Here is a 144,179-nt window from a genome sequence, read left to right as displayed (position 1 = left end):
ACTTGTTGCCGGCGCATAAAGTTGGAACCATTGAGAAGTTAAATATCCCGGAAAGAACACAAGTTAGTATCTCAAGGGCTTCACGGGGACAAAAGACCAGCGCCTTAGCACCATATGCTTAATGGCTACAGCCGTCCAGCCATTATTTAAAGCAAAAAGTGGTCCTTTAAAAGTTGGAAAGGTTCCTTTATTTGAGTTAGATGGAGCACTTGCGCACAAAACCAGAAGCGCGCATCGCCATTGACTCGCCCCCTTTCTCTTTCTTTCAGGGGTCTGAAGCGGCCACCGTCATCGCCCGTTTCACTCCAGCATAAGCTTTTCATCACCCGGCTTTGTTCTCTGTGAAAGTAATGCTGCGAATCAAAGAGATGACAATATTTTCCATCAGCTTGGAGACCCTGGACAAGAGCCCTCGAGCTTTGGCAAAAATCAGGGCCGGTTATTCATCCTGTCACTCCGCACCTGTGGTCCCGCATTCAAAGTATACAAACCTGTCCCTATTAACATTAATTATTCACAAACAACACAAAGGCTGAAATAGAGCAGGTTGAAGTCTGTTTATGGCTCCTAAATGTTTTATTCCTCTGAAGATGTGCCCAAAGCTTTTTTCTCTCTCTCCCTCGCTCGCCGAGTGCCCGTCTCTCTTTCAGCCTTGAGTAGCCCTACAGTTTGGATTTCACAATCGCAGCATCTGCTTAATCTTGCGGATCAAAATATGACACAAAACATTGCTAATAGAGGATTTGTTAAATCCCAGTAATGAGTGATCAACGCGGGAGACAATGGTACAGGATGGGGAGAGCCGTATGGTTCCGGGAGCACCCGGGACAGTTTGCTCTCTTGTCGAGAAAGCGCCAGGTGATGGCAAGAAAAACGCCGTTCCGAGAAGGAGAACACACCAAATCCTCCTCCTTTCTTCTTGAAAAAATAGCACACATAAATTTAATTGGCTTATCAAGACGCGACGAAAAGACCTCGCTGTTAATTGGCTGGGGGCGCACAAAACAAACGCAGGGACATGTTCAGCCTGGCTGGCCCGCGCTGCGCTTTCAGCCCGGTGTCACATCATTGAAAATGTGTTTTATTATTGCAAAACGTCATGCTTTACAGTTGCCATATTGTGTCCTGGACAAAGACTGATGGAACATTAAAGACGTGGAGAACGGTGCCAACCCGTCTCGAAGACACTGCAAGGGCCTCTCTCTTTGCTTGCTTTTAGGCAGCTGCTGGCCAGGGACTCAGGCGCAAAGACATGAAAAGAGACGAAGTTTGAACTACCAGGTGCATCCCCGGAAAACACGGCGGAGACCGATCTGTTCCAGCGGGACAAGGAAGCCCTCATAAAGATGTAATTTAGATTGGAAGGTCACGTCTGAAAGTCCGCTACCTCCCCTCCCTGCCACACATCTCCCCCTGCTTCCTCCTCTGTCAGTGCGAGCCCAGCAGACACCTGTTGGTTACCAGCGGCTCAACGCGCCCTGAGATCAGCCACTCTGCAACACAGCATGTCCCCTGACTGAGTTGAGAGTCTGTGCTGATCGGCCTCACAGCTGGCACTCTGATGCCATTCTGGAGAGGAGTAAAGCCTAGGAGTCAGAACTATTAATAATGACTCCAGAGGATATATTTCCGCAGCGAGATAATCTGCACATCAAGCCGATTTGTGAATCTTGTTAGGCGTCTCTCCCAGCGCGCTAACATACCGGCTTAAAGAGGATTTAACAGCATTAGAGGCGAAAGCCTTTAACTTTCTTCTGATTAATGTATGAATGTTTCACTAAAGCTTCTCACATTCACTGATGCGCTGTTATTCACTGCGGTGAACAACTGATGGCCATTTTCCTTTATTACATATTAAATCATTTTTCAGCCATGGATGCAAACCGATTATTAAACCATTATTAACAGCCAGCGGTGCGTAAAAGTGTCAATCACTGCATCCTCCTGCTATTAAAACATCAAACGACCTTCAAAAAATAACTGCATCACCTCAGAGCTCTGCCATGAAAAGCTAAAAAAATAACAAATGTCTGCGCGAAACAAGCAAAATGACTTCCAGATATATTATATATATATATTCACCCCGAGTCCTTCAACAGTAAGCCGGGAGGACATTTTGGGATTTGAGGACGCTATAAACTAAATCCATAAAGAGCTGCCTTTCCTGCTCTGATAAAAAATGTTTGCTGGTTCAAAAGAGGCACATGTATTATTTATATAATTATTATAGTAACTGTATGTAACGCGTGTAATTGCAATGCTTGGAACCTCTTAAACATTTCATTTTACAATGAAGGGTATTTTGAGGGTTAAAGCAACAGAGTTAATTAATAAATTAGATCAAACCATTTCATGTTGTATATAAGAATAATCAAGTGGCTTAATTGACGTTATATCTAAGTAGCCAGTGAGCTCTTTAAGTAATAAAATGGTAGATAGAGTCATAATAAAAGTAACAATTCTATTTTTCAGAGAGTATATGTTGGAACACTGGTGAATTAATAGAAGTATCTCTGCTGATGTGGAAAGATACTTTTTAGGCATATTAAGAATCCTGAGTTGAGGATTTGCTTGGAGGCCTAAAATGTAAGTATTTGCAATAAAATGAGTTGATGTGTGATTAGAATGATATGGCTGTGGTTGCTCTGTATAGTATTAATGCATTTTTATCTTTAGAAATGCACCAAGAGCTTATAAATCACAGACTAACAACAGCCATCAGATAAATGTAGTGGAGAGATTTCTCTAATATAGAAAGTTGCACAGAATGGGAATACTGCAGTACCAATAAATGAATTCATTCCTCTGTAAACTGTCTTATTACAATATTAACAGTATTCAACCAATGTTTACAACAACGATGCACAACACAGTAGTTTATTACAATCTAATGAGGATTCTCTTTATAAACTGTGTAACATTAAGTTATCTCTCAAGTGACTATTGTTTCTTAGAGTCGGAATTTAATTGAAGAATCAGATTTGTTTTTTTCCGCGGAAATATATCTTTGATTTTATCATCTTGAAATCACAAATCCAATTTTAATCTCCGTGCACTTTTTTTGAGAATCCCGACTCTATTAACAAATGTCTTTTTTCTCTTCATCCTTGAAATAATATATTTTATGATTAAGAGTTAGTCTTACTACCCAGCGCTGCCCCGGCAGTGTGGTGTGTGTACAGCTCTCTGTCTCGCTCTCTGCCTCGTACAGCATCGCCTACTGTAGATATGAACGCGCACAGCGGCCTGTGAGCTGAGAGCCGAGCCTTTCTCAACCAAATGACTGCTTGGCAGGGCCCTCTAATGTCCAAGCCTGCTGAGAAATAAAGGAAATAAAACCTGTCAGGCAGTAAAATGGTCGTGTCCTTTAAAGCTGTGCCAAGCCCGCAGCCGGAGTGACAAGATAGCCTGAAGTATTTCAGCCTGGCCCTTCCGCTTGGCTGCGACCGCACCAAAGGATGTTAGAGGCGCTCTGAGCCGCGCACACTAAAAACCATCAAAAGGCACAAAGGCCTTAAGGTGCGAGAAACTACAATGCTACCACTGTTTTAACCCCAGCTCTGCTGCCTCACAATCAAAGTGGAGCCGGCCCTCCTGCCAAAGAGATGAAGTTGCCCAGCATTGAGTCGCTAACATTTGACTTTCTAATGGCTGTAATAGGATTACATGCTCCTGTCGCGCTGGTAATGAGAAGCGGACGGACTCGGAGAGGACCTGATAGTCTGCTGTGGAGAGCGTCCTGCAAATAACTGAGGTTAAAAAAGCAGAATTATGTGGCATCATAAGAAAATTAAATACTTAATTATGTCTAAAAAGTAGTGTCTAAAAGCGCTAACCCACCTGCTATGCTGGAGCTTTTTAAAATCCAAACTGTCAGCATCCTAACACCGACCCTCCAGCAGTGCTTTGAATGCAGCCTTCAGTCTTGTGTTCGCCGCTTTTGGGCCCACATGGTTCATATAGGCTATGCGGCCGTGTGTTGTAGTGGTGTGGGGGCGGCCGCAGAGGAGGCCGTGGGGACACATGTTGGAGGGATGCCGCTACCACGGGAAAATCTGTCCCGGGAGCACCTGGCAGCACAGAGCGTATTCAACAGCCTCCCACCATACTGCTGCACGCCCGCGTGCGCTTTAAACACCTTCAGCTGTTGTGGGTATACAGTGTCCTGTCATTAGCATCTCATTTGCATATTCATGTCGCAATATTGTGCTGTATTAGTTTGAGTTATTTCCCGTCTTACTCTCACTCAGTCAGACTTTTGATGAACAGTTAATCTCTTGAACAGAGCTCATTAGGCCCCTTCAGTACAGGTCACGCAAGTATTCACTCTCATATGTTAATATAACATTATGCCTCATTCATCTACCACCAGGAGGAAAGAATCTTATAACCACGAATTCATTTAATGGTCCACGTTTGCACTCACGTAAAATAAAATTAGGTTTAGGTCTGATGTTCCAATGATGAGATTAAAGGGCTAGTGACAAAAATCAGCTAATGATAAACTAAAGCCTAATAAGAATTATGTATTTCTTTATAGTCAAACAGTAGAATGTTTAATATTCTGAAGTAGTTTCAGTAGAAGACTTTGCTTTCAAAATGCTTTCTTCTATTTCAGTAAATAACACATTTGTTTGTTAGTTTGACTAAAAATTCTTAGTACAAGATGCATTTTTATTTCCGGAGCTTTCAGCCACATCTTTGTGGCTGAAAGCTTTGAGTAGTCAGAAGACTAGAAAGGCGCTATATAAGTGTAGTCCATTTACCATCTTGTGGCCTTCATCAGTGAATGCACCTTGTTCAGGACTATTGACATCTTTCACTTACTGGAAAATTTCCACCAAGTGGGGCTCGTGCTATGAGTTTTTTTGTCGAATTATTTCCAAGATCAATGATGAACCTTCAAGCTTAACGTCTGTTGTTAGAATTGTATAATCATATAGGGGAAGTTTACTCTACTGACATGTTGATGTTGAACATCTTATTTAATATTTGACTAAATAACAACAATAATAAAATAGAATAAAGAAGAAACAAACTTTTTATCATTAGGTGTCTTTATTTGCAGGTTGAATAGAAATATAAATCAGCAGTAGAAAAATATTTTTTCTCTCATTCTTTGCAATTAAATTAAAACATATATTATCACTTATGAAAAAAATTAAATACATGATTGCCAGTTGCCTGAATTACAAAAATAAAATTATCAACATGATAAAAAAAAATATGTACAACAACTAATACAATATCAGAAAATGTACAGTCAGTTCACATGGTGTTCACATTTTTACAATGCGCCTTCAACAGCACATTAAAAACATTAACATAATCTGGTTCCTCACATTTACAATGTGCGTTTTACAGGACAAGTCAGAAGGACTCAGGTATTTCTGTTTAGGCCACGAGGCCGAAAGGAGGCTCGTTCTCTATGTCTGTCAGGCCCGGTTTGTTGTGCAGTTTTCGGGGGTCCTCCGGCGTCCAGACCTTGGCCGTGCGGATGATGTTCTGCTCCCGGAGCTGCTTTTCATCCGACCACGATAAAGAGTGACCGGCCAGAGGAGGTAGGCCGTAGTCTGGGTCGCTGGGGGAGGGAGACCCTGGGAGGACAAAACGTAGAACAAGTACATTAATATTAGTTTTTTTCCTCAGTTTTTGTTTTTTGCAGACTAGGACTAAGCCTATATACGTCAATCCAAATAAGTGCATATGTAAACACAAATAACTGTAAATGAGTCTGCATCGCTTTCATCGAGCCTGACTGCCACTATTCTTAAAATGATGTACTTAGAGGTATGATTTTGAAATGCACCTACTTGTTCCTCTGTGACAGATAATGACTTTCTTGGGCTGCGCGTGCGTCTCGCTGCTGGAGTTCCTGATAGGCAGATCCGACTGCACGAGCTCGGCGAGGAAGTTGATGTAGCCGATGGCCAGCCGCAGAGTGTCCACCTTAGAGAGTCTTTTCTCGTAGGGCAGGGTGGGGATGTGGGAGCGCAGACCCTCGAACGCGTCATTGATTGACTGCATCCTTCGCCTCTCCCTGACGTTGGCCGCCTGCCTCAGCTGTTGCATCTCCATCTCAGACCTCATCCGCCGCCTCCGCTTCAGCAACGGCCCGCCGTGTAGGCTGCCCATCTGAGGGGACAGGTCCGGGGTGCTGTCGGCGCAGCCGTACGAGAAGGTGGAGGACGAGGAAGAGAAGGACAGGTTGCCAATGTCGTAGTCCCCATCGTGAGGCGCAGCTCTGCTGCCGCCGTCTTTGCTGTAATAGTCTTGGAAATGGCTGGTGAGGAAATCGACGTCGTCATCCAAAAAGTCATCCGTGTCCAAGTGTCCATCTCTCGAAGACTGGTCAGTGAAAAACTCGTCATCGTCGAAGTAAGGAGGGGAGGAGAAAGAGTCCAGTCCGGAGAAAGGGTCCAGTACACTGTCCATCTTTGTCTAGCTGCTTCTGTCTCCTGTTGTTGCGGTAACAATGACACGTTGTTCTTTCTTTTATTGACTCGTTGCTCTGTGGTCACTGATCACGGTCAACAGTTAGTTTTACTAGAAGATCAGGCACGCGAGGTGTCTTTATAGCGACATCCATAGTCGCGTGCCGTTTGCCAGGGGCGCCAACCAATCACAACTCGGTCCGCGAAGCGCACCTCGAGATAATTCCCCAGAACGCCACGCCTCCTGTCCTCCCCAGGCCCGGCCTGAACATCTCAACTATGCCCTGACACCGGCTGTCCTCCTCTAACACAGTCCGACTGATTTATATTTCCTTGTTTAACATGCTCTAACTTGATTTTAAATGAATTAATACTCTGCCCGAAGTGAAGAGAGACTGATCAGATATGATTCCTTACACCGTTATGACATCTTTGACTAAATATTGATACAATGTGCAGCCTAATCACATATAGGCCTATTTGTAGAAAACTGTCTTTTCCCAAAAAATGTTCTACTGTGAATTATCGTGGATTTTAGATTAAATGAGTCAACGTGACCTCACAGTTGTCTACAATAAAATAAAAGCCCGAATTAAGGTCGTGTTGTAGACTATGTCTTATTGTTAAAACATACTGTAGGCAAACTGGTAGGAAAACCTAATAAACACCACAATTTCTCCTCATAGTTGCGGGACATGTTCATTCAAGTCACTATGCAACAAGAAGTTTCATACGTCTGTTGTGTTTTGCATTGATATTCAAACATGCTATTAAATATTCAGCCTGGTCGCCAGAAGCCAGTAAGATTCTCGGTAGCAAGTTGGGAATCAGCAGAGAGCACGGCTCGAGACCACCTCGAAACCAAGGCCGGCTTCCCGTTTCAACCGACAAAAGCGGGTCTTTTTTTGTGAGACATCCGCCATTTTTAATTTATTTTTAATTTTATTTTAACCCAAACCATGATCTTTCCCTAACCCTAACCAAGTGGTCTTTGTGCCTAAACCTAACCAGACCTTAACAACAGCGTTGTCACATCATAAAACATCATTATTCAATGGGTAGAAATGTTAATATGCTACATTTGTAGAAATGTTGATATGATACATATTACACGTGTTGAAACGTAGATATTCAACGTTTCTGTGGTTTGCAGAAACGTTCAATGCCAATGTTTTCTTCTAGCGATCGGGTTGAAATATTATTATGAATGTATAAATATCATATAACGAATATTAAGATGCTATTAAAATAGGCTCAGGCTAATTTAATAGTATAATATAATCAATAATATTTTGATATCCTAGGCTATGTTGATATTACCCTACAACCTTCAATTTAACATTGGCTATGAGTAGAGGGAGGCCTTGACACAATGTGTTCAGAATAATAATGTTTCCTCTGATTAAAGAAACAGATGTTGCCAACAAAAGCAACACGTGAATAGAAACCCTCATGTCAATAAACTCCCCAGATTAAAAGATGCATCAACCCAGCTGTGAAGCATTATTGTAAAAACTAATATTATTATTAATTTGTTTGTAAGCGATCAGCTATAATTTCACTGAGATGTGTGTATATATTATTATTATTTTGTTTAACATCTATTTCTATGTATTTCTAATAGTAAAGTCAAATGTAACTAAATATTTTGTAACGACTCTATAAAGTCTTAAAGGGGCACAATAAAACACACAAAAGGAGGCAATGCACACAACCGCCAAACGGAAATAAGATCTTGTTTAAAAGCAAAATATAAACTCAATGAAAGGGCATAAAATACTTTACGACAAGTGTTTCAAATTTTACAAAGTTTTAATGACACTTTCTTGACCATCTATCACATTTAATTAAGAAAACTATTTCTATTAAGACCCTTCTCTTTCAAAAGAAAATCCAAGGCTGTGGTTAAAATGTTGTGTATCTTATTGTGAAGGTGGATAAACCTGTGAACATGTTGCTGTGAGTGGCTGGTCCTCTTCAGCCTGGTGATGTGTGGAAGAGCTCTCAGCTCGCCCATTTATTTAGCCGTAAGTGGGCAGCGCTGCTGCCATAAATACATGCACCAGTAGAGTGGTCGATGCGCCACTTGTGCCAGCCAGTGCTGTTTTGATGGGAGAACTGGTTGACAAATAAAAGCACAGTGGTGGCCCCGAGGCTCGCGCCTCTGACACCTCACGCGACAAATTAACGCTCGCCGGTATACCGAAAGGAGACTACCCACCGGTCTGGGGTCTGTAAGTACCCATCTATTCAGTCCATTCAGTGGAAGGGCTCACTTTGTTCTGCAGAGAAAATGGACCTTTGATGCAGGCTGTGTGTGCGCGCGCACCACGTGTGGACATTGGTGGTGCGACAGAGAGCTGCAACACGGGCCGCGGCCGTGGGAAGAAGGCCACTTGCGCTCCCCTCGCCAGTCAATGCAACATGTCGTGTTATAAATGAGGCTTGTGCTGCTGTCTACATAATGAAGCTGTAGCCGGAGTCCACATGCACAATGCACTCACATCCCGATACCAACCAGGTGCTTGAACACAACACCACGCACTGACAGATTGCTGCAGGACTGCACTTTAATCCCTCACATTCAACTTTCAAACAGAAAATCCATCTCCCATCGGCATGCGGTCACTGTAAATCATTACACCAAACAATGATTCCATATAAAGCGTCTCCTGAATGAGGTACAGACAGCTCTGATCAGACAGGGGAGGCTAGCAGAATGAAAATGAAAATTTAACATTTTTCCACTGATGTACAAGAAGCGGACCATAACTCAAATAAATTGTCCTGACCTTTACGCTGATTCTTTTTTTTTTTTTTTTTTTTTTTAAGTTGCAGCAGTTTTGTAGTAATTAAATTAAAACGTATCTTATGTAAAGGAGCCCCCATATTTCTGTGAAAATTTTCTGAGCAGGACTGCAAAAACATAAAGACACTTGAAAATATAAATTTGAACGTAAAAAAAATAATCCCCGAGCAGACTTGCCATGGCGATTTGTATCTGTCTACTTCCAGAAAATGTCTTCATAATGTGTGTATAAAATGTAAACTGTAGGTTCCATCATCCTAAATAAGCTCCTGGTTCATACCTGCATTGTATTGTCTGTACAAAAATGAGACGTTCTCTTAGAGAAACACATTTTCATCCTCTTGTTTGGAACACGGTTTCTGCTCATCAGTCATTTCATCTGCACTCTGCTGCTATTCAATACACAATAACTTTAGAAGGGCTTGGCAAGCTATTCTTTGTCGTCTTCAACTTAATCTACACGTCATAAATGCAAAATGATTAGTTATATTATTAGTAAAGATAATAACTAGCAATTTGAACTTGAAGTTGACAGTTTTTATAGGCATAAGTTTGTTCTTGTTATAACTTTCAGAAATACATTACCCCTGAGAGTTAACTGCCAAATACATTTCTCCTGTTGAGAAGCCTGACAATCTTGGCCTAAGCTTTCAATTGATACTTTTTCTTCATTTAAAATGTAATACTAACCATATTGTTGTCTTCTAAAAAACCTTATAGTGAATACAAGTGTAGCAGGTATATAAATCCTTTTCAGTCAAATCTTCTCTGAATGTAAATGTGATGACATATTGTTATGCAACAATCTCTTCTCCTATGTTACTGCATGAGGACAAAATCTGAACAGTCTTCTCTCATGTTTATGTTACAGCAGAATTTCCTTTTGTAATTACTTTGCTCATTTGTGATTCAAGCTCACAAGGCGGCTATAAATACATGAGCTGCCATTAATAAGAGGAGGTAATAACACTTATCATTTATTTGCAGTGGTCTATTTTTTTTCTCGTTGCGTGTGTGTGTGTGTGTGTGTATTTGTATAACACAGACATGGTCTATTTTTTGTCGTTGCTTGTGTGTGTGTGTATGTTTGTATAACACAGACATGTTAGTAAAGTGTGTGTTTCGCCCCCCCCCCCCCCCCACCCTTTTCTGAAAAGCAGATAATAATTCGAACCGTGCAGGTTTTTAACGCACCGTGACCGCGCGCTCCACGTCGTCTCATTGATGAACGTGCTGCCATTCTGAACGGGCCGACCTACACGAGCGGAGCAAGTGTTTCGGTTCCCATGCAGCCCCTCGGTCTGCAGCGTGCAGCAGGCTGGAGATCGGCCACACCGGTCACAGTGCACGCTAGGGGTGGGGCAGGTGGGGACTACACACACACACACACACACACACACAGGCTATATATTTAGGGCACACTGAACACACTGTTGCGTGAACTTCAAAATATATGAAAAAAAAAAAAAACAATAAAAGAAATGACTTACCCGAACCCTGACCCAACAACTGTATGGATCGCCATCATAAATAAATCAAAACTGATCATAAGTATTTCTTGTCATATTTGACTATGTAATGGGAGAGATATTAATATCATTGTAAACGTATAAGGCATCATTTTGATGAATCTTTATTGTGAGATAGTCTACTGTCCATCCCCATTCAACGGAAACATAAAAAGGTAAAAATCACTCGCTAATAGTTCCCATTTACTACTACTAACAACCATTACGCATTCAATATAAAAAAAAATAGGCTATAAATATATAAAAACTCTACAAAAAAATTAAAATGCTGAAAAACACACAAGAAAACAAATATTACTGATTAATACTTCACAAATAATTCTTTATAGTTATCATTCCTGACTTTTCATTATTTATTGATTATTTAGATGGAAAGAGGCTTTGTCAACCCCTCTAGGTAATGTTTTAATTTACAAGTCTATTATACCTCATTATTCTCTGTGTTTTCTAAAAAAAAAAAAAAAAAAAAAGCATGTTATTTGGTACTATTAGGGAAAACAGTAATTTCACTGAAGCAAAATCTCAGTTTAAACCCAAGTTAATGTCCATTCATTATTTATTATTGCATATTTGTTGGATGCAACAGTAATATTTTGAACCAAAAATAATTCATTTAAAGTGTACCAACTGAATAATTATAACAAAATAGCATATTTGTTTTCAGGAAGCTTCCTGAGAAATTATCAGGAAATTATGGACCTGAAAAATAAAGCGTTGCAGAATCTCAGCTATAAAGAATCATAGATCTCCACTATTTCCCTCATTAGCTTAGAATCAGTTGAAAAACAAACATTACTAAACACACATTCTCCACATATGAGTCTTATTTCAAATGTAAGGTGTAACATATATGACTGTATTGCTTTGAAATGAGATGGCTTTTAGTTTCCTCAGTGGTGCTGCTGCAGTGCCTATGAGCATGTTGCCCTGCAACTGGAAAAAGAAATCCAGAAAGCGAACTATAGGAGACAAACGTGTAGAATTAGAGCTGGAGCTAATCCTCCCACACAGTGATTCAGTATTAATCCCTGTAATCTCTGGCTACAGGGGATTATCCATCTGGATGACTAAAACAAATTAAAGGGATTTACTCAACAGTAATTTAACAACTAGATTAGATGCATCTTCAGCCTGCTCTGTAACCTTTGCTTGTTGGCCACTTGAAGGTAGCTGCTCAGCTAATGCTTTGCGTAGAAGTTCTGGGAAACTTTTTTCAAATTCATGAAATTGCTGAGGTTGCACATTTGTTGTAGGGGGTTCCTGATGCCAAGGTTGTAGACATGTTTAACTGGCTTCTACCCCCATGTGAATATATATACACACACACACACATATCTATATATCTATATATATATATATATATATATATATATATATATATATATATAATTAAAGGAAAAACTGGTCCAAGGGTGAATGCTTGACCCCTACAGTGAGGGGATCTGGTGGCTCTGCTAAGCTGTGGGAGGTATTTTGCTGGCATGGTTTGGGTCCACTTGTCCCCTTAGAGGGAAGAATCACTGCAAATCAATACAAAGTAGTTCTGAGTGATCACCTTTATCCTATGATGAAACATTTCTATCCTGATGGGAGTGGTCTCTTCCAGGATGACAATGTCCCAATTCATAGGACAGGACGGGTCACTGAATGGTTTGATGAGTATGAAAATGATGTGAATCATATGCTATGGCCTTCACAGTCACCAGATCTCAACCCAATTGAACACCTACGTGAGATTTTGGACGTGTTTGACAGCGCTCTCCACCACCATCATCAAAACACCAAATGAGGGAATATCTTTTGGAGTAATGGTGTTCATTCCTCCAGAAGATTTCCAGAGATTTGTAGAATGCCGAGGCGCATTGAAGCTGTTCGGGCAGCATGTGGTGGCCCAACACCTTACTGAGACACTTAAGTTGGTTTTATTTATTTTTTTTTTTGTTTGTTTTTGTTTTCTGGTAATGTTAGCAGGCTGCAGCTGCCATTTTGGTGTTTACATTCTACCATTCTATATTCCACACGTTGGAGTTTTGTTTTATTTTTAGACTAAATATAGTAAAATGTGACATGTGTCTGTATGTGTTTCCAGGTAAAACACAACAGAAATTAAACAAGAGGAGTTTTCTCCATCAGAATTGGATACCTGGCAGCACAGACCATAATATGTGGAGGTACAATTTACAGAAAATTTAATTGAACCGTTAAATGACTAAATAATCTCTGTAATTTTGTGACTTTTCAAAATTCTTTATAGCATTTGGTTGATGGCAAGTTCTTAGGGCAGGTTGTGCTCAGCATTTCTGGAAAAGTAAGGGGTATTGGTTTGGTTTCAGGTTCTAGTGGTCCTTAGTTTAGTTCTTGTGATCTGTGACTGCATCCTAGGTGTCAGTTATGAGGAGTCCTGGTTAGGAATCTTTGGTTTTAAAGTACAACTGAAATCACATTTAGTCATCTTTTTTAGTAGTCAGAAAATAATGTCAGCATGTTTTTTTTTGTAGATGTATTGTTAAGTCATGTGCAGACAGAACACACACTGGACCAAAGTGAGAGAATGAAACCAAAGAATTTAAAATATAAATTTCTCTCTTTTGGTGTCTGATTTTTTCTCAAAGGACAAGTCATTTATAGCGCAGGTATGTATGCTGTAGCAGACAAAAACATTCCATTTCAGTTGACTGGTTTCAACAATCTTTGAATACTCCTCATGATACAATTTGAATCAGTTAGGATCCTGATCAGAAAATATGAAGTATGAAAATCGGTACTAGTAAATAACATGAATGCATTTAAGTCCTCATACCTTAATGACAAGAAAAGTCATCTGTCAGAACCTTCCAAAACAACCCCTGTAAGCATCATCTGCTCTGCTGTCCCTACTACAGCCAGCCTAATATCTCAGAATGATGTTCATATTGGACAAATCTGCAATGCAAGATTTACATCCAGTGTGAATGTTCTGTACTAATGGAGAAAGTAGTGTGGCTTTGAAGCGAACTGGATAGTAAGGGTGTCACACATCCAGGGACAGAGAGATTGTGTCCTGTCACAATTCAGGATTTAATAAGGTTTATACTGTAGCCACCATCTTTCTCTACACTTAAAGGTATACTATGCAGGACTTGTCGGCTGGTGTCTGCACAGCATTCAAAGTTGGCCCCTCCTCACTGGCTCAACCAGAGTGAGCTGAAAGCAGAGGGAGAGTGAGAGAGAGCGGTGGTCGAGCAAGCTAGAGAGTGAATGAAAAGAGCGATGAGAGCAAAGCTGTGAATCACAGAAATAAAACATTTTCTGATTGTTTCATAGCGGTTACATTCTAAAGCACAAATAAACACGCCCACACCTCCGCACAACCCTGTGGGAAGGTGCAGCATTGCCGGATTTTGTGTGAATGCAGAGCTTCATCCTGTCCACTGTGGCCTCTCTGCTCTGTGTGTGTGTAGCTAAGCCCTGCTCTCGGTCAAGCAGACACACAGACTTGCTGCTCTTTATACATCCATGACACAGAGACAGAGAGCAGAACGAAGCAGAGGAGAGAGACGGAGACAGCGATGTAACCTGGTCGCTATGCTACAAGTCCTGACCTCACACCTGCCTGCTGTTATTACACACCCACTGCCCAAAGGATGACGCACAGAAGCATCCCGAACACAGAAAAATAATAATAAAATAATAAGATACAGGCAGAGGGCAGAGTCAGATACATACACCGCTGGATCCGAGCTGAGCCTTTGTGGTCCTGTTGGTGTCCTTCTCTCGCTATTGCTGTTGTTTGTTGTTGCTAGTCATATTTCTATTATTATTATTATTGTTATTGTTATTATTGTTATTATTCTGCTATTCTGTGAGGTTTCTTCCCATTAAAGGGGAGTTTTTCCTTGCCGCTGTTGCCAAGTGCTTGTTGATGGGGGAATTGCTGGGTCTCTGTAGATTAAAGAGTACAGTCTAGACCTGCTCTATGTGAAAAGTGCCCTGAGATGACTTTTGTTGTGATTTGGTGCTATATAAATAAAATTGAATTGGATTGAATTGAATACACTACCCAGACTTCCACACCCTTGGCATTCACTGCACCATAGAAGTGTCAAACTACTTCCTGCTTTGGAACTCAACATAAACACCAAATGACCAAATGAACAAATCACAAAATCATTTGGTCTTTTCCTCTAGAGAGGACAGTCCCCTGTATGTTGCTGTGTCCTCAGCAGCCTTGTGACAGAGATAAAAAGGACTCCCTCCACTCTAAATGATAACTGCTGGACTTTGACTGGAAAAGCAAACTGCACTTCAACCAGAAACAATGTCCGAAGGAGCCACTATTATCATTTTCACCACCTGTTAACTGACTATATGTGCACTCTCATAAACCTCCACTCTATCTCTGTTTCTCTGTCTCACACACTCAAACACACACATATCCAAACACTGATGAAAGCAGGTCACAGGGTGTTAGAGCATGAGCTGCTCTGCTAGCACCGGGGAGGCCTGGGAATCCCGCCACATGCAAACAGGATGCAGACAGACAGACATCGGGAGGGTGCTTGTGCTGCAGAATGACAGACAAATTAAAGCGCGCTCTGTGGAAGATAATGAGAGACCATTCTCACCAAGGGCACAATGTTAGTGTTCTGGATACTGCATTAAGCCTGTTGCACAGCACACATCATGGTGTATGCACACATTTATATTTCATCTATGTGCATATTTTCTAACAAAACATATACAGTCAAATCAAATTTATTTATATTCTACAAAATCATAAGTTTATCCCAGATTACATGTGTAAAAGATCACACACACACACACACACACACACACACACACACACACAATCACACATCTTAATGTTACTCAGTTGCAGACAGTTCAGATGCCAATATACAGCTGTCATATATAGCAAATAGAGTGGCAGCTAAATTTAAGGACTAGGAGACATGCAGAAGGTATACTGTGTTTAGAACTTTTCTGTTAACCTTTGACTTTGACTTGAGGAAAGTGTTGTCTAAAAGACAATCTCATTTATGGATCAGTGACAGCTTTACAGGCTTTGAGATGACATTCTTGAGTTGGTCATTATAAAGTACACGTGGCTCATTTTCAGGCATATCTATCTGATTTGAAAAAGATAAGACAAATATGTGCCTTTAGACTGTCATACTTTATAACATGTAGTAGTATAAACAAAGTGTTTCTAGTAGTAACTAGTTGTCTTGTCTGCCTAACCAGAAATCTGCATTTATTTGTAGTTATTTTCCATAGTGTACAGTAGGTATGAAAAGATGTCGACCAGTATTTTTTTTAAAATTTCTTTGCATAACAGTAACATATAGCCTGATCTTAAAACAAGGTCCCATTACTAGGTTTTGTTCACTGGTCAAGCCAGAGAGAGGCACTCTGTCAAACTGCTATTTCCAAAGTCAAGATTGAACCTTCACACTCAGTCAGTCTAAATAATACAACCATTATCTTAACTTCATGAAACTGAACTAAAACAGTAAAACAGCTGGAAACATTTTTGTTTGGTCTATTGTTTGGTTTTTATGTCGAATGTTTTGTGTTCCTTTTTGTGTCTTTGTCTTTTAACGTCTTGGCACCATGTTGGAAATAAGTGTTTTCACTTCAACAAGTTATCCCTTAGATTTTTGTTCTTGTGTCTGTAATCCATAAATAAATCATATCATATCATATAAAATCAACCATTTTAACAAAAACAGATTTTTGGGCCAGTTAGTGGTTCAGTGCCTTGCTCAAGGACATCTTGATAGTGGCTGCTGAAAGAAGGGAGCCATCTTTCCCCACCCAGACAGTCCCAGGCAGCCTCACTATCCTGCCTGTTTGACCTCTAAACAAAAACCACCCTTATAAGGAAACCAAAACACCCCACCCATTTCCTTTCCCCTACAATATGACAAGCATAAACACTACACTACTGAACTCTACATGATAATCCTCCAAAGTCCTTGAGGGTGCTAGCCGGGTTGGGGGGGTGGATGGGCTGGGTCAGTGGGGACGGGAGGGGAGGGGGGTTAATTGACTCATCTGCTGCTGGCTCTAATTGATTTGGGCGTTAATCTGGTGGCTCCAGACTAAGAGCCAGGCTAATATGTGAGGAGACCGGAGAGAGTCCTGCCTGGGGGCTGTTGACGGCTGCAAGGAGGATTGGAAAAGATTAACAGAGATTTCTGAGCGTCCTGCAGGAACAACCGAGCTGAACTGTCTGTCTGCTTGACTGTTGAAGCAACAAGACAAGGTCAGGGTCTGAGGAAAGTCCTGCATGCAAATGTCAATACAATTCAATTAAAGACAGAGTGTTGTTGAGAGTATTTTAGGGAAACTGTGGGCCTGTGGAGCTACCAACATCCTTGAAGGGGTCACAGGTGTCAATGTGTAGGTCCTTCACTGGATTCTACAGGGTTCTAAATGTCTCTGGCTTCTGGGTTCTAGAGGTCCATGATTGGGTTCTAGGTGGCTTGATGTGCTTTCATGTGACTGCAGCGTCTTTCAAGTGATATGTTATGGCATGAGTTTCTGTTTGTAGAAAAATGAGTCAATCCCAGTGAAAACTGGTATAGTCTGTGTGTTGCTTTAGTCCATTCATCTCAGAGATACACGGTGTTCATCTCAGAGATACACTCACTCCTTTCTGCTGACGAAGGAGGAAATGTCCCATGGTCGCGTCACAGATTATTTTTTAAAATGGTGTTAAGAGCCCTTTTTGAAATTAAATCTGACAAAGACCAAGGATATGTCTATTGATTTTAGACATCATCACCCCAATCCTGTCAACACTAAAATTAATGATCAGGAGGTGTGTATATATATATATATTCCTTTCTTTTTCCACCTTTGTGCCTGTACATAATAGCTATATGTTTATATGTTTATGTCTGCTTATTTCTGTTAGCTTGCTGTTCTTGTTTAGCTGTATGTCTTCTGTATGTGTATCTTTCGGTACACTGTGTGTGAGTCAAGTCAATAAGTGTTCAGACATAGTGGGCCAATAAAGCTGATCCCGATTCTGATAATAAAGTAATAAACATAACAAGTAATACAGATTTACCTTTCAAATGGAGGAAAAATGTTAAAGCCTTTACGTTTGGTTCCAAAGATGTCTTAAAAATGACTAAAGAAGAATAGAGAAGTCATGACAAGCTATATGTGACTGTCTCTTTTACACACACACACACACACACAAACAAACTCCCAATCCCAATGTCCACACTCAGGGACTCACAAACTTTGAGGGGCGTTCCCCTTAAGTCTGCGAAGGTTTAGGGCAGTCCCACTGTCAAATCATCAAGTGCATGAGGGCTCTCCGGCACACATTTTGAGTCCTTTATGTACACTTTCTTTAAGTCCGCATCTCTGCAGACTTTGCCTGAATTACCCATAGTTCATGTGGCGTTAAATCAGCGTTAAATACGGGGTTACCATAGGAAACCCAGAAGTGTTAACAAAAAACAAACATACAAACAAAAAACGTTAAACAAACTGGCACGTGGGTGTTCAGCCTGGCGTAGTGGGTGCGCTGGTATGCCTGAATGTACAAAGAAACACTGTATAACAAAGATTGAAAATACATAAACACACATGAAATCTGAGGAATGCAAGCAGAAGTTATATTACACACCTAGTTTATTCATCAACCATTTATTTAAATTTTTGCTTAATGATGTTGTTTTGACAAAAACGAGTAAATAACAAATACCCCTGGTCCACTCTGTAAGGCAAGAGCCTGGAAGACGTTCAAATCAGGCAGTCGGTCCCTTATTTGACTGTCATGCACGTTATTATTTTATGTGTTGGATATTATCTATCTGTTTAACACTTTGTTTATGTGCTCTATGAATGAGTGGTTTTCTATTTTTTTTTTTTTTTTGACGTGAGCTCACTAAGACAAATTACAATCAGTCATGTTGATATGGCGATAAAGTACTGAATAAAAACTCCCAAACCCACAATCATGCGTTGGTGTCATCAAGGTAACGTGATATGTCGCAAAGTGTTGTCCCATTCCTATTTAAACCATTTCGAGCCCTCGCAGCCTCTCACACTCAAGCACTTACCAGGTGATGTCAATTAAGTCCGTGAGGGTTCAGTGTTTAGTGTCTAGGGGGGGACACTGGGATCAGGTTTCAGTGTAATGCAGCACTAAACGTGGCTTCTTCAATAGTCAGAGTACTACCGCCATCACGTGGTCAAACAGATGAATGCGTTCAGTTACAGGATGTATGCTGGTGGCGTCATCTCTTTGTAACTATGCCTTTGCCTAATGTAGAGGACTCTCTGAATCTAGCTATTTGTTTACAATCTAAGCAGTGCAGGGGGAAAGTCAAATATTTGCCTGATAGACTGATTGGTACCAAACATTGTTTTTTGGAATAATTCCAATAATTCTCACAGTAACATGAATGGGTGTAGAATTCTTAAGAGACTTAAGTCAGTCTGTCACTCCAGATTGATAAATATAAATTGTCTTTAGTGACCAAGTGTTTTTCTTCTTTACAGTTAATAAATAAGACTGAGAGTCTAAAGCCCCACCAGCAGTCCTTAGAGGCTTTAATCTTCATTACACCACAAAATATAATTTACAAGCATTCCTGTAGAACCTAACCTGGTAGCATGATAGCATGACACATTCATGATAACATGAATCTATAAGATTGGGATATATTATGTGTGCTAAGTTGACCTTTTGGGGTGGCACCACAGTATATGGAAGTTCAGGGTTGCCGATATTAAAATAAAATCATTCATTCCAAATGACATTTTATTCACCATTTGTTGGCATATGATATACGATAAAAACATCATTTTCACTGTGCTGCTGTCATGCTGTTTTCACTATATGACCCATGTAGACAAAGTGTTATTATTAAAGGATCATGAACATCATTTCAGGCTCAGAATGTCCAAACCAAAAGTCCAGAGAAGTTGTTGAGATGCTTTGCTCTAGACCAAAGACCAACAGACACAAACATTTTTATTGTTCTATATATTAGGTCAGGAAAAAGTATCTGTCCATCTAATACTTCTTACACAGATTTACTTGATTAAATTTTGGGCAACTTGGTTCTGCCCTGTAATTTTATTCTTTGTCTAATTTAATTTTATTACACTTAATGTAATTTTATGATACTCTTCGTTGTATTTTTAAATGTTGAGCTGATGCACCCTGCCTTATATAAAGCACATTGAATTAGCTCTGTGTTTGAAAGGTGCTATACAAATAGACCTTCATTGTCTTATTTTTAATCCACTTGATGTCTATAGTAAATATCTACTTCACCCTGGAAACTAAACTTATCCATGCAAACCATTAGATATGATTCATGTGATCTGAAACAGATCTAGAGATAAAGAGATCAGCCATGAAGAAGAGTTGATAGCTAATTTTATTATGGGTTTGTCAATAGTTATGGACAGATAATCATCTCTTTACAATACAACATAAGATCAGAAGAGCATGACAGACCACTTCAACAAAATCTCATAGTTTTAAAAAATCAATAAATAAGAGCATAAATAAATCAAACACATGTTTTCAACTTAGATATAGATTCATAAGTACTAATATTGTGTCATAAAACGTATCATGCATCATAAAACACCCTCAACCATTTCCTGTACAAACAAAAGAGATCGGTTGCAAGTATGCATGGAGGATTAATGTACAGAATGAGTCTATGTGGCTACTAGATTGTACTGAATAAAGGCCCGACATAGAAAACAAGGAACTCAGGAAGCACTTTATAGAGACCTCACACACACACTCTCACACACAGACACAGTGCATTTTCCGTTATGGTTTTATATACATATGAAATGCACACTGGCTCTCACAAGCACGCATGCACTCAACCAAACAGACACACACACACTCACACACGCACACACACACACACACACACACACACACACACACACACACACACACACACACACACACACACACACACAGACCACCATGTCTGGGAGACCCTGATTTTATAGACTACATTTCCCATCTCTTCCTGAGTAAAAAAAAAAGCACTCAGGGCAGCTTGGGTTTCAGCAGCAACCATCCAAGGTCATCCTCTGTGGAAGTCCAATTTTTAAAAAATGAAATAATCATATCAACCAAATTGAAGTTTCATTTTACATTTGTGTGTTTGTCATATATGTGTACATTTAAATATATATATATATATATATATATATATATATATATATATATATATATATATTTTTTTTTTAAACTATTGAAAAATGATTTTCAGAGTGATATAATAATAATGAAATTGTGGAATGGACTTATCATTTTTGTTTTCAAATTTAAAAAATTAAATGAATTAAATGAAATTGCAGCCTGGAATTTTTCAAATTTGAAATATGTCCTAAATTTGCTGATGACCATAAAAATAAAATTTAATTTAATTTTCATTAGAAATTATAAATCAAGTCTAATATCAAAAATCAAATTCAGTTTTAGCTTGTTAGCTGATGATACTTCTGATACTCCTATAAAAATACTGGTAGAAGTTGCAAGATAGTTTTAGCCTATGTTAAAAAGTCACAATTCATTATATTTGCAATTCATTATAATTTTTGTTCATAAAATCACTATAATATATAATATTTTTTTCCCGCTGCATTGCTCTGCTTTTTTTGCATGTATTTTCCTTTATTCATCCTTTTATATTATTTGAAAATTTAGTCCATTTCACATTTTATTTCATTATAGCCAAGTTAACCTTTGGAATACATATATTGTTCAGTTTTCATTTAAATATTGGCAGTAATTAGGCATTTTCAATTGATTTGATTAAGATTTCGTTTCAGCATTAGCAGCCCTGATCTTCCACAGTTTAGGCCCTACTATCTTTTTGATTTATGTTTCACGTTTGACATCACAGCTTCCACTACTGAAGTTCGGCTATTCGTTTTGCATTTCCGACTAAGAAGCCAGTGGCTCTGTTGTAATGTGCTTAAAAGTCATTAAGGTTTTCATTTGAGAAGCTTCCAGCGCTTACAATAGAACAATGTGCGTCTTCCTGTTTCCTCCGCTTCACACTCCTGTCATGTTGCTCCTGCTCTACCGCTCCTCCCAAACACACACACAGTAAGCTTGCTACTGGAACACTAAAGAAAAGATTCAGTAAATGGTTAAAAAAAGCAGCAACATACTCATTCAGCATCTGTATGGCCCTGTCCTCTTGATAAGAAGGGGATTTCACATTAAATATGGCTCACCATCATCATCATTTTAACACAGAGGTAATCAGATCCTGTACAAAGTTACAACCTCTTGACACACACACACGCACACATGCACTCACACACACACACACAAACACACACACACACACAACTAAACTTAACAAAAGGAAAAATAAGTACATAATACTTCAATCAATAACACATTATCATCATCATCATCATAGTCATAGAAGAGTCTGTAGTATCCTTTGAATTCTACTTTTGATTTCCAGATTTCTGCTCTGGAAAAATGAATGGCAGTTACTGTTTATAGGAAGTCATCATGATAAATGTTGGCATAAGTAGTAGTATAAATGGCATTATCACAGATAAACAACATGGAATGCCTCTCAGAAAATCATCTTAGCCCCAAAGATGTTTCCTTTGTCACTGTTGAAACCAGGCCCTGGTCCAGCTGTGGTGCCTGAAAGCCAGATAGATTTAGAATGTCATCTTATGACATTCTATAAAAAGTCCCTAAAAGTGTTGCAATAAAAGACAGCAGCTTCTCATCTAATTAACTAACTGGGTGTTGATTCACCCCTGAGACCAAATTCAATCCTGCTTATGGTGTGTTCAATGTAGAAGATGGTCTCTGCAAAGAAAGTCATGTATCCAAACTTCATAAATAAGCTTGGTGTGATTTTTAATTACTTGTTTTTTGTTTTTTGCACTGAAGGAGTTCTCCAGGGTTTTTAGATTTCATTTTAAAATTGAAGTAGCAGATATCCTGACTTTATCAGTCACATTTCCCATAATGAACCTCAATTTGACTGATTTGTCTCATTCGACTCTCTGTGCCTGCTAAATGCCAACATACAGTATTTCAAACTCCACGCCTCCAATCAAGCTTTCTGTTATCACTTAAATAACTCTGATGACATTTAAATGACATCATCAGGGTCATTTTCTTTGACTTGACAAAGGTCCTCCAGAGCTGCATTATACAAGCATTTTCACAGGCTGAGTAGTACTTATGACTATAAACTGATGTCCATCTATAAAATCAGTGGGATGCCCCTTTAAAGTGACAGTATGAAATGAGAATAAGGCAGGATTTTTTTTACACAAGATGCAGAATCAAGAAAATGGTTAAAACTCTTTTTAAAACGTTTTGTTTTTTTCCGTACGTTCTGATATTTGATTTCCAGTGAGGAGAGGCTAAGGTGGCCAAAGCAATATGGAAATGAGATGTCTGCTGTAAAAGCAGCATAGTTTAAATGTTACAAATACATTTAAGCTGATTTATTTCTATTGCATTGTCACATCCAATAAAGAGCTGAGATAACTCAGTGTAATAATATCAATAAATGTAGCATAAGACATCCACCCACAGAACTCTTCAATGTTTTCAAGAATGTAAGGTAATATACAGAACACTTTACCTGTGTGTGTTGCCAACCAAGTGCCCGTGACATTCCTCAACTTAAGCAGATCCATTTAAAACAATAAAGTTCCCCCAGTAATTTTACTTTGGTAAGCTTAGCACATTTATCCTCTTGAAAAATCAAACAATTTATTTATTTTTCGATTTTGTGACCATAAACCTTTGTATCATAAACCTTTGTACCATAAACCTATGGTCACAAAATCGAAAAAGAAATGAATTGTTTGATTGACACATTGAGATTTTACATTGTGTTCTTGTTTCAGAATCTTGATGAGGAAAAACACATTCAGCCATATTTTCATTTCAGCTATAGGCATTCTAATGTACAAGACAATTAGACAGTGCATAGACTTTTGGACTAATGTAGCTATTTTCCTACATACCCAGAGCCATACAAACACATGGATGCATATAAACTACAATCTTTAAGTACTATGAGTTTGTTAATACATAAGCAGTTTACATTATATAATGTGAATTATAGTGTGCAGTTTTGTTAGATCAACCACAGCTTTCAACTTAAAAGTTTAATTCTATTCAACTGAAGGAAAAAAAAGTTGCTGACTAGAATTTAATAACCACAACTTTTCTTTAAAATAAATCGTTAAATAAAAGTGCTGACAAGTTCCAAACATTAACATGTTGCATTTTGAGAAGGTCAGTCTACCTTCATTTCATTTCAGCTAACAGCTCACATTCATTCAAACGGGATGCAGAGGCAAAGAAGGGCTCTGTGTAAGCTGGAAAATCTAAAAGAATACAAAGAAACTAGCAATGGTTAACCATCACCATACACTAAGAAGTCATATAGGTCTTCTGTCAACTCAGGAATCTATCTAACCAAGAGTCTAGTCACAAAAGCATTTATGGCAGCAAGATTTCCTACTAAATTCAAAATGGCATTTTGCTCATCCAGGTCTATGGCCTTTTTTTCGTTGGTGACATTGATAGTATACCTGTGCTACTGCCTGTAATCACAATGACATATGAAGGAACGTCACCCGCCAACATTTGATGTGACCAGGCTCCCGGTCAATGGAGTTTAGTTACCTCTCAATAACATCTGGAGCTGCATATTGGATTCAAAACGGCCTCCTGAAGCTTTACTTATCACAGCCATGTAGAAAAGATGATATATAGTGGATATTAACATCAGCGTATCTCATACATGACAACTTTGAGATTTCAAAACTGGTCAAAGATGCAGTGTAGATTGAAATGATCTCATTGGCTGTTAAAAGCTATGAATGAAGGCTTACGTGATGTCTAATTGAGACAATCTGTCGTACTGATACATACTTCAAAAAATGAACTTTTGTTATATTGTTCAGGGACCTTTGACAGTCCAGGACCACTGGAAGCCCGTAGACCAATGTTTGGCAGCCACTGAATTAGTAATAATGACAGATTTATAGCCCTTTGTGTCCTAAAATGTCTAATGGCTGTCTAGAAAAAGAGAATTGCAGCTGTGATTTAAACATCCCGAAGATCATATATATGTTACTGCTAGTTTCAAATTTGATTTTTAAAACTGTTTAAATCTTGGCATGGCTTGTTTTAACATCTGTCTATCCAATGGAAACATTAGAGAGAAATAAAAAATATTTAAACATCTTTCATTGATCATTGATCAGAAAGATCAATTCAATTTCTCAATTGCAAAATTAGAGTAGCTATTTAAGAGACACCATGAGATTAATCATCAGTTTCACCATTATAGGCTTTTGTGTTACATAGTAAATCTCTGAACACTATCTCCACTGAATATTGCTTAAGTGTAAATGTACCCTGTAAATGCCAAATCACCTTGAAGTTCAAGGAAAAGGGGATGTAAAGATTAAACCAAAGACGGAGAAAACATATGACCTATGCACAGGTGAAGATTACACAAACACCCAAATCAATTCACTCCCTCACATTATTAGGCATTGTTTGCAGTTTCCCCCTATAACACTATCCCCTGACATTATCAGCTCTTTATTACTCAGTTGATGGCTTTCTATGTTACAACTTGATTTCTATTTTTGTAGTTTTGGTCATCAAAAGCTGAATTGCTAAAATACAGACAGGGCAACCACATGAGACATTATTTTGAAACAAATCCCCATTTTGAATCTGAATAAGTGGTTTAGAAAACTTAGTTAAAACCAGTCTGATGACTCTTGTTTGTGCCCTGCAGAGTCCCTGTGACATATTAATACAGTTTAGTTTAAATGGTCAAAAATAAAAGAGATGACAATGAAAACACAACTAAGTTTGTAAGAAAAAAAAAATTCCTTTAAAAATATTTCCCCGTTTTTAAGAGGGATCACCATAGAGGAAGAAAATACCAGTCAATCAATACATGAAGTTCCTAAGTTCCATAAAGAACTAATGTAGTGTGGACACAGGGAGGAAGATGAGAGAGAAACAGTGATCATGGCATTCTCTTCACCAATAAGAAGAGAGAGACACTGTTTTTATATTACAACAACCTGCAGTGTTCATACAGCCACAAGACCTGAAAGAAATATGTGGATACTGATGTGCATGTGTGAGTGTGATCCTGCATGTGACATAGCAGGGTTATGAATGCATGTGGGTGTAAAGTCCCACAGACCCACAGACCAAAAGACAACACATCCAGCGCCTTCAACATCTACCAAAGGCTAGACTAAGTCTTTTTTGATCTGTCCAAACTTTTAAGGCTGAGACTGCAGTTGACATCTGCTGATGGGCATGTCATTAGTTTTGCAGGTGATGGCTCCAAGTTATTACAATTCATCCTCCAAGGAACATCAATGTGTGTGGTTATTTCACAATAGCCAAAGAATCACCAAAGTCTGTACTGCATTTTGTGCAAATCCATCAAGTAGATGTTGGCATTCAGTATATCCCAGTGTAAGTTAAAACTTTGACCTATTGGTGGTACTAAAGGAAAGGTCAGAGGATCACAAAAGTGCTTAGAACATATCCTCAAGGGACCTTGAATATATCTTGTAAGTTTCATGGTAATACATCTGATAATTGTCGAGATAATACAGTCTGGACAAAAGTGGTACACTGACCGACATTACAATCCATAGAGCCATGCCGCTAGCATGGCAAAAAACTTTTGGATGCAGAACCCCTCCCTACATTTATTCATGATAAAGAGGGTTTCAGATTCTGTTAGATGACTCAACAAGCCTCTTGTTTCAGGCATATGCAGGTCTTAACCCTGACCAATCAGTGCTCTTGGGAAAATGGAAATTTAGGGTGCTTCAAACAAGATCATTTGTTTTACTTCAGCTCAATTTAGAAGGTGATTTTTTTTCTCTTTTTGACACCTGATGGTGGGGTACACCTGCTACATGTGTAACAGTAGCAGATGTACCCCATCCCGGTATGTTACACCCCAGTGTAACATAGCTGCTGTGGCTTCATAAAAATGACAGTTGAGGTCTCGGAGTTGGCCTTAAGTAATGTAAAGGCATCGTACCAACATTACAGGTATGCTGCATGAGTCATGGGTCTACACTGTAAAGTCTTGATGCATTCTTAGAGGTTTGGACAGATCTTACAGCTCATGGTCTGCTGCCTGCACACTTACATAGGCTCTTGTGGGTCTTGGAATTCAATGCTAGGTGTGGACAATCACGCGTTTTTGTGTATGGTGTGTCTATGTGTACTGCATGGCAACCCTGTGTATGTCCCTGGTAATATCCTCATAGCCTTGTCTGAGCCTCAGGGATGTAGATTTCGATGCTGTCAGCACTCTCCGTGGCTGAGTTTTGTCGTACAGATGCAGCTCTCTTGGCGGCCATCAGGCGCTTCCTGGCCTCCTGCCGCTGCTTCTCTGAACTCTCCAGTGAGCGATCTCTGGCCAGAGGGGGGTGGTGGTGGGGGCCCTTGGGTGGCTTTTTTGGCACTGGAGGTGGGAGCCGCCTCTCCTGGTGGGAGAGGATGTTTGGGTAGGGGCGGAGGGAGGGGAGTTGGGGGGGACATTTCAGGAAGAAGACAAACATGTATTTGTGTGTGTGTGTGTGTGTGTGTGTGTGTGTGTGTGTGTGTGTGTCTGTCTGTCTGTTTGAATGTGTGTATGTACCCCACTGTAACTGCCATCATTAACACAGTAGAGATTTGTTTTATGTGTAATAAATAAAGAAGTAAGATGAATTAGACATTCTGTATAATTCTGTTTTTGATTATCTACATTTTTCAAGACACCACATCACACAAAATAATACTGCAGCTATTTTACATGCTGTTATTATGGAATCATGGATTTTTTTTCCCTACATAGTGTTTGTTGATTTACACATTTGTCAAATAACAGAATTGTCGCCATTTTTTCTATTATAAACTGTTTCTGCTGTACAACAATCTTTTTGCGTTGGAACAGCTAAAAACATAGGTACTGTAGCTACATAACTTTCAAATGTGGATATGTGTGTGACACGACCTTGTACAGTGATGTTTTCATATACATGCATGGCAAGTATTTTAGTATTCTAATTCATAGGTCATTTCACCCATTACATGTCTACATAAATAGACATGGCATCAGTTTTCACTGTTGCGTAGGTGACAGAATACTCTATCATTCTAATGACACCACATGTGTCCTAAAAGTATAATTTTGGTTTATTACTTCTTCAGTCTTATTTTCATAGTTTTGTCCATCATTTCTCTCATTGAAATGATACCATTGTACTCAGAGGTAATAGCTAAGATCTGGGAACATGGTGACATTGCTACAACAAAGTCAAGCGACAAAGTGAGCACAACTTAAATGTTGCTAATATTCATTCACTGCAAAAGAAAACTGTGTGCGTTCAACTACAGTAAGTACAGTAGGTCAAAGCTGAAGCAACAAGTGGGTCTGTAAACTGTGACGTTTATTTACACTGGATAGTTTGGGTGATAATTTTACAGATCGCCCATGTTGTCTCTTCTAAAAAAATTTGACTAACCTGTTGGTTTTTTATAACCTAACCTCATCTGACTGTTTCTTGCCCCATCTGACTTCCTTTTAGTGATCAATGCCATGTTCTCAGATCTCAGCTATTCAATTGTGAGTACAGTGTTGATGATACAATGATAAGTAATTATACAGAAGACCCTGAACCACCTGTGACCAAACTTGGCATGTTACATCTGTTGTTTAGTCATATATGTTTCCTCCCGCAACTACTGTAGTCATCTGTGTACCTGTTTAAACCAACAGAGCATCTGTAGATTGCAGCTACTTAGGAATGCTTCCCTACACTAGCTCCATGTAAAACAATATAATTTATTTCATTATATACTTATTTATTGCTGACTTTGAAATGACTGAAATCACATTCTGTAGTGGTCATGCCATTGAAATTCCCAAACTTTTGACCACACATGACTCTAAACTCACTTTGAGACGGTCTGGGAAGATCCTTGTGGCAATCCACTGACCAGACTAAAGACTAATAGTGCATTTCCATAGTTCAGTTGGGCACACTTAACTGTGCTGTACTGCATCCTCTCTGCAGGCAGAAACCATTCTGACCTTTGCAGCATCCCAAACATATGATAGTCCAGCATGAGGGTGAATAAGTTAGGCTTGCATTTTCCCTATCTTGTAATAAATCTCTTGTAATATTACATTATTGCATGTTTCTCATTATACTTGTCTTTTTACTAGTGTTATTTGGTGTTATTTGCCTCCTAATTCCTTCTTCTTTTGGTGTTTCATAGTTGGAGTTTATGCATGTCATTCTAATTTATCCCTTGTGAAACTGCTGTGTAAACAGTGTGCTCCATACTGTAAAATGTATTTGTGGAGAAGGAATATTAACCACTCTTTCTCCTGTCCATCCATCTTGACACTACAACACACAAAACAAAAAGCCACACATGGTTAGGCGACTGCAGGTGGCAGAAGGAAGGAAGGGCAGAAGGAAGCATGGACAGATGGATGGAAAGACAGACATGATGGATCTACGGAGGCCCAGAGTGGTCAAGGCCTTTTGGTGTTGTTGGCATTGCAGTTATGCTGATTGATGCATGGCTGTTTGCAAGCGCCTTCACTGTCAACACAAAGAAGCACAAGAAAGAAAAAAAGACAATAATGAGAGCAAATGAGGAAGCCATCAGAGTCAACAGTCAAAATGATGCAAAGCCACAACAGATACTGCGGAGGGGGAGCAACAGATCAGGCTCAAGAGATCTGATAAAGATTTACACATACAGAGAGGTCCAGATCCATATCAAGATATACTGTACAGAGGGAGACCAAATCAGAAAACCCAGCAGCACACTAACTACCATCACCAGTGACAAACAGCTAAGATTAAAAATAATGCTCTTTTCACAAGCTGCGGTTACATGCACACTTTTTTTCATTCTGATTGAAATCATTCGATTGAAGGTTTTGGGTCAACTCTTTATATGGGATGTGATCTAATACTTTCTGGTGTTTACATGCGCCCATGCTTTTAATCAAAACAGCTGTGTGACATGAGCAAAAGTGATGAATACATGAGAGCGATATGTCAAAATGTTCATACCAGCCACTGTCAGCCCAATAACAGGATTGGGGTGGGTGCTGAGCAAGGCGGTGAAGTAAACCAGTGAGGGGAAAAACATTAGTGAGCTGCTGCCTGATCTTTATAAGTGATATTGATATGACTGATATTATACATTTATAGTTACAGGCACAGCCAGTACCTAGGTCGTCCCATGATGTTTACTAGACTGCTGAGTGTTTTTGGTGCACAACACCAAGTTGTCACCGTCAGTCCATGGCTGCATGTCAGGATAATAACCATTTCCCTTCATCCCCGTTGTGGAGAAGGCGCGCTCTGTTTTTCCAGCCCACCCCGAACAACTCTCCACTCTCCTCTAATTCCTCTCATCTATCTGCCTTCCTGCTCCAGCATGTCATTTCGCCTGCGCAGGGGTGCGTTATGCCCATGGATGTATAAAGAGAACTGGATACAGTGTCAGAGACGGGGCCCTATTCATTCTTATGAAAGTTGCTCAGTGGCGCATGAAGCCAAAAAACCCACTTCCCGCTTTAAAGAAATACCCAGATGAAAACATACTGTGCACACTCAATGGGCACAGTGGAGCATGCTCAGTAGAGACTTCCGCTGGCCAAGACTGTTAACTTCCAGTTTAGCCGGCTAACTTAAATGGGGATAAAATGATTCAATCATGCGTCTCTTCTAGACTTCTCAAAATCAGATCGAATGGATCAAATTCTGATAGTGAAACAAGTCATTTCACAGGGGGTTGTGACACTCAAAAAAATGTATCCACTGACTTACAGACTTTTCTTTCAAAATATAAGTCTATGTGAAAAAGTCTTTTTGGGCCCAGTAGCATCACGTGATGTAATTACACGGTTTGGTCGCTATGTTGAATTGGCTGCAAAGACTGGTGCCATTCCTTGGGGCTTGGTTATGCCTGGATCCCACCAGGTCTGTACGCGTCATGTTCTGGCTCCGATGTGGTTTTCTTCTGTCCTCCAAACAGCGTCCTACCCCACCGAGAGCGTTTCAGAAGCGGAGCGTTTTGACTGCAGTAAAGCTAATCGCCTTTTACTATGGGTAGGTAGGCTACGTAGTTAAATGGTTTCTTTATTTGTCTGTTTTAATTGTGTTATTGTTGATATACGATCGAGAGTCTGCACGAAATGTTTTATTTTGAAAATTGCTGTTTCTGCTTTGTGCAGCTTGACACAGCTTCCATCAAAAATAGACTGGGCGTGTATGTTCAGCGGAGCGGAGGGAAGAGCCGCTTCTGGGATGCTTCTGAAATGCACTGCGGTGAATCTGGTGGGATCACATGCATTTACTAGAGTGACAGCTATCAGCTCAGGCGGCCGCGTCAGAGCCAGAACATGACGCAGACGCGCCCAGTGGGATCAAGCTGTTACATAACCAGCCTCTCATACATCTCTTTCTCAGCCTTGCAAACTGTTGGCTAGTTGGTGTGTTTACAATGCACAGAGCTGACCGTAAACAGGCAAGAGTACGTATGTCACAACCTGCAGTAAAAACCCCAATTGAGACGGATATTCTGAATGCGCTGTATACATGTCAAAAGAATGCTCTTAAAACCCAAATAATATTGGCATATCCCATGTCTTAATCAAAAATGCTAATTTGGAATATCCAAACAGAATATGCTGTTTACATGACCCATATCAAATTTAGAATATTGTCATATTTGGAATAATAGTGGAATATTAGTGTGCGTGTAAACGTAGTCACTGATTCACTCCCAAACCACCCTAAGGTTAGCATTATTCTATATTTTTCTTATTGTCAACAAATTCCATGAAAAGACCACACCCAAAAATGTGTTAGTCTGTCTCTCAATACTTTCTGATTTCCATACCTTTATGTGGGATTGAGTCAAAATGACATGTATTGTGTGTTCTTCTCTGTTTGAGTAAACATGAAACATGTCACCCAGTGCAACAGTGTGACTCATTGATGTGTTTTTAATAGTTCAACAATGGACGGAGGAATAAGATATATCAGGCTTTGGATCAGACACAATACTTGTTGTCAATTAATTGTTTGAGTCTGCACATGAGATTTGACAATAAGAAATACATTAAATAAAATATAGAATATCACCAGAATTATCCTTTAAAGGTGGCATTGTGAATGTATCGTTCTGAATGATCACTGTCATCACTGTGAGACTTAGCATCATCACCTGCACTCCAAACAACCAAGGAGAAGACTTATCATCTTAGAATCTCCAGTGTGACAGCACTAAAATTATGAAAGAGCTTCAAGGTGCCAGGGATGAGACTTGAAGTTGACACAATATGACCTTGTGGTGTGCTCTCTTAGGTCCTTGCTCCACGCAAGTACACAAAAGCAAATGTCAACGTCTGGCCCAGACGGCACAAACATACAACCCTGGTGAATCATAACATGCACTCAAGCACTGGTGGAGGTGATCAATTTAGGGCCTCATGGACTACTTAAAGCTACTGTAATCAGAGTGCTTCCATGACCACAGTAGTGACTAAACATGGCACCTGTGGAGGAATGTGTATTGCTGTACTTGCTGCATGAAAGAAATTTTAAAAAAGAAAACACGGAGGATGCAATGCGCAACCTTTGAAAAGTGCAGACAATTTCTGTCTGAATGAAGAGGTGACAAAGTTCAGCTATAGTTTCATCAAACTGCTCAGCATGACTCTTTTGAGCAGAAGTGAACCCAACGAAAGGGGCTTTTCTTGTTCATGTTTTGAAGCAATCCTAGTTGCAACAGTTGGACTGTAGTTCAAGCTTGCATTGTGTTAAGAATTTTCAGGTGACACACTCTAGAATGCAGCAGCATATGACCGATCTTGCGTAGCTTGAAGAGTGTGCCTTTGCATACTTGCGTGGAGCATGTTTGGGACCTGACCATCTTTCAAATATTCAAATGACTTTAGTGGACCCAGGTTAACATCACCAGGTAGTGTGACATCCTTGCAACTAGAGCCATCGATAGTACTGAGTCTGTATGAAAAATCTAGTCCTACACATATGATGCAGTGCCCCCTTTATGTCTGTCAGTGTGTTGCTTCAAATATATGAATTCAGCAGTGATCATGCCATCAGCAATGATATGACACTAAACAACAGTCTTTTGTTGCCAAATGAGACATTCATATAATGAGTCACAAAGCTAAGGAGTGAAAGAAATTAAACATCACAACAGCTAGCCTGGTGGCATACCAGAGGCTTATGTATGTGTACCTTTCTCTCCGGGGGGTCCAGGGGTCTCCAATTGTTGGCTCTGATCTGGTGAAGCTCATCAAACTTGAGGCTTATGTTCTCAATTGACAGCTGAAGCATATCCCAAAAACCAGCCAGGTCTGAGGCCACAGGACGAGGGTGGGCGTTGGGGTTCTATGACAGGTGGAGATGGTGGATGATAGATTTTATTTAAGATGAAAGAGAAGGAAGTGGGGAAATAACAGTAGTTTTACACATTAGGTCATGGTCAAATTTATTTTCTGAGCAGCTCAAAATGTTTTACAAGCATGATAAAAATATCTAAAAGATATATGAGACTTTTGATATATCACAATCAGATGTATTTCAGCAATTTTGTCTTGTCTTTGAAGGGTGTGGTTAATAGTCTTGGGAAATAGTTTTTATCCTCAGTGATAGGAGATCACATACAGTCCTACCTGAATTGTCACAATATATAATAAATCACAGAGTTAAATCAGCTATTTCTTGAGGTATAAGACAAGAATTCACCAGAGGACATCTACTGTATATGTAGTTTGAGCTCTGCTCAGGCATTATCAACCATTATTCATCTAAACCAGTCATTCTCAACCAGTGGTGGGCTTCAGAGCACCATCTAGTGAGCTGTGGTGGCAGTGATAATGCAAAATGGTTAAAATTATTTTTTCTGGTAATTTACAAGGTTTACAAAGCTAGTTTTTTATATTTAAATGTGCTCAAGAATTTGCATAAATAAAACATATCAAATTGAAATGCATAATTTCAATGACTAGTCACGTTTTAATATCACTAAGCCACGACACATCATTAGGTAGAGACAAGCGTGTTTTGCTACTATTAGCTAGCTAGCTTTCTCTGTGGATCTTGCTTCAGAAGACATGGGTCTGTCCACTGTGTTAGAAAATGAACTGATGGAGCTATCAGCAGACAGCAGCCTGAAGCTTCAGCTCACACAAGGTGATCTTGCTTCATTCTGGATACTGGCTGCCAGTCAATATCCCTCTCTGTCAAAATGGGCAATCAAATTTCCATTGCCTTTCACCACCACCTATTTATGTGAGTCAGGGGTTTCCATTGTGACTGTCACAAAATCAAAGGCAAGGAACAAAGTGAAAGCAACTTGGAATGCTACTCTGTACATCAGCCTCTCAGCCATCCCACCATGACTTGATCTCATTATTTCTCAGAAGGAAGCCCAAGTGTCTCACTGAGGGTAAGAAGAATATTTATTTTTATCATTACAGCTGACAGTGGCATAACACATATTTACAGCCTGTTTTTTTTTGTCATGTTTTTTTTTTTTTTTTTTTTAAATTTATTTGGGAAGGTGGTCCTCTGAATTTTTTTTAACAATCAGAAGTGGGCCTTAAGTTACAAAAGGTTGAGAACCCCTGATCTAAACCATGCTTTAGCACAATTTATCATGTTATACTGATAATTTTATTACATTCAATTGATCAAAATATGTGTTATGAGTACAGTAATACATTTAGAACTAGAGAAATATAGAGGATGACAATGCTATTATTGTATTTATTCTATTTAATATATTGTTCTAAATATTATCCCTTACAAGCACCATGGAAAACCTCTCTCCCTTGCTGGTTGGGTGGAAATATTTACAACCTGGCAGCTAGATGAATCTATGACATCTAGGTTAGTGGGAATAGGACAATAGCAGCTACACTTTCTAATTTAAGTTAATAAAATGACTCAAATTCAGTGTGGCATTAATTATACTGGTGATACAAAGGTGCATTTAGTATGGCATTTGTAGAAGCTAAACACTGCCTTATTAGAAACATATGTAGCTATGAGGCCATTAAAAAAGGAAAGACGACACATAAAGTTGAGGAGAAAAGAGCTAGTGAAACATTGAGAAGTGCATAGAGGGCATCTGGAGTAATTCAAAGACAGGACTATGTCTGGAAATCAATTCCTAAAGCATGCAGAAAATGAAATGTGTAACATGTTTTTAAAGTGATTTCAACTTTGACACAAAGAAGTTAGGGCCATGTTCTAAATGTTCTCAGTGTGAAGTGTGATTAAAGTTTTTTCATACTCACCAGGTTCTCCTCACACAGCTCCCTGAATTGTTGAAACTTCTGGGACATCAGAAGCTGAGCACTTCCTATAGCGCTCCTCATCTTCCCAAGAACTACAAACATAGACACACAAATTAGAGAGAGACTAAACTACATCCATCTGTTCTTGAGAAAATATATAGCATACTGTTCTACACGCATTAGGGATGTGCAGAGAGCCCAGTATTTGTATCTATATTTGTTGAGGCAACAAAATTATTTATATTTGTATTTGTATTCGAAAAAGATGAAATACGTTTAATTACGCTTTTAATTTTGGGATACTAAAGTGTTAAAATAAGTGTTTATGAATAAACTATCTTACGAAGGAGGTCCCCACACCAGGTCTCGAACTCAAGTCTCCCAGATCATAGACGACTGCGCTGACTACTGAGCTAAAACTAAGTGTGTCACCATTATGCAGGCAGACCTCTACTTATTTATACACCCATAACACAGAAACAGCACAACATGTAATGTGTAGAGAAGAACTTCAATAGCGATGTGACCGACCTGCGTGCTGGTATTTGACATGTTTTTTTCTTCCCAAAAACAAATGATTTTAAAAATATTTGTACGAAATAAATGTTCATAAAAAACCCACTATTTGTGCTTTGCCGAATAATGTATTTGTATTCAGGCACACCCCTAATACACATGTGCTCATCAAGGATGTGGTATTTTCATGTGCTGATGTACAGTGCAGTGTTTAAAAGAGGCTCTTTGGTGCAATTATATGTTTTAAATCATGACCACATCATGCTAGGCAACTGACATTCCGACATAGTCACATATGTACTTGAAAATTAGACAACAACCATACTTAAAGACATACTGTCCTCAGGCAGGTCATTCTCCTGCTGGTCCAGCTCCATCTGTCGACACCAGCCCTCCATGCGGTCTGTCTCGGCCTGCAGCAGTTTCAGAAACCAGCGTCCATCTCTCTGACACACTGACCTCTGCACCACCTGCCATTCAAACAAGGTAATTCACAAAGTAGTCTGTATATTAACTTCCTCTAATGTAACAAAGCCAACAATGTGGAAATAAGACCAAGAGTCCATAGCCGTGCTAGCGGCTCTGTGAAGCTACATGGGCACAGCGGTGCTTCAAGTGCTAACATGCTCACTGTGACAACGGTAACATGTTGATGTTTAGCAGGTGTAAGGTCACCATCTTAGTTAAGCATGTTAGCATACTAACATGTGCTAATTAGCAGTAAACACAAAGTAGAGCTGAGGCTGATGGCAATGTCCACAATTTCACACACCTTTCTCATTCAAGGGAACCGGAAGGTGTGTCCAAACTTTTGACTGTTACTGTACATTAGTGATGCAATGAATTGAAGTTGATCCGTGATCCCTACAGATCACGCATGCATGTGAACTGCGGATTAATTGCAAAATTTAATGTCTCATTTAAGACAAAGTAAACAAACAGCTGTAAGTACAAATCATGGACAGACAGCGTGTCCCTAACAGGGATTCTGAAGAGCAACGACCAAACCAGCATCTAACAGGTCCGAAGTGACATCTGCAGGGATTTTTACATGCTGTTTAATGTGCTGTAGCTGAGCAGCTAATTAGCTACGTAGCTGCTAACTAACGTTAGTTAGTGTGTTTGTTTGGTGGCTCGTTCAACACACTAAGCTGCAGGACAAAAGACGTGTGTTCATGTTTGTAATTTATCATCAATTTTTGATGACGTGGACACAGGCTGTTGTTTCATTCACTACCATGTTTACAGGAAGAAGAGCAAACGTTCCTTGCTGTAAGTGTTTTACAGAATATATAGAAAACAAATTTTTTTTTTGTTTTTTTGTTTTTTTTTTGCTGATCCGATAAATGATCCGATCCGTGACTCAAGTCTGTGATACGTTCCGAACCGTGAGTTTTGTGACCCGTTGCACCCTTACTGTACATGATATGTAACAGTCCTCAAACTCTCATAGAATCCTGTGCATTGAGTGGTTGGATGCTCAAGGGAATGCAGAGCTCATGCAACATTTCTGTTTGGGCTTAAGCTCCTTGGTGCTGAACTGAGCAGTTTTTGACCACTTGGGAGTAGAAAGAGTGCATAATAAATACAGCTGTAGATGTAATAGAATATATGGAGATAATTAACTTGAGTAAATGTAGCCCTTATTGACCTCTATTGAAGAGAGAACCAGACCTTTATCTGAGACAGGTGATTGTTAGAGACAGACCTCTATCTCTGATTCCACTGAACTGAGGAAACCACTTTGTTTTCCAATCCTCCTCTTTCCTGTTCACTGCTTGTTGTACTTTAACTGTAACTTTTCTCATATATTTTACAATAAAAGCCTTGCAGTTGTTCATTTCCCTTCTTCAAAGGCTTTTATTGTGAAATATCTATAGAAAGTGTTTACATTAAATAACAAAGATTTAACATCAGGAAAATGAATTGCTGAATGAGATCATTCTGGCATGACTACAGTTTGTTATCTTGTCTTATCTCTTTACACCACTGACTCAGCTCCCACATACCTCCAGAATAGCTGAGCTATTGAAGTTGACATCAAGTGAGTCATCAGTGACGCTGTCTATCCAAGGGTCTGGAGGGGGGAGGATCGACGGGTCAAAGCCCACATCTTCATATTCATCAGAGGCACAGGCGTGGTAGTGGTTCCCTGAGCCCTGGATGCTGACGGTGGAGGTGGCGGCATCACGGGAGTATTGTCGAGAAAGGGCACCAGATGACAGGACTTCCATGTCAGTGTCCGGAGAGTTTAGGGGAGTGTCCAGCAGGTCTGGCATGTCCAGATCTGCCTGGATGTGACAATTAAAACATTTTAATGACTGACTGAATGAATGGATGGTTTTCGAATGGTGAGGGTCTGTTAAGTTCATATCTGACCATTAACGGTCTTCACAGGTCCACTCCCTTCCAAATGATCCTAATTCTACTCGGTATAATTGGATCAAAGATGGTCAGATTGTATTGTTTTGGGTCTCTCTTCTGTGTATCAGTATGATTAATACCCAGGTATTCCAAGTGGTCTCTGATCATGTTGCTTGGAGAAAAATGTTTTTTGAGGCAGACAGATAGAGTGAACTGTAAAGTATCATCTGGCCAAGAAGAGAAATATAAAAAAATAGAAGACCTGAGGTGCACCTCACAGACCAAAACAAAATGTGTGTCATTTACTCAATAAAGTTGGAAAAAAAGAGAACACAACTCACGAAACTCAGATCAAACTGTCAAACTAGGCAGTGCTGATCAAATATGGATCAAGATTCTGTTAATGCATTGCTTATTTGTGCATTGCCACAAATGTTTTCAGAAACATATTTTGGTGTACTGTTTAGCTGTAATTTGAGAAAGTTTGTGACGCAGCCGCCATCTTGGAAATGGACATAGAGGACACGGAGGGACTCACATGCACTAACATGCACATGCACATGCACTAACACGCACGCACACATATACTGGCATGTACGTGCACATGCACTAATGTGCAGCTACCAAAACAAAACAGAAGCTTGGGTAACAACCATGGATGTATAATAAGAGCTGGATAGAGTGCCGCCGCTCAGCATTGCAGCCAATTTTTCCCAGTGGCCACTCGCGGTATTGCAGCGAAAAATCCCTCTGCGGCCCAAAAAGCATTTTCCCCATAGACCACCATTATAAAAGAGACGTCTGTAAAACTGTTGACAGGACGCCTCAAACTGCAAATGTCAATTATGACTCATTCTATTATGAACTTTTGATCCATGGAGGTTTTATAATTGTAAAGCTTTCCTCGAGCCAAGAAAAGCGAATTAAAAATCTGTGATGTCATCACAATGTAAAGTCTATGGGCCGAGCAGTAACTCGCGGGCAGGGCCAGCGGGGGAAACACTACTGCGCATATTCAGTGGGCTGCACAACGTGGAAGCAAGGAAGCTAGAAACTTTTTTTGGTGTATGCACCAGGCGAGCAATTCCTATAGGACTGAATGGGCGCCATTTTTAGTCCGGTATCCAGCTCTTATAATACATCCACGATAACAACACACACAGAGGGAGTGTGACTTCATTCGCTGGTCAGGTCACCATTATTCCACTGTATCTTTACATAGCAAATAGTTGTTTGCTGACATCCAGTGAAGCTCAATGTCATTTATTGGACCTTTAACCCCTTAACATCCACCCTATTTATAGAATTTTTGCCTATTTGGCATACCCAAATGGAAAAGCTTATAACAGAAGAACTGTAAGGCCACGATGCATGTATTAGGCTTCATTTGACAAGTGACATCTTCTAGTTTCTGGAAATGTGCTTTTTTAGCATGTGGCTAAAACACAAACAAAACTACATCAGTTCAAATAAGGCTCAAAAAAGTGTTTTTGGTCCTTGTCTAGCATGAGTCATATTTGAATAACAATAATTAAGACATGCTTTATGCAAGAACTAGGCAGTACACTATATACCTTCTACATTTTGTCAACCTGTATAAAATTCCAGACCTCTAGGCCTAACCTTATGGGAGCTAGGGAATTTTTAGTTTGTGGTGTCACTGATGTCCCCAAACCTCTCCAATCATCTCCAATTGGCCTAATTGTGCCAATTGCTTTTACTCATTACTGCATGATGCTACTGCTTACAACTGGCTTAAGCGGGTTGCCAGCGACCCAGTGGATTTTAAGAGGTAAACTAATAAACAGTGGACAGACAGGGGCAAAACATAAGTGCCATGGTGGAGGTAATGATTTTAGCTGAGTAGCTCCATAAAAAATTAGCAGTAGTGAAAGTTTACCTGTACAGCTGCTGTCACACTGTTGGAGCGCTGGAACCGACGATACCTGACCACCAGAGGGAAACAAACCATAAATATGACACACACCCCAAGATTTCTCCATTTCTGCTCCCAGGCATCACTTCTCATTAGTGGTTATGTTGATAACAGCTGAGTATCATGACCACTGATATCACCACTTGCACAAGATTGTTTCATATGAATTCCACTATGAAAAAGATTATACTCATACCACTGGTTGAAAAAAATTACTGTTTCCAGGACAACTGAGCAAACTCCGTCCGTCGATGAGGATGGTGAAATATGGTTGATACCTCCAGGAAAAAAGCTAGTAGGTGGACCTTAAATTTAGATGATTTTGTCAAATTACTACACGGTGCATTTCAAACAATCAAGCCAATAGGGTAGACTCAACCCATGACAGAGTACATCCCTTCAATACCTTACGCCTTTTCATACAGGCACAAATATCTGTTTGGCTTTTTAACACATAGAGCAAGCATTTGAAGCTTGAATATGAGCACATTAAAAAACTTCAGAACCACATTATTGGCAGTTGATTCACATATGCATAAAGAGGGTTTTGACCAATAAAATCATGTCAGATACATGTCATATTCACCATCTGAGAATCAAACTCAGTTTACATGTTCAAGCATGAGATTAGGGACAGTTGCGGCCAATGTATACCGCATCAGTCTGTGTTGCAAAAAGGTTCCAACACAGCTGCGGAGACAATCTACTCCCATTGTAGTCGATGTGTGTGTGAGTGTGTGTGTATTCACCAGTTCTGTGCCCTGAGCATCTCACCAGCAGCTCCCACACATCTCTTCTCCCTGCTCTGCTATCTTTACACGCCAGGTTTATTTTTACCAGAGCAGTGACTCCTAAGCATGAAATTCACTAGTGAAAGCATATAAATGCTTATATTTATTAGCAAATAACTTAAAATAATTTTAATGATACATTTAATTTGTTTCTTTCTGTCTCTACACACATACACTGCAAAGATAAAGAGAAAGAACAGCCCATTAAACTCCATTCTGTCTCCTCCTACTCTCTGTGATCTAATGTGCATTTTAATGAAGCCAAAGTCACAATAAAGTTTTACTACTTTACATATTTCTTGGTTGTCAGAAAATGGAATGAGTATGAAATTTGACATGACTCATAAATACTATATAGCAATAACAATTTCACTAACTTAGACCACACCGAGAACATTAGATTTCAATAGTTTAATTGAGATAATGAAAGAGAGCTGATATGTTGATGGATGGGTTGGAGAACCTGATGAAGGATTAGGGATGGAGGGATGAAGTGATGGGGGGAGGAAAGGGGTGAGGTGTGAGAGTTGAGGAACATAGAATGGAGGGTTGAGGGACGATGATGGATGTATGGCACGTCAACTGGACGACGACTGCCAACAGTAGGGAGGTAGGAGGGAACAGGGGGGAGAGGTTGAGACTCTGAGTGGGGGAACTGTCTCTCCAGTCCATCGCCTGGATATATATACAGTTTAATAACAGTAGCTCAGCTGTAAAATGAGTGATGGCAAAGTTAGAAGCAATAAAATGTTGTGTTACTAAGCCAAGCATCTGTTCTCACATCTAAACAAAAGCTACAAATATGTATTCACACTTCTAGAACACAAAAATGGTCTAAACTATATCATAAATGAATGTACTAAAGGACAAACACTGCTTTTCCAGAAACATTTTCAGTGGACACTGAAACTGCGACAGAGCCGTCACTGGGCCGGAGCCCAGCCACAGATGGATCCTGTGTACATTTGGCAATGTCAGCACTTTTCACATCAGCTGTCAGTCTGACAGATAGCACTCTGTTTCTCTATCCATATAAAAATAAGGGCAATGACCTTGACTGTGACCTTTACTTTAACCTCATTGTCCTTAAAGCATTGTGTGACAGTCTTAGGGTTATGAGATTGTATCAATAATCCTGTCTACAGTGCATTATTGCTCATGCAGCAATAGGTCTCATAGTCCCAATTATTAATCTACAACTTAAATTGAAGTGACATACTAAATACATTGCTGTTTCTGTGTGATTTTATGTGCTTTTGTGCTTAAATTAATATGGACATGGGTTTAAAACAAGATTGAACCAGTTGATTTTGTTCCAATCATTCCCTTTGGTCATAAGTAATGACCACATGAATAAGGATCTGCCCTCATGTCCACTATGTCATGTTCCTGCAGCTCCATCACATTTCCTCCCTGATTCAAATGTTCACTGAAGGTGTTTCACAAATATCTATTCTTCAGCAGACACATTTCTAATATGGTTGATTATTTACTACAGTACAACATTTTTGTTTTGTTTTGTTTTAAAGTTGATTCCAAACATATTTGCAACATGTTCCTTTTATGATTGATGTGGTAACAGATACTTTGTGGCTATGCTTAGCAGGTTTTAGTGACTGCACACAGTCTTATCTTTATTTTGCAGTCTTATCCTTATTTTGAAGTGGTATTTCCTGAACAGTGTATATTAGCAGAAGGAAAACTGTTCCATTCCTTTTCCAGCCTCACAGACTATAGTGACAAAAACTAACAAGAAAATCTACTTATGTAAACCAAAGTCAACAGCAAATGATGTATTAATATTATTTTTGTCATTTGACAATAAATATAGGCATTTATATTTATTCACAAATGAATTTCTAATTCAGAGACATGAGCCGCTCTGGCAAAAATAGACCGGGAGTGTAAAGACAGTGGAACAGAGAAAAGAGCCATGCATCACACTTGATGGAGAGGCTCCACTCCAGCCCATCCTCATGAGGAAAACAACAGTATAGGTCTAAAATTCAGGCTGACAAAACAACCTATAGCTATGTTTACGCCATCTAGTGGCCGTAGTAATTATGACCTGGGGAAGTGACGCAGTTCAGATGACGTGAATATGAGGTGACTTGATAAGGTGATTTTGCCTAACTAGGAGGATGTGGGTTGAGTGGATGGCTAGATATTTGGCAGAAAGTGGACTTTGGTGGAGGAGACCACTGTTCTCTTCCAACCATGAGTGTCATGTTTCCAATGGACATTTTTTTAAACCCATAACATCGTAGTAGTTACTGTTGACATGACAATGAAGGTTATGTAACTTTAAGGAAGTATAAACCACCCAAATCATGATCTTTCCCTAACCCTTACAAAGTTGTCTTTGTGCCTAAACTTAACCAGACCTAAACTACAGCTTTGTCACACCATAACACATCAATATTTTTTAACAGTGATTTGTTACGGTTTTGGAAAATGGCATATTATGGTCCTATGGGTCGTTCTGAAGGTCCTCTGGTCGTTCTTACTGCAGCCGCTAGATGGCGTAAACGTAACTATAGGTTGTTTTTTACTGGTTGAATTTTAGAACTATACTGTTATTTAATTATGAGGATATGTTGTCCACTCTGAAATCTGGCAGATATTGTCTTTGGTAGCCATAATGGGGGCAAAATATGATCCAGCCATGTCTGGTGGATATTAGAGGTCAGAAATCTGGAAAGAACTCAGAGTAGAACAGCTGCTTATTCATACTGAGATGAGCAAAGTTCAAGCATGTCTTCCAGATGTCTCCTGGACCTGGGCATGACTGACCAAGATAACACTCCTTGCAGGCCCTCAACACACATATGGGAGATTACATATCCCATCTGGCCTGGGAACACCTCCATATTCTCCAGGAGGAGCTGGAAGATATGGTTGAATGACATCTGAACTAACTTTTGCCTTCCACTGTGACCAAGAGTCACAAAGGCAGCAGACAATGGATGGATGAATGAATGATTTTACAAATCACGAATCATGGTGTAAGAAATCCTGGCAGAGTTAAATTCTAATATCTATTCTCTTTCAATTTTAGGTAAATATTACTGGATGTGCAGTCTGAGATCTTATAGATTTCTTTTTTATAAGAATCTGATTTCATTACATTCCTAAACTAACTTGTAGAGAGGCTTGAACTGACAAGAGTCTGAAGACTAGAAGTCAGTGAAACTGGTTCTTAGTCACAGTTATGAGACTTTATAGCAGTGGATAACCTTTGCAGATGACTGTGTGGGTGTTTGTTTGTGATCAGAGAAAGAAATAATTACATGACAGCAGGAAGTGACTCAGCTAGACTCCAGCTCAGCTCAAATCAAAGTCTGAAGGAGAACACACCAAATGTAACATGACTTCAATGACAACTGACTATATCACATGTAATAAGTATACATTACAAAAAAAATGTTTAAAAAAAAGCTTATAAATGTGATATGCGATAGTAATTCATAGCACTGGAAAGAGAACAAAATACATTTAGAAGTGCAGAAATGTGAATTTTAGCTAATCTTTCTATTCCCCTGTTATTTTTCACTTAACTAATAGCACTGATTTGACTAATCATGAGGCTTACAGTTTCAAAGTTGTAGTTGGAGTGAATCATTAAGATTGCTTGAAACCGTGTTTTGTTACTGATCAGCCCTTCAGGCAGCACTTAATCTGAGGCTGTGTACAAATCCTGCTTCTTCCCCTTGAACTGAAAGACTCAAATTCAACCATTCTTATCCTAAACAAAGATGTATGACTGGTGGAGCTTGTGTTGCCTGTACACTCCCTTGCAGCATGATCTGAAGCTAAACTTACACCTTGCTCTCCACTGACTTTATGTTCGTTAAATGTTAAACAACATGTAATGTTAAAGCAATCAGTTGACTCTAATGGTGGCTGTAGCTGAGGTGGTAGAGCAGGTCAGCCAATCATCACAGGGGCTGGTGGTTTGTTCCCCAGCTCCTCCTGTCCACATGTTTTGAACAAAATTGTCTCCTGAATGAATATAATGTAGGGCCTTGAAGATTTCAGTGAATTATTATTAATTATTATAAAATGTATATATTTTTGATGCGAGAATTGATAGCCAGTGAGTGCTACAAGTATATATTTCATCGTCTTTGCAAAGTACACATTATCTTTCATATCATTAAATCTGTACAATATACTGTATGTCTATTAGGGGTGTGCCCGAATTCAAATACATTATTTAGCAAAGCACACATGATGTTTTTTTATTTGTGGTTATTTATTTTCGTACAAAAATTTTAAAAATTATTAAATCAAATTAAAAATTATTCGTTTTTGGGAAGAAAAAAAACCATGTCAAATACCAGTGCACAGGTCGGTTACATCGCTATCTCAGTCTCTCTCCTCTGCTCGCTGTTATGTTTATCAGCAGGTCTCAATGAGGGGAATCACATCCACCTGTTACATGACGCACATTTCCTTATTTGGACATCTCTCCTGGAGTTGGGGGTGTTCCCCAGAGATAAAGCTGAGCTACTGACACAAGCAAAGTGCTTTCAAGGGACTCTCCATAACTTGTTGTTCCCCTTCTCTTTTCCACAAAGTTAAGTTGTAAAAAAATAGGCAGTATTTAGGCATAAATAGGCAGGACTTAGGGTATGGCTCCAAGAGGCCTTTTTATGTATCTGGACACGATACATATACCTACCAAATTCCATCCATCTATGTAAAAAAGGTGAGGGCTTTGACTTTGAAATATACTAGGGGGCGCCCTTGAGTCATTTTGCCACACCCAAGTCCAAAAACCATATCAGACAACTAAATACATAGCTTCTTACGCACGTGCCAAGTCTCGTGAGTTTTCCAGCACCCCTAGTCCCTCAAACACAGCTTCCTGTTTCATGGCGAGTAATGCGTTGCCATGGCAACTGCTTTTGGTGAAAACTCAAAAGCTTCACCATTGAGCATCATCAATGTCTTACAACTTAGCTGACCAAATTTTAGGTGGATCTGTTTAACCTGCTAGGAGTAGTTAATAGAACTATGAGGCCTATAACTTCCTGTTGCCAGTACGTGGCACTATTGCTATGATTCAATATAGGCCTGTACATGTCTTCAGACTGGGACTCTTATCAAACATGTGCAATTTGGGAAAGATCCTACGATGTGGAGTAGAGTTACAACAGCTTGTTTTGCAATGGCGAAACATCGAAATTTGCTGTGTCGCTATGGCAACGGTGTTCAATGAAAACTCACAATCTTCACAATATGGCATCATCAAGGTCTTAATGCTTTTCTGACCAAATTTGAGGTGGATCTGTTCATCCTGCTAGGCACAGGTCATAAAAATACAGCCTGTAATTTCCTGTTGCCAGTAGATGGCACTGTAACTGTCACTCAATATTGACACATAGATGTGTTCAGGTGAGGACCCTCATCAAGCATGAGAAATTTGGTGCAGATTGGACGATATACACACGATATAAAGTTATCACAACTTCATGTTTCATGGCATAACACTGAAATTCGCTGCATTGCCATGGCAATGGCGTTCAGTGAAAACTCAAGATTTTGATAACTTTCCATCACAAAGGTCTTTATAAGACACTGACCAAATTGGAAGTTGGTGGGGTTAAATCTCTAGGAGGAGTTCATTAAAATACAATGCCTGGAAATGGGAAAATCTGTGCAAAAATTGAAATTAAATTCAAAATGGCTGACTTCCTGTTGAATTTAGAGTATGTCTCCAAGAGGCTTTTTTGTGCGCCTGGACATGTTACATGTATCTACCAAATTTCGTTCATCTACATGAAATTGAAAGGAGGGGCTTCAAATTTGAAATTTTGTACGGTGTATTCTTGAGCCATTTTGCCATTGCCACACCCAAGACCCATAAAATATGACATTTTTCACCACTTCTGGTTTTCAAGTTTTCAAGCATGTTTAGCTAAACAAAAATGCTTAGCACCAGCCAGTGCTTGGGCCCTAATAATTCCTTAAATTCCAACAGGGCCTTCGCACTGTTAGTGCTCTGGCTCTATAATTTTGCTGCCTCAACAAATTTTGATACAAATACTGGGCCCTCTGCACATCCCGAATGTCTATATTCATAAACAAATGTGCTTCCTTTGCTTCTGAAGCAAAATGTGCACCCTTATTCTAGATGGTCAATAATATACTGATTTTATGGTGAAAAAAGAAAAAAAAAGAATAGAAAATGTGAGTGCCTCACCCTCTGTCATCCTCCACTTGTACTCCTACAGAAGTGAACTTAGATGGGTCCTCTGGGTCTGGAACTTCTTCTGGTCCATCAACCTACAGGACAACCCCCAAATGCAACACACACAGGATTATCAAGACAGGTAAAACAGATCAAAAAATGCCATTTCATTTTTAATGCTTTTATCTGAACTCATGGTCCACTTGAAATTAATTTGTAAAGCTAGTATTATAATCACAAGAATAAGCCTTCTAGCCTTCTAGCTCAATCTTTTTGTATACAGCGGTGTTAGAGGATAAATCAACTAACTCTCATTATTCAAATATTTCAGTTACATATAGAAAGAAGAACATACTGATTATTATGTGAACATTGAATCTTTTCAAGAAATTCAGCAGAAATCAAAGCATTGTGAAATGATTCTTGATTCTGGGAGGTACTAGTGATCTGGCAGTAGAAATGATACAAATACACAGTCTCTATGTAATGTTTGAGTAACTGAAGCACATCATTTCCTCCAGTCTCCTCCTTTGTGTTTGATAAATACCTGGATGCCTATGGAGAGACATTTGCTCTTCCTGAGTACTTCTTTCCTGTATTCGTCCCGATGGTCTTCAACAACCAGCCCCCTGCTCAAGACTGAGGGGGCGGGTACTCCGACTGTCATGGTGCTGTTACTGACATGCTGACTGGCTGGTCCATGGACCTGCAGAGGAAATATGGTAGCAAACATGAAGTACATAGTGAAGTGGAATGTGCAGTCTGTGTGAATGTGTTCCCCCCCTAGTGAATACAGTATTTGGAAAAGCACATAAAGTGTTCTATACAAATGTTTCTGTTCAAGCTTTGAATAATGATTAATAAATTACATATAAAACATTAATATTTTTGGGTGAAATCACAAAGTTACAAAACACTGTATGCTGTATACTGCACAAAATAATATGTTAAGTAGAAATGTACATTACTTTGGTCCCTCTTAAAACGTCAATAAAAATGCACTAACCTGTGCATTAGCAGCCTCTATGGCTGCTGTCAAGGCTTTCATGCTATCGATGCTTTCTGTTGAGTTACTGAGCCCCGATTGAATGGTCATGTCACCTCTTGGTCCCTCCTCTTCCATGTATGCATCCTGGTTGATTTTAGAAAACATTGTTTTTAAGACCTGGTGTTAATATGAGCATTAATATCTCACAATGTCATTAATAAATGATCATTTTAGATAAAGACAATTGAAAACATTGTGGCCATATGCCTGTTGAGATGCATCTTAGCTGGGATATAAAACACAGTTGAGATGATATAAGAAGTAAAGGGAAGGTAATTTTGTGTGAAAATTTTATTTATTTGTTCATCCATGTATGCATGCAGGCATGAATTTGTTGCCCCAGACCTCTTGTTTTTGTCTGTTACTATCTGCTTTGCTGTCATCTTTGTAGCATTTGTCTCCCCACCTATGACAATAATGTGTATGATCACAGAGTAAATAAAACAGCTGTGAAGTGCTCTAAAGTTGTATATACAATAAGTGCTGTTGTATAGAGACAGCAGAAAATTGTTTACAGTCTAAATATATGAACAGATAAATATTACCATATTTTGTGATATGTGATGATGAATAACGTCATAAGAGGGGGAAATTAGCCTCCTTTAAATATGCAGCGTCCCAAAGAGTATCACCCAGAGGGCTGAAGGCAGTCCAGCCGCACAACGACCACAAATTATTTTGCACTGGGCTGGATTTCTAACCAATCATAGTCAACATTTTCCAGTTTGTCACCAAAAAGTTGTGTTAAAACTGAACAAAGTTGAATGCCCATGGTAAACTCAAGTGATATATACACAAGAGGAAAATAGACTTGAGCATTTAAATATGCTTCAGGTCGCGGTTACACATGTATAGCACAAGGCCAGTGGAACAGTTACATGGCCTGTGTAGACTGCTGTATTGAGTAAAGTAAAGTTCTAATCAAATGTGCATGAGACAGATGACTGAAAAAGCATATTTGTCTAAACAATGTGAAATAAGAAGGGTAACTCTCCAACCACCAAACTGTATGTGCTATATTACTCTCCAGACTGATGGTCTCATGTTCTGTAACTACATGTGGAGCAAATTAACACATTGGACTGAGTCTCTGTGCAGTACCTGTGCAGATTCTGTACTGCTCTGTGCTGTGATAGAGATGTAGGGCTTGGAGGCCGTTGAGCAGGTGGAGGTTCGGGGCGGCACTGGTGGAGGAGTTTTCTTATACGTGGTGATGCAAGATGAAACTACACAAAGGACAAAGAGGGAGGGACAATAAGAAGGACAAAAAAAAGATATATTCAAATTCTATACTGCATAAATAGATATTGCAGACACTGCACCCAGCTGTTCAAGACACAGCTCCAATGTTAACTGCTCCTATAACCACAAGATTTTGTTTTCTAATACTACATGTGTTGATACACAAGATATTTTTAAAGAGTTTAATTTTACTCACAGGTGATAAACTGCATGAACTGCAGTGACATTCAGCTGTTGGACCCTTTTATAATGAACATTTGGATCTGACTCCAGCCACAGTGGGATCTTTATTTCTTAGTTTATTCTGAAGGATTCCAGGTTCAGAGTTACACTCCATGTCAGTCAGACATTGTTTGAATTAGAAAGAGAAATTTCCTCTGACCTGTGTTTGTTTTCTTTTCACTCGTCTCTATATTATATAATAACTGTTACAGAAGGAGATGTGCTATCATCTCAAAGGACACATAGCTGTCTAGCAACACAATAGTGAGCTTGATTAAAACTCCATCAGTATTGTCCTCTTCTGATATGTTGTACACAGTAGTGTACAACATATCATTGACTATATCTTAATAAAGTGTATAAAGAAATGGGAAACAGATTTATCAAACATAGAATACTGTATATAGATTGCATGAGATACTACAAGTTACATAAGTCAAATAAAATGCCAGAGGACTCTTGCTGGTGATAATACACAAACACAATATTGTGGAGTCAGTCATCACCAGAAAAATGAAGAAAACAAAATTTGTCCAAACCACAAATTTTTGGTGTTTTTGTTTTTTTGTTTATGTGAATGACTTGGCGGACACTGGAGACAGCAGCTCACATCACACCTCATACAGACAATAAACACTGGTGTCTTAACCATGACCAGTGGTGGATTCAGGATGTCTCAGGGGCGAGGACGAAAAAATATAAATGGCACCTGATACATTCAATGGGCCCCCACTTCACAATGTTTTTCTCCCATACAGTGCACCCTACAGGGCACCTTTTTCATTGAAAGGGCACCTAATTCTGCACTTCAGTATGTTAGACTTAGGGAAATGCTTAATTGCACTTTTTACTTTTTTTTTTGTCTACTAGAAGGGCATCCCTACAGAACCTCCAGTTCATCCCATCACATTGCATCATAGTGCACTGACTGCATTATATTCTCTTCATTTAAAGGGCACATCATTTCTCATTTTTGGGGGTTCTTTAAAGGGCATTATCACATTTTCTTCCACTGAAAGGGCACCATGAGGATATTTCATTCCAGATCGTCACATATAGAGGCCCTCTAGAGGGCATTACAGAACTTTGGCATGCTTTCTCCTTTGTGTAGGCACCGTAGAGGGCATTTTATCATACTGTGTGGGCACCTTAGAGGGCACTCTAAGGGTCACTCTGTCACTCTCAGTCACTCTGTCGTTGGGGGCCTGAGTGGGACTGCAAAGCTATGCGTTTTGGGATCATTTTTAGCTAAATGTATTCCCTCTCTTCCTCTCTCAAAGAATTTTGCTGTAAATACTAGCAGGACAACACGCTGACATCCTTCCGTCTTATTTTCTTTTCTTCTGCCAGGCAGAGGGTCCAAATTTGATTTCAATAAACTGGCATGGAATTCATTTTACTTTAATTGATTTTCAATTTCCATAACATAGTGGAAGAGATTATGGAGGAGGGAAAAGTTACATTCATGATAATTATCCTCACTCAATTGAACTGTAATCCGTTTTGTGAAGTGGATAAGTGAAAGCCTTGTTGGATTACCACTGCTTTGAAATTGAAGCAAACCACCAGTGTCTTCTGAAGGCCCACTGGTGGAGCTGCTTCTGTCACTACACTGAGCATGTATACCACATACAGTACAATACATCATCTTTCACATTCAGACCATGTTGGCCTGGAAAAGAGCAATTTTTTCTGATCCATATCATTGTTTAACAATGTGGAGCCATGCTTCTTATTTAGCCAGTGGCTCCAGAAAATCCAAATATAGACATGAAATGACATTTATTCATGCTTATGTGTTTATAAATAAATTGCAGCCTGAGGCGGAAATAAACCAGCTTGTTCACTGCGCAGCTAGCTGCTGATATATCTAAATATCAATGCCCTGCTGGGAGGAAAACAGTTAGCAAAACAATAAATGGCCACATATAGCAACACAACATTGTCTCTAGCTCTCTCTCTCTCTCAAGCATACACACACAGACACAGGCAGTAACCCAACACACAGTCACTACTGAAAAGAACCAAGACACCATCACTCCAGCTAATTCACTGAACTCACTATACATTATAAACATCAGTTGCAAAAAATACCCATTCAATATTCCAAATACTGTTAATCAAATACATTGTGTGTTGAGCTACCCCCCTCTAAGTTATATAAGTTGATGATTTAATTGAATTACATGCTGGGACTATTCTTTCTTTTTTTGAAACCTTTATTTAACCAGGGTAACCCATTGAGATTGAAAGTCTGTGAAAACAACAGCCAGGCAGAGTGCTGTGCACAGCTTCTTGGCGATTACAGAGTGTGCTTTAACTGCCTCTCTGGGGCTTTTTTTAAAAAAAAAAAAACAACAACATGCACCTTTTTCACTCTACTGCAATTCAATGAAGATATAACATCACCAAGCAGACAAATGGATACATGGATGGCCATAGTAGCCTATTTAAAAGAGCATGTTTAAATGTGGAATTGTTGACATAAACCCAAAGACCCAAAGTAGACTAAATTGTTATTTGACCCTAAACAGAGAATATAAACTGGCCAAGTATCTCCTCTCTGTCAGAGACACGAAGCAGAGATGGATCCTGACCAAATACAGACTCAGTGACCATCAACTAGCAGTAGAAACAGGAAGATATAGACAGACATGGCTATGTGCTCACTGCTCCACAGGGGATGTAGAGACAGAGATGCACTTCCTTGTCCACTGTGAGAAGTTCTCTTCAGTAAGAGACTTCCACTACCAGGAAATAGCCAAGAAAATACCTAACCTCCAAATGTTAACTCCAGAGAAGAAATTGGCAGTTCTCCTGGGTGAAGGGACAGCAGCACCTCTAGCAGTTAAATATGTATCTGCCTGCCACAGCCTGAGGGACTCACAAACACTGTAAAATCTATATTTGTAAGATATTAAGTAATTGTATCAGATTCTATAAAACTGTGTTGTACTGTATTGTATTGCAATGAAAGAATGGACTGCATAAGTATAATATAGAACCTGCATGTGACACCTGCGTATTTAATATGTACATGTAATATGTAATATGTGAATCTTCTGTAAACTTCTTTGGCAACAACATGTTTTTTTGTTCATGCCAATAAAGCTACTTGAATTGAATTGAATTATTTTTGCTTTCAAAAGATGCCCAACAACAGACAGAGGCTTGTGGTAACCTCAGAAGACAAGGAGTCGAGGAAGAAATAAAAAGTTCATGGCCATAACTGTCTGTGTACTGAAATCCTCTGCTGTTACAGATAAATCAAGGTCATCATTGCCCACATCTGTCTTCAGTCTCCTCCTGATCCTCCTGAAGCAAAGTGTGTTGGCTGTAAAGGTGCCTCAAGGATAAACACGGAATATGAAGATGATCCTCATAGAAGGAGGTTTTTACCCTGTAAATGTAAATTTACAGGGAGAACAGACATCCTCCTCCTTCCCCCTGTCTCTGTTGAATCAGTCTTTCACAGTCCTGAACCAGTTTACTCTCCTTGTGCTCCTCTCCAGACAGAGCTGGATTGTCACAATTCAAGTGTCAGCATAATATTCAGGTGCTTTCAGACAGGGTCAGGGCAGCTCATCATTCAGTTTCTCATGTATCAGCAGAATGCCAAGGGTTCATTGGAGCTTATTTTGAAAGATGGGTCTTTAGCCTCTGCCTCTGGAAGTCAGTCTTTGACTGACTTGTGATGTGCTGTGAAGCTGTTTGGCTGAGGCAATAACCAGGGATATATATTAACCTTTTTAGACAGTGGTACTATTTCTAGAGATGTTCAAGGTTGTGCAGCATGAGCAAATATACTGTAACCCAAAGGTTCTGTAGCCTCTCTACACACCCTGGGACTCTGCATTGTGTTTCTTGGTGTGTGATGGGGTGATGTGTGGCAAGAAGGAGGCATTTGACACAGGAGTTCTGGATTGTGGTTGACACCTGGTGACACTTTATTGGCTCACAATGACAGCTTTCATCTCTGTTGCTGGTCCAGTACACTGGTTGCTGGCTGCATATCTTTACGAAGCAGTGAAAGTAAACTGTTTTTAGAAAATATGTCCTAGTGCCAAAATAAAAATTACAAAATAATAATCTAACTCTGAAAATAACAAATTACTGCATTTTTCAAATTAAATAAGGCACTCTTAACATATTGTTTAGTGTGAAAATAAATTAAATGACATAACAAGACCGATAGCAGACAATAACTGAAAAGGTAATTCACCCTGCACTATTTCCACTGAATGAGTGCTCTACTCATACACAGCAAGCTAGCCAACATTACGGCCAGTATTTACACATAAAAACACAAGTGCTCACTTCTCAAACTCACACTAAGTGTAAGTTAACACAATAGTTGAACAGATTGACTGGATGGGTGAAGTGAATTGAAGTGAAGTGAATTTATAAAAAGGATAGCCCCCTGAGGGGTCCTAAAAAACACAAAATACAGAATATAACACATACTTACAATGACAACGTTACATAACAAACATAGACTACAAATACACAGATACAGACAGCTCTCTCACCATCTCCCACCCACATCCCCCACCCTCAGCAGTTGTACAAGAAACTGGATACAAGAAATGAGAATTGACCTGTAAAAAGATCAGTTTCATCAGTACCGAGAGCACTTGAAACAATTCATCTTCTAATTGCAAATACATACAAATTAAAGGCATGAACAGGTTGTTTTAAGATGACAGAATAAAGAAGTCCTGAAGCAGCAAAAAGAGTTAATAAATCTAAGAGAAAGAGGAAGATCATTCCAGTCGGCTGAAGCTTTGTACTGAAAAGACCTGCGTTGACTTCTTTAAAAATTCTGGGGACAGAAAAGAAGGGATATTGCATATGTCTGAGCGAATAAGAAGATCTGTATGGAACCAAAAACTGTTTCAAATAGGAAGGACAATTAAAGTAAACACATTTAAAGATGACCTGAACCCAGTGAAACTGCCTTCTAGCTTTCGGCTTGTAGCCAATTAAGTGATTCATATATAAAGCAATGATGAGTTCTATATGGGCACCTCAAAATAAATCTACACAGAGAGTTATATAAGACATTTAGGGGTCTAAGATAAGTATCAGAGGTGTTCAGATAGACAATGTCAGCATTGTTTTTCTAAAGAAAAAAGAACCGTTAGAAGTAGTACAGTTTAAAGAGCCAGCCATATCATAAGAATTAAAGTGTTGGGAACCACAGATAGATGGGAAATGACGGTTGAAAGCTTGGGAAATAAGTAGAGGATCAGTAATAGTTTCATTACTTATATGTGTCTGGTTTAAGAGGTTTTTGTTAGTTTTACTGAGAATATTGTTCAATTGTTTCCAGAACTGTCTAGGATTACGGAAGTTCTGTGAAAAGCTTGCTTTATAGTAGTTAGATTTTGCATTCCTTGTTTTGGTTTTACATAGATTTCTCAAGTATCTGTGGGTTTCCCAACCAGCAGCATCCTTAGACAAGCGATATTTGGCCCACGCTTTATCCCTTTCTTTGAAAAGGCTGATAAACTGTGAGCTAATCCAGGGTAGGTGTTTTTAGTTCAGATATTACAGTACAGATGACATAGGCCGCCATTAACACTGCTTACCTTATGAAGTAGTGAAAGTAAACTTTAAAAAATATGGTGTCCCGCACAGAATGAATTTTAGAATTACAGTGTCCTGTAAGGGACAAACAGCGATAATTGCTAAATTCTCAGGGGAATAGACAGCGCAATAGTGACAGCAGGTGGTTTATTTAAGCTACTCCCTTACAACACTATAACACTAAGATTAAGAAAAAACATTAATTTGAAAGCATAATTTCAATTTATTGCAACTTGGATCTTATTTTCATAGTTTTGTCCATCACTTCTATTGGTTATTTTAACATCTATTCACCAAAGTAATTGCTGAGATATAGCATTTACATGTTCAGACAGGTTGGAAACAAACCAACAGTTTATCCAGATGATCTAAAACACTTGGAGTGAGTGCACCTGAAATGTTGCTAATAATTCATCATTTATGCATGATAGGAGACTGTGTGAACATAACTACAGTGTGAAGTTAATATTTTTCTGGCATGAACACACGCTAAGCTATTCACAGCCTCACATGTGTAGACAGACCAACATGCAAGTTGCCACAGATATACAGTAAATTACTGTGCAATTAGCCATGATGGCTGCTACAGGTTTCTGTGTTTACTTTCTTTCAGACTCAGAGACAATGATTTATGTAGAAATCATGTTTACTTGGAAAGCTGTAGGAGGCTCTGCAGCTTACCCTGATATACGTTGTTTTGTGTGAGTCCTTGTTTCCATGAACCTGTATAACAGACCTGATAAAGCAGAATTCCCCTTTCCGCCATCAGCTCAACAGTCCTGCATGCACCAACATCAATGTCAGGTCAAATTATTCACACATTTGTGTATAAATAATGGGCTGCATTTTATATAGCACCTTTCTAGTCTTCCAACCACTCAAAGTGCTTTACACTACATGTCAACATTCACCCATTCATACACACATTCTTACACTGATGGCAGAGGCAGAGGATCAAACTACCAATCTTCCGATTAGTGGACCACCTGCTTTAGCTCCTGAGCCACAGCCACCCCTAAGTAGCCATCATCCACCAGCAGTTAAGTTGAATGCACACTATAAACAATTTATTACAACATGCCCAGTACATCCTTACTGTCATTCATAACCAGTTGGGTTAAAGGACCATTCCAGTGGTTTCGCACAGTCCAGTAAATCCTGTGTGCTTACAACTTACATTACCGACTACCCCCTACTTTCCAGGGATCCACTGGTTTCGGTTCATTTTAGTACACTATTAAAACTTGCTAAACATAGCTAATGCATTATAATGAGATAATCACACGTCAGCCCCTGTTTTCATTAAAGTTACTTAATTTTAGAGTTTTAATGACGGTGCTGGCAGCAAATATGACAAGGAGCTCCAACAAGAAGACAAAAACACTATCTACAAAACGACTGTTCCGTATAAGTTTGAGTCAGAGTATAGCAAGGATGAAACTGTGCTGAGGCGAGCAGAGCAATACAGGAAAACGTCAAGAAGAGGGGAAACTTCTATATCCTCGGATTAAGCAGAACCCCGGACTCTGGAATGAACAGAGTCTGTATCGGAGTTGCGTTAAATTACTGCTGATGAAAACCTAACTTTTCCTGCTATTGCTACTTGATATTAAAAGCTTTCCACTGACAAACTAACGGGATGCTTTTATTATGAAGAAGATACAGGAAATTAAATATGTTTCTCACTGAAGTAGCAAAGCTTTGCTCTATTCTTCAATAAAAACAGATCTCCACAACAATTAGTCAGTGAATCAGTTCTAAAAGGTAAACAACTTCTTTTACCTTGCCATGCTGTGCAGTGGAAAAACAGTGGAAAAACACTCACAGCGTGCCAGCATGGTTCAACTGCACACAACATGGCTCAGCAAAACTACCCCAAAAGCCATGAAAAAATGTTATATCTTTGCAGCTCTGGCACCAAATTTGCAAAATGAGATAATTTCCTCTCACATTAATTTTGTAACCTGTCCACACAAGAAAAAGTATAGGTCAGTAAAATTAAAAAAAATATCAATAATATAAATGAATAAAAATAATTAATAATTAAAAAAATAAACAGTATAGGTCTAAAATTCAGGCCTGCAAAAACAACCTATAGTAATGGTTAAGCCATCCAGCAGCCATAGTAATTATGACCCAGGGAGGTGACACAGTTCAGATGATGTCAATATAAGGTGACTTGATAAGATGATTTTGCCTTATTAGGAGGAGGCAGGTTAGGTGGATGGCTAGATAGTTAGATGGCAAAATGTGGACTTTGCTGAAGGAGACCGCTCGCTTCCCATTTCTAATCACAAGTGTCATGTGTCATGTTCATCATGTCATGGTGAAGGTTGCATAACTTTAAGGAAGTATTAAACACATTTCTAGTGATCGTTTTAACCCAAACCATGATCTTTCCCTAACCCTAACCAAGTGGTTTTTGGGCCTTAACCTAACCAGATCTTAAACACAGCATTGTCACACCATAAAACATCATTATTTTTTGACAAGGTTTTTTAAGGCAGCATATTACGGCCCTATGGGTCGTTCTGGAGTGCATTACTATGGCTGCTATATGGCGTGAATCTAACTATTGGTCTTTTTTTGCCAGGTGAATTTTAGACATATACTGCTGTTTAATTATGAGGATGTGATATAATTTTGATTTGTTACGACCCACGCATGGTCTGAAGCGCATGGTGCAAGTGCATTTAGGGTGTGTCCAATTCCACTTTTGCTATTTTAATGAAGGAAAAAATTGTCGATGCGCCAAGCACATGGTTCAAAGGGGTTGTCCTTAGTCTTTTAATCAATCATGGGTGTGTTTTCAGCGTAACATGCAATAAACCAATCAGAGTGTCATCTCCCATTCCCTTTAAAAGCCAGGTGTGCTTGCACCTTGGCAGCTTGCTAATATGATGGCGCATTTGCCAAGTAGTAAGAAGGGACACTTCTCTGCAGAGGAAACAGATCTGCTCATGCGCAAAGTGAAAGCGCACGATCCATAACAAGCACACTGGCCCCTGCTGCTCCTGGACCCTCCCGTGCCCAGTCTCAGACCACCAGTTTAAGATCCTGTTCATTAATATGTTGTAATGTATTTTCGTTTGGTTTTTGAAAAGGTTTATTTTTTTAATTACAGCTTTAAAATCGTTTTGTTCAGTCATGGAGTAACAGGTCAAATCAGCAGGATTTTAATTGCTGAAAGTATGGAAACCTGATCACTGTACTCTCAAAAATGTTGAAGAATATTTGTTAAATATCGTTCAAAAATTAAATCATTAATTTTGAACATGCAAATAATCATCAACACAGTTATCAGGACTTGATGAGCTCTCCAAGGTGCTGATCCTGCTGCTGGCAGCAGCTAGAAGCTGTCCAGATTTATTTCCTTCTTTATTTTAATCATTGTTTCCACCTCATTTATTTCCCTTTGTGTTCCTCATGTCATCATGTATTGACGCAGCAGGAAAGCTCCTGATAAATAATATGACTAAGCATTATGACATGCATTTTTTAAATTATGTTGATGTACACAGTAATAATTGTTAACATTGTAATCCTTTTATTTGTAATCTTTTGCATGTATGTGCACTGCTGCGTGTCCTGTGTGTCTAACAAGCAGAGTGTATGCGCATTGTGCACCCGCCTATATAGGCGCATAATACTATCTTGATAATGTTCCCTTAAAATAACAGTGAAACATTACACCATTGACTTCAGACCAGGTTGGTCACTAGCGCAATTGCTCTCTGCTGCCTCAAGATAGCAATGTGCCAACAATGCACCTGACCACACCTCATTTTAAGACCATCACACCCATGGGCATTCTGATGGGCACAAGTGCATTTGCTATTTACACAACATAGGCGCTGGACGGGAAAATGACAACTGCGTCAGTCTTAAACTAACAAAAACACTTGTGTTGCGCTTGGTGCTGCTTTGTGCTGGGTGTAAGATAGGGCCCTATGACTCACAAATGTATCTGCAATTTACAAGTGACAATCATTTGTGAATGACTACAAAGGCTAGATAAGGGCGACAAAAAGGAGATAAGCATTCATGCTACATCCCCTGCCTCATTGGATGACCTGCGGCTGGCTAACAGGTACCGGGCATTTGTGGAACTGGAGAACGATCCTCACATTTGCTGAAAAAGCCTGTTGACATTATCCCAGATGAGGTGCTCTCACAGCCAAAGGGAGCTGTGGCATCTGGCCCTAGTCTGCCCCCGTGTCCGGTGACGCTCTCCGCGCTGTGATCACAGGCCCATCTGCCCGCTTCTTCTCCACCTTGGCTGGCATCACCCTCTGCTCTGGCAGCTATGGGAGCTGCTAAACCGGGCATGAGATGGACAACAGCTGCGCCACATCAGTCTGGCACACAGCGTCTCACACTTTAATATCCTAAAATTAAAAGTGTAATAAAAACAAAAACTGGATTTTTACGCCTATTTCCACTTTTATTCAAATACATTACAAATATAAATAATTTGCTGCCTCAACAAATATAGATACAAATATAAATACTGGACTCTCTGCACATCTCTAGTCCCTGGAGCAATACTTATTGACCTGCGCAAAGCATTTGACACTGTAAACCATCAAATATTACTCAGTAAACTAAACCTTTCAATTTTCTCCTTCTGTTTTGAAAATGTTCTCTTCCTATTTATCAGACAGAGCCCAGGTAGTTAAAATTGGTCGAGTAACTTCTCCCCCCTCTATCTGTGATATTGGGGTACCTCAGGGTAGTATTCTTGATCCATTACTCTTTGTCCTGTACATTAATAACTTGCCTACTGTCTGTGAATATTCCACTGCCTTTTATATGCAGATGATACTGTAATTTTCTTTTCCGACCGCAACGCTGATATGGTAAACACTTAACTCTCTTCTGATTTTAATTCCTTGTACAACTGGTTTCAGGAACACCATTTGACTATTAATGTACAAAAATCCGAATGTATGTATTTCCATTCCCCTAGGAAATCTTTGCCTATGTCCCATCTCATAGTTCTGGCCAACCAGAGCATTACTATAGTGCAGAATTTTAAATATCTTGGTGTCTATCTCAACGCTCACCTTACATTTGAAGAGCATATCCAGAGACTAATAAAAGAACTGAAAAAGAAAATATATGTTTAGAGCCAGATCAGGCTATATCTTTCACTTTCAGTTTCTAATATATATCTTCATACCGTCATACTTTCAAAAATGTCTTACTGTCTCCCAATTTGGTCTCTTGCTACCTCAGAACCTATTGAACCCATAGCCAGACTCTACAATAGAGCTTTTAAAATTCATCTTCAATTTTCTCCTTGAACACATCACCGTGTAGTATTTTCACAATCTGACGTGTTAAATTTTTATATCTATATAGTACTTAGGGGTATTAATTTATATTATCAACTATACTATCACCTTCTCCCTTCTTTACTTTGTTCTATTTTGCCAAGACATAACTTCATAAGACTTGGAAGAATAATCAGAGCTATTACAAATGAACTGAATCCTATACCTACTTTTAATAACAATTATGGTTTATGATCAGTTTTCTGTACATACGCTAAAATTTGGAACAAAATCCCTCCCCACATACAAAATTCTACCTCCTTCTTCTAATATTCTAATATTTTTATTTCTTTCGTCCTCATTGTGGGACAGCAGGAAACAGTGGAAAGCAATTTCTAAAGGCCCATAGCTGGTAATGGTTTTACATACCAGACACCCAGATCCTCGAGGGCCCCAAAAACCCCATGTTTACTAAATTGAATTGATTAATATTAATTGAAATTCTCATGTGGGCCTTATCTTAATACCTCATCTTGTTGAGAGGCTCTGTATTAAAATCAGCTTTCTAAATTCCAGTTGATATAATGCTTACATGGTGCATATTCATATTTTAAATTAGCATTTAACCAACCAAAATAAGGTTAGGGCTCAATAGGGGCCCACTGATCACTTTTTGCATCAGGGCCCATTGGTGGCTTCATTCGGACCTGCCACTCAGTTGCCTGGCACACCAAGCCAAAACTAATGAATATTTAGTTGACTGTCATTTATATAAATGAGGTGAAGAGCATATTAGAAACACCTCTTAGTACAATACAAGCAGTAAACTACACAATCCAAAACACAAATCCTACAAAAACCGGAACATTAGGACCTTTGTGAAGGTAAGATTTATTACAAAGCTGTTGTATTAGATTGCATTTGTTTTAATCGGGTGTACCTAAAAAAACTATCAATTGAAACTATACAGTATGCACTTGTAGCCTTATTTGCCTTTATCTGACAATGCACAGTTATAAGAGAGTGGAGGACCTGTGTGGACATCATACTTAGACAGCCCTCCCAAAAAGCTTTTTTAGAATGTATTACATGAAGGCTAATCTCTAACAGACTTTTCTTCATGTGAATATGAAGAAAGTTATATAGCTGATGTCGAGTCCCAGCTGAATGAAAATCACAGAGACGGCTGGTGGGAAAGTTGGATCTGAGAGGGAGCACAAAGAGAGGGGCTGATTAACTGGGCTTACACAGCCCAGTTACCTGGGCTTACACAGCTCATCAGCCTGCTGCTTTTTAACTCAGCCTGACCTCATTTAAGTTACATTTTACTGTCACAGCCTCTGACTCTGCCTTACTCACTTGCTAACTTATGTTCTTCTGTTTTGCTTTCTTATTTCTCTGTGGTGAACTCACCTTTGTTCTTTCTCTCTCATTAACCACAGGTCATTATGCTTCAGCTGTCACACTGCTTTTTTCCATCAAATACATTAGCTGAGAACTACAGCAGAAAACTGTCGTTAAAATGCATGATGGGACAGGCTCCACTGATTCAACTCTAATAGACTGCTCTGTGATCACCTAAGTCAAATCATTTAAAATGACAATTTAAAAAAACCTTTGTGGGACAATTTGTGTGTATAGGAACTGTCCATACAAATGAGAAATTTGGTGCAACATGCATAACTTAACACGCAGTGAACAATAATAAATCTCACCTTTTACATCCATCTGCTTGTGCACCTACAGGCTCATTTACATACAGTACAGAGATGCCCCCAGAAGGCCGAATATGGTCAATACTTCCCTTTGAAAGTCCTAGTAACCTTAATGCAGAGGTAACTCTTGTGGACAACAGTAGCAAACAACTATGACAAAGTCGAAAGAAAAGGTTAATGTATTGTTATATTCTGTGAACAAGCATGAAGAAGTTTCTAAGCATGCACGCACTTATGGACATAAGACTCATTTTATGTGTTCCTACATTGTTACTGGTGTTATTTATATATGTTATTATGTTCTATGTCATTTCCACTGTTTACACAATTAATTTTTCATAAAATTAGTCATTATGAACAAATGCATTTGGACAACTAGTGATGTGTTGTACACAATTTGGAAATATCTTCCTTCCATGAGTTGGTGTGAGATTGATTGAAATTATGTTGAGCTCATTACTCTGTAAATATGCAGTTAATGTTCCTTACTGCTTCAGTTAGACATGACAGGACATATGCAGATGATCTGGAAGTTTTTAGTCCTTAGTGACTATCGTGAGCGCCAGTGACACTTGCCCCTGCTTCTCTCAGTGAATCAACCGTCAGTTTCATCATCAAACGTTACTAGAGAGTGTATTCTGCTGCATGTTTTATAAAGTCCCACACAAGCACAAGCACTGAATGACAGACTGTTAAGTTGCTATTCTCTAATTCCTATTATGCTGTATATAAAGCTGGATATCCAGATAGCAAAATTGTTGTGGCCCAGATCCAGCCATCACCCAACACTTTCGGCACTTTCATCTGGCCCACATACCACGTGGAATGATGGAACTTGGGTGGTCCAGTCTTGTTTCCCAGATCTGGACCACAAGCAAGCCGTATGTCAACCAAGAAAAAAACAGATAAACCAGAACTGGCCCATATCCAGAATACATATACCTGAAAACACCCCATCTTTACCAAAAAAGCTTTTACATAGTGACCATGCGCAAACCTCAGCGTTGTATGCGTTTGTCAGGAGCTCTGTCATAAATTGTCATTTTTATCCAGTTTTTAAGCCTCATTTTATGCTACACTTTCAGTCCCTGGCTGTTTTACCTATAAGTTTTTAATCAAGATGAAAGTTTTTAGTAATCATGCACTTGGATTTTTAGTTTTACGCTTCCCGGCCTGGACATTCTGTTGAGGCTAGCACAACCAGTTTGTTTTTAGCCTCAGGCCCTACCTCTCACAACGGGGACTGCAGATACCGGGTCAAGACCAGCTACAATCTGCAAACTGAAGCCCAATCACCACAGCGAGTCCACTTGTAGGAACCGTGCTGGTAAGTTTTGTTGCTTGCTGTACTATCTGTGGATCACCTCTGCTAATACCATATCAATGTTCTGGGCTCCGGTAGTCTCATAAAAGAATTCACCTAGAATGCCGATATCGGAGGGATATCAGCATTCACAGGTGAACAAGGAAGGTTTGAATTTGAGCTCTGACTCTCTCAATCAGCCACTTTTCACAATATGTATGCACAAAAATGACAAAAGACTTCTCTTTAAAGATATAACAGTGTTTATTAAACAATAGCAAAGTTAAGAAAGTTAGCAGATGCTTTGATCAATAAACCACTGTCCTAAAATCTAATTCTACTTAAGCAATAACACACATAAAACAGCTATGTACAATGAAAACACATGTAAGTGAGGCGTGTGTGTGTGGGTGTGTGTGTGTGTGTGTATATGGACGGCAGGATGGCAACGTGATCTGGTGTGATGACGTCATGCGAGAGTTTAGATGTGGACATGACTATTGGAGGTACTCAGGTCAATGACAACCAAATGGCGGAAGTGACCGTGGTGTCTTGGTTAGAACAATAGCAAGAGGGTGCCGGCTAGAGGTCTGTAGACACCTTTAAGGCTAAACTTAAGACCCACATGTTCTCTCAGGCCTTTGAGTGTCCTTAAAGCTTTATGTTTTATTATTATTATTATTACTTACTTACTTATTTGTGTATGCATATGGGATAGTATTGTTATGTAATCGCTACTCCTTTTTCTTTTGCTGTTACCTTGTTTTGTTGTTTTAATTTACTTTTGTTAATTTATTGTACAGCACTTTGGTCAATTCTGGTTGTTTTTAAATGTGCATTATAAACTTGACTTGACTTGACTTGACTTGACTTGACTTGACTTGACTTGACTTGACTTGATTTGATTTGATTTGATTTGATTTGATTTGATTTGATTTGATATGATATGATATGATATGATGTATTTGGGCCATATTTGCTGTTTTACATGTGGGCCATTTCATGGCTCACATCCATTTTGTCTGGGCCAGAAGAAGGCCAGCAGTGCTGCGTCATTGCCCACTTCCGTATGCTAGCTGGGTATTCATTTATTCAATAGTTGGCACAAATGAAAACTGAAAATATAGAGAGGGCATGATGGTCTGATTATTGTGGTTGGAAGAGGGCTTTTGAACCTCCTCGCCTCCAGGTGTTCCGCAAGGGGAAAATAGTTTATATAGACTGACCTGACATAAGAAGACTGATCTCTTCAATGTCTTAAAATGTACTCTTTCACAGTATGTCCTAGTTTATTAAACTAATATAGATGGCATTCAATTTGAACTTGTGCCGTGTTGAAAGAGATACAGGAATGTAACTAGTACTGAGTAAGATTGCAGTTGTGACTTTTACATCAAAGTAACCAGGGTGATTATTCAGACATGAGATCAGCATGTTAAATTGCCATGAGATTAACATATTGACATTTTTGGTTTTCCAGCTTGATCAATTTTCACTGGGTCATAGGGATGTGCAAGGAGCCCAGTATTTGTATTTGTATTAGTATTTGTTTAGGCAGCCCAAAGGGGCCCAGTGGTCTCTGGCACTGAAAGTGCGAGGAACCTATTGTTTTTGTAAAGATTATTAGGGACCAGGGATGAAAGTGCCAGGGGCCCAACAGTCCCTGGCACTGAAAGTGTAAGGAACCCATTGCTTTTGTAAAGATTATTATTATTATTATTATTATTATTATTATTATTATTATTATTCCTCCATGCCATTGCATTTTTTAGGGGCTTACAATGCTCGAAAACTCAGGCATGGCCAGTGGGCTCCATAGTGCCGCCAAACACAAGGTCATGTTGGAACAAAGTCTCTTTGATGTGCATGAAATTTCTCCCATCATTCTTGACATATTTTCAAATCTTTTTGCGCAACATAAAATAAATGCTTCAATTAGTATCATAATTGGGCTTGGGCATGGCATTTCGGCTCTTTATTCTTCTGGCATTTTTGCTCAAAAAAGTGGCATAACTTGATATCGGATATTGGTCTTGGGCATGGGTGTGGCAAAATGGCTTGAGGGCGCCCCCTAGAAAATTTCAAAGTGAAAGCCCCCACATTTAATTTTGACGTAGATTTATGAAATTTGTTCTCTAGCGCTAAAGAGTGGTCACAGGAAGTGACAGTTATCTCCTACATGCAATGTCCAATATTCATGAAAATGTATATCCATATCAGGTGCCCTCTGGTAAATGTATTGATGTGTCATGTTCCTCTGCAATAACAGCTGTTCGACTGTGGCATAGTTCGACTGTGGTACACCCTGACATACCCCAAGGGGGCGAAGGCTCAATCATTGCTGCTTGAAGCTTTAATCAGGGCCAGAGCACAAAAGTGCCAGGGGCCCAACGGTCCCTGATATTGAAAGTGCGAGGAACTTATTGTTTTTGTAAAGATTATTATTTTTATTATTATTATTATTATAGTACGCCATTGCATTTTTGAGGGGCTTAGGATGCTCAAAAACTCACAAAACATTGCACGTGCATCAAAATGTGTTTTGGCCATGGGTGTGTCAAAATGGCTTGAGAGCGCCCACTAAAAAATTTCGAAATCAAAGCCCCCACCTTTGAATTTGACGCATATATACGAAATTTGGTAGGCAAATGTAACATCTCCAGACTTAAAAAAAGCCTCTTGGAGCCATACCCTAAGTCTAACAGGAAATCAGCCATTTTGAATCTACAAGTGAAGCCATTGACAGGTGTTTGTAACAAACTTCTCCTAGAGATTTAACCTGAGCGGCTTAAAATTTGGTAGGTTACATCTTAACAACTTTGTGATGCTAAATTGTGAGGCTTTTTAGTTTTCATGGAAGACATGCCAGACAATTTTGCCCAAGACATGTTTGGGGCATTAAACAGGAAGTTGTTGTAACTCGGCTTTACATTGTCCAATCTGCCCCAAATTTCTCAAGCTTGATAAGAATCCAGGCCTGAACACATCTACATGTCAATTATGAGCCATAGTCATAGCAGCACCTACTGACAACAGGAAATCAGCCATATGTGACATACATCATCTGATTTACATGAATTTTACATGATGTGGTCTATACATGATATACAGCAAAATGACATATCACATAGTGAACACAGGAAGTGATAGTTATCTCCTACATACAACGTCCAATATTCATGAAAATGTATATCCATGTCAGTAGCCCTCTGGTAAATGTTTGCAGTGATGAATGGGCCCTCGGTATTTGAATAAAACCACCTAAGTGGGTCTGGAACGCCAGTCTCCCAGATCATAGACAACTGCATTGACTACTGAACTAAAGCTCAGCCTCACACCACCATATACACAGACCTATAGCTATTTATAAACCTATATCACAGAGACAGCACAGCATGTAAGATGTAGGGAAGAACTTTTAAGGCGATTATTGCTTTGCACTTTTCATTTATTGCTTATATTTTACAACCTAACTTTAGGGAAAGGGTAAGGAGAACAACAGGTTATGGAGAGTCCCATTTTTCAAATTTTTTGAAATATTTGTAAAAACCTACAATTTGTACTCTTTTGAATACTGGATTCAGATTTGGCCCCATCCCTACTGGGTAGCATCAGCAACATGTTGAATCAACTACACAAGTATCACACTAATAAAATAAATTGTCTGTACAGGGAGACAGCATGTTTCCTCTTGTCTTTTCTTGCCTTTTGGGTTAGAGCTCATGTTTGATCTTGTATATCATGCTGCAGATGAGTCAACAATTAAAAATGTCAAATGAAGCCGTTAAAGTCCTGTAGTGATAATTGAGTTGTACAATAGGCCTGAGCGAATAGTTCAGTTCAGTAGACATTGGAGCACCATTTATCAACACAATCTCCAGTCATCTGGAAACAGAGCTGAGCGTCTACTGTACTGTATGACTGCAGAAGAATGTGCAAGTGTCCATGAGTGAATAATGCATACACATGTGTGCTTATGTGTGTGTGTGTGTGTGTCCATGTATACTCTTGGTTAATATAAGAATCCCCAGAGGAGCAGCAAATGTAGGTCATCTCTAGTTGAGCACTTTGAAAATAAAGACAATCCTAATACTAAACAGCCGACACTAAGTCCCTTGTGGCATCCACTCTGGCATGTTCTATCTGAATACCACAGATGAAGACAGTCTTTTTTTAGTATTTACGAGATTATCTTTCTGGTTCATTGTTACTGTGCACAGCAGAGTGCAGTTATGCGCGAAATTGCAACCCAGAGCATTTTCTAATTCTTTATGTGCGTAACTGCATGATGTTGTATTGGACTGCAAGCTCTGTCAAACCTTTCAGAGACAAAATCAGCAAGATGTTTACACTCTCATGTTATGGCATGACACAATTTAGTGATTTGAAGAGGTAAGCAGTAAGCTGTGCCATATAAAATCTAAAACCATTTTCATATGGAATATCTGCCTGACTCAGGCAAGCTAAAGAGGAATAGTCTGACTTGCTCATCAGCCAAAGGGATCTCTCCAGTAAGCAGTTATCTACTTGTGTAATCTACAAAAACTGCAGTCCAGATTAAAATGAAAACAGAATAATGAGATTTGAACTGATCCCTGTTAAACCAGTGGCCTACATTGTTGCAAGAGGAACCCTGGTTGTCTATTTCAAGCAACATGGTGAAAAAGTATCATTTGCACTTACACACACATCGCACGCACATACACAGACATGTTATGTATGAAATAATTGTTGTTAAAGAAACATTTTCTGCTTTTTTAACTCCACTACTGACTGCAGGGTCAGGGTCACAACCACATATGTTCTTGAAAGCTGTCAGTGTCAATTTGTCCAATGTTCTTGTAGTCTTGCATGTAAATGCCTGTGAAACAGCATTCAGAATACTGTTGTTACGGTCGTGGCCGTGTCCCCAGAAGATTCCCTAGTGTTTCCTTGTGTTTCCCTTTCCCTATGTTCCCAGTGCCCCCCTGTCCATCTCTCTCTCTCTGTTTGTGTGTGGGTTGGCCAGCCCGTTCTCACTCCCAACTCGTCACATACTGAAGCTTGGTCAGGACCACATGGCGTCACTTTTTAATGCACTGGGTACCCCTTTGGCATAATTTTTCAACGTGCAGGGTAGTCCTATATAAGGTGACAAATTTTAGCCTGGTCGCCAGAATAAAATGTTGGCATTGTACATTTCTGCACAGATATGTTGAATATCTACATTTCAACACCTGCAACATGTAGCATATTAACATTTCAACAATACTTATCATATCAACGTTTCTTAAGTGACGTACTTCACATGACATCTATATAAGCTGACTTACTTTCTTAATAGGAGGTGGAGGGGTTGGTGGGTGGCTTGCAATGTTGTTGGCAGAAAGTTGGAAATCAGCAGAGAGTAGAAAGTTGGAAATCAGCAGAGAGCCGTTTTTATTTATTTATTTTTTTTAACCCAAACCATGATCTTTCCCTAACCCTAACCAAGTGGTTTTTGTGCCTAAACCTAACCAGACTTTAACCACGTCACACCATAAAATATAATTATTTTTTAACAGTGACTGCCATGATACTGCGCGTCAAAAAATGACGCTAAAGGGGTACCCTGTGCGTTAAAAAGTGACTCCAGGGGGTCCTGACCAAGCTTCGATATGTGACAAGTTGGGAGTGAGAGCGTGTTGGGTTGGCGTAGGCTCCCTTCCTTGTTCTCCTCGCTCCAGGCTCTGCTCATCCTGCACACCTGTCTGCAATCAGCTCAGCTCATCATCTCTCTCAGTCTGCTCACCTGCCTTTCATCAGCTCATCATGGTAAATGGTAAATGGACTGTACTTATAGCGCCTTTCTAGTCTTCCAACCACTCAAAACACTTTTTACATTACATATCACATTCACACACATTCATACGCTGAATGGTACAGGGGCTACCATGCAAGGTCCCAACCTGCCCATCAGAGGAAATCTAATCATTCATACACATTCACACACTGATGGCATGGCCATCGGGAGAAATTCGGGGTTAAGTATCTTGCCCAAGGACACATCGACATGTGGACTGGAGGAGCCGGGAATCGAACTGCCAATCTTCTGATTAGCGGACGAGCCACTCTACCTCCTGAGCCATAGCCGCCCTACATCAGCTTGCAGTATATCTACTCCGGCTCATCAGCTAGACCTCAACAGATCGTTGTCTCACAGTAGTAGTTACATTTCATGGCCAACTAAGCTTGTATTGATCCAATGATCCAGTTTCTGCATGTTTTGTGTACTAACCCACCTTTCTGTGTCCCAGGATCATCACCGACCTGCGTGTCTTCCTGCTTGTCTGTCTGCCTGCTAGGAACCTCCAAGCCTCCAAAATACCCCTGAATGCCAGGCTGCCCCTCACTCTCTCCCGCTCATGCCAGCTACACTCCTCCAGTACCATCACTCACCCCTGCTATCACCAGATCCCCATTCCTTGCCATCATTCCTTTATCCTCCCCTACAATAAAAACTCTTCTTATCGCACCAACCTGTCCATGTCCTGCGTTTGGGTCCCTTCTGTGTTCGTAACAACAACACAGGATGCCAGCATTCTCCTCTAAAACGCTGACAGATTAAGTAATTCTAGGTATTTTTGCAGCTAATTGTTGCAGAGTGATTTCCACCAACTGATGGTTCTACCAGTCTGTAGTATTTACATTAGATGTAAAGAAATGAAAAACCACTAGAACTACCTTATCCCATGAGACTCCACAGAGATAAGTTATGAAATGGAAAATGGAGGCAAGGTAAATGTCAGCTCTCCTGAGAGAACTGGGAAGCTGATTCATTTGGCTCATTGTCACAGATCTGGGGTCTCATTCATAAAACAGTGCGTGGGATCCATACCAAAAGTGTACGTGCACAAAAGCCGAAAATGGCGTGCGCCAAAAAATAATTTATAAATCCATACGTACGCACAAATGCACATATTTTTCCCTTCATAAATCACAGCCCACCTGGAAATGGCACACATGGCTCAGCCTCATATCCTTCAGGCGTCTTGAGATGCCAAGAGTCAGCGCACGTGCCCTCCCTCGTAACCCTTTACTGTTTTATTGCCCCATTTTCGGACTTCTTGAAGTTATGTGCATATCCCAAAACAACCATATACAACTTCAATAAACATTCCTGTTGATCGTAAGTTCAGACATCTCTGGTTAAGTTCTTACCAGACACCCTGCAGCAGGCTAATTCCCAGTTAACCAGTTTCAAGTAGTTTTTACACCACACACTCAGTATCTACAATACAATAAACATTGTATTCATTTATATTTACTCCAAAATCTAGCATATGGGTGTTTCTCTAACCCAGTCCATATATGAGTGCAGGTGGTGAAGATGTGCTGGTGAGGTGACTGGAGAAAGTGTGTGTGGCAGTCACCGCGGTTTCTCCAGTGCACTCTGTGCAACTGACAGCACAGTCTTGTTCACTGCAGCGATTTCATACACACAAACTATATGGAAACTAAAATCATACCTAAAGATATTATTTGAAGATTAGAAGATTACATTAGAGGATATTATTAAAAATCTAATAGCGCTCTGTTCTGCTATTATTTTCAAGTTACATTTGTTTAAGTTATTTGATGTCATCTTGGATTTCTTGAACCGATGATGATGATAATTTCATCAATTAGTTAACATGGATGAGGTGAAAAGGAATCAGTATATTCGTGTTTAATATCAGGGAAAAGCAAACCAGACTTTCCTGAGTCCTGCCACCTGCCACATCCTAACATCATTCATTTCAGCAGCTACTGTGTGCATCTCAACTGATCCGCTCTGTGCCATAATAGTTATGGCTCACTACAAGTGCAAGTACAGATAACACTGCTGGTTTGAATGTTTATGATAACATGGATCTATAGTACTGTTACAAAAAAAAAAAAAAATTCCCTCTCTCACCCCCGTCCCATGGGGGCTGGTGCTGTGTCTTCCTCAAGCTCCTCTACCAGAGGCCTGGAGTTTGAGGGTTCTGCGCAGTATCTTAGCTGTTCCTAGGACTGTGCTCTTCTGGAAAGAGACCTCAGATGTTGTACCTCGAAGCTGCTGGAGCCACTCTCCCAGTTTGTGGGTTACAGCACCCAGTGCTCCGATTATCATTGGCACCACTGTTACCTTTACTCCCCACATCTTTTCTAGCTTCTCTTTCAGCCCTTGGTATTTTTCGAGCTTCTCGTGTTCCTTCTTCCTGATATGTCGCTTGGCATTGCTACGTCTATCACCACTGCCTTCTTCTGTTGTTTGTCGATCAACACGATGTCCAGTTGGTTAGCCATCACCAGCTTGTCAGTCTGGATCTGGAAGTCCCACAGGATCTTAGCTTGGTCATTCTCAACCACCTTAGGAGGTGTCTTCCATTGTGACCTGCAGATGTTCCTGTACACTATGCCAGCCACTTGGTTATGGCGTTCCATGTACGCTGCTCCTGCCTGCATCTTACACCCTGCTATTATGTGCTGAACTGTCTCAGGAGCACCTTTGCACAGCCTGCACATAGGGTCCTGTCTGGTGTGGTAGATCCCCGCTTCTATTAATCTTGTACTAAGTGCCTGTTCTTGTTTTGCCATGATTACTGCTTCTGTGCAGACCTTCAGTCCAGCCTTTTCCAGCCACTGGTAGGACTTCTTGACTTCTTGACCTCCTCCTCCTCCTCTGCATCATTGGGTTTCTGCTGCCTGAGGTATTCACTTAGCAGTTCATCTTTGGGGGCCATCTTTCTGATGTATTCCTGGATGTTGGTTGTTTCCTCCTGGACAGTGGGTCTGACACTCACCAGTCCTTGGCCTTCCTCGTTTCGCTTAGTGTACAGTCTCAGGATGAAACCCTCCATAAATTGTGAGGAGCTTCCTTGTCTTGATATCAGCAGCCTCTATCTCCTTCTTTGGCCAGCTTATTATACCAGCGGGCTATCTGATGACTGGCAGGGCATACGTGTTGATGGCCCGTATCTTGTTCTTCCCATTCAGCCGACTTTTGAGGACCTGCCTTACTCTGTAGGTATTTGGCTGTGGCGGCCTCCTTATGGTTCCCATTTGCCTGCGAGATCCCAAGGTATTTGTAGCTGTCCTGAACATCTGCAGTGCTGCCTTCTGGCAGTTCAGCCCCCTCGGTTCTGATCATCTTCCCTCTCTTCGATACCATCCGACCACACTTATCTAGTCCGAATGACATCCTGATGTCGTTGCTGTATCTGTAGCCACTCTTTGTGATGATCTGGCTGAGGGGGTTCAGGCCTATGCAGAACAGCAGTGGTGATAGTGCATCACCTTCGTATATGCCGCACTTGATGGTAACTTGTGCAATTGGTTTTGAGTTGGCCTCCAGAGTTGTTTTCCACAGCCCCATTGAGTTCTTGATGAAGGCTCTTAGTGTCCAGTTGATGTTGTACATTTCCAAGCATTCCAGTATCCATGTGTGTGGCATTGAGTCGAAGGCTTTCTTGTAGTCAAGCCAGGTGGTGCACAGGTTGGTCTGCCTGGTCTTGCAAGCTTGGGTGACTGCTCTGTACCAGTAGCTGGTAATACCCCTGGTATTACTACCAATTCCTTTCATCTTAGCTGCTGACAGGAGCTTCTATGTTGTACAGAGGCAGGTTACTAGTAGTTGGATGAGATCACGCCCTTCTGGGGGTCCTTCATGCAAGCTGTCCGTCAACCATTCTGGGTGGGTCCCATCCATCAGCAGTTGGTTCATTTGTGCTGCCAGGCATTCATGGAGTGCATTTAGTTTCTTTAGCCAGTAGGTGTGGATCATGTCCGGGCCCGGTGCTGTCAGGCTCTTTCTTGGATTGTAGTGGTTACTGAAACTTGTTCTGGGAGATTGCTGTGGTCTGTGCTTAGATCCACTAGTCACTGAGCATTGGTGTTATGTGATGCCTCCTTCTCCCATATGTTCTTCCAGTATTATTCAATCTCAGCCCTGGGTGGATCTGTTCTCGTGTTATTACCTTGCCCCTGAGAGTACATTTTGGATGGTTTGATGGAGAACATCCTATTTATTCTGCCAGAGCTGTGAGCCTTTGCTTAGCCGGTATCACTCATACTGAGGTAGGCTAGCCGCATCAAGGACCTTGCCTAAGGGTCCACACTGGATATGTGTTACCCCACCCTGGCCGGGATTTGAAAGCCAGCAGTGTTAACCACTGAGCTATCCAGCTGCGATATATAATGATAAACGCGCATAGATACATAAATATACATACATACAAGCATATTAAGTGAAATTAAATGGATGAGAGGATCATTATACAATCTGGCTTCAATTCACCACCTCACCATCTGTGTCACCAATTTCCCATGTCTCAAAAATGTTTGTATGCATGGGTCAGAGTTTACGTACAGGTGTGCACATTCTCCTGTCAAGTTTGTTTTAATAGATCACAACTTCTGAAATTGTGAAGTGGCATACGCCTCTTTCAGACCCCGTTTTGTACGTACGCAACGGTTATAAATGAGAAACCTGAACACTATTCCCAAACTCAAAGCCAATAATGCACCAGCCCAGCAATTATCATACAAGCAAAATGGAAGATGAGAGGAAAATCTGAAAAACAATGATCAATGATTAAACGTGAGTTAAGACAGAGAAAAAAGTAAGTCCAAAATAAAAAGGTTAAAAAGTAAAAGAAAGAACACTGATGAACACATGAACTGACGATGCCCCTGATGCAGGACTGTCATACACATCACAGGTCTGTGAGATTAAGTACCCATTACTGGTATCCAGTTCTGCATTGCCTGAATCATCTAAGTATGGAAGCCTATCACGGCTCATGGGCTGCTTCTGTTTTGTGCGCCTATACATAAAATTGTGCATGGATTTGGTGTCAGATCAATGATTCTCAATGACCAGTACATTCAGTTTTAGCTACTGGAGCTCACCTCATGACAGCCAAATCAGTTCAGGAGCCTCTCTAATCATATGTGCCATGCATTTAAGTATCCCCTCTCTCTATCAGCTTGCAGTGAAGACTTTACTGTCCTTTCTGATCACACACCTTTGAGAAGCAGATTTCTCCTTTGTGTCAGGCACAAAATCAAGTGAGTAGAAAACACCTTCCTCTAATGATTTTTCCATGCCAAAGATTGTGTTGATAAGTGTTTACTTCAGTTATTCAGTTATTAGAGGTGGGGATGGTATGGAAGCTGAGAACGGTTGTGCTTGCAATTTTTTTTTAACATTGTTATCTCGAGAAAACAAGCTTTGTTATCTCGAGATAATGAGATAATCAACTCGTTACCATGAGAAAACAAAAGGTAAATTCTTCTTATTACTTATAATGATTATCAGAGATCAGAGGGGTATTCCATCAAGCTAGATAAAGGAAAAGCCTGGCTTATTTTGATAAGCCTTGCTAATTTAAGTGAGAGTCCCTTTCCATTACTGTGGCTTATATGAATTCTGCTCAGTAACCAAGGCAACTTATACCAGAGAACCAGTCTGCTCTGTGGCAGACTAACTGTCAAGCTTAATTTAGCAATGTGTCAAAAAATGTCTGACAAGCGAAGTCCGAAATAGACTACCAAAAGACGGTTCCGTCGAGTGTCTTTTTGCGCTTGCATCACTGTTATCATGTCCATGTTCGGAAACATAGGATGAAAGAACTGTGAGAGACCTTTACAAAAATACCATTTTCAGTTAATCCTCATTTTATTCATGGTCAAAAGCTTAGTGTTTATTATTTAAGAAATAAAGGTGTGCCAACGTTTTTTTGAAGTTATTTATTTATTTATTTATTTATTCATTCACTCATTTTGTTCAAGCGTGAAGACAAAAAGAAAATTAAATTAAGTCTAAACCATGACCTTCTGCTCTGTTTAAATGTATACAGTGGTAACCACTTACAGTGGTCACAGTTTCATTGATCAGCTGCTTATATAGATCGAAAAGCTTGGGATAGAATCATTCTCATACAATATTTATGCTGTTTAAATAATTTGGCTATAGTAATCAAGTAGTCTGCTTACAGTGTTCATTTTGGGTCTTTTCATACATGACAACATAAGGAAAAAAAATTAAAACTATGGTAATTCTATTTTTCGTACTTTACTCCCATGATAACTGGCTGTGGCACCATTATTGCCTCATGGTAACCCATCTGCTTCCAGCTGCTGCTGTGTGCAGATTGAAATCATGACGAGAAAAAGAAAGTAATTTTCTCTCAATGAAAAATATAGTCTCCCCAAAGCTTATGACAATTAAAGGAGAGAAAGAAATCTAAGGAAAGGATCACCACTCTTTGCCTGCTCTGCCGCCTGGGAAAATAAGGAACTTGTCATTGGCAAAAGTCAGAACCCCCACTACTTCAAAAATGTGTGCACACTGTGTTTGAAACAGCTGTATTGTATTTTGAAACAGTGAATAAAATGCAGTAAATAGCGAAGCTGTCCATTTCATTACTTTATATTCATATCGGCTAATAAATGTCAATTAGGTAGTAATCTGCATGAGAAATAAAGAAAAAAATCAGTTATAATAACCATCTGCTTCTAGTGATATTTGACCCAGACAGACCTGATCACTATAAGCGTTTTCCACTGTACTTACATCCTCCTCCAGTTTCTTTATCTCTAACTGGAGCTTCTTAATTTTAAACTTTCAATGATGCATGTAAATCAAATGGACATCCTGCAAAAGATAAAATGTGTCAAAGAGTAGATAATTATGTAGTTGGTAAAGGTAAATTGGTTCTACTTAGTTGCCTACACCATAATTTGAAACATACATCTGATATTATGTAGCCTACTGATAATATAGCCACAGTCAGTGATCTTAATGTTTATCTATTAACAAATAAAGAAGGAGGGGCCACCACTGTCCACATATTTAGGCTTGTATAATTTACGCATTTAATCTGTCAGCAATGTTTTGCCAAGCCATCTCCTTCACCTTGTTAATTGCAGTAGTATTGCCCTTTTTGGTGATAACTCCTTGATATTCTTCACAAAGTTTCATCATCAGGGTTTGCTCCACTGCTGAGAAGAACACCTCTCTGGTTTTCCCTTCTATGCAACATAGTATCATCTTTTCAACAATCGACTGTTCTGGGTTGCTTATGTACTCTGTGCACGTGCACAATGCAAACTTATTCAAGCCTGGTTAGAGTTAATGTTGACTAGACATGGCTAAATTGTATTAGTGGAACAGTTTGAGCCTTAAGTGAAAGTTGACGTTAATTCTAGCCAGGCTTTTTCAAGTAAGCGCAGCTTTCTTTAGCTGCCTTGACGGAACACCCCTCAGGAGTTCCATGCCAGCATGCATACATGGTGTCTTGACAACAGTAGCAACTGATTTAAGCTGAAAATGTCAGATCAAGGAGTACCCATTTTTGATTAATACATCAGACTATACTTAATCAAGGTCTAACACAGACAGAAATTGCATTTTGTCTTTCTGTTCTGATCATTTATTTATTTATTTATTCCATTTCATGCATGCGTACATTTTTACCATATTCAAGTAAGTGCCTTCAGGTGGCTCTTAAGGACATGGGTTGAAATCTGTCATCTGTTGATTCTTATTCCCTCTCTCCACCCCACTTTCCTTTCTCTCATTACTGATTACAGTGTAATAAAATGAAAATGCTTGAAAGGTGTTGTTTAGTTTGTCTTCTATATGAAACATCCCATCATTTTATGACCAGGTGTTAATCAACCTACCATTTGGCTGTGACACAGATGTCATTAATAAAGGTTCTGTTAATTTGTGATTGATTAATTATAGCTGTGTTAGTTAAGTTAGTTAACAAATATGAAATGAGTATTTTTCCTTCCAAAGGTTCCCTCAGGAATTCTTTCTTTCAAAAAGGGTTCTTTGAATAGAAAGGGTTCTTGATATAACCATTTGCCTCCATAGGAAACAATAAGAGGAAATAAATAAATAAGCCGAAAAGCCTTTTGTTTTCTCATGATAACATGTTGATTATCTCGTTATCTCAAGATAACAAAGCTTGCTTTCTTGAGATAATGAAATAATTAACTTGTGATCTCGGGATAATGGCATAAAAAAGAACAATTGTAAGCACAGCTGTTCTCAGCTTCCATAGGATAGAGTGATAAAGTCTCTCTCTCCCCCTCTTTATACATACCGGCCCTGTTGTTGGCTGGACTGCAAGGGCTAGCCCTATAAACACGAAAGTCCATGGGTGACTGAGCGATGAAGTTACACCATTTGGCCGGCCAAGTCACCTTGGCTAGACATCACCACTTCCTGTATCCGTCGTTTCAAATTAAAAGCCCTTATACACGGTTTCATACACGGTCAAGCCATATTCTAGGTTTTGACCTAGTCTTGTTTTAAAATTGTCACAATTTTGTCTGATCATAAATGGCAGCACTGAGTGCAATGCAACTCAATGTTGTGAAGATACAGACTGGTGACCAATCAAAATCCCATCATAAAGTGTGCCAGTAAGGTGTTGCTCTACCACGAGCTGCCAGAGCAGCTTCAGTGCTCTTTGCCAGAGATTCTCCAGTTGTGTGAAGTCTACTGGAGGGATGAACAGTATTCTTCCAATACATATTCTCTGATTTGGTGTTTGGGTGGTGGTGATGGAGAGTGCTGCCTAACACATTGCTCCAAAATCTGCCATAGGTGTTCAGTTGGTTTGAGATCTGATGACTGTGAAGGCCAGAGTATATGATTCATGCCCTTCTGCCCTGTGGATGGAACAGAGCCACTGGACCACCTCACTAAAAGAGTCAAACATTCAAGTCTGTACTGTTGCTGTATGCCACACATGCACTCACCCACTTGTCAACAATAAGGTGAAGGATGACTCATCTAACCATGTAATTTTTTTCTCATATTTCTGTAGAGCAGTGCCTATATATTTTGCACCACTTAACTCTCATAGGAGTCACATGTAAGGTTTTTCCATGGTTTTTGGGGTAGTCACACCGAGTCATGCTACGAGCAGTCGAGCCATGCTAGCATGGTGTTTTGCACCAGCTAGACTAAAGGAGTTATTTACTTTGATGATATGTCGGAGATGTGCTGTTTGTAGAAAATGCATTAAGAGTCTGTTGTCTACAGCTCTTCATCTTACATCTCACTGTGGCTGTTTATGCTTGTACTTAAATTTGATTTGGTGACCAAATTTCCTTAATTATCTCCATTGTTGTGTAGACCTGTTTTCATTGAAGAACAGCACTGCTAACTTAGCATGACTCCAATATGGTTGAGAGCGATCACGAAACAGTAAAATAATGCTGATATCTGAAAGTACAAACAGGGTGAGAAACTAAACTTCAAACCACAGAGATTCAATTAGAAGTTACAACTACTGAGAGCTGAAGACAGAGAGACTTTTAAATACAACTTTCTCTCAGGTTTCCAGTACAGACATGAGTTGAGTCTTGGGCTGGCCGATGTCAGCCCTGTCAGGAACCAGGACCGCAGCAGTGCAGCTCACCTTGGCTTTGAGGCTGTAGTGGAGACACGTTTTATCCCAGGTTGGTGGCCAAAGCAGACCGACATGGGCTAATGTAAAAGAATCTTTTCTTCTTACTATGTTGATCTAAAATCAAGGTCAGCTGCCCCAGCTCAGCATGTTTTTACATGTCACAGAGCATGAGTTAATGGCTGAATTGTATTATGCAGTACACCTAAATTGAAGTATCTGCATTCTTTGAGCTTTCATCAGGAGTACAGATTTGGTTTAATCTTTGGTAGGGACACTTTTTTGTCAGACGGCCAAAATTTACAATTGTGCCTTAACCTAACCAGTCACATCATAAAACATTTTTTTTTACCAGTGATTTGTAACGGTTTTGGAAAGCACAGACAAATAATATTGTCCTGCCAGTTATTGCTGATAGGGGCGCCCAATTAGAAAAGTGCTCCTATATGTCATTCTGGAGTCACATGGTCAAACTTTATTTCAAATTAATTTAAATCAGAGAATAAAATAAATATTTAAAATTGACATATGGTAGATTTTCACAATAACTGTTACAAGAAAATGAATGTAAAAACCTGTAGGTAATGTGCTGCTCTGTTTAAATCAACTCTGTTTTAACCACTTTCAAACCTCACCTGAGATTCTGCAGCTCTGTGCTTCTTACAGTTTGTTGATTTGGGTGACACAACTCAAGACTATTATGACAGGGTCACAGCAACCCTCAAACATGTTTAAATCATCTCAAACATTCATTTCATACACAGTCCAGCCATACATACTATACTCGGTTTTGACTTAGTCTTGGTCATTCAGCACCTGAACTTATGGCTAGATCTTTCACTATGACATCAGAGCACACCTGAGAGGCTGCAGCTTACCTTTCTGTGTGTCTGTGCTGCTCAGGTTTCTGCTGACAGGATTTTTTATAATAAAACATTCACAAACAAATCAGTTGGACAAGCTTCAGCTAATTTACCTTTTCAACAACGTCCATGTCATAAATGTCAAAGAAGATAAATGTTTGAATTGATAAAAAAAAAAAACATTCATATTAGCTAAGCTCTTCTGTTACTGACACTTTGGTTCTTCTTTGAAAAGGACCAGATGTCTTAATTAGCTCTGAGGGACATTGTTGCCTTGAGTGATAAAGTTGTTTTAGGTGACATGTCTGAGCAACAATCACAAATGAGCTAATAAACCTAACACCTGAAATTTAAATATACAGTAATATCAATTGATGTTAAGATGATTGATTGTCCAGTTAAGATGTTTTTGATTCTGTTATGTTTAAAACATTTGAAATATAAATGCTAATCCTTTCAGATTAATTACCATTCATAAAAGATTCCACTACTACTACTGCTGCAGCTAGTCGACATTGTGTACAGCTTGAAGTTGAGGGTTGCCAGATCATCAAGTCAAGTATCCCCCATATCCCACTCTTTCACCTCTTATCATAAATAACCCACTTTTCACAGAAAACACAAACTTGGCAACTGTATAGATCTCACGGTTAATATTATGGAGTTAAAATGGCAGGATTGTTTGAGATTAGTAAAAAATATTGGTAGGGACAATTCAGCAACACTTTGATTTACCGTTCATACCCAAATCTACACCCATGGCTTTTAGCCCCAGGGAACCACCAAAAATATGCACAGCAAGTCTGTCTTGCCAAATGCAATTAGGATGCTTACTCTGAATTCCACAAAACCCCACCAAGTCCTTCTGTCATTTAGTTTTATTGTACTGTATTTCTGCATTTCGAATGATGTTTGTTGATGCTGTGTCCCTGTCACTTGTCCTCATCATTGTCTGTATTGTCAGTTATTGTGTATTGTATTGTACATGTGTATTGTTTCTTAATGCTATGTGGGGAGGCCAAAGATCATTTTCCACAATTTTCAGTTTTCCACTAACTAACTAACTAACTAACTAACTAACTAACTAACTAACTAACTGTCTACACATATTTATTCTAGTTTTATCTTTAATTTTTCACTTGTCTGTATGTACATGCCTTCTAGTGGATTCATATTTTCAAAATTCTTCCCATACAGAACATTCTAACATCTTGGTCTGCATCCAGGCTACACTGTGGTAAAGGGAAAAAAAAACACATCCACCTCCATCCACATCCATCCCTAACCTTATACCCTACCTGTGCTGCTCTGGATGGTCCTGACGGTGGTGGCAGATGTGCGTGGTGGGGACGATGGCAGCAGGAGCAGCGGTCTCCCTCCTTCTCCTTCCTCCTCCCCAGCACAGCCTTGGTCGATCGCCCTCACATAGCTGTGACTCCGCATTCTGAAGCATCCTGGCATGGGCAGAGTGTCAATGGTGTCCATGGTGTCCATGCTGTCCATGGCGGCCTCCATGGCCTGGGACTGCATCTCACTGTAGACCTGCTCACATACCTGCTCAATCTGCCCGTTCACCTCCACCTCACTCAGCTAGAGGAGTAGAGGACAGGACACAGGACAGAGGAGGAGCAAGCAGAGGGAGAAGAGGTGAACAATGAGGAGGGTGGAAATTGGGGAAAACTCCAAATTATTATTCAAAACATTACACTTTAAAAAAAGAATGTTATTTTTCTCAACCTTAGCTCTGCTAGAGGTACTTTGGGAAAGCAGGTCAATTGAAAAAAAACAGCACTTGAAAGGGTTTGCTTGCTGGCAACTGCTTGACTCCTTGGTGGGACAAATACCAGCAGTTATGATGGCACTTTTTGACCACAGGAACATTTTCTGTAGCCCATGAGGTACTCAGGAACTGTCCCTGCACTTTGTAATCAGGTTTTGCTCCCTGACAATTGCTGGGGAGGGGCTTGTTGCTGTCACAGGGGTGGGGCTAGGCTGCTGCTACAGGGGCGGGGCTAAGCCTGTCAGCACAGTGGGCTTCTTGCTGCTACAGGGGCAAAGAAAGGGGTGCTTTTCATCACGCTAATTCTATGCTTCCTCGCGTCCTTTCTCCTCTGTGACCCAGAGACCAATCTCCCTCCACCATAATGGAGGATCTTCCGATCCCTTAAATGCACCTGGAGGAGACGAAGAGCGAGGACAGAGGAGGCTCCTGGAGGAGCTCAGAGCGAGGAAACACAAGTGTTACTCGTGGAAGTTTTTTCCCAGACAGCAACACTCCTTTGATCCAATGTGTTTATTGATTGGTCAGCTGATCTGACGGGACAGTACACGGTTGGGCTATTATTGTAATACAGCAGATCAGCAAAACTACCTGTGGAACAGGAATGAAAGCACCAACAGATGCTGATCATATTTATTCATAAAATGAAAATTATTGAATCATGAATCAATCACAAAAAACACTCTCAAAACTTTTATTTTCTTCATAAGCCAAAAAGCATAATTTCGACATTCTACAGGCTACAGCTGTTTTTATTGCTCCTTTCCTGTCGGTTCTGTTCTTTCAGCAATTAACAGGTTTAAATTGTCTATTTGTCTCTTAATGTGTGACAGCCAGACGCTGCTATAGATCTATAATCAAATGATAAAAATTGGAGCAGTCATCAGGTGTTTTCCTTCCAGCTATCACTATGTAGAAATTATTATGTTGATTAAATGTATGAATGAATTTTAGAGTTTAAATTGTTACTTAATAAGTTCTTCATATTGAGAGCTGACCTCTACATAGGCCCTATTTGACATTTAAAGTGATGTGTGTCATTAGTAGTTGTCGTCTCCTCAAAATGACGCTGGAGTGAGTGAGGACGTCTCATTTGGTGAATTAAATTCCTCTGTCATCGCGTCTCTTCCTTGCATCTCTCTCTCACATCCTCGCTGGGAAGAGATAAGACGCGAGGAAGAGGTGCGAGTGAGGGAAGCAAGGAGACATGTTAGCGTAATGAAAAGGATTCCCATCAAACGGGGCAGGGTTTGGTGTTTTCACAGGGGTGGGGCTTGAAACTATCAGAACAGGGCACAGCCCCCCCAGAGCTGTTGGCTTGTGGCTCAATGGACACCAAACAATAATAATAACAATATTTCACTGCCCTTTACCAATGCTCCAATGTGCAAAGGCTCCAATGAGGCAATACCTTTCAGCACTACAAACATGAGTTGTACTTATTGTTCTATAACTGTCAACCAACCAGAATTTTCAACTCAAGTCTCTATTGAGTTTCTACCTCAGTGCTTCAGCTACAGTGTATTTGTCAAATCTATTTTCTTTCAATTTCATGTAAATTAGGTACATTCTCCTTGTCTCTTTTACATACAAAAACACATAACACAGCATGCCAACTGCAACATCCCATCTGCATTTAGCCTTTTATCTTTCCATCCTTTTATTTTCCAAATCACTGAGCTTAATTTTCACATTGACTTAAACCAAAACAAATTGTATTTGAATGAATCTCAAATGCAAGACAATTGCCTATTGTGGCAATTTGTTAAATGTAGATTTTATGGTTTAATGAATGAAGAGGAGGCATAGAGGCAATCCAATATGGTAATGGTTATTAGGGAAAGGTTCAGGATGAGTAATACAAGTGGAGACTGAAGATAAAGTTAAGGTAGTACAAATGAAGGCTTATGGAGTACAGCTTTATTTTACATACAGTAGCTTTGAATAGAAGCTGAAATAACTTGATTGTTGTTTTAAGTGTTGTCTATTCTGGTGCTTTTAGACCTGACTGCTGCCTCTGACACTGTGGATCATAGGATCCTTTTATCACATCTTGAACATTGCATAGGCATCAAAGGTACTGCCCTAAAATAGTTTCAGTCACACCTGAAAGATAGGAGTTCTCTGTTCACCTCGGTGAATATTCTTCAACTGTGGCCCCACTTAATTGTGGGGTCCATCAAGGCTCCACTTCGGGTCACATCCTCTTTTCAATGTATATGCTGCCTTTGGGATCTATTTTTAAGAAACATAATATTCCTTTTCATTGTTTTGCTGATGATATACAAATCTATCTGAAAAATCTATCTGGGGCAGCTGTGGCTCAGGAGGTAGAGCATGTCGTCTGCATGTCAAAGTGTCCTGGGGCAAGATACTGAACCCCAAATTGCTCCTGATGGCCATGCCATCAATGTGTGAATGTGTGTGAATGGTTAATTCCCCCTGATGGGCAGGTTGGGATCTTGCATGGTAGCCCCTGTACCCATTCAGTGTATGAATGTGTGTGAAGGGGTGAATGTGACATGCAGTGTAAAAGCACTTTGAGTGGTTGGAAGAAAAGAAAGTAGAATTTCAATGCAGCCTTTGCTGAACAATTTAAAAGATATCAAAGCTTGGATGGATTTAAACTTTCTCAGTCTTAATGAAAATAAGACTGAGATCGTTATGTTTGGACAATTTGACCTATTGGATGACTATGATGGCCCTTTAGCTTCTGACATGTAAATCTTTTGTTAAGAATCTTGGTTTAATTTTTGACAGCTCCTTCAAATTTGATGAACAGATTAGTTCAGTTGTCAAAACTAGCTTTTTTCAGTCAAGATTTTTGGCCATGGTAAAGGCCTATCCCTCTCCCAAAGATTTCAAGAGAGTTATTCATGCTTTTATTACCTCTTAGTTAGACTACTGTTATTTTTTGTATGTGGTTGTAGAACAGTCTTCTCTTCACTGCTGCAGTTAGTACCAATGCAGCCGCTCGTCTTCTAAGTGGAAAAAGAAAGCATAAGAAAGCCAGTATTGGCCTCCCTCCACTGGTTTCCTGTTTGTTTCAGGATTGATTTTAAGATTTTACTGCCTGTTTTTAAGGTTTTAAATGGGCTGGTGCCATCTTATCTAGCAAAACTCTTGCATCATCATACTCCAGTTAGAGCACTGAGGTCGACCAACCAGGTGGTCTTGGATGTTCAGAGATCCAGGCACAAAAATAGTGGCAACCGAGCCTTTGCAGTGACTACCCAAAATCTCTGGAACAGCTTACCTATTCACATAAGAACTGCTCAGACCCTAGAAACTTCACTTCAGCTTTTATTGTACCACAATTCTTTTATTATTATTATTATGTTTGTTTTCTTTTATTCCTATTTGTTATTTACTTTTATATTAATTTTGGTATTTTAAGCCTGTTCAGCATTTTAGTCAACTGTGGTTGTTTTAAATGTGCTATAAAAATAAAGTTTGACAAGGTAGGTGCATTGTCACCTTTTCTGTTAAATTAAAGGATAAGCCTATCGACAATTGACATGGCTCTCAATACTTTCTGACTTCCCTTCCCTGTCTGTGGCACTCATTGGTTCCTTCTGAAAACTTTAATTTTAAAAGCAGCTCCCAAATAAATAGTCATTTAATTTATTAAAAGGCTCAGTAATTTCCTGGTTTGGGTATTATGGGATTTGTCAACAATAAGAAAATATAGAATATCACCAGCCTTGTACTTTTAAGGAACATATTTGTAATGTGATGGATGGAATTGTGTAGTCGGACACATGATTTTTTTTCCTCAGAAAATTTTTTACAGTGCTGGTGGTGCATTGTGCACAGATCTGGGTTCAGACAGTATTTGAAAGTATTTTCAAACTAGGATTGGTGTACTGTTTTTCAACCTGGGTTGTTTTGTCTTCTATTATTTAATTCTTTAGTATAATAATAGGCATAACTAGTGGTGTAGTGATGTCTTGGTGGGTGGGTATACTGTAGTTTCCTCTGGCTACTACAGTTTTAAGTACTGTATACTCATCCATTGGAACAACAGCAAGGGAAAGGGAATTTTGTTCCTCAAATGTATTCATGGCAGAGCTTCTCCTTAGGCTTGCTGCCATTTCATCAGTACTGCATGAAAAAAATATAGTCTTTTTATTCATTTGAATGAGGCCACTGTGCTGATGCAGTGGGGTTGCAACCACAGTGTTTAATGACATATTTCTACCATTTAACTGGCAATCATCGTGATGAAAGATGAAATAATTGAGACTGTGATAACCTTCCAGGATTGTAAAATCCTGTCACATAGTATTATAAACCTTATATAGTGTTTTTGGTATCTGGTAAGTCTTCAAACTCATGGATCTTTTACTCAAACTGGACTTCTTGGATGCTATTGTGTCTTGTCACTGGTGCCTGAAACAACACACCCACACAAACGCAGCTCACTGAACGTTTTAACGCAGGGCTGTTTTCTGTCTTGGACATCTTCTTAGGAGCCAATTTCAGTTGCCAAAAAAGTTTCTCTAAAGGCTAAAAGTCAGGGAACGAAATGTCTGCCAGATTACATGAATTATTGCAACATGATTGGCTGCACCCGGCTTTGCAAGATGGACACTGTTTAGTACCTCTGGCTATTTTAAGTAGGTGTACAGTAAATTCCCCTAACCAGAGGTGGGTATATGCTGTATACACACCACTACACCTCTGGGCAAAACAGAGCTTCCCTGATAGGTTCAGTTTTTAGAAGTTAGCACTCTGAAGCAGCTTCTCTCAATCCTTCAGACCTATAAATCTCATTTTGAAAAAAATGGACACCACAGTACAAACAATGCTCTCCATAATGGAAAGCATCTACAGATCCATGGCAACTGTACAAACTCAGTCATGCTGCTGATGGGGGCCGTGTCATATGGTCAAAAACTCCAGAACAAACAAGTAAGTAGACCTTGACTGCCCTGATTGTCAAGGCAGTAAACAATTACCACACTGGACTGTGTTTAGCCCAATGCAAAACTTCAGTATATGTTTATGCTAAGTTTCTCAAAAATGATGGTGAAATCGTGTTGTGTATATATATAAATGATGGTATATATTTTAGTAAGGTCTGTGAAAAACAGTGAACCTGTCCTTTAAAGACAGGGAAAGAGAAAGAAATCCCCCAGATGAACAATCAGACTAAAACTGCCACATATAATTTCATGAAATGAAAGTCAAAGATTTTAAAAAATTTATGAACACCACTACCCACAAATTCCAGTTCAAAGTAGATTGCATGAAAATGATTTCAAACACAATCACATCTGTTCAAACCTGTCATTGTGTCTTCATGTATCTATGGTGAAATGACTGGGTAGGGCATACTGTATATATCCAGGCAGCAGTGTTGGCAACCAACCTGACTGATGGTGCTCATGGCCCTCATGTAGCTTTCATTGCGTGAGCGGTATTGGGGTGAGGACAGCAGCGATTTGGGGTCGAGGAGGGTTTTGGGGTCCAGGGTGTCCAGGCTTCTATTGATTGAAACCTCACTCACCGCACGCAGGTAACTGTGGCTCCTGATCTGCAGCTTGGGGGAGTGCTCCGTCGAAATCCTTACAAAGAGGAATGACAAGGATGTAGAGTTATATACAAGATCCTCTCTGATATCAAAATACACAATAATATTTTGTTTGAGTCAGAACAGTGGTTACTATCCATTAGGGATGTGCAGAGAGCCCAGTATTTGTATTTGTACCTTTATTTGTTTAGGCAGCAAAATGATTTATATTTGTTTTCAAATTAAAGTGGAAATAGGTATAAAAGTCCAGTTTTTTTTTTTTTTTATAACACTTTCAATTTTAGGATATTAAACAAACAAGTGTTTATGAATAAACTATCTCATGAAGGAGGTCCCCACACTGGGTCTCAAATTCGAGTCTCCCAGATCATAGATGACCATGATGACTACTGAGCTAAACCAAGTGGATTGCTATTGTGCAGACAGACCTCTACTTATTTATACACCCAGAACACAGAGACAGCACAGCATGTAATGTGTAGAGAAGAACTTCTGAGGCGATTCTTGCTTTGCACTTTTCATTTACTGCCTATTTTTACAACCTAACTTTGCGGAAAGGAGAGGGGGAACAACAGGTTATTGAGAGTTCCTTGGGAGTACTTTGTGTGTGTCAGTGGCTCAGCTTTATTTCTGGGAAACACCCCCAACTCCAGGAGTAATGTCCAAATAAGGAAATGTGCATCATGCAGCAGGTGGATGTGACTCCCCTCAATGAGACCTGCTGATAGACGTAACAGCAGAGCACAGGAGAGAGACTGAGATAGCGATGTAACCGACCTGCAAGCTGGTATTTAACATGGTTTCTTTTTCTTCCTGACAACAAATAATTTTTAAAATATTTTTATGAAATAAATGTTCATTAAAAAACCCACTATTTGTGCTTTGCCTAATAACATATTTGTATTCAGGCACACCCCTACTATCCATGTGACACAGAAAACCACTGCACACAGTGCAGTGATTCAGCTGCTGAATAAATTTAATTAGCACATAATCATTTATTAACCAGCAGCTTCTGTAACAGCCAGATTCTCTGCTGTGGCAAATCTATCTTTTACAATCAGCTCAGAGCTTTTCTTACAACTTTTCATCATTAGTTGTAGCACAGTAGCAACGGTGGTTCATTCAGTATTTTCATTAGCGGTTTTCGTCTATGGCTGTCAAAATGTCAGAACACACAAGGCATTTTCAGGATATTCAACTTTAGTTATAGTGTGCACCAAGTTCCAAGCCTATTTTTAGAGCAAAGCTTTTTTCTACAAAATAAAAAAGTGCTAATCAAACATATGGTTTAGATGTGGCCATGTTAAAAATTAGAATGTGAGGAACATGAAGCTATCAAAATTATATGTATTTAAACATCTAGCATCATGAACCTTTTTGAAATAACATTTTTGCCCCATATTGTGAAGACATCTGAGCTGACATTCGGGTAGCACTACTGCTAACAATGCCACAATGCCAATGCCACTGTAATTAAATGCTGATGTTGGGACTACATGTGGACCACAGTTTACCACATGTTTCAAGACTCCAAGAAACCTGAGCCCTGGGGGTTCGCACCCAAAGTGTGAAGCTCCATCCATGGATCCAGGTTATCAAAACTAGAGATTACCCTCTTATCTTTCTCTTTTCTCCACGAGCTGCAGCAGGAGCAGCTCCTTGCTCTCTTTCTCCTTCAGCTGCAGGAGCAGCTGCTTGCTCTTTCACACCTCCAGTAGCTGCTAGAGCAGCTCTCTGCTCTCTTGTGTGGCCTGCTCACAGCAGACACACACAGTCTTCTTTACGGCAGAAGATGCAAGAGCTTGCCTAAGATTCAGACACTAAGTTTCCTTGTGCCAGCAGCTAACACACAAGTCTGCTGGCCAGTTTAACAAGCACAGGAGCCGCGAAATGGAGTTAGCTTGCCACTAACTCTACACAAAGGAGTGACCTGGGCCCTCTGCACGACTGGAGTGCTGTCTCCCCAGCAACGCCTGCATCTTTCAGCTTCAAAGCCAAAGCCTTCTCAGCCTGACTCACCCACGGATTCACCGGCTACAAAGCATGACACCACAAAGCATCTCTTCCTTCATGGACTGGTATCAACTGGGCATAGCCTAGCAACACAGTGAAGCATAGTACGGCTAAGCAAGAATGTTTAACTCAAACAATGTACTGTACGTGTATTGATTTGGTTAAGGTTATACATTGAACTGTTGTTGTGATGTCCTTGTTGCCTATAGTCAGGTTACTGCATAGCCACAACGCTAGGTTAATGTTAGCATGCTTAACACATGTTACATCCAGTAACTAGGCCTTGCATGCAACTAACCTCGTTTTAACCTGGCACTTTTAGCATACACCGATTGGCCTTAAATAGAGAACCACACAGTTAAGAGGTTAAAACCTAGTTTGGCAAACTTTGGCTCAGGCAGCACATGTGGTTCAAGACGCCACATGGTCTGGCCTTTTATCTCTGTAGTTCCCTTTATCAGCCAAATTGTCGGCATGCAATGTGCTCAGTCACCAGTTGACTGCAGCCATCTTGCTGTTGTCTTCCCTACACACACACACACACACACATACACACTCACACTTGTATATAGGTACACTTAGCTAGATTAGTATTGTGTGTTTTGTTAAATAAATGCTTTTGGATATACCTGTTGTCTGTTTTAATGTTGCACAAGAATGAGTTTTGCCAACCCCTGCTCTGTAAAGAACTCCAAGTCCTTCAACTTTAACTAGCTATTGATATGGTGATTTTGTTTATAGTTATTAAATTAATTATTAATCAAAGTCCCAAATTCATAGATTAGTACACTTTGAGACTGAATTGACTATCTTTTTCCCTGAGTCCAGGGTGGTGCCCCGTTATTATTAATTCTTATTAATAATTTTATTGATTTTAATAATTAACAATTATCTTTGATAGTCATTAATTATTGCTGATAGCCAAACTTGTAGCCATGGCCCAACACTAATAAAATCCCTGATACAGCAATTTCTGTGATCACTTCCTCCTGTTTTCCACTATCACACTGCACAAAGTTTGTATCTCAATGTACACTACTGATCTCAGTCATTTTGTAAATGATCATGTATAATCAAAGTAATATACAAGTAGAATGTGTGGGATTTAATCACTGATTGTATGTCTATGCAACATATGATAAATACCAATTTTCCTATCCATATATTTAGAACTGTTCCCATGAAGACTTTGATAATAAGAACTCTGGACTCTGCTGTACAAGCTGTTCAGCAGAGTTAATTTTTTGTGGTCATTTTTTTCCCATAAGATTATGCATGCAGTTTCTATCATGATAGTCTCTCTAAGTATCAACAACTTGATATGTTGCAATTTAGATTACAAAAAGAAAAAAGAAAAGAAAGAAACAACACTCAAGTATAGAACATTTCAAATTAAAATGGTACTGTATATTCAGTATGAAACAGCAGAGCATGTGTAAAAATGATTAAATGGCCAGGTGCAGTAGAATACCATACTAGAAACCAGATTAATTCAACTTCACTAATTTTTTTTCTGGATGAAAATTTCTTTCAGTGATTGAGGCCAAGATTCGGAAGAGCTGACCAGATGATGAAAATTATGTCACATACTCGAGTCCTAACAAATGTAAAAACTTGTAAGGAGATGGAAAGAGATGTCTGAATGTATTTCTTTTTCAACTTCCATTCAAATCTGTAATGTATCACACAATAGCAATGATGTCAAGATTTGGGTAAGGATGATTTTATATAAACAAACAAATACTAAATTAACATTAAAATAGTATCCCAGCCAATATCTCACAAATGTGTCATTGTTATTCTTCTACAGTTCATTTTGAACTGTTCTTAGAATAATCAGTATACTCAATACAAAATTATTGTTCTAATTATTTCTATGTCAAGTTGTTCTTAGTGTCCCTCTCCGTCCAGTTTGTGCTCTGCTCAAAATCTCCCAACCCCACAAGATAACATACATTGTCAAACTGTATTATCCATAACTCAGCAACTACCTGATGAGATAACCTCCATCATACACCGTTCTCAGGGTCTGTCAGTCTCAGCTGTCTCTAGCCACATGTTCACACATGTCATTTGTCTCTTAAGTCTCTGTTCAGTTCAAGTTACTCTCTATAATTTGTTTATTGTCAGCACCTTCTCCACACAGTACTTAATACCAATCACTGACAAACCTTGTCTTCCATGTGCTATTATTGTACATCCCATCCAAACCACTAATGTCAAAAAAAGAATGTATGAATAAATATTTGTGTAATAACTATATTATATCCTCTCTTACAAATATTACTTCTGCTTCTTCAGATGTTCAGAAATAAACTTTCTGTCTTTTCATATTCAGTTTGGTCCTGTTTTTGTTTGTCTTCTCATACGGTATACAAGGATGATTTCAGCTGATAGTTGCACTATAGCACATAAACTTTTATACTCTCATAGGCATTTTATACACTGCAACAAAGTGACAGTCATGATGAAATTACTCTGTCCATTACTCTTTTCTATACTATATGTTATATATTATATTACGTACTATTCCAAAGGCTATGTGTCCCCATTAATTCCTGTGACAAAGTGGACTCAACTATGACATTTGTCACTTATGTTCATTGCCTAGCCATTTCATTACCACACCTTTGTTTGTTTAGTTTCATTATCTGTTATGTTAAGCATGAGTTCCATATGATAGTACCAATACACATTACTATCCTAAGTCTGTTTGTGTAATGTTACACAGTAATGATAGACAAACATTGTTGCTATTTCAGTTACTTTTATTGCTATTTCATTACACAGCTTAGTAAGTTATTGAGTTTAGAAAATTTCCTTTGTCTACTAAGTGTCTTACCAGTTGTGGGAAATCATTGTGCGTGAGGGGGCTGCCCACAATTCCCGGCCTGTAGGTGATGCTGTTCGAGGGTACTACCATGTCTGAGGAGAAACTGCTGATATTATCAATATGTATTAATAATAGTGCATAGAATAGTGCATTTGGCGATGCATTCTACGGAGTGGGAAATTTGAGCTCCTGTAGGAAATTATTCTGTGTGTTTGTTATTTTCTGGGTCTGAGATATTTAGGGTGCCCAACCCTGTAGTGAGGATGGTGAGGGCCTAATACAAGAGAGGTATGTCAGGACATATTTAGTTGTCTTGGGGAAGCCGAGGGGGAAGGTCAGGCACAGCAGATGCCACGGCTTGTGCTGTTATTTTGATTTTGTGCTGTTATGAGTTGATTTATCCTCACTTTCTCATGTCAGTTATCTTGCTTTGCACGTTTCCTGGTAGCACCTGTAAATAAATGTACACCTATGGGTCCTTCAACAAACCCTCTTGAGTGAGTCTTCACAATAGACCCTCTGGTGACAACTATCTAACAATTCCATATAGATACTAATATTAAGTAAACATTTCCTTGTATATAAAGGAAAACTTTTTAAGGCAATACAGTCAGAAATTCCATTCATTTGCATTCATTTGTGATCGACAATTCAATCAATAAGAATGACTTGTCTGGGTTTTAAGATGGTGTACAACAATTTTGGTAAACAGCTGAATCACAGAAAATGTGATGTTTTATTATGTGTTGCAGTTTCTGAACAACAAAGCATAAAGGACTTCAAAATTCCCACTAGTCTGCATGTGTAGTGTAGCCTTGTAGAAATCATTGTTACATGTTGGTCTGCTTACGCAGGTTGGTTCACACAGACCCTCACTGCCTGCATGACCAAAGCAGAACAGCACCACCTGACCTTTTAGGCTGTTGAATGAAAGAAAGATATTGAAAGATATTACCTTTGATGGTTAAATAAGCTCTGCTTCAGACAACATTCCATCTTTATCCATGCTGATTTTAAAACAACTGAGGTCAGTGAATACATTTTCAGAAAGAAAAGGAGGATGTGTGCATGAGAGACATTCAGAGGAGATGACAGAAAAAGAGTCGGCCAGAGTCCCTCAACTACTCTTTGTATTTATTCTACTATTTAGAGAGCTTTGAAAGCTTAATTAGACAAAGGTGATATTTCTGGCCTCCTGCTGTAGATCAGACTAAAGATCCACTAGATGTGAATTACACAAGATTTTATGTTTATGTTGAATTTAGTTGGGTATTTACAACAACTGATCTTGTAGGGCCACAACTGCAGATGAAAGCTACAAAAATATGAAAAATATACAGCTACAAAAATATAATATTGGTTTTACACAAAACCCAAAACATTATATATTGGTTTCAGACAGTGAAAATTGCATTGTTTTAAAGTGTGACTAACAACAAAGCACTGAATGTCAGGTTTGGCATGTGAGTAGTCAGCTGACTGAATGAAGCATGATATAAGAACAGCATGGCGAATAAAAAAAACAAGAGATTGACAACCTACAACCCTCCCTTCTAGCATATTAGCAGCAGGCGTTGTGTGAGGGGCAAACAACTGTATGTGGTGTCACTTGTGACTACGTAGGGAACGTGGGGCTGTGGGGACCCGAAGAACACATCCATGAAGTATGGATAGTGATGTGCGTTCTTGCTGTGCTGGTAGTCACAACTACTGTCAGACTCTCCTTGTCCCCACTGGAGAGACCAGGAGTCCAGCCGTCCTTTGACAGTCACTGGAAGCAACCAAGCGGTGTGGAACATATCATAGTCAAGTGCGCCCTGCACAGTGTGTACCCAGTGTACTTCTGGTATTTTTGTGGCCAGTTTCACCAGGCACACCCTTGGCACACTTGGACATGATGTACGATCAGAGAGAACACATCATACATTATAGGTGGGCATGTTAGAGGCTGTGACAATCATGGACGATCACATTAATTACTTCCATCCCCTTTAAACATGGACAGGCTTTCCCCATTATGACGCACAGACAGTTTGAATCCTGTGGAGAGGAAACGTATTGTTGTCCAGGATGTAAAGAGTATCAAATATGAATACAAAAGCTCAAATTTATTGCCAAGAGCAGATGATATCTGTCTCTTGTGGATGACAGATGCTTGTAAGAATCATTCATTAACCTTTCTGTCTCGCAAGCATGAATGCCATAATCAGAATAAAACAAAGTGGAAAGACGAGCAAAACACGGAAAAAGTGGTCTGTGTTTTTTCAGGGAGGTTTATATGGGTATGCCTTCATCAAATATTATAGAACTTAAATGCGCTAAGTTTTGAACTGCTTCATTCTTGGTATCAAGTTTGCAGTGTGGTACTGATTGGAATTGTCATACCCGCTACTGCGCCTTTCCTCCCACTGTGGCACATGGACCAAGATACCAAACCAGTGCAGTTGAAGAAAATACCAGTTCACCAGTGCAACACTACACTTTGCCCAGAGGGCCCAAAGTCACTGTGTGGGTGCTTGTGTTATAGCTGGGCTAGTGGCCCCTCTACAAGAGCCTCTCACAGTGTGTCTTTGGAAAGTGTCAATACATAGTTGTGGCCATGCTGTTTATCAATACTGTCTGTCAGCCATAAATATTTTTCCAATGATGGAAATATACCTCTAGGCTATTATGCCACAATTAGTGAGGGGCCACAGAATTCAACTTAACTGTACCATCTGCAAGCAGACACATTCTACTTTTGAACAGAAAAAGCATTGTAATATCTGTATTGTCGGAAAAATCCTGTGTATTAACATAATATGCCAACAAGAATCTATATCATTATGTGTATATTAATAATTTTAATTAATAATTTAGGTGCACTACACCTGTGATCCTGATAGGTGGCAGTGTGAGACTAGGACTACTGGGACTCTGGACTTTATACTGTCGGGAGCTGCCTTTGCGTCTCATTCTGACAAGAGCAGCCACACTGAATTGTTGCATGTTTTCATTTTCTTACTAATCTTGTGTCAGGAATGTATTTAAGCACAAGTACATCGGCTGTACGTTACCATGTTCTACTAGGCTACATGTGGAGAACTTGCCTAAGTGTTAGTGAATAAATTTGTGTATGTACAAATCGCTAAATTTATGCTAGCTAGCAGAGGTGCTGAATCAACTTCAGGGCTACTTCTGTTGTGTTGCTATTTTAAGACTCACTCAACTACTCAGCTTCAACGAGCGTTTGGGTAATCATATTCTCTGCCCCTGTACATTTGTTACAAGCCTGAGGGTTTTTGTAATTATAAGTATTAATAAGTTTTTTTGTTTTTGCTTGTCTATTTGTATTACAGTCTAGTTAGATTTACAGACTAGTTAGGTTGCCCACTGCTTATAAAACCTTTAATGTTAATACTCATGGTCTTAAATGTGATGTTAAATTGTTCTACATCAGTAACAGCTGCCCAGTTCTCTGAATAACAGTAAATCACTAAAACTGAATTTCTAATGTGCATTGAGAGATAAAATAAGGTAATCCACTGCATGTAACAAGTGATAAAAATAAGCACTGGTGAGAGACAAGTGAAAAGTGAGGATATGACGGTTTCACAGTCTATCATATTAATTTTGTTTACTTTCGGTCATGTGTGTATTTCATGGCTGATTTGTTGATTGTCTGGAGAGCCTTTAAAACAGAAAGAGACTGACAGACTTTATACTGTGGAGAGCAGCCACACTGAATTGTAGCAAGTTTTCATTGTCTCACCAATCCTGTTTGAGGATACTTTTACTGTCAGCACTATCCCAAACCCGGGAAGTGTAACACTGTCCTTAGATTAATGGATGACAAGAAAAGGACTGACTTAAATTTGCAAATTTAAACATTAGGGAAATATTTTCTGCTTATACAATAAACTTTAATAAAATATTTTAAATACTAAATGTAAGTATATGAATTCAGGAAAGATATAAGAAAACATTTCTTCAGTGACTCTCTCTTCAGTGAAGACAGAGACAGTGGAGAGATTCCTTAAATGGTAGAAGAGCTGGAGGAGACGCTGAGGTTACATTAACAGATGATGACATGCAGTCAGAAGAGATGGAGGAATGTGAGGTGCACGAGAATAAATGGTGTCATAGGCCATATATATTGAAATCACTCAACCTTTATTTTAATATCAACTGAGGTGCTTGACCTGATGGCAGACATGACCAACATACTGTACGGTATTGAGGACTTCTGTGACATCACCATCTAGCATTGAGCACCATGTTGAAGAATGTTGAATGGCTGTAAACATCAACATTTAATTCATTGTTTTATATGAATCAGTTTTTAAAAGGGGCTGATTTCATCCTCTGACTGCCTGTCTCACAAACAGATGTAAAATATGAGGGAAATATATGCATGTGACGCATATACTGTCTCTGCTTATGTCTAAAAATAGTGGCACGTATCCATGTACAACTTCAAATCAACTCTTGGGACAGCTGGATATAATGTTAGCGAGCTGGTAAACAAGGTCCAGAATTCAGGTTCACCCCACACAAGAGACCCATCTGTTTCTTTATTAACTAACGAGACGACGTTTAGGTCCACAGCAGACACCACATCCTGCCACAGGCTTCATATGAGGCCTGCAAGGCAGGGCCAGCACATGGCATAGGCCCCATAGGCAGTCGCCTGGGGCACCAAATGAGGTAGGGGGGGCCAAATGAGTGGGAAGTGGGTTTTTCTGAAATACAGTGGAAGCTGCTTATAGTGACCACTTCTGTCCAGGTCAAACTGATCACTATTAGCAGATGATTATTATGACTGATTTTTTTTCTTTTTCTCAATTTCTCATGCAGATTACCATCTAATTGACATTTGTATATTTATTACATGAATATAATGTAATGAAACGGGCAGCTTCACTATTTACTGAATTTTATGACTGTTTCAAAATACAGAATAGCTGTTTAAACACTGGTTGTTTCGCTGCTGCATCTCTTTGGCTTGTTTTTGGCAGTTTGTCATAGGCTTCAAGGAGACTATGTTTTTTATTGAGAGAAAATTACTTCCTTTTCTTTTTCCAGTCATGATTGCAATGTGCACACGTCACCAGCATCAGGTAACCTGCTTGCAGCAGACGGTTGTACGTTGTGCATTTAGGTTGCGGGGTTTAGGGGCCACAGGGGTGCTGCAGTGACAAAGTTGAACCATAATCAACTTTTGGAGAAATGCAACCTGTAACACTGTGCAACCCTGACATGAGGGAAGACAAAAACATTACTAGGAAGAGGGGAGGACATTTCTCTTCGATTGATAATGTCAAAAGTAAAGTTAGGCTTTTCTGACGGCTTCCCAACTCATTTTAAAAAAGACAGAGAGAAAGAGAGAGAGAAAGAGAGAGAAAGTGGATGAGGAGAACGAGCAGTGGTAGCAAGAAAGCCTCTGGATTTTAGTTTAAACCACAAAAGTCTCTTCCTCTTCTGCATTTTTCACAGGCATTTACTTGCAGATATTCCAGCCTGTCCTCGCAAGATAAGTGACAGTATAGGTCTAAAATTCAGCTGGCAAAATCAATCTATAGTTTCATTTATGCCATCTAGCAGACGTAGTAATAATGACCCGAGAAAGAGATGCAGTTCAGATGACATCAACGTAAAGGTGACTTCCCTATTAGGAAGAGGTGGGTTGGGGGGATCGCTACATAGTAGTTAGTTTAGATGGCAAAAAGTGGACTTTGCTGCAGGAGACCTCTGTTCACTTCCCATTTCCAACTGTGAGTGTCATGTTTCAAATAGTGAGTTGGGACATTTTTTTAAAAAAAAAACGCAACAACGTTGTTTATTGTTGCCATGATGACGAAGGTTGCCTAACTGTAAGGAAGTACTAACTATGTTTCAAGCCATGATCTTTCCATAACTCTAACCAAGTGGATTTTGTGCCTAAACCTAACCAGACCATAACAGTGTTGGGCCTCAAACCATGAGGTCACACAGAGAGGGCCTACATGTAACCTGTGAGGCCTGACCACGAGGTGCTTTTTCCTTTGTTACTCCCAAGACAAAGGAATAGCGCCAAAATGCTGCTTACAGACAATGGGAGTCCATTGCAAACTCCATTTCCAAGGATGTTTTGCGATGTTCACACCTCAGCAGGGAACAGTCAACATACAGTTCCTCATTGGCGGAGACGTTCCTGCACAGCGGAGAGTCCTGATGACGCAGCAATGACATCACCACCCCTTTAAAAACTGAACGTGCCCTGAAACACACGCCTTTCCCATGTCACTGAGCTAGGGGTAACTTCTGTTCCTCTGTGAGTCAGCTTGACTAAAGGGGGTACCCCACGCATGTGTTTTCCCCTCATTGAAGACTCCCCTCGCCGGACGAGACGAGACTTCGCCCATGTTCACCCGAACACATTCCCGGATCCGAGAGAAACCGCTGCTGCAACCAGCGTCCTCAAATTCCCTCGAGAAGGAAGAAACACTCCGCTCTTCTTCACCGAGTCGACTCTGCTGTTCTCTCCCGCCACGCCGCTGAGAGCCAGCTGCCGTGCTTTTCGCCGACCGTGCGAGAACGGCCACCGTCTCCATTCAAGCCCAGGACAAAGCCAGACATAAAGACGGACTACACACACACCCTGCTCGCTTTCTGAAGCGACCAAGTAAGAGGCATAAGTCTGGGCAGAGGGAGTGTTAGTTGTGTGTTCCTATCAGCATCAATTGCTGTTGTTTAGCATTTAGCTTTTAGCTTTATTGCTATTATTTTGTTGTGTTGTTGACGGACCGCTGCGTCCATTTTTCTCTGTTTACTCTTAGGAGTACTTTTAAGTTTGCTGCCTGTTTAGTTGTGTTCACCACACTAGACTGTTTTGTGTTTGTCCCGCTTGGGACTACCGCTGTGTTTGTGCCGGTTCCTTTGTCTGTGGACAAAGGAACCGCTTCTCTTCCTCTCACGATCGCTTTCTCTCCTTCCTCCCTCTCTTCTGACAAACACATACACGTACACCCACACACACATACACGCACCCACATCTTTTTGCACATCTGATGGTCAGATAACGTCAGACAAAGCTTTGCTTTGTCTTTCCTTATCCACCATCAGACACGTGTGTTTTTCACAGAATAGGGTGAGTGCAAGACGCCAACCACCAGGCGGCGCCGTCTTGCTTCTGTCTAACCAAGACACCGCCACACTTCTGCCATCTGGTTCTCGCGCAACATGACTTCCTCCCATAGTCACGTCCGTGTCGCAGACTGACGACGTCATCACGTCAGGCCCTGTCGCCATCTTGTCGCACACGCACACACACATGCATTCCCCTGCATGTGTCCAACCCTGTACATAGCTGTTTGTGTTTTGTTTGGTAGGATTAGATTTTAGGATAGTTGTTTATTGAATGAAGCATTTGTTAACTTTGTTAATTTTGCTAAGTTTAATAAACACTGTTATATCTTTAAAGAGAAGTTCTTTTGTCATTATTGTGTGTAATATTGTGAAAAGTGGCTGATTGAAGGAGTCAGAGCTCGAATTCAACCCTTCTTTGTTCACTCTCGAATGTTGATATCTCTCAGATATTAACCTTCTAGGTGAACTCCCATTTATGAGACTACCTTGTTTGGTTATTGGTCCCGGTTTCCGGGTGGTGCAACGTATTTGTTAATTCATATTAATAATTCTATTAATTGTCATAATTAGTTAATTATCCTTGATAATTGATGATTATTGCAAATAATCAACTGTGTTCCTCATAGATCCAGCAGTTGGTGCCCGAATTATTGATTAAGATTAACAGTATCTTATTTTCATAATTCATAATTATCTATGATAATTATGAATTATTGCTTATAACCAAACGCACTACTGCCCGTCCCAACAACAGTGCTGTCAGACCATAAAACATTATTTTTAACAGTGATTTGTAAGAGTTTACACTCCTGTGGGTCAAACGACTACTATGGGTCGTTCTGGAGTGCAGGTACAATAGACCTATGTGGTCATTTAATTATGAAGATGTGTTGAGATATTCATATTTCTACTGTATTTCTGCAGTTTTTAATACATGTCTGTTATAGTAGACATTTTCTTTGACAAGACCATCTCACATAACATTTACATTGTCTGAATGATGATATTTTAGCCTCAACTAAACATGGGGGAGGGGTAAAAATAAACTGTTAGAGAGGGGAAAATATTCTGGTCTGATAAACATGTAATGTTAGGAAAAGAAGGAGACAATGAATTCTTACTGCAGAGTGGTCATCTCAGTCAGTGATGGCTGAGTGGCTTTCAAGTAGCTGGCCCGTCGTGCCTGGATCTTGGGGGAAGGTTTGGGACTCCCATCCGAGTCTCCACTGTCGTCCTCAGCCATGGCTTTGACATAGCTGCCGCTCCTCATCCTCCGACATGGGATGTCATCCTCCTTCCCCAGAGGAGAGAAGCCACTCCACTCATCCTGAGGTACCTGGTGACCGAGCGGACATGACAGGGAAACACTGTTAGGAGGATCCATTCCACTGTTGTCTGAGTCCCAGCCACTAAACTGGCTAACTAAACTGTAATGCTGGTACATAAAACCTATAAACACTGAGCTCACATGCAATACAACCATAAGCACACAGAGCAAGATATAGCATCCAAATACACAGCCAGAATGGCTGGCATTGTTCTTAATCTATCACCCTCTCTCACACACATGCATACATAGACAGTTCCCACACTGCTGTGCTACAGACTAATTAGCATGGAACAGTATGTGTATGGGTCTGCCTGGATAGGTCTGAAATTTCTCTCTGGCTAATTCATACATCTGCTTCCCAGGAGTCAGCTCAGTTCACAAATACATGTCATACATGAACACCAAAGAATATATGTGTGCATCCAGGTGTGTGTTTACATGTGTCTGCACTCATTTGACCTGAGGGTCTGCTTGTTACTTGAGAGTGAGCTAGTTAATATGCCACACCTAGAACAGGATATGAGATATGTCTTACTGACAAAGAATGCACTGAACAGAATTGACCAATAACATGAAGATACTTATACTAAGACATTTGCTGAGAGTAAATCAATATTTACAAAGTAACAAACAAACAACAAAAATGTAACAAAATGTGCACTTCTCTGGGGGGAGGGGAAAGGAGGGAAAAATTGGTTTAAAAAAACAAAAACAAACACAAGACAGACAAAAGAAATTCTACAGCAACAAAAGTACTTTCTGGAGAAGAACTAGTCCCTTTGAAAAGTGTTCACAGTGAGGTCTGTGATTTGTCCAAAATAACCAAGTAACCAAGAGATTGTTTCTCAAAGACATGTTTCTCAAGTGAAGCCTTGTATTGGGATAGCTACTTATCGTTCAGAGATGGATATCTAAAAACCTCAGTACATGAAAATGAAACTAACTTCATAGCTAGATAGCCCTAAAAAGAATTTTAAAATAATTAGCCAAATGATCTTTATGACAATGGAGTTTTATATGGGGATCTCAGGTGGTTAATAAGAATTTAAAAGTCCTGTAATATGCAGGAGCCAGAGCCAGATGTGGCCCACATGTAATCAATAGATTCTTAAAATGCACTGTTGAAGGGACAGGTAGCCAGTGAAGGGATGCAAGGACTGTGGTGATTTGTTTTCTTTTCTTTGTACCATGAGTCTCTCTGCTGCACTCTGAACTACAATGACTGTGTCTTAACATGTGATATTTCTCACATTTCTCCCCTCTAAAAGGGGCAAATAAGTAAATAACACAAAGGAAATACAGATAATACACAGTTAGTCAAAGGATACGATAAAGAGAATCTGCAGTAAAACTAAATAAATCTAAGGCCTGTTGTTACAGGGCAGTTCATTGGTGCAATTGTCTAATAACAACAGTAATAATAACAATAACAATAACAATACTTTCTAATAAAAAAAGAAAAAAATATTATAGTAATGAAAGAATGAGATATGTTAAAGTAACTAATATAGTCACCAGCGTTGGAAATTAATGGGGGGCAAGGGCAAAAATGCCCCTTGAAATCCAGAATAATCGAGGGGCAAAAAAGCTGAAATCTAATCACAACTTTGGTAAAGGAAGCCAACAGGTTAAAATGTGCTCAGCTCATAGTCACCAAACAAGCAAGCATCATCGATTCACTTATAATAAGTAACATTGACACTAACTAACGTTAGCTAACATTAGTGTTAGCAAGTTGGCTAGCTAACGTTAATGTTATAGCCTACATGTGAGTCCTACTGACTGGTGGGGTGATCAATGCCATTTTATAAATGCTGTTTTATACTCTCTCTCATATATACATATTTATTACACAGCTTTATTGAATACTCGATTCTGATTGATCAATTACGGCATTCTACGGTCTGTTATTTCTAAATAGCAGACTGCTGCCATGAATAACAGACCGTTGCTAAGGACACAGTTCTGTTCATAGACTCTGAAGGACTATGTCCAATCATATCAATCTTCAGAAAGAAGTCCGATAACATTACCAACTACATTCATGACACCCTGTGGCAAAAAAATATTAGAGACAATGTCTGTGACTGGGCACAGATGTGACGGCAGCCTGAGGAGCTACTGGGCTCCAACCATTACAGAAAGGGAAAAGTTTAGCAAGATTCTGTCCTCCAGTCCAGGCAATAGCAGCAGATCTTAGTAGTGTATCGCTACACACTAACTTAAGTGATAAGCGGCAGTGATAATAGTAATATTGTTACCAGTTGTAACATTAGTAAAAATTGTGTTTCCAGGTGTGTCAACTGCAAAGCCCCAGCAAGACGGAAACATAGAGATGAATGACAGAAACATCATGATCTTAAGAAGGCTACAGAGCTTTCATAGATATTTACACTACTATGCATGCAGTTCCAACCGCAGAATCTAATGGACTATTTTTTTAGTGGAAGCAATAACATCTAATTTTAAATCAATATTTTGTGTCAGATTATTGATTTCTTTAGTAAATAGCCATGTTATAAGCGGGATAATGTACAGCAAGCAGGTCATTATTGTGAAATGAACCCCGACAGGGTGATGCAGGACCCTAACACGAAGTGGAGGGGTCCTGAATCACCTGTACATTATCCCTTACATATATACTCTCGCTCTTTTAAACAAAAATACCGCATTATAGCTGTAAAGAAGATCCGTCAATAAGCCACCTTTGCTTTTTTACACTGAACTAAACAAAGCTGGCATAATGCCACCACTGTGTGCTTTTACATTGCATGCTGGTGTGATGTGTAACACAACAGCATGAGCTCCCTGTTCTGCTGTGCTGGCTGTCCCTTACACAGACGTCCACTCCTTGACTACCTCCATAGCTGGCTTATTGGCAGAGCTAGTTTAAAAGTGTAAAAAAAACAAAAAAACAAAGATGCCCATCAGCAAAGCTGCATGGGAAAGGAACACAGCCTCTAAATCTGCTGCACCAACAGTAGCAGCAATGGAAATAGATGACACAGAGTCTGACTATGACAGTGAAACCCATGTATAATATGACTTCTACTCAAATAGCCCATGAAGTACGGCTGGTTTCTGTGACTGACTTATTGAATAGTTTATTGTTTAATGGCTATTACTTTAGCAATTTGCACATTGTTACATGAATTCAATTCTGTTAATGTTGTTGTTTGTAAGGTCACCAGTTTGCATAGTTGTGAAACAGTGCCTTTATTTCCTTGAATATTTTTAATAGACCTTCTACAGTTTCTTGAGAGGATATTTAAAGAATGACCATAAACTAGTACATCTGAAAGACTGATGAAGTTTTCAATTTATCTATAAACTAATGTACTGTACATATATGAAGGCTAATAGAAAATAAATAAAAGCCTAAATATTTAGAGCTGCCCTCCTGCTTTCTCTCACACATACAGATGATATTCTATACACATACACACACTCTTCTCTTTGGAACAGGAATAGTATGCTTTTTATTTACTTATGTTGGCACAAGGTGGTGATTACTGTGTGCATTTTAATCTGGGCTCATTTCACATTAAGAACAGCGACTTTATGCACTAATTACTATTTTTAAAAGTGCCCCCAAAATTTTGTAAATGCCCCAATTTTTAAGACACTGAGGGAAAAAGGTGCCCTCCAAATATTTTTTTAAAAATTTCATACACTGATAGTTACTATATGTTATCATATGCAGTACTTTGGAAGTCCCTATGAAATTATTACAGGAATATACAGGAATTTAAATGATAAAATTCTCTGTTTTTTTCTCTGAACACACAAAGTGAACCGGCTACAATAGAAAATATTTATTGTGAGAAACTTCTTTGTTTTGTTTCTTACTTCCAACATAATTGATGCTAATGGTATCCAAATAACAAAGAGTTGGCTTATAACACTGCAGGTTGCACCTTCTTCATGCAGGTCTGCTTTATCATGCTCTCTCACAGTGGACATGTTGACTCATCATAGCAGCAGAGGCACAGCTGGAACTAATAACAATAATGAGGCTTCGCTCCATTAAGCTGTGCTGGTAAGCTATGACAGAGAGCCAGGAGGCACAACATCAGAATCCTGGAACTGGCACACCTGAATGGAATGCAGCCATTATCCATGTTATCTCTTACACCTGTGTGTACGAAAGAAAGGTGTATGGGTATATCTAAAGTCTCTTATTTTATCTCTCCTCGCTCCTCGCTCCTCACTTGAACTGGAAGTTGTTCCTGGTGCGCCATTTTGACAGGTGTCCCAAGTCTCTTATTCTGCTCCGAGGAGCGAGGAGCGAGGAGGGATCTCTGAGGAGTGAGGAGCGAGGAAACGCGAGAGCAGCCTACACAGAAGTCTTTTACTGGTTGACACGCCCCCTTATTGGATATCAGTTATTGATTGGACGCTGCAGCTGATCAGACTGATCTGATACATCACTGCAGTTTCATACCGAAGTGGAGACAGATTACAAATTAAATTTAAGTGGATCATTTCCAAGTTTTATGTTTTATTTGTTTCCTGATTCATCATATAGTTAAAAATCTGTTAATTGTCGGTCTGATCAACAAAAGAACCATAAACAACTCTCTTCATTTATTAGAAAGATTTTTTTTCATGATGTTAACTGTTTCTTGCTGACAGACAGACTCTTCCTGACTTTAATTTTATCCTTAATAACAGTTAAACACATCTATATTTTACATCATTTATCGTCATCTCCACTCAGTCACATGTGAGGCTGAAAATTCCTGAGTGTCGGGTTTGATATGAGTTAAATCATTTCCATTTGCCCTGAAACATTTAGCCAAATACATATTTTCCAGTGTTCAGAAGACACCCTGATCATATTCTGGGTTATTGAATAATGAATTCACTATCAGGATTATCAAAAAATACAGATGCAAATATCAATAAATATATCAACAGCTGCTCTAGTGGTGATAACTGTGAACCTTTATTAGTATTAGCACAGTGCACATGTGTGCAGACACAAACTCCATCAGAAGTTTCTACAGCTGACAGCTGATCCAGCTGTGATCAGCTGTCGCCGTCATCAGAAATGGACGTCGCTTCGCATGACACTTCAGAGGAGAGGACGTCTCATGTCTCTTAAAACAAATTTCCTCGTTTCCTCTCTCCTCGCTTGGTTTCCTTGCGTCTCTCCTTGCATCCATGGTGGGAGGTACTAAGACGCAAGGAAAAGACGGAAGTGAGGGAAACGTGGATGCAATTTAAGAGACTTGGGATGCACCCAATGTCACAAGCCGCCTTCCAAAGACAGAAATATAGTCATCTGTAATAAATGTCATTCTTTAAAGGTCCAGTGTGTAATATGTGTGGTATTTAGCAGCCTCTAACGGTGAGGTTCTAGATTGAAGCACTCCGCCGCTCACCCCTCCCCTCCCTAAGACTTTGGAGAGATTCCAGAAGCTACGGTGGCCTTCAAGGACAAGAAGCTATTTGCTGAAAATGTCATCGTCTACAACTTCGAGCATTTCTAACAAGTCAAGCGATGAGGTGAAGATGTATTTAATTATTTAGTCTATAATACTATAGGTTATAGCTTACAAGTAAGATAGCAATTATGAGTGTTTTATTGTTTTGGTAATACAAGCTAACATTAGCAACGTCATGCTAAACAAAACTTACGTTATTTTATTCTAACATTAGGCATTATTGATAGCAAGATAGTGTTGGCAGGATAACGTTACATATTTTATTATCCGTTTGCAGAGTCAAGTACCGGAGGTTAGAGGAGGAGGAAGAGGGCAAGAAAGAGGGTGAGTTAGCGGTTCTGCTGTAGACAGGGCCAGGCGAGGGAGCAAACACCGGCACCATGGAAGCAGGGGAAGAGGCTGGAAACCCTCCAAAGGGACCGAAGCGACTGAGCTTTGTGACGTTATTTATACAATTATTTTATCATATTCCTATTCACCAGCTTCCTCACTAACTTTACTAGCGCTCCCTCTCTTTCTCTCATTTTTTTAAAAATGAGTTGGGAAGCCAACAGAAAAGTCTTTACTTTTAACGTTATCAAACGAAGAGAAATGTCCTCCCCTTGGATCCTCTTCTTTCTCTTCTCTGTATAAAAGAGGCTACTGAAAACATCAGCAACACTACTGAATGATTATATAAATACTATGTAGGATACTGTAGTATCGAGCAGCAATATTTTGACTTTTTTAAAAAATCATGTTATTGTTGTAGACATGTTTGGGAACACTGGACAGCCTACAATCCATATTCTGCACTACCATTACCATATTTCCAACATATCATGAAACTTATAACCTATAAAGCCTTATCTGTGTTTTTCCTGTGTTTAATTTTTCAGAAACTTCTTGAAGAGATGACCTTGGAGGAGCACAGGCAGCTCACCAGTGAACTGCTTCAGAGGCAGCCAGGGTTCATTTTTGATGCCTTGATGATGCATCAGTGCAGGCATGGTGTCCCACCGTTTGCTGGAGTGCCAGGGGTACCATGGTGTACCTGTAGTAACTGTATAGACATGCCTACGGACCGGGAGAGGAAATGCTGTGGCCAGTACCCTGCAGATTGTGTAATAATAATACCGCACTTCTCCCAGTACTGTCTTGAAAATGCTTTTTATGCATTCACAGGCGGTACTGGGAGGACGTTATGGTATTTGGCCAAACCAGGAAGCCTGGGGATGACAACTGGGAGTACCATTATGCTGCCTATAGACATTTCATCTATTGACAGCATGGCTCTTTAAACCGACTTGTCATCCCCAGTTGCTGTGTTTAGAGGATCAGGGACAAGTTCCCTGGTCCTCCAAAGACATCACACTGGTTTCACACCTGGCCTCTGAGTTTCCCTCCAGATCCTCTGGTACGTCCACACAGTATCTCAGGTACTCACACACCTGCCTGTTCATCATCAAGGCATCAAATCATCCCATATTTATTTGTTACATTTCTGATATTTTATTTATGTTATACTTGTTCTATACATTTTCTATATTTATATATTTTCTGGATAATTATTTAACTTTTTGCTTATATATTCACATTTGTTCAACTTAAATGTGCAAGTTTACCAAATAAAAGATATTCATCAGATGTGCTGTGATAATTGCAATGATAAACATATTAATATATACTTATACAATGACAGTATTTCCCTGCAGTCAGTATATTGTCGTTACCACTTCCACAATTAATTTATATTGTCATTATTTATATTTACAAAGCAACATAAAACAGTAGTGAAGTTGGAATACCACTGATCCTCAGAACAGGGCACTGTAGTACATGTTATGGATTAATTTTCATTGCCACTTCAGGTTATGTTAACTTTCATTCACTAGTTTGAACCACAAAATAAAAATATAAAAAACAACACTAAGAATAATGACATTTGTAATAAAAATATATTTTATTTAACAGAAACATTTTTGGACATCCTTTTCAATCTGGACAATAAAAGGATAACATAAACATGCAGCTTTTACTGTTCAAACAAACATTTTGACAGCTTATTCTGTGTTCTTCAGAGTTGACTGATAAAGACAGAATAATCTATCAAATCATTAGTCTGTTTGAACACTAAAAGCAGGGTGATTAAACTTATCTGATCACCTTCCAGCAGTCAAATTGCTGCACATATAATAGCTGACAAGGGTCAGACCAAAACCACACCAAAGGTATTCAATTTACTGCTCTGGATGAAGATGCTCTCATGGCAGGAACAACACCCATGATTCACTGGCACTGCTGATCCTCATCTGCTCCAGGAGCTGTGTGTCGAGCAGCAACTGCATGGAAAACTGCTTCTGTGGAAGACAGTACCATTACACATAGAGATAATTTACTATTTCATACATTTTATACAGTTGTTTTTACTCAGTTGTGAAAATAGTGTTATTTAACCAAGAGTAGGACTTACAGGATAAGTTAATATGCTACATAGGCAAACAAATGTGTATCACTTACCTGGACCTCTCCTGACTTGGTCTGCAATACTTCTGATATGGCGGGTGTGAATGTCACAGACATGGTGAATAATGCCAACCCATAGTGCCTGAGAAAAATAAAACAGCACAAATGAATGAACTCACTATTATAAATCATCTATCTGTCTATCTATCTATCTATCTATTTACCTAATGTTCTCACCAGAAACTGTTCAACCTTATTCCATGCAGATTTTCATCCCAACAACAGACTAGATCAGATTATTTAATTGATTAACACACTTTCAGTCAGAGACAAGTAGCTATTCAGTGAAATCAACTTTTGTTGTCTTTGGTTGTAATGAAAACCAACGTACTGCCAGCCATCAATGGCACATGGTGAAATACCCCTGATCTATTACACAGTCACTTTAGGATGAAGATAAAGGCAATACCATGCATCGATGCTACAAGACCTCTCTCATAGCTGGAGAAACAACAGCAACATCAAGAAAATAAGTGCTACATGACACAGTCACAAACCCTTGTAATACATTATGTTACGTCCTAAGATGCTGGGAGCCTTGGCTGGCCTGGATAAACACACCAAAATAAATAACAGAAAAATTCTACGTCTGACTGATAAATGTAAAATTAAAACTCTGGTAGCAATTACGTGTTTTTCAACATTGAAATGGGGAAAACGTTACTTGTGTTGGACTATAAACTAACTTTGCCCCCCAATGCGTACATGTGCTCCTAAATGACAAATTAGGAGCAAACAATGAAATCATGGAGCACTGTGAAAAATATAAATATATATTCACAGGATGTATTAACTCGGTGATGAGCAGACTTCTCCTCAGTTTATCTTTCACACTAACTCATTACTCTAACTTACTGTCTTTAGCACATCACCATCGCGCTAAATATCTTAGTTATCAATCAATGTGTTGTCTTACTGCCACAGAAAATGAATAAACTGTTGGGTTATTAGCACGATGTCACCTCCCTGTTGTCTTTTGTCAGACGACCAGCTCCGTGAGAGGCACAAACTGAAGCTAGAGTGTGCTAATATTTAACGTTACGTGGCGGCGTTTCTTTTCAGGGAAACTAATGTACTGCTAATAAACATTGTACATCATCTAGGTTTTGAACCATTACCAGCAGGGCAAAATAAATATACATTACACTCTTACCTGTCCAGCAGTAAACAGGAAACTTCGGCGTCAGTCTGCAAACATTTCTCTCATCAGGGATTTCCATCTGGGTTTATCCTTGTTTTATGCCGTTGCTTGTCCCGATTTCGTTTAGCTTCTTCGTGTTTTCGTTTCTTTGACGAGACATGTCACGCTCTTGTGATTTTCTAAATAAGGATGATCCTCCATTTATCAGATTTTGGTTTCAAAAACTTCTCACAATACAAAACGTTTGGTCCGTTCTTCTTCTTCGTTTTAAAACCGGTGCATTTCCAGTAGTTGCCCACTGAATCTAAAACACGTAAGGCCCTCACTGGAACCAGTGTTAGGTTTGTCTATTCTATGCTACTGTAGAAACATGGCAATGCAACATGGGAGCCACTGTGGAGTGGGACTCGCTCCCATGAAGATATAAAGGGCTTATTTCTAAGGTAACGAAAACACAACAATTATTATTTTCAGCTGATTAGACACTAATTAAGAAATACTTATAAATAATCTATTCAATTTTTACCAAGTCTATTCTTTTAGATGTTACTAAATACTACACACTGGACCTTTAAGTAAGACTACCTTTATACTTAATCTTCTTTTTTGAGCAAGTAAATGTACGAGCAAGTATGTACTCTGTTATATTATCAGCTGCTTATGGTCCCAGGCTATAGTGTTAATTGTAACAGCTGTTCTTTGTCATTTTTCTACACACAACTGAGTAATGCTGCCCTCTAGACCTCCCCAAAATCTGTGAGTGTCTTGTACTCCCCAACCCATGTGTGGATCTGAATGCATTTTTTGAATATGTGAAGGTGGCATGTCCAAGCTAAAATGGAAATGTTTAAACTTGGAAAGAAACTTAACAAATCTGTGATCTGTTTTGACTGTTGAACTAAATCTTTACTGATAATAACAGTAACTGTGATAAAGTTCCATGATGGTAGTTTACATACCTGCAGGCAGTAAACAAGCACACACACTTGCAAAGATGCAGGAGCACTCTGATGGTTATGCAGCACTGACTTAATTCTTTAAAAATGATGCCTTGTGTGGTACAGCACACCTCCCTGCAGTTTTAAACATGGAAGCTACACAATAGATTAGTATATGTAGTTTATAGTCTATGGTTGGTGTGCATACAACACTCCACAGCTCATTACTTTTAATTAGCCACACCTTTGTTTTTTGGTAAGTGTTAGTGCCAGCTGGAGCAATGCCAGCACTGTGTGTGTTAACTGCCTTCATACTAGAAGCCAGAGTATGAGAATTTGACAGACAGTAATAGAGACAGACAGCAGTAGAATTGCACCGCTACTCTGACTAATTATATATGAATCACCAAGGGATAAAGGCTGAACAGATCTGCTGGGCTAAATGTATGTGAGTGTGTGTGTGTGTGTGTGTGTGTGTGTGTGTGTGTGTGTGTGTGACGTCAAAGGGACACAAATGAGCAGTTTGGCTATAAAAAGAGAATGCGGGGAAAGGACCAGATGCAGTAGCATCAGCAGCACCTCTCACCCACGCACAAGCCTTGCTTCCACTGCAGCTCCAACACTCATGCTACTGTAATGGCTAAGGAAGAGTGGAGCACTGGTTTCCACAGCTGACATGGTCGTTAGTACTGTTTGTTGGAGATTTCATATCCAAGCTTTAACAATACAATCGATGCAATCAGTCTGTTCCAGTTTTCACAAGAAAATCATTGTGCATGTGACTTTCTGGCAACTCACATTGTGTATGCAGTAAATCTAAAACATCTACATTATATTTTATTGCAGCCTGTAGTAGCCTTGGCAACCTTTGGCTGTTTTGATGGCAGCAGTTTTAGAAAGAACAGGTAACAGTGCAGCCAGCAGCCGTGCTGTTGTGATGCTGCAGATGATACTCTGCAGATTGAACTCCTGCCAAGGGGAGGGAGGACAGCTTTAATGCAGGTCTTGACACGACTAATACAGCAGATCTGATGCTGCTTTAAGTTGATGTTTGCCATGATCAGAGAAGACTACATTGTTTGAAAGGGAAGTGTAGTTTTTTCTCAGTTGACTTTTTTTATGCTGGGCTTTTGAATTTGTATTCTTATGAAGTTCATTAGTGTTTTAGAGTCATCTTTGTTTAAAAAAAAAACCTGAAAGTACTCAAGATCTCTACTTCCCATTCTTCTGAAAGTGCTTCAGGGCTGTTAACTAAAATAAAATGAACTGCTCTTCAAACAACAATCCCTACAAGATCATCATCTGTAATGAGGGTGGAATATGTCCACTACTAGTACTGTAAATGTGTGTTGTTTGTGAAATGCAAGATCTTCAAAATCCAAAACAAAATCTGTGTTTTCACTTTCCATCAAACTTCTGACATGATTGCAGTATTTTTGAATAAATGTCCATATCACAGTTAATAAATGAGTCACACCACTGTGTGTTGAGACTGACAGAAGACAAAGAGAGGGAGATAGAGAGAGAGAGAGAGAGAGAAGAAAGTGAGAGAGCAGAAAGTGGCTGTGAAACAACTCTGACCCACAAAATGACCTCTTTGTCTACTGCCCACTCAGGTCTGCTGGATCCTGAAATACACAGCACTTCTAGTGATCTATCCTAACAGCTGGGGTCAGAAATTACATACTGATAGACTGTAGAGCATTAACACTGCAACAAAAATAGGCTTTATGATTATTATGTTGTGTGAGGAGACTACCGATAAACTAATGGGGGTGAGGGTTTTTTTCATTTAAAGGAACTTAACATATTTATGTTAGTGTCACAAATTCTCAAACAGTTAGTGTATAAATAATGCCATAAAGGCCATGTGAAACACATACTGATGGGTAGAATTAACTCTGCTATAATGTACATTTTAACAGCACTAATTCCATCAGAACAACAGTCATGATTACTCTATTGCTTTTTTTCCCTCTTGCACTGTACTGTTTTTTGATTATGTCCTTTGAGCTGCTAGTAAAATCTATTCAAGATGTGTTGAGGTTTATCATCTTCAACAGTAACTTCACATTGACTTCAAAACTTCAAAACTGAGAGCAGCAGAGTGGTGAGTACGACATGACTTGACTTGTTGAACTGATGGAATTAGTGCTGTGGAAATGTACTTTATACTGAACTGAACCACGTTCACACACAAGAATCCCTAACCACATACAGACACAAGCATTCAAATACAATATTATCTCGCCCAGCACTGACAGACAGTACAGAAAACAAATACACAACACCAGCAGGTGCTGGGGAGGCCTTTTACTTTTTAGAGCTACTGCTTACCACACATTGGAACAAGTTGAAATACATCATGCATTTGACTTGTCATGATTTTCCAGATATAGAATTTATTTGCAGTGACAACCAAAACAGATTTGGTTTGTATGTAGCTCAAAGATTATTTGTGGATTATGGAAAACCAGAACCAGAAAGCTACATTTAATCCTATAGATTTCAGATCTTTTCTTTGTTCTTCCATTCATCCCTTGGTTTGGGGTTCAGTGGGCTCAGTGGTAGCAAGTCAGACTGTGGTTGTACTGGGCAGCTTCCAAGTGTGAAGGTGTGTAACTGTGTGAATGTGATCAGAGTGTTCCTGCAAATGAGAGGCTGCCTCTCGGTGAAATTTCCCTCAATAAATAAAAGTTAAAAAAAATACATGTTATCAAATCTGAATCCAGTATTGAACCTGCATATCCAATCTGAATCATTTCCAATCACATATTGAACCAATTAGTTTCTATTTGTATTTCTAAGTTACTGTAAGTTTTAAAAAAGACTTTTAGGTAGGAGGAAGAAAGGTAGAAACACTACAGTTTTGAGGAGAAGCCAAATAAATGTTAACCTGAAAATGAGAAATATGACATGAAATGTTGGTTAAATCTGATGCATTGACAGAACAGCTGTAGCTGCACACCTTTTTACTTTTGCACACCTTTTTTTCCTCAAACTATCTGATCCAAATAGAGGCAGTAAGAACTATTAAGATTGTGCTTGAATTATTTTTTATCATACTGTATTGATGAATGATGATGTATGTCTGAACACTGTCATGTTGAACTACAAAAAAGCAGTCCACTCGTGATTGTAGAGGCATGGTAGAGAGTGATTTTCTTTCTCTAACAAACAATCTTTGGCCCATTACAGACACTGGGTTCCTGATAGCACATTAGCTAGACATCATTACCTTTTGGCCATTAGGCAAGTCACTCATGGAATTAGTGTTAATTAGTTACAGCTGACATAATCTGCAGTTTGTGAGGTTTGCCATTTCAATGAATGACAGTCAGTGTTGTCTGAACATGAGAAGCCAGGTATTTTGTATACCTACAACAGATTCCAACAGATCTAAAGTGGAAGTCGCTATCAGAAACCCCTGTTCAGCATTGTTGGTATTGCCTTCCTTCTTTACTTAAAGGACCATTCCAGTGGTTTCAAACAATCAGTCCAACAATAAATCCTTTGTGCTTGAAACTTACATCACTGACAGCCATTTTAAATTAATGCAAGTGGTGCTGTACTTTTAAAATTAGTTTTTCCCATTGGTTTAATTTCAGTTTTAGTATGCTATCAAAATCAACTTGCACAGAATTGAAACTTTCTCAACATAACAAATGCATCATAATGGAACACATGTCCACACTGACTTTTTTTTTAAGTTACTTAATTTTAATAGTGTGAAAATGGTGCAGTGATCTGAAAATCTTTCCAGTTGATGCATTCAGGTGCTGAAAAAAGGTTTGACCACAGAGCATCTTCATTCAGCTGCCACATAGCATTGCATTCATAAGCTATGATGTTTGGAAACTCAACAGGGTTAGTAAACATACTAGTTAGTAAACAGAAAGTAGTTCACTCTTCAAAGCAGTGACACTTTCACAAGAAAATGTCAGGCAATGAATATGATGACATGTAGCTCTGACAAGAAGATGAAAACACTTTCTATAGAATGACTGTTCCCTATCAGTTTGAGTCAGAGTATAGTGAGGAGGAAACTGTGCTGAGGCTAGCAGAGCAAGACAGGAAAAGGTCAAGAAGAGGGAAAACTGCTCCTACATCATTGGATTAACCAGAATGCCGGACTCTGGAATGGACAGACAGCACCTGGTGGTGGAGTTGTAACACATGACAAACTATCAATCCACAAAAGAATGTTTTGCTGCCATGAATGGGACATTTTGGAATAGCTGTTAGAGGAGTTTGACAATGTTTTGGTGAGAAATGTGGTTTGCTTCAAATGGCGGAGTCTGTCCAATCAGAACTACTGTTAGGTGGGATGCTGCCATGGAAATTTGTCCCTGGATAAAAGATTGTTTTACAAGCATAATCATTACTGTGCTGTGGATGTTTGTTTTGGTGAGTGAAGCAGTGAAGTTTAAGGAAGGTGTATCACCTGAACATTTTGTTTCGAACATTTAGAATATTCTGAAGATTACAAAAGCTAAAAGATGTCTGTATATGACTGGCACTAATGGAAGGTGTAAGCAGATATTAGTTATCTCTACTAAATGAGGGAATCTCTGTCTATCTATCTGTCTGTATACATGTATGTACTGTATGTATGTTCACCCTTTGTATAGCTTGAAAACCACCTACTTTACACTTCACGGGTGCATTGCTGGGAACCCAAGGAAGTGCAGTGTCGATTTGGTGCAATTTGGACATGCGACACATTAATATTAATAAACTTTGAATAAACAAGCAATCAGCAAGCCGCTGATGTGGGGCAGGATTTAAGGACTCTGAGACTCTATGTCATGATCAGAGCTGTCCAACCCTTCCATGAGAGAAGAGGGAGGACATCTCTCTTCCTTTGATAACATGATAGCTTTGTTGTCAGCTTCCTGACTCATTTTAAAAAAGACAAGAGAAAAAGAGAGAGAGAGGGCGAGCGAGCTGAGAGCAGGAGCGAGCAACAGGGAGACAGCGATGGAAAGCTTTCTCTGAGAGAGAGAAAGCCTGTGAATGAAAATACGTTATTTTCTGATTGTTTCATGACAGTTACATTCTAAAGCACAAATAAACAAACATCAAACATTCAACAGGTGTCTGTGGAGACAGACACTCTTAGTTTCTGTTTCCTCCTCTGCATTTCTCCTTTTCATTCATTAATCACATCCAATAAATGCAGCAGTAAATAGTTTTTCCCTCATGTGTGAATGCTGTGTTTCAAGCATGGCAGCTGAGGAGCGTGTGCATGCATGCGCGTGCGCGAGAGAGAGAGAGAGCAAGAGAGAGAGAGACTACTAGACTACTTCCTGCTGCAATGTGAGACATTCAGTGAAATAAGGAATATTTACTTTAACAAGTTCAACTCTGTCATATCACATTTCAAAGAGCTCAATGACCTCTCAAAATTAAAAATACTCCTAGGAGCTTTTAATCAAGAATGGACAGACTCCTATGCTACTTCCACGGGCAGTTCAAAACCAGTATGTCTCAAAAAAGCACAAGTCTTTTGAGCAAATATACCCACTCAAATGATCAGAACTGAAGCCACAGAAAATTAATGATCTAAGAGCCCAATATGATTGATCTACTTTATCTTGGGAAGCACATTTTCAAAAGCTCTCTCTTATGTATTTTATTTTTAAAATTTCGCTATTACAGCACTTAACATCTGTGTGTAATAGAATGTTAGTTCCTTTCATGTTGTTGGTATATATACTCATTGTGTTGAAACAGCAATACCGGAGGCCAAGCAGTCAGCCTGTTCCAAACAGGCACCTTTTGAACTGCACTAGTTTGGCTTTAAACTTGCAAAACCACTGGTATGGTTCTTTAAGTCCTATTTCCTTAAAAGTCATGTCATCACTGTTATGTGTACTCTCAATCTAACTACCTTCAAACTCTTCTACTACCTACATGTAGTTTAACAACTCCCCAACACTTAGCTCAACACAGCACTTCGAAGAACAGCACAGCATATCACAGCACAGCATAACAAGAAGAAATCAAGACAAAAACAGTGAGGAAAGGTAAGATAACTGGTAGAAAGGCAGAACAGGAAGCGCTACTAAATTAAAAATGAGGTCTACAAGCAGGAAAGGATGTCGTTCATGTCATTACCTAGCATTCAGAGAGTAAGGCTGCTACTGGCTCTGCACTTACTTCTCTCTTCAACTCAAAAGGACGAAAGAGGAGGAAGAGGAGAAGAAAGAGGGAGGCTCTCCAAACCAAGAGGAAGTAAAGGAGGTGGAAGTGGGTGGCAGGGGGTTGGGTGGATAAGAAGCGTGGGGGTGAGTTGGGTGAGTGGAGGAGAGGCAGGAGGGGAGGAGTGGTGGAGAAGAGGGAGTGGGGAATTTGGGAGTAATAGACTGGTGGTAGGGAGCAACGTTTCCTCTAAGGCTGTGGACACACTACAACTCATTTAATACTTCCTGACTCTGAACACATATGGCACAGTTAATAAATTACCATTAGACTAATATTAGCCAAAGCTAGCTTACAGTAATGTAAGGTAGCCTAGTTAAAAAACAATTCCAGGATGCTTTGAGATTTTGTTCAGTTCTTGCTCTGCCACAATGTAAATTGTTTTCCAGTACGCTTAGTAGCTATTGCTATCTAAATACTACAAGACACTCCAACCAAGGAAGAAGCATTAACTGTGTACAATCTGTTTTAGTGTCTTCCTTTGATTTGTCTCTTGGCCTGATTAATGATTGTGATGAACAGACGCCATGCCTAACCCTGTATATTCAATATTAAAGAACTCTGATTAGGGTCGAGTCAAAAATGGTAGCAAGCTGACTAGCCCATAGGCTAATTTAGCAAAACAAATAGAAGCAACTATTACTGATGGTAGCTACAATTGGTAGATTTAGGTAGAGTGCAAATGAAAGAGTCACTGAACTCCAAACCCAAGCCTAACAGAATTTTCATCTAAAAGATTGCCTGCCTTCCCCACAGGTCATTGCTGTTAGTAGGGCTGTACCTGAAGCTTCAAAGCTTCATTTGTTGCCGTGGTATTTGAACATTAAAATCAGTATATTTTTCCTGGCTGTGGCAGTCTTATAGGAAAATGGGTGAAGAGACAGAAGGAGAGACAACGCAGGCAGAAGTAGAGGTCAAGTCTCTCTGCCCTGCTGGCCACCTCGGCGTCGCTTGTCGGCTCGCGCTGAAGATGCTTCTTCTGGTGGGGAAGCAGGCTGCTGTCTCTCTCTCCCAGACAGACAGAGAGTGAGACAGTTGTAAGCAGCAACACACTGGGGAAAACAGGGTAGCAGGCGCGTGGCACGGGGACTCGCCAGAAGAAGCAGCAGCAACTTCAGCTCAAGCTGGACGCAGAACACAAAACACCGGCAGGCAGAGAGGAGGCACCTGCACCGTGAGACTCGCTCTTTCCCGCTGCCTCTGTCATCTCTCCCTCGCACTCCTCACCCCTTGCTCCTATCAGACCACAACCGCCGCTGCTCCCCCATAGCAAAGCTTAGAATAAATTTGACTAATTGCTGAAGCTTCAAAGCACAAAAAAAGGTATTCAGGACAGCCCTAGCTGTTAGTGAAATGGTGCAAGAACTGGAAATTGACCTCTGTCAAACATCTATTCTAGAGAATATCAATGGGTGGCTGGCTGCAAACAACACCCATCTGAAAAGGGCAGTTGAGTTGGCTAGTTGACAACTTTTCAACAGTAGATTTAAGGCTTCTCACAGATTTTTGATCAAGGTTTGGTCACAACACAGTTGATTAGCTATCTGTCCAACAGGGGAAAACGGAGGGTGCATTGCAGTATGTCATCTAAATGTCCTCCTCTTATTTATATGGCTTGTTTACTTGCACTAACTCATGTCATCCAACAATATGCTCATTACACAAAACATGTTATCTTCATGCAATTTTAATTTCTAAGATCCAAGGATCCATTGGTGATTTGTAATGCCACGCACAGATATATCAGGAATTGTTTAGGACCCTGCAGATTGTTTAAACATGCTGGTAATATTATCAGGATGGGTCAAATCAGTCTGCAAGTTGATAGTTTTGGTTGAGATTGAATCTGCCCTAAAGCCCTCACACCACCAGCTTGACTGTGTCCCCAGCCTTAGCCAGTGATATCCATTCATGGTTTCCAGTCATGTAAATCTGCAGTTGTCTGTTCAATCAAACACTACAGCAAAGTCAGGACCAGTTAAAAAAAGATCCTAAAAAAGATCCTGAGGCTTTATCAAACTGGGATAAAGATCCACTGGCCCTGGCAGGGTTGTTATGCAAAGTTGTATTTACTGAAATTGCTGATGTAGAAAAAAATGAAAATAGCATTAAATCAGGGAGTACCCCCATAAATTTACTATACATAAACATATACTTTTTTAGTTCACTGACTATTGACTATGTCTACTATGATTTGGAAAAGACAATACTGTTTTGGTGCACACAGAGCCATGAGGAGGTGCACTCTGGCAGGAATTCAAGCCTTGGACACTGAGACCAGTCTGCATCCACCCTGCAGACTGGTCCATATGCATAGGCTAAGATACCAATTATTTAGGTTACATTTTTCAGGGTTTTTGTGCAGGTTTTAACTTAGAACCACCTCTTCAAGCTTAATATAAGTAAATTTGTAAGCTTGTTCTGGTTTCTTTTAACACTGCATTCTTGTAGTTTGGGCCTCGTTACATTCAACTAGTCAACTAGTTTGGTTAGTGCCTTCCACTTTGAGCTTTCAACATAACTTAATAGGTGTTATCCCTAGTTTAGGAGGTATTGATTTTTCCAATAGCAAATAATTGTTCCAGTACATTGAATGTTAAGCTCTCTTGAACATTCCCAGAATACATTATACAAGCTAAGAACATCTTTGTTTACTCTGCTCATTGACTGATAGAAGTGCAGTCTTAGTGGAGTTTCTAGTTCAATAGGTAGTGAATTAGATATAACTAATGAATAAGACAAGACAGCAAATGTGCACATCCTAGAACTAGTGGCTGAATTCTCCATATATTTAGAATGACCACTCGACCAGTTCAGTGATGTATTCCACTGATTGGTTTGCCCTTTTCTAACTGAAGCTGTTTTTAGTGACAGGTGATGTAGTGTTTGATAGGTTTTGAGACCTGCAGTCGCACACAAGATTTAACACCACTGGCTTAGAGGAAACATTGGTGAGGAAAGTGAGTCGTGGAGAAAAGGGAGTCAACAGAGGGGAGAAGGGTGAATCGACTGGTTTTGGATGGGAATCGAGGAGGAATTATTTACCTGTAAGAAATGGCAAGAGTGCTCCTGTTGCTGACTGCCCTTAGATTTGACTAGAGCTCTATCTAGGTTTAGGTTACCGGATCCTGCGCTGGCTCGTAGCTGGTTGTGGCTGCTGTTGTTGGTGTAGACCTCTCGGGCCCTGCTCACCGTTAGGCTCGATGACCATGCCCCTTTCTTCACAAGGGGCCCGTCCACAAGACCAAGTGGCAGCAAGGGGCCACTTCCTCCACCGATACCGCCACCGCTGTTATTGCTGCTACCACTAACTGGCACACATGCTGATGACGCTGCATACTTCACATCGTTGTTGCTCCGGGAGACTTTGAGTGCAGAATGGTGGTGTGAGTGACCATGGTGTGCATGGGTGTGTGTGTGCTCATTGAGTGTACCGTAAGGGTCCATTATGAAGTACTGTTGGGACTGTGAGGAGGAGAGACTGGGGAGGGGAGTCTGGGGGAACTTATCAGGGTTGTTGCCGGGGTATCGGCCCATTGTCATGGCAATGGGCGAGGGGGAAATGGAGGGTGAGGGTGAGGGTGGAGGTTGGTGGTGGTGAGGGTGGTAGAGACACAGCTCCCGTTCCAGGTTGTCATCTGAGCTCCAATATCCGGAGCCCGGTGCAGATGCTGAGCCGTGGAGCTGGTGGTGGTGGTGGTGGTGGCTTCGATGCTTGGGCTCCGCTGATCGACAGCGCTCGCGGCTCTTGCTGCGCTTCCGGTGGCGCACTCCCACTGGTGGAGTTTCACCTTCTGGGCTGGCCCTTGAACCACCACCACCACCTCCTCCACCACCAACACCACCATTAACGCTCCCATTATTGGCCCCCTTGGAGGACTGTGTGTGGTGTGGCCCCTCCAATGAATGTGACTTGGTGAAAAGTTTCTGGACTGAGTGGACCAGATGACGAATCCTCCCTGGGCTGTCATTGTTGTTGTTGGCCCCCATACCCCCACTGTGGGCCAGCACTCCTCGTTTGTATTGCAGTGTATGGTAGCCATCTCTGGAAAATGACGGCTGACGCTCAAACGGGTCCGCAAAGTTTGCTGGTACCCGGGTGGGCGTTTTACCTCCATAGCCTCCTCCACCTCCTCCTCCTCCCCCTCCCCCTCCTCCTACATATGGTACCATGGCCATACACTCATCCTTTACCTCAGGATGGTGAGATGAGGAGGTGGAATGGCACCTCCTTGGGAAGGTTCCATATGGGACGATGCTGTTGCTGTCAGAGGGGTACGAGGTACGCTGAGCATTGTAGTAGGACAGCTCAGCTGGATGTGGCATGGCAATAGGCACTGGCATGTCCATCTGACTAATTAAGTATGGCTTGCGGTCACCATGGTGACCCAGTGGATCATATGATGGTTCATAGGAGACCACATGATGGTGGCTCCGACTACCAGAAAGGCCCTTCATGACAGGGGGAAGGATGGGTGGATGGAAAGAGGAATGTTATGGATGAGAGATGCCAGGCAGGCCCGTGGTCACAGAAGGGCTGCAGAAGACTTTCCCTGAGAGGAGAGCTGCACACTCTGGAAGACAGGAAGGGAGAGAAGCAATAAGACAGAGAGTTAATGCGAGGCAACAAGTCCAGCAACAAACAATTTATCACTGGAATGATGTAGACCCAACTATAACCTCTTCCACTCCTGCCCCCAACCATAGACCCGTTTTTGGGGGGCACAGGGGATGTTTAGGGGGAGATAGCAGGTCAATAGTATATGCCACATAGAAGTGATATACATCATCTGAAAGCTAGGAATCTCAAGATTAATTATTCTAATTTTGAAAGTTTGAAAGAGTGTATAAGGGCTTAGAACATTATGATGGAAGTGTATGATGGCCATTCCCATGCTCAATTATGTCTCATAAGTTGTTGCAGTAACACTTGGGTTGGTACCATTTGTTACACAGATTTGGTGCAAAATGTAACCATTTTTGACCAGAGAATTAATATAAAATGATCAAAAATCCTTCCAAAATACCACATTAAGACACCAAGACCTTGAGGAACACCATAGACAAATTCATTCTGTGATTTGGTATCAAACACTTTTGACATTTGGAGATTTCTGTAAGAATTTTTCGGCGATCAGATGGCGAGCACTTCTGTTCTGGAAATTGTTCCCTTATTGTCAATATACCTAGGAAAGCCATACACCCTCTCTGAATGCCCTTGATCTCTAGTTTGTGGTTGTAACGTTTCATGAGGCTGTGATTATCCTAGAGGTCACAATAGGTCATTCTACACAGTAAGGTCAAGTTTCAAAAAATGGTCTCACTACAATGAAATGGCTACTACAGGGACTAACATCATCACACATGAATACAATTGGTTTCAGCTTTCCAGTCATACCAAATTTATGCAATTCCAAGACTGTTTGGTGATCCCAGTATGCAGAAATATTCAAATACACCATTTTGAGAATAGGCAAAAATGTACTGCCTGCAAAAAACTGCATGGTTTTTGCCAGAGAACCCATTTTCATTTAGATATTTGAAGGTGAGAGGCCAAGGGACCCCTTCGAAAATGGCCATGCCAGTTTTTCCCTCACCAAAATTTAGCCTAAACAAGTTAACAAGCTAGCATGACATAGTTGGTGTCATGTAGCAGGTGGATGTGACTCCCCTCGTTGAGACCTGCTGAGAGATGTAACAGCGGAGCAGAGGAGAGAGACTGAGATAGCGATGTAACTGAACTGTGCACTGTTTTTTGACATGGTTTCTTTTTCTTCCTGAAAACAAATAATTTAAAATATAATAAAATAAATAAAAATTTTTGTATGAGACAAATATTTGTCTCAACAACAACTAAAAAACCCACTGCTTTACCGAACAATGTATTTGTATTTAGGCACACCCCTAGTGCCTATCCCAGAATACAACAGAATAAAAAGTCTATTACACATCTGTGACACATATCACATATCACCTCTTTCAGACAGCAGACGTGTATATGACGCAGGTCTGCTCAACGTGTGTTGGATCCACATTGGACCCATTCATGAGACAGCTGACACCCTGCTTCTTGCTGTAAGCAGAGACTGCAGTCTGCTGTGAAGTTCATACGCTTTACTGACAAACATGAGAACACACCAAATTACATTGAATAATGAAAATATAAAAGTTACATTTCAGTTTCACTTCCTTTGTCTGTCCATATGCAGGCTTTCCCTTTCTCTTCATCGCCCACGCATGTGCTTTCTATTTTTCTCTCTCCTCCCACTCTCTCTCTCTCACTTTTTTTCAGCAAGTCTGTTTAATGACATTTAAACATCGGTATCATTGAATTTATTTCCATTCTTGGTAGCAACACCAGGTCATGAAAGCTGGGCAGCCTCTGATGCAGGCTGACCCATACAGATAGACCAATAACAGGTTTAACGTATGTCACTGGGTCAGTCTGAATGGGGTAATAGACAGAAAAACATATACTGGCAAATCAGATTCCCTAGTTCACCTAACCTGCATCTCTTTGGACTGTGGGAGATATCCACAACTCCCAGAGTGAACCCACACATGTACAGGGAGAGCAAACTCCACACAGAAAGGTATTCAACCTGGCATTCAAACTGCAGGCAGGCTAAGACTGCCTTTTGGAATGGACACAGCTGCACAACCTGCACAGCTTGAAAATTCTGGTATTTATTTCCAGATAGAAAACAGGAGCACTTTCAAAAGCCTGTTCTGTTTAAGAGCCAGGCTGATTTTTGTTAAATGCTGAGTGATGAATTTCCAAGTGCCATATTCTCTTGAGCTTTGTGTGTGCGGGCCCACTATCTGAACCTGGAACCAGTTTAATAATACTTTCTTCTTCATTTTCTTATTCTAACTTGCTTGCTTGAGCTGAATTCTGCATAGCACAAAGCAAAAACACTTACTTTATGAGCATTCAGAATCTGCTTGGGTCTCAGATATAGTAAAAGCCTCATGTGAGGGGTAGTAGTTGAATGTAAAATACTGTAGCTTGAATGACGAGGTGTTTCAACTTTACTAGCAGGTACAGTGCCTGAGAATGTCTGCTAATACCATAAGACAAACTCAGCTTTCTGTGAAAAGAATTAGATAGTGAGCATGATGTATTCATATTTATACTACAATTACAAACAGTTTAATACGCCATGAGCGCTAATGAGATGAAACTGTTGTTTGCCCAAGATGTCCTGATCTGTGTGCCAACTTTAGTCCTGCCCACAGAGGCTCTGATTGGGTCAGTCTTTAACCAGGAACAAGCTGTTTCCTGGGGCAAGTCTAATGACTTTATGAACTTAAGTCTCACTGACAGTGGTCCTAATTGGTTAACCCTGTTAACCCTGTTAACCTTTTAAGTCTTATCTTCAGTCTCAAGATTTAAGCCTCTGATTGGCTTGATTGTTAACAAAGAACAAGTCATTGCTTGGGGGAGGCTTAATGGTTCTGTCAGGGTTCCCTATCTTTTCAAGAAATAATTTTCCAGGACATTTCTAGGATATTTTCAATCACATAAGGCTGTCTAATTGACACTATGGACTAATAAGTTCCTCTGCATGGAAGTCTCTTTTAAAACATATGTGTTAATATACCTCATCTGTGAAACCAGTCCTTAGATGCTTAAGTGCTTAAGACATTATGACCAATTGATTATTGATGGCTGTAGCACCCTCCTGGATACACACACACACACACACACACACACACACACACACACACACACACACACACACACACACCTGCAGATGTTTGGTCCTTCACTTTATGAATATTAGCACACTATAATAAGGCTCTTCTACACCTGGTATTAACATGTGATCTGTATCTGGATAAATTATGTAGATAATGACATCCAATCCATGGATCTTTGCATTTGCATCTGGTATTAAAATTCTCAATTTCTCATCCAATTTTGTCAACAAACGTGGCATGTCCCAAGTCAAAGAAACTGCTGCCAACAGACATCATTCATTTTTGAATCACTTTTTGCGAGGTAAGGCCCAAGGTGTGTGCCATGGCACCCCAGAGTTAAGGTTAAAACAACCGTATTAAAAACAATTTTTAATATGCAGATAGTTGCAGCTGACATCACAACTCATGGTTGCTGGTTAACACAACACGCTTTCCAGCTCTGGAATTTTGAGCTCAGCAGTCAGAAAAAAAGTGAGCATCAGAGCAGTGACGGAAAGATTTGAGACGGTAAACACAGGGCAAACAAATGCTGAAAAATCTCAACACAGAGACGAGTGAATCTGAGCTGACCGACAAAACTGCTCAGCTAACAGCTTAACTGACACATTTTGGCTGCTTGTGGAAGACGGAAATCAATAATTGTCATTTTTCCAAATTCATATCTGTGTTATGTGGCTCTCTCATCGCTGGTAAACATTCAAGATTCAAGATTAATTTTATTGTAATTTTCTTGTGTATTTGCTTACAAAAAAGCCAACATGCTGTACTTTCCAGCCCACAGCAGTGCAACAACAACAGAAAGGATATATATACTGTATATCTAAAAATCCCCTTTAAAAAAATGAAAAAAACATATAAATCCCAAGAGAAAAAACAAAACAAAAAAAAGAATGAGCAGTTAGCAGTACATTAAAGTGCATTTAGAGAGAAAAGTACGTCTCAGTTTGATGTAGACAGCTCTTGCATGTCAATGAGTGATCAGCACTGATGGGGGAGTTATATAATCCATTTTGCTGTCCAGAGAACATTAGGCAACATGATTGTTGGAACTGCCGGTTTTTATGGGTTAACAGAAAGCCTAGCTTGTTGTTATGAGTGGATTGGATCCCCCATATTCTCTGTGTTCTCCTCTGTTTTTCCTCTCCCTTTTGTGTTTGGTTTTTTCCCCAGTTTGTCTCTCTCTGTGTTTGTGTGTATGCTGGGCATGGCATCCTGGTTTCCCTCTCCCACTTTCAACCAGTGCACCTGCAGCTGATTATCTAATCAACTTAACAAGCCACTGCAGCATAAAACCTGGGCTCATCCGTCAAGACTCATTCAGTCAGATCATTCAGTCTACTACACGGTATCAACGTCAGGCCAAGTTGTAGTTTATTGAGCTTCGTACTAGTTTTCATTTTCTTATTCTGAGTCTCTCTGTGCACCAGGTTACCAATCCAGTCTGCCACCATTGCCTCCCACAAACAGCTTCATCCTTGTCATCTACCTCTGGTTTTGGATCCTCCACTTATCGCCTGCCCAGCTTTGCTGAGAACCTCATTCTCCAACCTGCAGACTACACAGAACCCTTCATCTGCCCTGCTCCTCCTGCAATAAATCCTTTTCTAAACCACTCCTGTCTGAGTCTGTGTCCTGCATTTCGGGTCCTAGACTGAGTAACTATAACACTTGTACTTCTCCACGCTTGCCCCGCTTCCATGTCCTGTTGCACCGCTTTCAATGTTTCCTCTCTGGCGCAGCTCCAGGCAAGGCCATAGTCTCCACTGGGTCCACTGGGTGTAACAGACAAGCGTGCTCAGCTGATTTAGCTCTCCCAGCCAATATTTCTCGTAGCAAAAGTGCTTGTTACAAATGTCCAAAAGAAATTGACAAGCATAGACATATTTCCCTTGCACTCCACACGATGATATAGATGTAGCCATAGACATGGACAAAGACACTGCAAAGTCAGAACTAGGAGAGGCCACTGCAAACGTCAGTCACGCCACCATCACACCAGTTCATGGAGAGAGAGAGAGAGAGAGAATATCACCAACAAGGACCCCTTAATTTCTCTTCTTGTCTTCACAAAACAACTCTTCTGTTATCTTCATGATGGGTCATTAACCTATCGGATTTAGCTACACTGAGCACAGCTGTTTAACTCAGGAATCAGCTGGTAGACACAACGGATAACGACTCTTAAGCACTCTTCTACGTGTGAGGTAAGTATTAATATTATTGGAAAATACTAGCAATGCAACTTGTTTGTTGTACATTTTGTTCAAACGTATGGTGACCTTTTGTAAGTGTAAAGGTAGTTAGCTCTTATAAATAATTGTTAGCGCTCGCTAGCTAGTATCCTGCACCTTATGTGTGAAGTTGAAGTGACCTGAATCTGTTTCTCTAGTTTTCTCGAATTAATATAACGTTATTCATTTTACATGGAGTAGAAATAACCTGAATTGAATTGTTTGGCCAATTTACCACACGCTAGTAGTCTAATAAACCATCGCTGCTCATGGCTGCTATTAGTCTCATAAACCAAGCTGATGCGCAATGTTAATGCATAAAAAATATTGGCATTTAATCACTGGTTAATTTTTCCTGACAGTTGTGGATTTTATTGATTTGACCTTTAAGTAAATAGCTGGATAGAGCCAACAGCTAAAAAGAATCTAAAATAACAAACTACAGCCATTTGTGGTATATGTTAGCCAGGTAAGTTTAAACAGTGAAATTTTGTTGAGCATAAGTAATTGGCTGATTTTATTACAGACTGATCACTCCTACAGAACATAATGCAAAGGAACGAAGTAATCACATGTACATAAACATTTTATATGGTCTTATTTACTCTTGCAGGAGTTCTCAGACACACCACTGCCTGAATAGAGAGATCAAGCCCTGGAAACTGGCCCTAGTAGCCCTTGACATCTTCAAATTACTCATTGTCACAGTTTGCACATTGGCACAGGTTTGTACATGGCAGCTCATGCAGTCTGCATGTGCATCTACCCTTAACACAATTAGTTCTTTTACATGAGCAATGCACAAGCTCCATTATTAACTCTGGAGCTGGCGGAGGTGTCATCCAGTCTACTGATGGGCAGGTTGGGACCTTGCATGGTAGCCCCTGTACGTTATGTGTCAGAAATAAGGGGTAGTAATGCTTGCATGTTTTTCTTAAATAGGTCCCATAGATCACTTATTCCATCCCAGCACCTCTGGGGAAAAGTAGCAGGTGTGTAAATTTTGTGATTTTACTTTTGTGTGTCAATTAAATAGATAATCTGAGATGAAATGGAGCCAACAGTTCAGGTCTCTTCCATGGCTGTTTTTAATGGTTGTAGTTTTAATATTACCAAGCACTTCATCAGACATTGGAGTTAAGAAGTAAATGTGAATGAGTGAGGGGCTTAATTATGTTGTGCTTCTCTTCATCTCATGTGTCCACTGCAGCTAGGTGTGCACATGCCTCTCTCTTGTGACAGAATCAGGTGGGTGAGAATGTAGTGATGTGATTTATTGAATAGATGACCTTCTCAATTCTTCAAGTTGAGCTCTTTAACCTCTTAAGCCTGAGAGCCCCCGCCAGTGGGGGCAGGGCTGCCCACACTTCACACGTCACAGGGCATTCAAACACGCAAGAATGGAATAGCGAGCTTGTGCTGTAACAGAGTTATACACAATAAACTTTGGTTCTCAAAAAAGGTATTGAGTGAAATATCATTCTGACCTCCTCCTAATTTCCATTCTTTGTTTCCTCTACAGATTCACAGATCAATATTCACAGTTGAAGTTCAAGATCCACATTCACACTAATATTCTTTGCATGATACCAACCGTCTTCTGCAATATCTTTTTGAATTAGAAGTGCCTTTTCACTTCTCTTCTGGGCTTGTTTTATCTTTGTAATGTTGGTAAAATGGCTGTAGCAGTCCCGGTGATACCCAGTGTTAGCTGGTATAGCAGGAGGTTCCTGGGTTTCCAGACTGAATCTTTGCACTGCTTCTTCAGTGACAACATTCTCTCTGGTATCAAGGTCTCTCCATAGAAACACTGAATTAATACATTTTTTTTCCATCCTGTGTCTGTAAAGGGGATTATAGGACCATTTTTCTCCACTACATGCATACAGCACTCAATCTCTGTGATTTGTGCTGGCAAACCTAGATGGGTACAAGAGTAGTCTAGTGTGTGGCTCATTTTTTATGACGTTATGCTCATCATTTTGACAGATGATTGACAGGTGAAGTTCCTAGACAATACAATGGACCTCGGATTTGTGAAATCAGATATATTTATTATGTGAAAAGCTCACAAAGAAACTTTTGAGGACATCGGTAATGTTATGACAGAAGATATAAGTTCTCACATAAAAAGTAAGGATGAGGACTACATCTAAATTACAGACATTTTTTGTGTGTTATCAAGCTGAATAACGAAGTAGGGAGATTGTTAATTTTATCCTCTAGCTGTTTTTGGGGAAGCCTGAAGTTTGAGGGAATATGAGAGTTTAAATCCCCAGATTTAAGATGTCATGGACGACAAACATAAGGACAAACGTTGAAAACACAATGATTGTAGTCTGATTGCAATGCAAATCTATTTTATTTTAGCGTCATTGACAGTAAAATGTTAGTGCCATCTTTAAGTTCACTCATTGATTTAGTAAAAACTGGGATTGAGGTTTTTAACTCTGGGATCTAGTACCCACACTGTTGAAAATAAAAAAAAAAAAACTTAAAAACTGGCACTTTGCCAAGCACATCATTGGATGATAAGTACAAATACATCATGCATGTCAGACCCGAAACATAGGTGCCCGCTCTCATTGCCATAAAAAGTAACTTAGACAAAGTTACTAATGAACAAAAAATGTGCAAGAGGTACAAGCGGCAACAATTTTTATTTCATTTGTTGAAAACTGTAGAAGTTGTTCATAAAAAAATGGATCCTCCCTCGATAGGGACTGTCTAATACACGAAATCTCCCATTGGCCCGCCGCTTATTTGGAATGTTGGTAACAGTGGCAGGTAGCAGTTACCAGTTGACAGCTAGCTAGTGGTTTTGATTTTAAAAATATATCTAAAGATGATATTATTTTCTGTTCTTGCTGATTAATGCTGTTACCTCTTCTTTAGAGTCTTTTCTGAAGATTATTTGAAGGTTATTTTGCAAAATGTCCCACTTTTTAGGTCCAAGTTTGAGATGTATTCAGTTGCCCATCTCAGGTGCAGCCAGAACACAGCTACATGAAATCAAGACGAGATATCCTGTCAGAGGACTCAGACCAGGTTGCTCTCTCTCTCCATCAACAGCAGCTCACATGTCCCATTAAAATGCTTTTTGAGGGTTTTGTTTGTTTGTTTTGTTCTGTCTGAGATCCAATAACAGTGTGCTCTGAGTGCATTTACATTTTGCATTTACATGTTTTCCTTACCTAGATAACGTGTCCAGGTACAGATTGCATGTTAATGCCAGGTGTAAATGGTGTATAAATGTTTGGACATATACCTGCAGTTGTCTGTGAGTGAGTGAGTGAGTGAGTGATGAAGCTACACCATTGGTCAGCCGGCCGTGTTAGAGTTTCCCCATTGGCTGTTACTCTTTCAAAATGAATGAGGACAGCAGCCATGCAGAGTGACTGTGTGGCTCTCAGTTCTTATGTTAAATGCAGTGAAGTCGATTAAACTTTAAACAGACGTGTGCCAGCGTCTCTGCATCTCCCCCTCTACCATCCAGTGTGATCTACTCTTCGGCTGGCAGTGCAGTGAGCAGCCAGCAGGAGAGATGCTCCTGTAATTGGATTTTATCTTTTTTTTTTTTTTTTAACTAAACTAATACCAGGATGCAAGCTTTTTATTTCTCTGACATTTCACATCACAAACAATGAACAACAGAATTAAAAAGGTAAAACATGTGACTCAAAAGCTGTTATATCAATTTAGTGTGGGGCAGCTGCTCTGCAGGTGCTCTTGATTTGACAGTAACTGCAGTAACTGGGCGGAGATAAGCCTCCTGAATTTGCACCCAAAATGCCCCAACTTTCTCACCGCAGCCTCCTTAACCGGGAAAGAATCACCAAAAAGGCACATAGAGGCATGAGGAAGTACACAGCACAATTAAAGCACCCCAAATAATCTCTTAGACAAAACACTCAATACAGAGTGAAAAACAAGAGACATCCATCGAGTGAAACAGATGAAAGAACAGAGGACTTAATAATAATTAGAATAGTTATGAATAAATAAAATCAATTCTCTTTCAAATCAAACATCCCAAGGTATGAGTGGAAAGTATTGTTCTTACAACAGTATTTATAACCTTTTTTTACTCAAAATACAGACGAATGACAAATTAAAGGAAAAACTTGTACAGGTCTGAATGCTTGATGAAGAATGGTGTTCCACAGCTTTGGCATTGATTCTACAAGTCTCTGGAACTCTTCTGGAGAGATGAACACCATTCTTCAAAAAGATAGTCCCTCATTTGGTGTTTTGATGATGATGGTGGAGAGCGCTGTCTAACACGTCAGTCCTAAATCTCCCGTAGGTTTTCAATTGGGTTGAGATCTGGTGACTGTGAAGGCCATAGCATATGATTCACATCATTTTCATACTCTTCAAACCATTCGGTGACCCCTCGTGCCCTGGGAATAGGGGCATTGTCATCCTGGAAGAGACCATCTCATCAGGATAGAAATGTTTCATCATAGGATGAAGGTGATGACTCAGAACAACTTTGTATTGATTTGCAGTGACCCTTCCTTCTAAGGGGACACATGAACCCAAACCATGCCAGCAAAACGCCCCCCACAGCATAACAGAGCCACCAGATCCCCTCACTGTAGGGGTCAAGCATTCAGACCTGTACCAGTTTTTCCCTCAATTTGTCACCTGTCTGTAGCTTAACCATGTCATGTGATATGCTACTTCAGTAAATATTAATGGTACCACTACAAAAAGGTGAACATTTAATATCCAGGAATTCACAGTATGGACACTACCATTGACTACTATCCCTGTAACAAACTGGCCACAATTTCACACATTGACCATACACAGTCAGTCCATCCATATACTAGGTTTTTACCTAGTCTAGTTCTTCAGCGGTTAGAATAAAAAATAAAAACTTTTTCTCTGTAGAGGGTGACTAACAAAGGAATCTGACTTGACTCACAAATTAGGCATTAGTAAAAAAAAATCAGATAAATTCAAGAAGAGACAATGTCAAACTTCCCTTTTTAATTCAATAAAGTGACAAAAAACAAAAACAAAACAACGTACAATTCAACTGAAACAATTCCTCAATTAAAGCTGCAAGCAGCGATGAACGGGCCCTTGCACCTCACAGGTGTCGGAGGGAGCAGTAGCCATGGTATCGCTACTGGAGGTCGGTTGACACACAGCAATTCAATAACCAGGGAGTAACTGAGTCGACTCTACTGCTTTCTCTCCCATGCCACTGAGGATCAGTTGCCAAAAAGCCCGCCAACAGTGCAAGGATGGTCCCATCAGCATCCGAGCCTAGGAACCGAGCCGGACTGATAGACGGACTCCCATAGTCACGTCCGCGTCCCAAACCCTCGACGTCATCACGCCGGATCACGTCGCCATCTTGTCACACACACACACACGCATTCACCTGCATGTCTTCAACACTGTACATAGCTGTTATTTGTGTTTGCTTAGGTAGAATTAGATTTTAGGATAGTGGTTTATTGAATGAAGCATTTGTTAATTTTGTTAATTCTGCTAAGTTTAATAAACATTGTTATATCTTTAAGTTGTTTTGTCGTTATTGTGTTTAATATATTGTGAAAAGTGGCTGACTGAGGAAGTCAGAGCTCCAATTCAACCCTTCTTTGTTCACATGTAAATACTGTTATCCCTCAGATATTAGTAGTTCTATTCATTTTTATAATCAATGATCATCTCTGATAATTATTAATTATTGCTAATGACGTTGTAATGATGTTGTGTGTCCCCTGTGAGGCTCTTTAACAGTTGGTGTCTGAATTATTAATTAATATTAATAATCTCTTGATTTCATCATTACTAATAACCAAACGCAATCCTACCAGTACCAGACAGACACCAGAGCAGACAGACTTCTGCCTGTTCATACACTCATAACACAGAAACAGCACACCGTATAACATGTAGGGAAGAACTTCAAAGGCGATTCTTACTTTGCACTCTTCATTTATTGCCTGTTTTTTACAACCTAACTTTGTGGAAAGGAGAAGAGGAACAACAGGTTATGGAGAGTCCCTTGAGAGCACTTCACGTGTGTCAGTAGCCCCCAACTCTGGGAGTGATGTCTAAATTAGGAAATGTGCATCATGTAGCAGGTGGATGTGACTCCCCTCGTTGAGACCTGCTGATAGATGTAACAGCTGAGCAGACGACAGAGACTGAGATGTAACCGACATGTGTGCGGGTATTGACATGTTATTTTTTCTTCCTGAAAATAAATAAATGTAAAGGCAATGGCGTTCCATGAAAACTAAAAGCTTCGCAATTTAGCATCGCAAAGGTCTTTAGATGACACCGACCGCATTTGAAATTGCTCTGGTTAATTCTCTAGGAGGAGTTTGTTAAAGTACAATGCCTGTAAACACCCACTAATTATATGTCATGTTACTGTATAACGTGTATACCACACCATTTTAATTTCATGTAAATCGGATGATGTTTGTTATATAAGGCTGACTTCCTGTTGTCAGTAGATGGAGCTATGACTACGACTCAATACTGACATGTAGATGTGTTCAGGTCTGGATCCAATCAAGCATGTGAAATTTGAGGCAGACTGGACCAAGTCAAATGCAGTTACAACAACTTCCTGTTTCATGGCAAAACATGCAAATTGACTGGCAAACCATGTCAAGTGAGTTTCATAAAAACTCAAGATTTTGATAACTTTTTTATTTCAAAGTTCTTTAGAAGACACCGACCAAATCTGAATTTGACCAATTTGTGTCAAATCTCTAGGAGATTTGTTGTGTTGTGTCAAATCTCTAACACAACACAACACAACAACTCTCAACACAAAACCTTTACACATCTGGCTGGTGGAGGCCTGGGAGGAAGACAAGGGAAAGAAGTTAAAGGAAGCCACAACTACCCAAGTGCAGGTTTCCTGACACCCTCTCCAACCCCGCCCAGTGGCTCCAGAGCCAGGAAACCAAACCAACCTCATAAGCAGAAGGCAGAGAGAGGGATGTCACAAAACTTAAAAAATTCACAACAACTTAACTGTTGGGGATACAATTCTGAAGTAGGTTCTTGAGTAACCTATTCTAAAGAATAGGTTTTTGAGAAAATTGGATAAAAGTCGCAAAATTTTACATTTTTAGAGCTGAAGACCATTGGGGAAAAGATGCAAATGAATTGAGAGATTAAAATGATTAAAGAATTTTGACTCCAGGTCAAGCTGTTTTCAAATTAATTGCGAAAACGTAAGTTTGATTGTTATAGCGCCACCTTGAAGTCAATGGGTAAAATTTTCTGTGCCTGAAAAGTGGGTGGACTTTGCAACCCAACTGCCAATTTTGGTCTTACAGTTTTTGCTGCACGAACACTTTTAGTGGAGATAAATAAGTTGAAGAAGAAAAGGAAGAAGAATTTAGAACATTGAGAACAAAAACAAAAGGGCTCCAGCAGTGAGCTGGCACTTTCATGCTTGGGCCCTAATATTAATAATTCTTCAAAACACAATAGGGCCTTCGCACCACTAGGTTTTCGGGTCCTAATAATCTTTGACTGTTGGCCCCTGGCACTTTCATGCTTGGGCCCTAATAAGACTTTATTGAGTTTCCTAACACCTGATTCACACACGGCTCCCGTTCTTTAAGGTCCAACAGCAAGCTAGAAAACATATCATCATACCCATTTCAAAACAGCTCATAACAGCCCATATACTCTCATCCTTGCCATTTTAACTTCATCTGATCTCTGAACATTTCAGCTGTTGTTGTGGAGATATGACAATTTGCTCTCAGACAGGAATGTCAAACATACGTTGAGTTAATTTTTTTCCAGGACATTGTACTATCTCTCCAATTTTACATATGTTTCCAGGACTGGAAATATAACCAACACTAGAATAATGGTTTCTCCATTTTTCAAACAGTGCATTCAGTGCTTTTGTTTGGCCAACAGTGCATATCTGGACACACATGTTTGAATTTGTCTTTGTTTGACTTTCAGTTAAAGTCAATGGGAGATGGAGTGAATATTTGTAGGTTGGAAGCATAATTTGCCCATACCTTTAATAATATCAGCTTCATTCCCTGCCACAAAAGCTCTGATTGGCTAAGTTGGTACTACATTTGGAACAACCTGTTCCTTATGACAACACTGGACCTCTAAATCACTGGACCACATTTAAAATGTGGGCAGATGATTCAGGGACGGCAACAATGAAGGAGTTCACTCAGTCTCAGTCCAATAAATGTAAACTCAAAACATGCAGCAGAGGGATTATGGATGTCTTTCTCCAGTTCAAGGCCTGTCTTTTTGATTTCTACTCAGTGTACTGAGCAAACGCATCCATTCAGCCTGCACTTATTAATGCAGGTAACAGTACGGAAAGAAGTCCCCTCTCTCTCTGACCTTATATAACGGTGAGTTCACATCTTAGGCGACTATGTGAAAAGGCTCCAGGGATCAGACTGCTCGTAAGGCAGTTTTATTACAGATGAACAACCATGCAGGGCCATAGTGTTGGTGTGTATGCTGTGTATGCTACATGCATGCCTGTGTGTGTCCTTGCATTTGTGGTGGAGTTGCGGGATAGGTGTGTGTGTGTGTGTGTGTGTGTGTGTGTGTGTGTGTGTGTGTGAGTTTCCTCTGTCCTACTTGGCCCGTAACACAACTGCTTAACACAACCTGACAGCTCCACTGGTAGAGGGCTGCTAACAAGCCACAGTAACTCCCAGTGAGCTGGGATAAGCCACACACTCACACACAGTGAGATCAGAAGAACTCCCGCTCTCCTCTGCAGTTCCATCAGAATAAGTATGTCATTCTCCATCTCTACTCCCTCATACTGTCTATCTGATAGCTATCTAATATAGACAAAAATTCCCCCAAAAGAATAAAGAATAATAAAGAGAAAAAATAATTTCAGTTCAGTTGCCCAATTAATACAGCAGTAAATGGGCCATGCTAGTGGTGTCTGTCCACCACTTCAGTCTGGACTGAAATATCTCAACAACTGTTGGATGGATTGCCATGAAGCTTTGGTGAAAGTTCAAGAGGGAGGATCTCTTCCTTCGAGTTCTGCCTATATTTCACTATGGGTGAATGCTCTTTTTCTCTCCGTCACTTCTGCTTTCCCCCGCTGTCAAAATCCCTTCATTCACAATTCTGATGTCACCAGACCTGACCAATGACCTTCAATCAGTCTCTAGATGCTGTTCTTTAAATATTTCTGCAATTCTGTCTTTCAGACCTACTATTGTGCAACCCACCCCCTCCCCATCACCACCACGACCTCCATGGTATCCAGAGAGACTCATTCAAGGGGTTCCATCAACCACCTGCTAGCTACGCTCCACCACCACTCCAGGGGGGATCCTGTCCTATCTCCTATTTTCATATATGCCTGCGCTTTATGAAGATTCCTCACATCGATAGTCTAATCAACAAAACTCTGTCTTTCTCTAACATCGATAAATATTGTTATACACTTCTGATTGATCTCTCCTTATTGAAATGACATTTAGTACAGACATTCATCTTTCTCAGGATAAATTGTAATAATTTTGGTAACAGATGACTATTGCCATCATCAGGTCACAATTAATTTGTCCCAATTTGTTCAATACTTTGGTTCATAACCAAATACCCACAAAACTAAGTGCATTCCCAATTTGGGGAACCCCCTGATAGCAGCCTTAGAAATTCCCACAATGGAATGAAAAACGCAGCCTCTGTAGCATGTAGAAATCTACATGTTTAAATTACTCTTATGCAACACTGGACCTGTCAGCACAATGTGAGCTTAAGTGTCCACAATCTAAAATAATTACCTACTACAGAGTACCCCATTGAATGTTTATTACATTATTATTATTGTTGAGTTTATAGAACTTGGTTTTATGATCCCATATTTAATCGGCAATCATTCCTTGAGTGGGGGTAGGGGGTAAACACTTCACTGGGGTCATCAAGTGGGCACCCTCCTTCCTTGGTGTTTTGTTGACAGGCCCACACAGCAACAGAACTTAAGGAGGATCAGTCAAGTCCGGGTTTCTTCTTTCAGTGATTCAGTCCTGTTTATGCAGACTGTAAATCATAACCAGCAGCAACAGAACTTCAGGAGGATCCATCGAGTCCAGATTTCTTCTGCCAATGATTCAGTCCTGTTTATGTGGACTGTAAATCACATAAACCTAGACATAACCTAATAGAATAGAAGCTTGTGACCAGAGGGTCGTCGGTTTGATCCCTGAGCGGCAGGATAAATCTGGCGTGAATGTGTGTAATTGTGTGAGTGTGGTCAGGGTGTGGCTCTTGTGAAACTTCCCTGAATAAATAAAAGGTTAAAAAAAAAAGTCAAGAGAAATGTAATAGAGTCCCCACAACTCCAGATGCAACTCACTCTGATCCAAATGTCTAAATGATCAGATCCCTTCTAGGCTACCTTACCTTACTCATAAATATTTGCACATCTACATAGAGACAGAGAATATAGGCCACAGGCTTTAGACATGTCTAATCAACCAGGCTTATGTAATGAGTAATGCATTAGTAATGAGTAATGAGCATTAGTTTCTATAATGCTGTATGTCCTTAAATTTGAAAGGAGCCTGAATTAAACACTGGATGTCTGTTCCATGGATAATTATGGGTAGTAAGTCCTGAATTACATTGTCTCACTAGAAAGACAGGTACTCACAACACTGTGTCTAAAAATAAAACTTAACTGGATCAAGAGAGGAAGTGATTCACTTTAAATGATGTGTTAGTGCAGCCAGACATTACTGTACAAAGACCCAAATAACAGTGGTTTAAATATGCAGGTGTTTTTCTGCTAGCAGGAATATACATGCAATTTCATCAAGGATAACTTAAGAAAATGAGCTGAATAAATACTAGACTCTGACTGGCTGGAGAACAGTCTTTCTGAATGAATGTATTCCCATTATTTTCAGAAAAGCTGGCCTTTGGTTAAATGTTCCCCCTACTTTGAAAACCCAGTCTCACACCAAAATGTGTAATACCTATGTTGGTCCACAGCATAAAACATATTAATTTCACAATAACGGCACTAAAATTGTGAGATACCTACATTTTTTGGCCTATTCTTTTCTATTGGCCTGCGTCCATTTCGCATGACTGTCAAGTTTCTGTCTGCAAAAACAAACAAAATGGCTGAAATTCCTTTTATTCTCAGTAGGAAATGCAATATTTTAAGATAGTTTCAGCATTAAAATGCGTTTTGATAACATTTCTAGCAAGAAATGTGAATTTTATTTTCATAATCATTCAGTGAATGTATATGATGTTTAGTTTGTGAGTTATTATGAAGATTTTTTCAGGCTTTCTGTCATTGCTATGGTGGTTGCTATGGACACTGCTATCACTAAAACCATATAGTTGTATGTTGTTTCAATCACTGTTAAATGATGTTCTTTCAATAAAAACGTAGATTTTAGAGCGCCCTAGGGATGAATTGAATTTGAAATCCAGAATTTGAAGCTTTGTGATTGGCTGACCGGAGGACCCACCGCCGTATGTTCCTCACTGTCGCCATGTTAAGGTTCTTCTAATATCTTTAACATTTCTCAACACAAAAACAGAAAAGCGTCCTCAATAACTCAACAATTTTATAGGTTAATGTTAAAGCCATCAGTTTTAGTTATTTCTCCTTCGATTCTGTTATATGTGAGATAAATCAATATCTTTACTTTTTCTTAACTTTGATCATCTCAGAGTGTAAATAAACATACTTACTGTCTTAACCACACCCACAACCTTGTTCTGACTTACAGCATCAAAACTGAACATTTAATATCTTTTCAAAAAAATCCTATTTTATAAGACCATTACTTAATAGCTTTTGAATTCCTATTACTGGATTACACGCCATTAGACAAAAATGTCTATCTGATAGTGCTTTAGCTAAATTTAAGGAAGTAATTCCATCAGTATTGAATTCAGTGCCATGTCTAAATACTACAGAGGACTCTTATGCTAATTTTAGTCCCTCTCAAATTGATAATCTTGTTGATAGCGCCACAGGCTCACTGCGAATAACACTTGACTACATCACCCCTTTAAAAAGGAAAATATTAAAACATAAGAGGTTAGCCCCGTGGTATAACTACCAAACATGCAAATTAAAGCAAACATCGCAGGATTTTGAAAGGATTTGGCGTTTCACCAAATTAGAAGAATCTCACTTAGTCTGGCAAGATAGTCTTAAAACATAGAGGAAGGCGCTCTGTAATGCCAGAGCTGCCTATTACTCATCATGAACAGAGGAGAATAAAAACAGCCCTTGGTTCCTTTTCAGCACTTTGGCCATGCTGACAAAGAGTCATAGCTCTATTGATCCACGTATTCCTATAGCTCTCAGTAGTAATGAATTTATGAGCTTCTTTAATGATAAAATTCTAACTATTGGAGACAAAATTCATCACCTTATGCCCTCAACAAGCCCCGACTTATCCACAAACACAGGAACCTTAGAAACAGCTGTAAAACCTGAAATATATTAAGACTGTTTTTCTCCAATTGATCTTCCTGAAACTTCAAGGATTTCTTCATCTAAACCATCAACCTGTCTCTTAGACCCCATCCCAACTAGGCTGCTTAAGGAAGTCTTACCCTTAGTTAGCACTTCTTAATTGTCTTTACTAACAGGCTTCTTTAAAGTAGCTGTAATTAAACCTCTTCTTAAGAGCCTACTGTTGATTCAGGCATTTTTAGCCAACTATAGACTAGGGATGTGCAGAGAGCCCAGTATTTCTATTTGTATCTGTATTTGTTGAGGCAGCAAAATTATTTGTATTTGTATTTGAATAAAAGTGGAAAGAAGCTTACAAATCCTGTTTTTGTTTTATTACGCTTTTAATTTTAGAAATTTAGTGTTACAATAAAGTGTTCATGAATAAACTACCTTACGAATGAGGTGCCCACACCAGGTCTCGAACTGGAGTCTCCCAGATCATAGACGACTGTGCAGACTATTGAGCTAAAACTTTACTCATCACCTCATTGCAGACAGACCTCTACCTATTGTGATCGCCCCAGAGCCTGTTGCCTTTGGTGCTGGTATTTAACATGTTTTTTTTTCTTCCCGAAAACAAATAATTCTTATAATATTTGTACGAAAAAATATTTGTAAAAAACCCTCTATGTGCTTTGCTGAATAACATATTTGTATTTAGGCACACACCTACTATAGACCCATATCTAATCTTCAATTTCTCTCGAAGATCCTTGATCTTTATTTGAGGATTTTCAGTCAGGATTTAGAGTGCATCATAGTACAGAGACAGCACTGGTGAAAGTCACAAATGATCTCCTAACTGCAGACAATCGGACATTGGACAAAGGGCTTCTCTCTGTACTTGTCTTGTTAGATCTTAGTGCCTCATTTGACACAATTGACCATCACATCCTATTACAGAGACTGGAACATTTAATTGGCATTAGAGGAACTTCATTAAGCTGTATTAAATCCTATTTATCAGATCGATTTCAGTTTGTACACGTTAATGCACGCAAGTTAGACACAGAGTTCCTCAAGGTTATGTGCTTGGACCAATACTATTCACCTTATATATGCTTATATATGCTTCCTTTAGGTAATATTATTTGGAAACACTCCATAAATTTTCATTGCTATGCAGATGATACCCAATTATATTCATCAATGAAGCCAGATGAAACCAATCAGTTAAAGAAACTCAAAGTATGCCTTAAGGACATAAAAACCTGGATGACCTGCAATTTTCTGCTACTAAACTCAGACAAAACTGAGGTTATTGTACTTGGCCCTAAACACCTTATAAACACATTATCTAATGACACAGCTACTCTCAATGACATTGCCCTCGTCTCCAGCTCTACCGTATGTCTTTCAACTCCCACATAAAACAAATTTCAAGGATTGCATTTTTTCACTTATGTAGTATTGCAAAAATCAGTCACATCCTTTCTCAAAAAGATGCAGAAAAAATAGTCCATGCATTTGTTACTTCCAGGCTGGATTATTACAATTCCTTCTTGTCAGGCTGCCCTAACAAGTCTCTAAAGTCTCTCCAGCTGGTCTAGAATGCAGCTGCACATGTACTGACAAACACTGGAAAAAGAGATCATATTTCTCCCATTTTAGCTTTGCTGAATTGGCTTCCTGTAAAATCTAGAACTGAATTTCAAATCCCTCTCCTCACCTACAACGCTCTTAATGGTCAGGCACCATCATATCTTAAAGAGCTCATAGTACCCTATTTCCCCACTAGAACACCACGCTCTCAGAATTCAGGCTTACTTGTGGTTCCTAGAGTCTCCAAAAGTAGAATGGGAGGCAGAGCCTTCAGCTATCAGGCTCCTCTCCTGTGGAACCATCTTCCAGATTCGGTCCGGGGGCAGACACCCCCTCTACATTTAAGAGTATGCTTAAAGCTTTCCTTTTTGTTAAAGCTTATAGTCAGGGCTGACTAGGCTTGCCTTGAGCCAGCCCCTAGTTATGCTGCTATAGGCCTAGACTGCTAGGGGACTTCCTATGATGCACTGAGCTCCTCTCTCCTCTTCCTCCTCTCCATCTGTATGCATTCATGTACCATTAATGCATGTAACTAACTTGGCTTCTTCTCCGGAGTATGATCTAGACCTGCTCTATGTGAAAAGAGCCCTGAGATGACTTTTAATTTGGCGCTATATAAATAAAACTGAATTGAATTGAATCATCTAGATGCAGTGTAATTCTAGTTTGCAGGTGGGATCTAGGATCCTAGATGTTTGATATAGATATATATATAGTAGATATATCTTTTTACAACTTTATTTACAACCTTACTTTGCAAACCATAAGAATACAGCTGTGGTGCTGATTTGTATCAAGCTGCATGGCACGGCTCTAGAGAATTGTAGTTTTTAAATAATGTTAGTGTTTTTCCTAGAATTGGAAGTTGTATATACTGAATTGAGAGTACACTGAGAATTTTAGGGGGATGGTAAACACATGTGTGTAATCAGATTTTAAATTTCTAATTGTTAAATGGGTGAAAAATTTGTTTTAACCATATTTTACCCATATTTGACAGCGACCCCAGTCTATACTCACATGATAGCTGAGGTCAAGAGCTCTCTCTAAGTTGTTATACAATCGTCATACTGCCCCTTCAGTTACAAGCAGATTCAGTGATTCATGTTGCTTGGCCTCTGTAACTTAATATGAAAAATAAAATAAAGATGTCAATCAAATGCACTGATCATAGAGAACAATGTTCAGTTCTCAGCTCCAGTGTTCCAACAAACATAATTGACAGCATCGGCGGGTGGGAAGCTGGTGAAGGATCATGTCATCTGGAAAAAATTTAACAAAAAGAGCAAAGAAAGAAGTCGACCAAAGCCACTAATTAGAACAGAACCAGAGTATCAAATGGTGCCATCAAAACCTGATTGTTATCATGATCGTTTTGTTTTGTTTCCTTACTGAATGAAATCTCCCAAGAGGGTTTTCAATGTAATCAAAATACATTAGGAAGAGCAAGAATACATCATTCCCTGCACTGGAGATTAGCTTTTTATACAACTGACATTTGAATGTAAATTTCTAGGAAAGGAGAGAAAAGAGAAGCTATGTGAGAAGAGGAACTAAGATACAGGAGCGGACAGATACAAACTCTAAAACATGATATAGAAGGGTTAAAAAACAGATGAGAGATTGACAGCTGAAACCCCCCCCCCCACCCACCCACCCACACACACACACACACATACACACACACACACACCACCACCACCACCTCCTTATGCATTTTTCAAAGAGCCATATGTGCCAGGCAGGCTGGGTTGATGCTGTGTGTGTAGGCGGGAGGAGAAATGAAAATAGGGCTGAGATCAAGCTATTTTCAGCTAAATGAAAACTGGCGAACAAAAAGCCATTGAGTCACCCTCTGAGGGTGGATACCAGCACCGGAGGCAGACAGGATACTCATTTAATGTATCCCCGATGGGCATTTACTTCCATACAGGGGCACAAACACACAAACACACACACACACACACACACACACACACACACACACACACACACACACACACACAAACACACACACGGGATATTCCTTAATATCAATTTCAGTAAACCACTATTTTGTCTTTCACAAGAATATGTTTATCCCATAATTTTTTCTGTATTATTTGTGTTTAGAAGTCTACGATGCTTTTCTTACAGCTTTATTTTTATCAGCATTCTCTATATTAAAATCAATCAATTGACTATGTGTATGTGTATGACGATAAAAGTTTGAGAAGATAAAAGTTTGTTAGTGTCAGACATTTTGCCATAATGTTTAGATGGAGGTTGCTATCCCTTTATGTCTCAAGGGTCATTGCTTGATTGTCTTGCCTTTGTAGTGACAAATCTAAATCCAAAATAGGGGTGTAATGGTATGTGCATTTGTCCCAAACCAGTCAGTACAGGGCGTTGGTACACATCTTCCTTTGTCTCTGTCTCACTGAACAAAAGAATTACTGTGGAATAGCTTAATGTTGAGTTGATTTTAACCAGGCCAATTTTAGCAGTAGGATAGTTGTCTAGCTAGACTATGTCGAGGCAGCCAAAGTTGCCGTCGTCCAGGAATTATCCACTTTCTTGACAGTTAATCTTACCACTAGTGAATGGACCTCCAGGACAACAAAGAACTACAGTAAGAGTGTAAAACATTAAACCACACCACTGTATTTTGTGTACTATTAAACCCTCAAAGAAAATTATCACCTGATTCTGCAGTTCCCCTCAGCTGTATGGTGATCTTTTAGCTGACTGTTTTTGATTTACAATCTACAAACTTTGTACACTGCCCAGCACCAAACAGCAGACACACACAGTTAGAGACTAACTGGTGAACAAAGTGGAGCATTTAGCAGCTAAAGACTGAACTGAGCAGCTGGTGAAGACTGAACCAAAGCTAAAAGGAGAATGAATATTTACATTCATCATCAGGTGGACACAAATGTAACTCTAACTGAATGATAATGTTGCTCTGTGTCTGCTGGATGTGTAAATATGCAACTGTATGCTAACACATTCGCCATATCAACCTAGAGGTCATTATCGTAGCTTTAAAAAACCAAACTATTTCCATGTTTGTGTCTTATAAATCATATTCTCTTTACATTACAGCCTTACATGATCCACAGCATACTATAGTGTGGTACATTTGTTTAATTAATTTCAGTCTGATAATGTACTGAAAACTGGCTTGAGCTAGGTTATCCATCACAGCAAATTACATTATTTATCTGTTTTGTGTGTGGTCATTGTCATTGTGTGTTTGTGTATTTAACAGCAAATTATAACTCATTTGAAAGTCTACTGTTGAAGTGTGTTAATATGCTAGTGAGAAGCTGTGAAATCTGACAAATAAAAGTTGGCTGCTGAAGAGTTTTGAGCTCTGTTGTGAGAAAGTCAAACCCACAAGAGAAGAAGAATGTGAATTTGGCGGATGAATTCAACATCTGCAATTATGTGTTTTATAGAGTATACTGTATACATGGTTGTATAGTATATAATGTATATTATGGCATCTAGTGGGAGTTTCAATGGCCTAAAACACCTGTAATTTTAATTTAAGAAACTCTACTAAGAAGCTGCAAATACAAATACTGACATTACAACTGACCACACTGCTCAATACTGAGTCCAAATTAGAATACATCCCGGGCCATAATTGTGCAGGATAGGGTGTAAAGGCAACGGTCTATAGTCATGAACTAGACTTAGAGGACTGCTATTGTCAACCAATCACTGTTCAG

General features: G+C 39.7%; 3 protein-coding genes and 1 long non-coding RNA gene across 5 annotated transcripts; 1 reads left to right on the top strand and 3 right to left on the bottom strand.

Moving 5' to 3' along the window:
• Nucleotides 1–5,101: 5,101 nt before the first annotated feature.
• ptf1a (pancreas associated transcription factor 1a) lies at nucleotides 5,102–8,117 on the bottom strand. Its single transcript, XM_067604618.1, has 2 exons — nucleotides 5,814–8,117; nucleotides 5,102–5,597 (listed from the first exon to the last, which is right to left on the bottom strand). The coding sequence occupies exons 1-2, from the start codon at nucleotides 6,433–6,435 to the stop codon at nucleotides 5,395–5,397; spliced, it is 825 nt and encodes a 274-aa protein (XP_067460719.1). The 5' UTR covers nucleotides 6,436–8,117; the 3' UTR covers nucleotides 5,102–5,394.
• Nucleotides 8,118–25,076: 16,959 nt separating this feature from the next.
• On the bottom strand, nucleotides 25,077–100,507 carry LOC137193574 (disks large-associated protein 1-like). 2 transcript variants are annotated; one of them, XM_067604797.1, is made up of 13 exons: nucleotides 100,038–100,507; nucleotides 86,799–86,994; nucleotides 80,943–81,234; nucleotides 49,123–49,247; nucleotides 47,980–48,105; nucleotides 47,521–47,679; nucleotides 46,986–47,068; nucleotides 39,951–39,996; nucleotides 37,696–37,977; nucleotides 36,024–36,156; nucleotides 35,171–35,262; nucleotides 33,105–33,257; nucleotides 25,077–27,308 (listed from the first exon to the last, which is right to left on the bottom strand). In XM_067604797.1, the coding sequence occupies exons 1-13, from the start codon at nucleotides 100,397–100,399 to the stop codon at nucleotides 27,084–27,086; spliced, it is 2,274 nt and encodes a 757-aa protein (XP_067460898.1). In that variant the 5' UTR covers nucleotides 100,400–100,507; the 3' UTR covers nucleotides 25,077–27,083. The 2 variants fall into 2 exon arrangements, with proteins under 2 accessions (XP_067460898.1, XP_067460897.1); XM_067604796.1 differs by lacking the exon at nucleotides 25,077–27,308 and adding an exon at nucleotides 27,424–29,420.
• Nucleotides 100,508–109,158: 8,651 nt separating this feature from the next.
• On the top strand, nucleotides 109,159–127,826 carry LOC137193575 (uncharacterized). The gene is made up of 4 exons (XR_010930849.1): nucleotides 109,159–109,785; nucleotides 125,359–126,392; nucleotides 127,033–127,144; nucleotides 127,362–127,826. It is a non-coding gene; the product is annotated as an uncharacterized lncRNA (long non-coding RNA).
• On the bottom strand, nucleotides 118,060–120,942 carry LOC137193474 (disks large-associated protein 1-like). Its single transcript, XM_067604695.1, has one exon. It carries the CDS (start codon nucleotides 120,940–120,942, stop codon nucleotides 119,467–119,469), a length of 1,476 nt encoding a protein of 491 aa, XP_067460796.1. The 3' UTR covers nucleotides 118,060–119,466.
• Nucleotides 127,827–144,179: the final 16,353 nt, after the last annotated feature.

This window comes from Thunnus thynnus, chromosome 12, assembly GCF_963924715.1.
Source record: "Thunnus thynnus chromosome 12, fThuThy2.1, whole genome shotgun sequence".
In the NCBI taxonomy this organism is placed as follows: domain Eukaryota; kingdom Metazoa; phylum Chordata; class Actinopteri; order Scombriformes; family Scombridae; genus Thunnus; species Thunnus thynnus.
The sequence above is the reverse complement of the archived record's forward strand: the minus strand, read 5'-3'. Positions and strand labels throughout refer to the sequence as shown.

Coding starts and splice junctions, on each gene's coding strand:
- ptf1a (XM_067604618.1), bottom strand. CDS start 6,435: ATGGACAGTGTACTGGACCCTTTCTCCGGACTGGACTCTTTCTCCTCC. Junction 5,598..5,813: donor TATCTGTCACAGAGGAACAA/GTAGGTGCATTT, acceptor TTGTCCTCCCAG/GGTCTCCCTCCCCCAGCGAC.
- LOC137193574 (XM_067604797.1), bottom strand. CDS start 100,399: ATGGTTGTATTGCATGTGAGCTCAGTGTTTATAGGTTTTATGTACCAG. Junction 47,069..47,520: donor GTCTCTCCATAGGCATCCAG/GTATTTATCAAA, acceptor GTTGTCCTGTAG/GTTGATGGACCAGAAGAAGT. Junction 39,997..46,985: donor CAAGTGGAGGATGACAGAGG/GTGAGGCACTCA, acceptor TCTGGTGGTCAG/GTATCGTCGGTTCCAGCGCT.
- LOC137193474 (XM_067604695.1), bottom strand. CDS start 120,942: ATGAAGGGCCTTTCTGGTAGTCGGAGCCACCATCATGTGGTCTCCTAT.